Source organism: Myxocyprinus asiaticus, chromosome 35 (genome assembly GCF_019703515.2).
Source record: "Myxocyprinus asiaticus isolate MX2 ecotype Aquarium Trade chromosome 35, UBuf_Myxa_2, whole genome shotgun sequence".
NCBI lineage: Eukaryota > Metazoa > Chordata > Actinopteri > Cypriniformes > Catostomidae > Myxocyprinus > Myxocyprinus asiaticus.
The window spans coordinates 4,328,948-4,454,366 of record NC_059378.1 but is presented as its reverse complement, the minus strand read 5'-3'; the positions used below and the strand labels follow the sequence as shown (position 1 = coordinate 4,454,366).

At 39.3% G+C, this 125,419-nt stretch overlaps 2 protein-coding genes across 4 annotated transcripts in view; both read right to left on the bottom strand.

Annotated features, from left to right (window-relative positions):
• Nucleotides 1-29,079: 29,079 nt before the first annotated feature.
• LOC127426165 (chromodomain-helicase-DNA-binding protein 5-like) lies at nucleotides 29,080-116,214 on the bottom strand. Of its 3 annotated transcripts, none has more exons than XM_051672763.1 (40): nucleotides 115,978-116,214; nucleotides 104,907-105,058; nucleotides 99,617-99,808; nucleotides 99,403-99,521; nucleotides 95,688-95,929; nucleotides 94,134-94,246; nucleotides 93,654-93,783; nucleotides 92,374-92,540; nucleotides 91,705-91,923; nucleotides 88,755-88,961; nucleotides 88,451-88,662; nucleotides 85,607-85,738; nucleotides 85,416-85,524; nucleotides 82,883-83,074; nucleotides 82,600-82,800; nucleotides 80,405-80,542; nucleotides 80,093-80,214; nucleotides 79,137-79,310; nucleotides 78,859-79,000; nucleotides 77,253-77,384; nucleotides 75,235-75,352; nucleotides 71,900-72,024; nucleotides 68,905-69,151; nucleotides 68,175-68,347; nucleotides 65,883-66,057; nucleotides 65,700-65,786; nucleotides 65,321-65,409; nucleotides 65,102-65,235; nucleotides 64,696-64,840; nucleotides 61,997-62,156; nucleotides 61,723-61,802; nucleotides 61,435-61,633; nucleotides 61,257-61,343; nucleotides 59,038-59,193; nucleotides 58,780-58,888; nucleotides 58,379-58,511; nucleotides 58,096-58,291; nucleotides 54,629-54,792; nucleotides 54,390-54,516; nucleotides 29,080-29,244 (listed from the first exon to the last, which is right to left on the bottom strand). In XM_051672763.1, exons 1-40 carry the CDS (start codon nucleotides 116,042-116,044, stop codon nucleotides 29,117-29,119), a joined length of 5,994 nt encoding a protein of 1,997 aa, XP_051528723.1. In that variant the 5' UTR covers nucleotides 116,045-116,214; the 3' UTR covers nucleotides 29,080-29,116. The 3 variants fall into 3 exon arrangements, with proteins under 3 accessions (XP_051528723.1, XP_051528722.1, XP_051528724.1); XM_051672762.1 differs by lacking the exon at nucleotides 29,080-29,244 and adding an exon at nucleotides 45,359-46,556; XM_051672764.1 differs by lacking the exons at nucleotides 29,080-29,244; nucleotides 104,907-105,058 and adding an exon at nucleotides 45,359-46,556.
• A 3,897-nt stretch (nucleotides 116,215-120,111) lies between these two features.
• LOC127426238 (60S ribosomal protein L22-like) overlaps nucleotides 120,112-125,419 on the bottom strand; it is a 9,870-nt gene continuing 4,562 nt past the window's right edge. Inside the window, exon 4 of the mRNA XM_051672908.1 lies at nucleotides 120,112-120,305. Coding sequence (XP_051528868.1) covers nucleotides 120,161-120,305 — 145 coding nt within the window. The 3' untranslated portion in view covers nucleotides 120,112-120,160. The remainder of the gene's footprint in view (nucleotides 120,306-125,419) is intronic.

Genomic DNA, 125,419 nt, shown 5'->3' with positions numbered 1-125,419 from the left:
AAAAAAAAAAAAAAAAAACACCTAGTGACTTAGCACCTTTCTATTAAAAGGACATTTGAGGTGCAGCTTTGGGGACATGAGGAAATGACACTAGTGTAATAAGTCGAAATAATTTCACTTATATAAAATTGACTTTAGGCCCACAGCAGTGGGCAACAAAGTTGTTATTCTTACCAAGCCATTTAAATTGGTAATGAGTGGAAAAAAAACAACCCACACACGCAAAGTACTGTATTTCATCTCTCAAATAATTAGACATGGGTGACCATACCTTTGAGTATTCAAGCAATGACTAAGTCAGCCAGGAAAGGTTGGAGATCCCTGCCAAAAGTCTTTGGAAAAGCAGCAGTTACAACTGATCTTTAAAAGAGCTTGGCAACTTTAGGTAAAATGCTTAAACAGCCATAAAAAAATAAAAAGTCAGAAAACATTAAGCACCTAATTGATCCACATTACAGCCATTAAAATGGAATGAATACACAAATGTAAAACTCAGACTTAATCCTTTGAGTGGCAGGAAATCATTGATTAATCCACATGCAATACAAAGCCAATTTATGTAAGAGTGCATAGACCAACTAATAAAACACATTTATCTTTATCATCGCATATTTGGCAAAATATAAAGCATCTGACCATTAATTTGCTTATATGTAATCTGATTCTTACCTTTTTAAGTGCCATTGGTGCAACGGATGGTTGCTGAGATGAGACGCAGGATCTAAATGCAGGCTTTTAATGACACTGATAATGGAAAAACAAACAGACACGATCTCATAACACAACAAACAAGACCTGATGAAGAAATGCAAAACTAGAGGGTATATATACACACACAAGAGCTAACCAGGGAATGGAAAACAGGTGAGAACAATGGAGAACGGATGGCAGTGATGAGGGCAGTGCATGATGGGAAACATAGTCTGGGGGAAACACTTCAAAATTAGAGTCCTAGGAAACACGAGGGAGACAGACTGTGACAGTGCAGAAAAATGCATTCCTGTCATATTTGTTGAACTGAAGAGTAAATATGGCCTCAGTCATGAACATTGAATTGTGTCTCGCATCAGCCAAATCCAACTGTTTAGTCATTAAAGTAATTTTAACTTAAATAGTATATTGAAAAGGCACACATCTAAAAAGCCTTGTCAAGATTACTCAAGATAATACACACAACATTTAATTGTAAAACAAAATATGAATTTGCAACAAATTGATTTTAAGTTACTCAAAATATCAAAGTAAAGTAACAAACACAGATTTATTTGTAAAAAATTATATGATTTGTTTTTGTTTTTTATTGTTGTTGTAGTTTTTACAATTACAACCCCACTGGGTCATTTTTCACAGTGTATACTTGTCTTGTGGTTTTTAAACTTCACTTTTCGATATTGTCAAACTTCATTAGAAAATGGCATTTTGACTTCTTTATATATATATATATGTATAGTATATACAGTTGTGCTCAAATGTTTGCATACCCTTGGAGGATTGGTAATATATGTACCATTTTTAAAGAAAACATGAGTGAGCAGGCAAAACACATTTCTTTTATTTCTTATGGGATTCATATTCAACTGTAGGTAATAACAGAATCGCACAATCATAAAACAAAACATGGCAACAAAGAAAAAAATGAAATGACCCCTGTTCAAAAGTCTGCATACCCTTAGTTCTTAATACTGTGTATTGCCCCCTTTAGCATCAATGACAGCATGCAGTCTTTTGTAATAGTTGTCTATGAGGCCCCAAATTCTTGCAGGTGGTATAGCTGCCCATTTGTCTTGGCAAAATGCCTCTAGGTCATGCAAAGTCTTTGGTCGTCTTGCATGAACCGCATGTCTGAGATCTCCCCAGAGTGGCTCGATGATATTAAGGTCAGGAGACTGTGATGGCCACTCCAGAACCTTCACCTTTTTCTGCTGTAACCACTGGAGGGTCAACTTGGCCTTGTGCTTAGGGTCATTGTCGTACTGGAAAGTCCAAGAGTGTCCCATGCGCAGCTTTCATGCAGAAGAATGCAAATTGTCTGCCAGTATTTTCTGATAACATGCTGCATTCATCTTGTCATAAATTTTCACAAGATTCCCCATGCCTTTAGAGCTCACACACCCCCAAAACATCAGTGAGCCACCACCATGCTTCACAGTGGGGATGGTATTCTTTTCACTATAGGCCTTGTTGACCCCTCTCCAAACATAGCGCTTATGGTTGTGACCATAAAGCTCTATTTTGGTCTCGTCACTCCAAATTACAGTGTGCCAGAAGCTGTGAGACATGTCAAGGTGTTGTCGGGCATATTGAAACCGGGCTTTTTTGTGGCATTGGCGCAGTAAAGGCTTCTTTCTGGCAACTCGACCATGCAGCTCATTTTTGTTCAAGTATCGTCGTATTGTTCTCCTTGAAACAACCACACTGTCTTTTTCCAGAGCAGCCTGTATTTCTCCTGAGGTTACCTGTGGGTTTTTCTTTGTATTCCGAACAATTCTTCTGGCAGTTGTGGCTGAAATCTTTCTTGGTCTACCTGACCTTGGCTTGGTATCAAGAGATCCCCGAATTTTCCACTTCTTAATGTAGGGCTTTACTGGTTGTTTAGATCAGTGTTACTATCAGAAATAATTAATAATTATTTCTGTAGTTATTAATTAATATTTAAATTAATCAATTGAATCTAACTCATTAAAACCTCATATGGGGCTCCAGTAAATGTAGTGTGCTACGTTTAGGAGCAAGTTTGGTTATTAGCAATAATTAATAATTATCAAAGATAATTATTAATTATTAAAATCAATAGAACATTGATGAAAATCAATGTTAGCTTTTATAAATCCTTTAAATCAACAATTATCAATCGTTAATTGTTAACATCGATGAAACATTAATTAAAATTAACCCTAGCTTATTGATCATTCAAATTCAATCATCAAAGATAATTATCAATTATCAAAAATCAATAGAATATTAATAAGGATTAACATTGACGGGGCACCACCCTGAAATCAGGGACTAATAACCAAATAGTAAAACAGTCTCAATATTAGATTGTTTTCTTAGGAAAATCGACATCCGAAGAATATCGATTTTCGGGAAAAAAACAATGAATGAAGGTTTGAATCCGAGCACTGACATCCCGTCAGCATGACACAGGCATATGCAGAACAAACCAAAACACTTCTCTTTGTAATATAAACACAGTTTAATATGCAGTAATATCAATTAATAATTAATACAATGCAGTCAATAAACTTCCGACTTACAACTACAAACTAAACAGTGATATGATTAGATATGGAAATAAAATAATCCTATAACACATAAGGTGTGTGTGTGTGACAGTGTGTGTGTGTGTCAGTGTGGTTAGCACGAGAGAAAGAGAGAGAGAGAGAGAGAGTGAGAGAAGTGACAGCCCTAAAGCCGATTTCGCGATAGTGGGAGAGAAAGCAGCTCTCAGTTTATCACTCAGAGACGCGGTTTTACGAGCGGGGCTCCAAAGTCCAGCGTTATTTGACTCTTTAATGGATGAACTCAGTTGCTGTCTCACCCGCGATGGCGAAATTGCACAACAATCCAATTTGGTTGGACCACAATACAGCAAAACAAATTTGTGATAATTAATACCCTGAGTATTAATAATGAGCGGACATGGCGGTCCATAAACTGTACAAGCAAAAACCTTGAAACACAAGAATAACACACTATAAATTCTATCTCTGCCCAGACGTAAACCTCTTACTTGAATCGCATGAGGACACAGGTAGAATGTGTTTTCCTCCATCCTTTAACTCTGACCCGGTTCCTTGAGGCTCAGGTGATGACGGGAGGCTGTTTCCTCGCTCTGTCGGCGGGCGGTACGGCTGTTGATTCTCGGCGGGCTGGCGGAGAACTCAGAAATGTCGACTTGATTGAAGATAGAAGAGAAATCTTTAATCTCTTCACTTCTGTAGGCAAACGGATGAAGATGTGAATTGCTCGGCGGTCTCCTTCGGATTCATTAGAGTGTTCGGTTGAACACAGAGTAATCTCAACTCATCCAGCGAGATGGAGATTGTATGGCCACAGTTTCAAGTCGGACATTACTTCCTTGTGCCACGAGGTTGCACCGGAGAGCAGCGAAAAGCTGCGTCCACACGCTGCAAACAAAGTCGCTGGAAGCAAATCCCGGAAGCATTTCAGAGGTATTTCAACTCCTGATGATGTCATGTTTGAGGGACGTTCTGTTGTGTGCCTCATCCAATAGGAGTTGAGAGTTCGATCCTTTAGTGAGCAAGGCTTCGTGGATTTGTAGACTGTTTTGGACTCCCTTTGTTTGATTTTGGCGTGATTTTTATCAGTAAGATTTACGACTTGGAAGGTGGGGGCTTGAGTTAGGTTTTTACGACTGTATTAGGCCTGCCTTTGTCTTCTATCTGAATACATGAGGCCCAACATTCCCCTCTTTGTTCTGAAGAGTTGGTTGTTGTCCAGCATCTTTAGAGCAACTGAAGGGCTTGTCGGTTCACAGTAACCTGTGGGTTACGCCATCCATGTATTCCTGATATGAAAGAGAAATGGTTGCACAGTCCATACAGTTCATTAGAGTTCACAGAGGCTTTATCGTCTGGACAGAGATTGAGGCACATCTGGGCATAGAACTTCTAGCTAAATCTAAAACTAAATTCATCACACATAAATATTTCAAGTTATTGGAAGGCACAGCATTAACCATAACACAATCCTTTGTTGTTCTTTGGTCATAACACAAAATCAAAGTAGAACCTGACATTGGTTACTAGGAACAAAATGTTAGAGGAAAGGAGGGTTAAAGGTTAAAAGGCTTATCCTTGGAAATGATTGGGGTTAACCTGTGGGATGGGCTCAGACTGGTGTGTAAAACGCGGCTGTATGAGAGGTGAGTCCAGTCTGGCCTGTAGGTGTTGAATGTACCTGTACATGGCAATAATTGCGATGATGATCCAACCACTAAGGAGGAGCCAGAGGGCAACCAAACTGATAGGGTGTTCTAGGAAATATAGTTGTCAAGTCAGTCGGTTTGAGACTGAACTTCACTAATTTCGTCCCTTCAGCCTGAAGCTGCTGTCGAAGGGTGTCATCAACGGTGAGGCTGTGACCTCTAAATGCGTCCATGATCTCAATTTCTGCATCATGTTTGTTGACGTTGAGATGATGTAGGACAATATCATCAGTGTGCATGGTGGCTCCTTTGGGGAACCATTAAGAACACCATTTGGTTTGGTAGCCTTAGTTTAGTGGCTGTATCATGGCAGTCGTATGACATTGGGACTTCGGTGGCTGGTGTGGTAACGAGCCAGCGATTGCCTGCTTGCTCTACCCTTGTCTCTGTTCCTTCATCTTTGATGGACATGCTACCATGACACTTGTTCAGGGAATTCGGCTCTTAGACCGCAGAGGTAGTTAGTCACCTCTCTAACAAAGGGGTTGCATTTTGACAAACCCAATGAATGTATTTTGTCTTGGTACACATGTTTAGGTTAGGGATAAGGTAGAGCGAGGGGTCCTCATCATGGTAGGCGAGTGTTGGTGTTTTTAGGTGAATGTGTGCATTACCTTTCTGAAAACCAACATTAAATACAGACTTTAGTCTATATATATTCTGCCTATGATGGTAGATTGAGGATAAATCCTATTTTGAGGTTCTGAGGATTTACATGGATTGGAATTGCAATGCCAAAACTATATGCCAGGTGTATCTGTGAAGGTTGCACAATGGAGATAGTAGCAGATCTAAGGATTTGTTCAACAAGGTCTAGGGAGACCAGGTAAGCTGGAATTCTTCCACCACTCAAATTGTTGACTGAGGAGCTAATTTCCCTGAGGTCCTGCATTAGATCTCTAACGATACACGCATAAGTTGTTTTCTCTGACAAAGTCCCTAAAGCATGCAAAGTGTTATTGATAAGAACGGATTGCAAATTTACAGTGACTATAGTACCCTGAAGGGTTTTATTCAGGCCCTGTAATTGTTCTTATTGGAGTCGTCGTCTCTGCTGGATTTTTGGACGATGGCGACGTGTGTATCTGATGCTGGCGAACTGTTTTCTGGACCAAGTGGTCTCGGTATGTCAACCTGAGCCCACATGTGTCCACGACGGCAGTCAATGAGCAGAGCCAATCGGTTCAGTAGGTCCTGGCCAACTAACAGTGGTTCCGTATTAATGGGATATGTAAACAGGGTCTATTAGCATCATCCCTTCAAAGGTAATAATCCAGGCCTGTTTTGTGATAGACGACCTATCTTGCGTGTAGCTTGTGATGCTTACGTTGCAGGTCTCTGTCTATAACGGTTTGCCAAGGGAGAGCTTTGCTCTAGCCACCTCTGCGAAGGTGTTGGAACCCATTAGACTATTTCGGAACCGGTGTTGAGTAGTGCGTGGGAGCTGAATGACCCATGTGTCAGGCGTTGCCCTTACAGAACAGATCGCCCAAGAAGGTCAGAAAAGGAGGGTGTGGCATGTTAGGAGTGACTGTTTTTGGGGAGTAACTTGGACCCTGTTCCCCTTTTCCCGACCTACAAAGTAAACTTTGGCGTTAACGGGAGGGGGTACATCGTCTAGTCATACTGACAGGGTTTCAGTGCCGTGTTCCTTTGAGGAGGTCGACGGACCTGGTGAACAACGGAGCACGTCAAGCTTAGTTACCAACTCAGTCAAGTGTCTCCTAATATCCTCCATTTCCTCTCTCAAATCTTGTTCTCTGAGGGGATTTGAAACCTTTTCTACCCACTCACCTTCTTGTTTGGGTTCTCGTTCGAAACGTTCATTTATTTTCGGCCGGCGAACGTTTTGTTGTTTAGGCCTGCCATGACCCTGGGGGTGTGTCTGGTCACCACCCCCCTGGTTCTGTTGCCTACCCTGCTGGCAGGGTGAACGGCGCCTCTGGGGTCCTGTTCTAGCATTCACCTTAACGCGAGGCATTTTATTGCCTTCAAGCACTAGGTCTGCATATGAGGCTTGGATCCCCAGGGCTCTGGCGTTGCCTTCATGCCCTCGGGCAGGGCACACACGTGTCTCCTATGCCAGTTGCGCCTACTTTCTGATTTCCTGCATGGTGGGGTTGCCCATTCTGCTCGTTCCTCCTCAGACCTGGTGCGTTACTTTCTTGGAAGTACGTGGTTCTCAGGCGTCTATAATACTCACGCGGAGGCTCGTGCCTCTTCTGAGTGATGGCGAAAGCAGCTATGGTAGCAGAGGTTTCATCGATATACAGCGAATACTCCTCGTGTAGGGCTTTACACAGAGCTGAGTAGCGGTTTCGTGTACCAGTTGGTAGCGTTTCAATGAACGCATGGACACTCCTTACCGTGGTCTTCCATATAAGCCTGAGTTTTTCACGTGACGAAGCGTAAGGCAAATCAATCAGACAGTGCTCAATTTCCCTAAGATAATTGTCGATGTTTGAATCTCGATTACTTGGGTCAAAGCGTTCCCCTGCGAGGGACTCGAGTTGTCGGATACGCAAGCGCTGGTGTCGGTATGACCACGGGTCGTCCGAGTCATCCGAAACACCATAGTCACTCGGATCGCTATAGCGATGAGGACGACTTCCTTCCCTTTGTGGTGGGGAAGGAGTCCAGTCGATGCGTGGGGGTGGACCCCGGGTTACATACAGCTCCCTGGCTAATGGGATCTTTGAGCCGCTTACCCCACTCTGGGCTTGAAAATAATTGTCCCCCCTCCGTGGCGTGGAATCAGTCGGTTTGAAACGCAAGGTGGCGTGACTGAAAACTGACTGAGGAGGGCAACTGTAAGGAGGGGCACCTGCATCCAACCAGCGGGCCGCTGGAGGATTTTGAAAGGTGTCTTGGAGGACGAAGTCAGAGACTGTACCACTAGGGGCAGCTCGGCTCCTAGCGTGTGTCCCTGGGTTTCTCCGGGGCACATTTCTACACGTATTGCTAAAAAGGGAGCCCTCTTCTATGTCAGATGTCATGCGGTGCATTTCAGCTGCACTTACCTGATCTGACTCTACTTTTAGCTGGGCAGCTTGAAGCTGCCTGCGCAGGGTTTCGTTTTCCACCTGCATCCAGGCATTATCTTCCTGTGCCTGGACTTTCTCAGCTTGGGTGCACCTAATTTCTTGGTGCAGGCTGTGATTTTCATTCTGCACCGCTTGGTAGCTGCTCTGCAGCTGTGCGAGCTGGGCCTGGTGCTCGGCGGTTTGCAGTTGGGTTTTGCGGTGATGAAGAAGGAATATTTGGCCCACAAGGTCCAGGATTGTGCGCATTGGCTTTCCGACCGGGTTGTTGACATAATCAACTAGTTCCTGCAATGCTTCATCACAACGACTAATATTGTAGCCGTTAAGGTTATCTCTCTCCTCTATGGAGATACGGAGGACAGCAGCAACTACATCTTGCAGTGCTGGGTCGACTAACCTCTGTGGAGCTTCAGCTCCAGTCACGCAGGGCGATAGGTGACTCATTTTACTGGGGCCGTAAAAATTCTTGTGATAGTGGCTCTGATAGCTTGTTGTTTTACAGCTGATATAATGCTAATACGAAAGCACAGTTGAGAGGCTTCGACCTGTGGCTTACAGGCTACTGTTATGATGTGCGAATTTCACTGCGTTCTCTCTTTGGTGGACATCAATGAAGTGACTTGGCACCTCTCTGTAACATTTAGATGAAAGCGTTAGGAGTTAAATAACAACAACAGCAGATTTTAAGCAGACTATAGTAAATTTACCAACCCCTAATTCACTCTTAAGAGCACTTTCACACCACACTGGCTTATGTTTGGCAAGTTGTGAGAAGTAAATTGTCAAACAGAACCAAACTTTGAAGTAATGATTCAAGTTATTACTTTGGATTCTTTTGCATACACACTGTGACAGAACTGGCACGTAGGATGCCTCACATTAATAAGTGATTGAACAGTACTGACTGGCATTTTCAAGGCTCTGGATATCTTTTTATATCCTTTTCCATCTTTATATAGTTCCATTCCCTTGTTACGCAGGTCTTTTGACAGATCTTTTCTGCTCCCCATTGCTCAGTATCTAGCCTGCTCAGTGCATCCACATGAGAGCTAACAAACTCATTGACTATTTATACACATACACTAATTGCAATTTAAAAAGCCACAGGTGTGGGAAAAACCTTTAATTGCCATTTAAACCTGTGTGTCACCTTGTGTGTCTGTAACAAGGCCAAACATTCAAGGGTATGTAAACTTTTGATCAGGGCCATTTGGGTGATTTCTGTTATCATTATGATTTAAAAAGGAGCCAAACAACTATGTGATAATAAATGGCTATGATCACTATCCTTAAATAAAAGACGTTTTTTTTTGCATGATCAGTCATATTTTCAAAATCAATTGCAAAATTTCACAATTTCTGCCAGGGTATACAAACTTCTGAGCACAACTATATATATATATATATATATATATATATATATATATATATATATTTCTGTGACCGATTCAAGGTGCTGTTTGAAATGAGGTACAATGCACCTGGATCTAGCAATTGTTTTCTCAAATGAATGTTAAACTTGCCTGTTCTTATTTGGTGTATCTGCATGGAAATTTAAAGTGTGGGCTAAACTTCAAGGCAACTGTTTTGTGCACACAATGAATGTTCTGAAGGCATGTGAACATTATATGTGAATATCTACTGTAGGTGTTAAAAAGCTTTGCATTTAGAAGGCTTAATGTATCACTGGTGCCATGTAAATATACTCCGCTACCTATGGGGATCTAAGCTACTTCATGTTCTCTCCCAGCCCATTGCAATTGTTTAAAGGATAGTTCACCCAAACATGAAAATCTTAATTACTTCCCATTGCCATCTCAAATGACTTTCTTCTACTGAACTACTGAATGGATGGCGTAACCCACAGGTCTACTGAAGATTTTAAGAAATATCTCCACTCTGTACTTCCATGCACTGTAAGTGAATGGTGGCCAGAACTTTGAAGGTCCAAAAAGCATATAAAAGCGGCATTGGAGAATATGAGAAATGGATCAATATTTAAGTCCTCATAAATCTCCACTTTCACCTTTTTTGGTGATTTGCATTCTGTGTGTATATCACTAGCCACAGGGAGGGTGGTGATTTTATAGTAAAAAAAAGGACTTCAATATTGATCTGCACATTTGTACTTGCATTGTATGGACAATACAGAGTTGAGAATTATTGTTGGGATGACATGAGGTTGAGTAAATGATAAAATTATTTTTAATTTAGGGTAAACTATCCCTATAAGTGTTAAGCAGGTTTATGCTTGTAGTAAACTTTCTGGCTATTGATTTAGTCCTCTCAATTGTCCTATTGTCAACTTTTTATTAACCATGATCTTTGAAAATATCAGTTAAAAGGTTTTTAAGAGTAGATCATGATACATGCTGTAGGATTCATGACAATGATCCTGACCAACAAGGAAACTAGTAATGTCTATATTTCTTTTTTCCAGAGTCAAAAATGTAATTTGCAAAAATGTGTCTTGAGATTCTATGTGTTTCTAATGTAATCTCATTTTCTCCATATGCAGCTCTGGCCTTTTGTATGCCCCTCTATTCCCAGTAACCCCACACGGAGCCTATTCTCTTTTGGTTGCACATATTGGATGATTTAACAAAGAAAACCTGCAATTAGGTGAATGCAATGACTGCTGTGTGACTTTTTACTTTTATCTATGAAATATAACTCACCTTTTTGTCTTCACTAGTCCTTCCACAGAAAAGCTTCAGCATCTACCAAGATGGACTTTAATCCCAACAACCTCCCATGCACTTTCTGCTTTGAATTCAGCTGCCTCCTTGAACACATCCTCGTTTATCCACAAGCTTTAATGTCACTTTAAATGATTTGGTCAGTTTTCTAGCATGCAGGATTTGCATTCCCACTTTTAGTATAATTCGGACTGAAGCTTTTATTACAGACTTGCTGATTTTCACTAAAATTTCTACAAACAAACCAAACCAAATGGCCATTAGAAATGATCATTATTTCTTGTAGTGAGCATACATTGAGTGCATTGGTGCAAGAGTCCATCTTACCCATGACACACAATATTAAAACATGAAATGAATACAGACACTGAACATTTGCCTTTTTTTTTTTTTTAAATACAGGATTCTACAAACATTACTGTTTTTCTAATATGTAGCTGTTTGAAAACCAGGACAAGGACCTCCAAAGTAATCTGGAGACATCTTTCTGTGCATTCATTAGACCAGGATCATCTGGTACCTTTTAAGGCCTTATGTGTACTTGAATGAAAAGACTTGTTATATTAGACTGAAGCTTTTATTAAATATGTCATGCATTCATTTTGGCTTCAGTTTGATTGCATTTAAATGGTGCTTAATGTCATTATTAATACTGTGATAAAAGGTACAATTGATATGGTGTAAACTATATATATATATATATATATATATATATATATATATATATATATATATATATATATATATATGTGTGTGTGTTAAAAAAAAAAAAACCCACACCAACCAATCAAATTGGTGTGCTTTGAGAATTGTGACAGCTGAAACAAATTATTGTCTATTACAGTTTCTTGTGACCACTGATTGGTCTGATGTTGTGATCTAGTATACGATTGGTGAGATGCAATTGCAGGCATTATAAAAAGACCAGTTCAGTAGCACTAACTCATGGTTGGGCTAAAAGTTCTTTTTATGGTTTGTTAGCTGAAGTTTTGATTTTGTATAAATGCTACAGCTATGGTGTTTCTGAGGTATGATGTTGAAATCAATGTTTTTGATTTGGGTTGTATAGTTGTTTTTCTACCGTGTGTTAATGGTAAGTGTTTGTTTTGACTTGCAGCTTTTCTTTGGCACTTTTCCAGCTTTGTGTCTATGCTGGAATTGGGAGTGGTAAGTGCTGCTTCAGCTTTATTGTGTTGGCAATTTTGAATGTTGTACTAGTCCTGTGTACTAGTTGATGGTTATGCCTCTGTAGGCAATGGACCCTATCCTGGATACTATAAACCTGAAATGGTGGCTGCTCCGCCTATGCAGGATGATTCCAAACTACAAAGATTCTACAGCTGGGGTGGCAAAGGAGATGTCCCTCAATATATCGGGCCCCGAAGTTCTAGCATCATAACTTATAGTGCTATTAAAGGTGGATATGGCACTGGAAGTGGCCTGTCCCCTCTGATTGGTTCAGGACGTTTTGGTCCATTGAGTGGCTATAAGCAGAGCAATGAGTTGGTTTTGAAGCCAGTGCAACTTTCAAACCAAATTCTTGTGCAGGCCAGCAATGAATCTGTGGGACAGTCCAGTAACCAGTCTGAATTCCAGCCTAATGTGCAATCTGCACTGGCTAGCTTGCAGCCCAGCAGCCAGCAACAAGCACAGGCCAGCTACCAGTCTGTGGCTCAGGCCAGTGGCCAACCTCTTAAGCTGAATAGAGGTCCACATTTTCCAGTTCTTTCCAAGCTTTTTTCAGGTACTAGGCCAGCCGAAACCCCAAGCTTTGTGACATCCGTACTTCAGCCAGCACCGCTCGGCTATCAATCTGTGAGCCGCAGCCAACAACCACCACAAGCTATCTTCCAGTCTGTTGCCCAACATGGTAGCCAGAAACCAGCACAAATCCAGTACCAGTATGTTGCTCCGCTCCTATGCCAGAAACCAGCACAAGCCAGCTACCAGTTGGTTGCCCAGCCTAGTATCCAGCAACTAGCACAGCCCAGTAGAGGTCAAAGAGTCCAACTTTTGCCAGATGGTTCCAGGCTTTTTTCAGGTACCAGGCCAGCTCAAATTCCAAGCTTTAGCTATCAATCTGTGATCCAGTCCAGCCACCAACAATCACATCCTAGCTACCAGTCTGTTGCCCAGCCCAGTGGCCAGCAACCAGCAGAGCCTAGTGGCCAGCAACCCAGCTACCAGTCTGTTGCCCAGCCCAGTGGCCAGCAACCAGCAGAGCCCAGTGGCCAGCAACCCAGCTACCAGTCTGTTGCCCAGCCCAGTGGCCAGCAACCCAGCTACCAGTCTGTTGCCCAGCCCAGTGGCCAGCAACCAGCAGAGCCCAGTGGCCAGCAACTAGCAAAGCCCAGTAGAGGTCAAAGAGTCCAACTTTTGCCAGATGGTTCCAAGCTTTTTTCAGGTACCAGGCCAGCTCAAATTCCAAGCTTTGGCTATCAATCTGTGATCCAGTCCAGCCACCAACAATCCCATCCCAGCTACCAGTCCGTTGCAGAGCCCAGCAGCCAACAACCAGCACAGGTCAGCTACCCATCTGTTGCTTGGCCCAGTGGGCAGTCTTTCAAGCCTGTGCAGTCCCAAAAAGGACAACTTCACCGGATTGGTGGCAAGCTGTTTACTTGCTTTGAATCCGTATCGCAGCCCAGTGGCCAACTTGTGGCACAGCCAGTGCTGTCCAGGTATCCGTCTCCATCCAGACCCAGCTCCTTAGCACCACACAAGCCTTTAGTACCACCCAGTTACCAGGCCCCAGTAAAGCCTGCAGAGCCCAGATATAGTTCTGTCTTGCTACCCAGCCACCAGCCCTCTTCTAGACTTCTGCAAACAATGTTCCAGTCCATGTCTATACCAGCACAGCCCTTGGGTAGCCTTAAGCAGTCTAGCTACCAGCCCCAACTGCTTCCTAGCCAACCATATCTTGCCCAGCTGGTTCAACCAAGCTATGTGCCCCTTGCTAAGCAAGGACCATCCAGATATTCTGTGTCGCAGGCAGCACAGCCCAGTAGCCAACAACCCAACTACCAGTCTGCTTCCCTGCCTGGCCAGCACCAAAGGTACCTGCCTTCCATTGAACCAGGACAGTCCCGTTATGCTACTGTGTCTCCGCCAAATGATCTTTCTCTCTCTTCGAGCTTGGCGTCCGCATTCCAGCCACTGCAACCTGGCTTTCAGGATCCAGCCCAAATGCGCTTCCAAACTGGCTTCTCGCAAAATGTTCTGTCTGCTCCAAGTAAACACCGTCTGTCCTGGAGCAAAGTTGGGCAGTTGCAACAAGTAAAGTCCTAAGTGTATACATGTCTTGCTGTTTTAGACTCCTGTTTTTGGATTTGAATAAACTTGATTGGAAAGTGGTATTTTGACTGGTTTTTATATTCTGTGACTTATTCAAGGAGCTGAATGAAATGAGGGTACAATGCAACTGGATCTAGCAATTATCAAAATGCCTTAACTTCCTGTTCTTGCTTGGTTTAGCTGCAGGGAAGTTAGGTTTTTCCAAGTGTGTGTGTGTGGGGGGGGGGTTTTTTTTTTTTTTTTTTTTTTGACATTGGGTAGTTTAACAGCAAACTGCTCTAGACTGTGTGATGGCAGCATTGTGTTGCTCTGACATTAGTATGAGAGAGTGAGATCTGACTAGAGACTGTTTATACCATATTTAAATTGGCTTTTTTTTTTTTAACTTTTTAAAACCATCCCTTTTAACATTCGTGTGAATTGCACACTTTGTCTTTAGGGGTCCAAGCACCTTCAGTGCTGGAACCCTATTCTATCTGTACTGATTTTCTTATCTTTCTGCCCTAAAAGCATATGGGCAGCAAAAACGAAGTACTAGAAACACCAGACTTGGCAGGATTTACTCAATGGCCTGTATCTTCTGTATGCAGAGTCTAAACATATTGGAATATGTTAATATCGGAACATTGAGGACGCATGCATGCCCTACTGGACAAGAAGAAATTGTAGCAAAAGTTTACAAATATTGTTCTGTTTCTCACCCACACCTCATTTCATATCACTTTTATGCTGCCTTTAAGTGCTTTTTGGAGAGTCAAAATTTTGGCACCCATTCATGGACCTACAGAGTTTTAATATTCTTAATGTTCTTAGTGTTCTGCAGAAGAGAGTCATACAACTCTGGGATGGTATGAGGTTAAGTAAATGATGAGAGAATTTTTAATTTTTGGGAGAACTATTTCTTTAAGGTCAGTATTAATACTGTGATAAGAGGTACAACTGAAATGGTGAAAATTCATCACAAAGGATAAAAAAACTTTATTTCACAAACACATTTTATGCTGCTGACTCTTTAAGGACCCTTTAGGCTGTCTTTTTATTTCATTGAAATCATTTGAATTCTTGGGTTTGAATGTGTGTGTGCGTGTGAACATTTAAGGAATAATTGACGACAGACCATTGAATTGTTGAAAAATAATTCATACCCGAGGTGGTAATGCCGCTGCGCGTCGTGACGATACACCTCGGGTGCATTATTTTTCAACAATTCAACAGTCCGTCGTCAATTATTCTGCTTATACCATGGTTACCACACCTTAAGACATTTTCTGGTTTTCATCCCTAAAACGCTGTTATGATAGGAACTACTTTCTTTTGCCACAGATTCAGTGCCTTTAATACAGTCCAAGCCTTCATTGCTAATTCGAAAACGTCATGTTAGAACTAGCAACGGAAGATTGCGAGGCTTGTACTGAAGTAACAAGTTAGTGCATGTGCGTGTGTGTGTGTTTGAGGGATTGAAAGAGAGGAACTGAGAAAATGAGATCTCGCTTCTGGTATTACCATTTTTTAGGTTGCAGCTCTCGTCAGAAGTAACATCGCTTCAAAATCGCCAAGATGCGTGTCGCCATATTCCTGTTGTAAACCTTAATGACTTTTTTTCATCCCTGCTGAGATGCTGGAGTGCGCTGACATGTTTGGGCCTTAAGTGTGTGCGTTACCTGTATAATGTGTGTCCACGAGTGTGTCTGGGGGCAAGGGTGTTTCCCACACATATTTCAGATAATATAGAAACTGATGTATTGATCAAGTGTTTCTAGTTCGTTGCTAAATCGAAAACATCATGGTAGAACTAGCAATGGAGGATGCGCTGCTTTTCGGCATAGGAGTATAAAGGTTGTGTGCGCGTGCGCATGCGCGTGAGCGTGCGTGCCTGCGTGTGTGAGCGTGTGTAATTGCGGGGAGACGAGGGAGCGCAAAGGCTCTCTTTAACCGAAATTGAAATAAATGTAGGTTATTTTAGACAGTTTGACGTTCTTAACCAATTTACTTTAACCAACGACTTTGTTATTTTGTTGTGGTAGCCTGTAGGGCTCTTTGAAATAACTGAAATAATTTAACAAAGTGAGAACCGTTATGCGGTCAAGACCTGGAACTACTTTATAGCCATGTTTCCTTGAAAAATAATTGCACAACTTAGAATGTCCATGAACCAATCAGAATCAAGCATTCAACAGACCCGTGGTATAACTGCATTTAACCCACACTCCTAGTCTACACAGAATTGAGCATCATCTTAAACCTTTAAGTTAAAAATACTCTGCGAAAGAAGCTATGATCAAATTTACGGTCAGTGATGACAGCTTGGTGCAGTTTACGCTGGTGCTGAGATGCAGAAAAGGAACAGAAATACTTCATCAACATTATAGTAATTAACATGACTAATACCACAGACTGAAATGAACTGAGTATACAGGTTATTGAGAGACGTTTCTATTGTGTTTGAAATGGCCCATTGGAGATGCCGCCTCTACGGTCTCCATGTAAAGTGCGCTGCTTAAAAACACAGCTGCACTAGGCATATAATTTCAAAGTTAAAAAAAAACAAAACAATCCTTATCCACACCACTGATGGCAGCAGAACAATAATGTCAACAAAAAATTTTTAAAACAGTATTGGAAATTAAGTTTCAAAAATATCTGTATGCGAGCTTTCTGAGTAAGTTAATGGTGGCATGAACACTGCACAAATTCACTTTGTTCCAGAAATTAAACAATATCTTTGTCCTTTGTGGGATGGATATTCTGGACATGTCAGAATATAATTTTGACTTGTGTACATTAATGCACTTACTATTGAAGTTTATGGGGCAATCTTATTGGAAGATTTAAACACAAAATTGTGAAGCTTGTACTGAGGCACCTAAATTGATTACTCGGTAAAAAAAAATTCACTATTTATTCCATAAAAAATTCCAGTCTAAATCATGTTTCAATTATTTTTCTTGCAGTGGCTGCCAGGGGTGTAAAGTAACAAATTACAAATACTCACGTTACTGTAATTAAGTAGTTTTTTTTCCCAGGAATTGTACTTTTTTAAGTAGTTTAAATTTTTTTATACTTTTACTTGAGTACATTTTAAGTGCTGTAACTGTACTTTTAATGCACTATTTTCCCACCGTCTGTGTTCACTACTTCCCTGTCCTGATTTTATTTTTATCTATCAACATGATTGGCTAGGGAGGGTCTCGTGACTCCTGTCAAATCAAATCACACGTAAAAAACTTGAATGGCAGCTGTAGATCAGGCGCCAACTCTTATGGATGTGGAGGATGCCTCAAGCGCAGTTCAACACCTGAACATCCACGACCGCACCTGAAAGGGCTTTTCGCGGTGAAAAAGGCCAATTGCTTGATTGTGTCATGTGAGTTTAGCTTGCTCAAACCAGATATCAGCATTAATCCTGCCTCTAATTTTAAGAAACATATCGAGGTAAATTACATATTTCTGCTTTCTAAATTCTATGTGTTTATAACGTAGCCTGTTATTTAGCTATCTATCACTGAGATTATTGGGTTGATGTGAGAGATTAAGGCAATGTTATCAATAGGGCTAGGCAATAAAACAATCTTGATGTTTATCTGAAGAAAAAAAAAAAAACAGAGAGAGCAATGTTCTCGATATCGATGATAAACTTTTGATTCATTTTTTATAGACCTACTCAGCCTATGTTCTACATCTAGACCAGGGGTGTTCATTACATCGATCGCAATAGCAAGACAACCACTGGTTGGTTGATCTAGATAAAATATAAAAGATTGACTTTTTATTTCCTGACGTCTGTAGCTGCGTGCTGTTTGATTGACAGGCAGCTAATGTTTGTGTGCTTTACATGTGTGTTCCAAGAGCGCTAATGCGGGTACGCACCTAAACGGTCAAATACACTTCATAATTCCGCCAATGCCCGTCTTGGTGAGGCATTAATTTAAACGCAGTGGGTTTGGTCTAAAGTGAAAGTAAACAGTGGGACAAAAAGCGTATTTGTATCAAAATGTCAGACTTGAAGTGTACATGTAACCGAATTGAGCACTGTCTAGTAGGCTATGTCATAAAAAGGCTATTAATCAAACAACAATAACAAGGAAACGAGAGAACCACTCACTATTTTTGGCTGAATAACTTGAGTAGCTTTAAAAGTATTAATGTAACAGAATAAAACAGTGACATTTTTAATAATAATATTTTTTTAATAATATTGTTAGTTTATTTAATAATGCCGACCCCTGATGTAGAGAGTGTGTTAATTTGTATAATAAATTACCAGGAAAGTAGAGATGATAAAATAATTTATAATTATGCTTAGTCTTTATCAAGTTTTTTCTAATGCCTGATAGAAAAGTATCAACCTTTGCAGAGCAATACTTCAGGCAGAACATTCCACCAGTCACAAACTTCAGAACATTGTGCATCATGCATTAGAATGAGAACACAACTATTTCCGGGCTAAAAAGATACAAGAACTAAATCAATGTGGAACATTGTATCTCAAAAGGAGTACAATGTGGCCCCCCATGTGCTACTTAAAGAAATAATAAAGAAACAGCTCTGAAGGTCCATACAATGCAAGTGAATGGATGCCAAAATTTTGACGCTCCAACAAGCACATAAATGCAGCACAAAAGAAATGAAAATTCTCTAATCATTTTCTTACCCTCATACCATCCCAGATGTGTATGACTTTCTTTCTTCAGCAGAATACAAATTAAGATTTTTAGAAGAATATTTCAGCTCTGTAGGTCCACACAATGCAAGTGAATGGATACCAAATTTTACAAATGTAATCCATACGACTCCAGTGGTTTAATCCATGACTTCAGAAGTTATATGATGAGAAACAGAAAATTTAGACCCTACACATAAACTGATTTTAATGTAATTGTTTTGTACATTATGATATTGAAAATAACTTTTTCATCTTTTAATTTCTGTAATCACGTCACCCTTTTATATGTTTTAAAAAAAAAATCAGATTCATATAGTGTTTACAGTATCAAAGATAAGTGATGTATTTTAAAAGTTGTCAATCACAAACACTTGTACAATACCTATAATTTTATTCTTTCTGGCAAACAGCCATAAAAGGGAATGTAAATTACTGTATGTGTGCTACATTTTTTAAATGCAGCATAGAATTTTTATTATAAAGGGGCATAGCTTTTGCAACTCAGTACTCAATACTCATGAGTACTTTTAAATGAGCTACTCTTTTACTCTTACTTGAGTAGTTTTTAGGACAGGTACTTTTACTCTACTCAAACTAAAAAATTTAAAGAAATAACAGTATTTTTACTTCAGTATTATTTTTTAATACTCTTTCCACCCCTGGTGGCTGCACATGTATCCAGAGGAAGGAGGTCTAGTCCTTGAAGTGGCCAGGAACTAGTAGCTCCCCCAGATGGCTCAACAATCGAAGAGATGAAAATGTCTTCCATGGCAGGAAAATAAGCCATTATGTAAAAACAAAAACTAAAGCACAGAGGGCTGTTAAACTAATAGTGCCCTCTTCACAAGTGTGCACAGTCTCTCCTTAATTGAGCAAGACTTTCGCATTGCAGAGGTTAAAAAAGAACAACAAAAAAATGTTGTAAACTTCCTTGATTTAAATTACAGGCATGTACAACAACATATTCTAAAGGACAAAAGTGCAAATGACATGATCTGCAGTTAAATATTCACATTTTGGAGTACGTCTCCATGGTTCTGTCCATAGGTGTCTTACAGAGAGAGGGCAGAATGGGTGCGGGCTAGTCCTCGATGCATATGACATCGCTGGGATTGCCTGATTTCAGGTCAGTGGTGGGCACATCTCTAAGAGTGTCACTGGACTTCTTCTCCAGGGGGCTGGTTGGGGACAGAGGTCCATTTGAAGACACTGGGAACCGGAGAGAAAATAGCACCATCTTTATGATCTCAGGAATGTTATACAGCAATAAAAAGTTTTTATTAGTTATATTTTCATAAATATATCATACAATAAACCAAGAGTAGTTACTAGATTTGACTTAGTTACTCACTGGTCACAACCTAAGTCTTAATCTCAACCACAGACCACCCAAAGTCCGTTCACTTACCGTCTGGTACATATTGCTCACAAAACTGTAAAGCATTTGTGAAAATTGCATGCATTACACAATGCAAGACTGATCACAACAGAATCATGCAGGAATCTTGAGATGCGTTTTTCAAAGTGTGAAACAACTTGACTTTACACAGCACTGTAAAAACACAGTGTTTATGATTAGAGACACTGAAAACAAGTGAGGCACAAAACAACCAAAGAAGCTACAAAACCATCTGTCACAGTCAGAACTAGGCCAATCAGAAGGTGCATAAAATACACAAAAATGTCATCCTAATTTGCAAGAAAAACATAGATAACATTTTTATTACATTACACAATGAATGCATTTGATTTTTAATAATAATAATATACATATATATACATATATATATATATATATATATATATATATATATATATATATAAAAAAACAATAGCACAAAGAAAACCACAGCACCCAAAAAATTGGTGTGCTATAAGAATTGTGACAGCTGAAACAAATTATTGTCTATTACAGGTTCTTGTGACCACTGATTGGTCTGATGCTGTGATCTAGTATACGATTGGTGAGATGCAATTGCAGGCATTATAAAAAGACCAGTTCAGCAACACTAACCCATGGCTGGGCAAAAGTTTTTATTTTTATGGTTTGTTAGCTGAAGTTTTGGCTTTGTATAAATGATACAACTATGATGTCTCTGAGGTATGATGTTGAAATCATTGTTTTTGATTTGGGTTCTCTAGTTGTTTTTCTACCATGTGCTAATGATGTGTTTGCTTTGATTTGCAGCTTTTCTTTGGCACTTCTCCAGCTTTGTGTCCATGCTGGAATTGGAAGTGGTAAGTGCTTATTCAGCTTTGTGTTGGCAATTTTGAATGCTGCACTTGTCCTGTGTACTAGTTGATGGTTATAACTCTGTAGGCAATGGACCCTATCCTGGATACTATAAACCTGAAATGGAGGCTGCTCCGCCTATGCAGGATGATTCCAAACTACAAAGATTCTACAGCTGGGGTGGCAAAGGAGATGTCCCTCAACATTTCGGGCCCCGAGGTTCTAGCATCATAACTTATAGTGCTATTAAAGGTGGATATGGCACTGGAAGTGGCCTGTCCCCTCCAATTGGTTCAGGAACTTTTGGTCCATTGAGTGGCTATAAGCAGAGCAATGAGTCGGTTTTGAAGCCAGTGCAACTCTCAAACCAAGTTCTTGTGCAGGTCAGCAATGAATCTGTGGGACAGTCCAGTAACCAGTCTGAATTCCAGCCTAATTTGCAATCTGCACTGGTTAGTTTGCAGCCCAGCAGCCAGCAACAAGCACAGGCCAGCTACCAGTCTGTGGCTCAGGCCAGTGGCCAACCTCTTGTCAAGCTGAATAGAGGTCCACATTTTCCAGTTCTTTCCAAGCTTTTTTCAGGTACTAGGCCAGCCCAGACCCCAAGCTTTGTGACATCTGTACTTCAGCCAGCACAGCTCCGCTATCAGTCCGTGACCCGCAGCCAACAACAAGCTCTGGTTGGCAGCCAACAACCACAAGCTATCTTCCAGTCTGCTGCCCAACATGGTAGCCAGCAACCAGCACAAATCCAGTACCAGTATGTTGCTCCGCTCCTATGCCAGCAACCAGCACAAGCCAGCTACCAGTCGGTTGCCCAGCCTAGTATCCAGCAACTAGCACAGCCCAGTAGAGGTCAAAGAGTCCAACTTTTGCCAGATGGTTCCAAGCTTTTTTCGGGTACCAGGCCAGCTCAAATTCCGAGCTTTGGCTATCAATCTGTGATCCAGTCCAGCCACCAACAATCCCATCCCAGCTACCAGTCTGTTGCCCAGCCCAGTGGCCAGCAACCAGCAGAGCCCAGTGGCCAGCAACCCAGCTACCAGTCTGTTGCCCAGCCCAGTGGCCAGCAACCAGCAGAGCCCAGTGGCCAGCAACCAGCAGAGCCCAGTGGCCAGCAACCAGCAGAGCCCAGTGGCCAGCAACCCAGCTACCAGTCTGTTGCCCAGCCCAGTGGCCAGCAACCAGCAGAGCCCAGTGGCCAGCAACCCAGCTACCAGTCTGTTGCCCAGCCCAGTGGCCAGCAACCAGCAGAGCCCAGTGGCCAGCAACCAGCAGAGCCCAGTGGCCAGCAACCCAGCTACCAGTCTGTTGCCCAGCCCAGTGGCCAGCCACCAGCAGAGCCCAGTGGCCAGCAACCCAGCTACCAGCCTGTTGCCCAGCCCAGTGGCCAGCAACCAGCAGAGCCCAGTGGCCAGCAACCCAGCTACCAGTCTGTTGCCCAGCCCAGTGGCCAGCCACCAGCAGAGCCCAGCGGCCAGCAACCCAGCTACCAGCCTGTTGCCCAGCCCAGTGGCCAGCAACTAGCAAAGCCCAGTAGAGGTCAAAGAGTCCAACTTTTGCCAGTTGGTTCCAAGCTTTCGGGTACCAGGCCAGCTCAAATTCCGAGCTTTGGCTATCAATCTGTGATCCAGTCCAGCCGCCAACAATCCCATCCCAGCTACCAGTCCGTTGCGGAGCCCAGCAGCCAACAACCAGCACAGGTTAGCTACCCATCTGTTGCTTGGCCCAGTGGGCAGTCTTTCAAGCCTGTGCATTCCCAAAAAGGACAACTTCACCGGATTGGTGGCAAGCTGTTTAATTGCTTTGAATCCGTATCGCAGCCCAGTGGCCAACTTGTGGCACAGCCAGGGCTGTCCAGGTATCCGTCTCCATCCAGACCCAGCTCCTTGGCACCACACAAGCCTGTAGTACCACCCAGTTACCAGGCCCCAGGAAAGCCTGCAGAGCCCAGATATAGTTCTGTTTTGCTACCCAGCCACCAGCCCTCTTCTAGACTTCCGCAAACAATGTTCCAGTCCATGTCTATACCAGCACAGCCCTTGGGTAGCCTTAAGCAGTCTAGCTACCAGCCCCAACTGCTTCCTAGCCAACCACATCTTCCCCAGCTGGTTCAACCAAGCTATGTGCCCCTTGCTAAGCAAGGACCATCCAGATATTCTGTGTCGCAGGCAGCACAGCCCAGCTACCCGTCTGTTGCCCAGCCCAGTAGCCAACAACCCAACTACCAGTATTTTTCCCTGCCTGGCCAGCACCAAAGGTACCTGCCTTCCATTGAACCAGGACAGTCCCGTTATGCTACTGTATCTCCGCCAAATGATCTTTCTCTCTCTTCAAGCTTGGCGTCCGCATTCCAGCCACTGCAACCTGGCTTTCAGGATCCAGCCCAAATGCGCTTCCAAACTGGCTTCTCGCAAAATGTTCTGTCTGCTCCAAGTAAACACCATCTGTCCTGGAGCAAAGTTGGGCAGTTGCAACAAGTAAAGTCCTAAGTGTATACATGTCTTGCTGTTTTAGACTCCTGTTTTTGGATTTGAATAAACTTAATTGGAAAGTGGTATTTTGACTGGTTTTTATATTCTGTGACTTATTCAAGGAGCTGAATGAAATGAGGGTACAATGCAACTGGATCTCACAATTATCAAAATGCCTTAACTTCCTGTTCTTGCTTGGTTTAGCTGCAGGGAAGTTAGGTTTTTCCAAGTGTGAACGGGGGTTTTTTTTTTTTTTTTTTGTACAAAGGTTCTGAACGCATATAACTGCATGTTAAATATTCTTTTCGAAGGCCTGCTGTATCAATGGTGCCACAAGTACACCACTAGCTATGGGATCTAAACCATGATATCTTCCAGCCCATTGCAATGGTTTAGGTGTTAAGCAAGTATTTGCTGCTTGTGAACTCCCTGGCTATGAGTTGGTCCCCCTCAGTTGTCATATCTGAACATTTGAAATTTAAAATGTCCGCTAAATTGTGAGGGTGACTCATGGTACATATCATAAGATTTGTGCTTCTGACTGAAAATGAGAACTAACTGCTTTGCTACACTCCTGACCAACAAGAAAACCAATGACATCTTGATAAATTTCCTGCCATGAGTCCAATTTGCAACACATTCTAGATGCAGCTCTGGCCTTTTGTAGGTCCCTCTGTTCACAGTAAGCTGCTGAAGCACTCCAGTTTTTTTTTTTTTTTTTGACATTGGGTAGTTTAACAAACTGCTCTAGACTGTGTGATGGCAGCATTGTGTCTCTCTGACATTAGTCAGATCTCACCCTCTCATACTAGAGTCTGTTTGTACCATATTTTTAAAATGGCTTTTATTTTTAACTTTTTAAAAAGTCCCTTAACATTCCTTTTAACATTCGTGTGAATTGCACACTTTGTCTTTAGGGGTCCAAGCACCTTCAGTGCTGGAAACCTATTCTATCTGTACTGATTTTCTTATCTTTCTGCCCTAAAAGCATATGGGCAGCAAAAACGAAGTACTAGAAACACCAGACTTGGCAGGATTTACTCAATGGCCTGTATCTTCTGTATGCAGAGTCCAAACATTTTGAAACTGGGAATATGTTAATATCAGAACATTTTGAGGACGCATGCATGCCCTACTGGACAGGAAGAAGAAATTGTAGCAAAAGTTTACAAATATTGTTCTGTTTCTCACCCACACCTCATTTCATATCACTTCTGAAGATATGGATTTAACTTCTTATGGATTACTTTTATGCTGCCTTTAAGTGCTTTTTGGAGAGTCAAAATTTTAGCACCCATTCACTTGCATTGTATGGATCTACAGAGCTGTAATATTCTTCTAAAAATCTTAATTTGTGTTCTGCAGAAGAGAGTCATACAACTCTGGGATGGTATGAGGTTAAGTAAATGAGAGAATTTTCATTTTTGGGAGAACTATTTCTTTAAGGTCAATATTAATACTGTGATAAAAGATACAACTGAAATGGTGAAAATTCATCACACAGGATAAAAACAAAACTTTATTTCACAAACACATTTTATGCTGCTGACTCTTTAAGGACCCTTTAGGCTGTCTTTGTATTTCATTGAAATCATTTGAGGTTTTTCTTGGGTTTGAATGTGTGTATGCGTGTGAACATTTAAGGAATAATTGAAGACGGACCATTGAATTGTTGAAAAATAATTCACACCCGAGGTGGTAATGCCGCTGCGCGTCGTGACCGATACACTTCGGGTGCATTATTTTTCAACAATTCAATGGTCCGTCGTCAATTATTCTGCTTATACCATGGTTACCAATCTTAAGACATCGTTTAGGGTTTTATCTCAAGACATTTTCTGGTTTTCATCCCTAAAACACTGTTATGATAGGAACTACTTTCTTTTGTCACAGATTCAGTGCCTTTAATACAGTCCAAGCCTTCATTGCTAATTCGAAAACGTCATGTTAGAACTAGCAACGGAGGATTGCGAGGCTTGTACTGAAGTAACAAGTTAGGGTGTGTGTGTGTTTGAGGGATTGAAAGAGAGGAACTGAGAAAATGAGATATCTCGCTTCTGGTATTACCATTTTTTAGGTTGCACCTCTCGTCAGAAGTAACATCGCTTCAAAATCGCCAAGATGCGTGTCGCCATATTCCTGTTGTAAACCTTAATGACTTTTTTTCGTCCCTGCTGAGATGCAGGAGTGCGCTGACATGTTTGGGCCTTAAGTGTGTGCGTTACCTGTATAATGTGTGTCCACGAGTGTGTCTGGGGGCAAGGGTGTTTCCCACACATATTTCAGATAATATAGAAACTGATGTATTGATCAAGTGTATCTAGTTCGTTGCTAAATCGAAAACATCATGGTAGAACTAGCAATGGAGGATGCGCTGCTTTTCGGCATAGGAGTATAAAGGTTGTGTGCGCGTGCGCATGCGCGTGAGCGTGCGTGCCTGCGTGTGTGTGTGTGTGTGTGAGCGTGTGTAATTGCGGGGAGACGAGGGAGCGCAAAGGCTCTCTTTAACCGAAATTGAAATAAATGTAGGTTATTTTAGACAGTTTGATGTTCTTAACCAATTTACTTTAACCAATGACTTTGTTATTTTGTTGTTGTAGCCTGTAGGGCTCTTTGAAATAACTGAAATAATTTAGCGAAGTGAGAACTGTTATTCGGTCAAGACCTGGAACTACTTTATAGCCATGTTTCCTTGAAAAATAATTGCACAACTTAGAATGTCCATGAACCAATCAGAATCAAGCATTCAACAGACCCGTGGTATAACTGCATTTAACCCACACTCCTAGTCTACACAGAATTGAGCATCATCTTAAACCTTTAAGTTAAAAATACTCTGCGAAAGAAGCTATGATCAAATTTACGGTCAGTGATGACAGCTTGGTGCAGTTTACGCTGGTGCTGAGATGCAGAAAAGGAACAGAAATACTTCATCAACATTATAGTAATTAACATGACTAATACCACAGACTGAAATGAACTGAGTATACAGGTTATTGAGAGACGTTTCTATTGTGTTTGAAATGGCCCATTGGAGATGCCGCCTCTACGGTCTCCATGTAAAGTGCGCTGCTTAAAAACACAGCTGCACTAGGCATATAATTTCAAAGTTAAAAAAAAACAAAACAATCCTTATCCACACCACTGATGGCAGCAGAACAATAATGTCAACAAAAAATTTTTAAAACAGTATTGGAAATTAAGTTCACAAATCAAAAATATCTGTATGCGAGCTTTCTGAGTAAGTTAATGGTGGCATGAACACTGCACAAATTTACTTTGTTCCAGAAATTAAACAATATCTTTGTCCTTTGTGGGATGGATATTCTGGACATGTCAGAATATAATTTTGACTTGTGTACATTAATGCACTTACTATTGAAGTTTATGGGGCAATCTTATTGGAGGATTTAAACACAAAATTGTGAAGCTTGTACTGAGGCACCTAAATTGATTACTCGGTAAAAAAAAATTCACTATTTATTCCATAAAAAATTCCAGTCTAAATCATGTTTCAATTATTTTTCTTGCAGTGGCTGCCAGGGGTGTAAAGTAACGAATTACAAATACTCACGTTACTGTAATTAAGTAGTTTTTTTTCCCAGGAATTGTATTTTTTTAAGTAGTTTAATTTTTTTTTATACTTTTACTTGAGTACATTTTAAGTGCTGTAACTGTACTTTTAATGCACTATTTTCCCACCATCTGTGTTCACTACTTCCCTGTCCTGATTTTATTTTTATCTATCAACATGATTGGCTAGGGAGGGTCTCGTGACTCCTGTCAAATCAAATCACACGTAAAAAACTTGAATGGCAGCTGTAGATCAGGCGCCAACTCTTATGGATGTGGAGGATGCCTCAAGCACAGTTCAACACCTGAACATCCACGGCTGCACCTGAAAGGGCTTTTCGCAGTGAAAAAGGCCAATTGCTTGATTGTGTCATGTGAGTTTAGCTTGCTCAAACCAGATATCAGCATTAATCCTGCCTCTAATTTTAAGAAACATATCGAGGTAAATTACATATTTCTGCTTTCTAAATTCTATGTGTTTATAACATAGCCTGTTATTTAGCTATCTATCACTGAGATTATTGGGTTGATGTGAGAGATTAAGGCAATGTTATCAATAGGGCTGGGCGATAAAACGATCTTGATGTTTATCTGAAGAAAAAAAAAGAGAGAGCGATGTCCTCGATATCGATAATAAACTTTTGATTCATTTTTTATAGACCTACTCAGCCTATGTTATACATCTAGACCAGGGGTGTTCATTACATCGATCGCGATAGCAAGACAACCACTGGTTGGTTGATCTAGATAAAATATAAAAGATTGACTTTTTATTTCCTGACGTCTGTAGCTGCGTGCTGTTTGATTGACAGGCAGCTAATGTTTGTGTGCTTTACATGTGTGTTCCAAGAGCGCTAATGCGGGTACGCACCTAAGCGTTCAAATACACTTTATAATTCCGCCAATGCCCGTCTTGGTGAGGCATTAATTTAAACGCAGTGGGTTTGGTCTAAAGTGAAAGTAAACAGTGGGACAAAAAGCGTATTTGTATCAAAATGTCAGACTTGAAGTGTACATGTAACCGAATTGAGCACTGTCTAGTAGGCTATGTCATAAAAAGGCTATTAATCAAACAACAATAACAAGGAAACGAGAGAACCACTCACTATTTTTGGCTGAATAACTTGAGTAGCTTTAAAAGTATTAATGTAATAGAATAAAACAGTGACATTTTTAATAATAATATTTTTTTAATAATATTGTTAGTTTATTTAATAATGCCGACCCCTGATGTAGAGAGTGTGTTAATTTGTATAATAAATTACCAGGAAAGTAGAGATGATAAAATAATTTATAATTATGCTTAGTCTTTATCAAGTTTTTTCTAATGCCTGATAGAAAAGTATCAACCTTTGCAGAGCAATACTTCAGGCAGAACATTCCACCAGTCACAAACTTCAGAACATTGTGCATCATGCATTAGAATGAGAACACAACTATTTCCGGGCTAAAAAGATACAAGAACTAAATCAATGTGGAACATTGTATCTCAAAAGGAGTACAATGTGGCCCCCCATGTGCTACTTAAAGAAATAGTTCACTCAAAAATGAAAATTCTCTTATCATTTACTCACCATCATGCCATCCCAGATGTGTATGACTTTCTTTCTTCAGCAGAATACAAATTAAGATTTTTAGAAGAATATTTCAGCTCTGTAGGTCCATACAATGCAAGTGAATGGATGCCAAATTTTGATGCTCCACAAAGCACATAAATACAGCACAAAAGTAATCCACATGACTCCAGTGGTTTAATCCATGACTTCAGAAGTTATATGATGAGAAACAGAAAGTTTAGACCTTACACATAAACTGATTTTAATGTAATTGTTTCGTACATTATGATATTGAAAATAACTTTTTCATCTTTTAATTTCTGTAATCATGTCGCCCTTTTATATATATATATATATATGTCTTCCATTGCAAGAAAATAAGCCATTATGTAAAAACAAAAACTAAAGCCAGGAAGGCTGTTAAACTAATAGTGCCCTCTTCACAGGTGTTCACAGTCTCTCCTTAATTGATCAAGACTTTCGCATTGCAGAGGTTAAAAATGAACAACAGATTCTAAAGGACCAAAGTGCAAATGACACGATCTGCGGTTTAATATTCACATTTTGGAGTAGGTCTCCATGGTTCTGTCCATAGGTGTCTTACAGAGAGAGGGCAGAATGGGTGCGGGCTAGTCCTCGATGCATATGACATCGCTGGGATTGCCTGATTTCAGGTCAGTGGTGGGCACATCTCTAAGAGTGTCACTGGACTTCTTCTCCAGGTGGCTGGTTGGGGACAGAGGTCCATTTGAAGACACTGGGAACCGGAGAGAAAATAGCACCATCTTTATGATCTCAGGAATGTTATACAGCAATAAAAAGTTTTTATTAGTTATATTTTCATAAATATATCATACAATAAACCAAGAGTAGTTACTAGATTTGACTTAGTTACTCACTGGTCACAACCTAAGTCTTAGTCTCAACCACAGACCACCCAAAGTCCGTTCACTTACCGTCTGGTACATATTGCACACAAAACTGTAAAGCATTTGTGAAAATTGCATGCATTACACATTGCAAGACTGATCACAACAGAATCATGCAGGAATCTTGAGATGCGTTTTTCAAAGTGTGAAACAACTTGACTTTACACAGCACTGTAAAAACACAGTGTTTATGATTAGAGACACTGAAAACAAGTGAGGCACAAAACAACCAAAGAAGCTACAAAACCATCTGTCACAGTCAGAACTAGGCCAATCAGAAGGTGCATAAAATACACAAAAATGTCATCCTAATTTGCAAGAAAAACATAGATAACATTTTTATTACATTACACAATGAATGCATTTGATTTTTAATAATAATAATAATATACATATATATATATAAAAAAAAAAACAATAGCACAAAGAAAACCACAGCACCCAAAAAATTGGTGTGCTATAAGAATTGTGACAGCTGAAACAAATTATTGTCTATTACAGGTTCTTGTGACCACTGATTGGTCTGATGCTGTGATCTAGTATACGATTGGTGAGATGCAATTGCAGGCATTATAAAAAGACCAGTTCAGCAACACTAACCCATGGTTGGGCAAAAGTTTTTATTTTTTATGGTTTGTTAGCTGAAGTTTTGGCTTTGTATAAATGATACAACTATGATGTTTCTGAGGTATGATGTTGAAATCATTGTTTTTGATTTGGGTTCTCTAGTTGTTTTTCTACCATGTGCTAATGATGTTTGCTTTGATTTGCAGCTTTTCTTTGGCACTTCTCCAGCTTTGTGTCCATGCTGGAATTGGAAGTGGTAAGTGCTTATCAGCTTTGTGTTGGCAATTTTGAATGCTGCACTTGTCCTGTGTACTAGTTGATGGTTATAACTCTGTAGGCAATGGACCCTATCCTGGATACTATAAACCTGAAATGGAGGCTGCTCATCCTATGCAGGATGATTCCAAACTACAAAGATTCTACAGCTGGGGTGGCAAAGGAGATGTCCCTCAACATTTCAGGCCCCGAGGTTCTAGCATCATAACTTATAGTGCTATTAAAGGTGGATATGGCACTGGAAGTGGCCTGTCCCCTCCAATTGGTTCAGGACGTTTTGGTCCATTGAGTGGCTATAAGCAGAGCAATGAGTCAGTTTTGAAGCCAGTGCAACTCTCAAACCAAATTCTCGTGCAGGCCAGCAATGAATCTGTGGGACAGTCCAGTAACCAGTCTGAATTCCAGCCTAATAATCTGCAATCTGCACTGGCTAGTTTGCAGCCCAGCAGCCAGCAACAAGCACAGGCCAGCTATCAGTCTGTGGCTCAGGCCAGTGGCCAACCTCTTGTCAAGCTGAATAGAGGTCCACATTTTCCAGTTCTTTCCAAGCTTTTTTCAGGTACTAGGCTAGCCCAGACCCCAAGCTTTGTGACGTCTGTACTTCAGCCAGCACAGCTCCGCTATCAATCCGTGACCCGCAGCCAACAACCACCTGTGGTTGGCAGCCAACAACCACCTGTGGTTGGCAGCCAACAACCACCTGTGGTTGGCAGCCAACAACCACCTGTGGTTGGCAGCCAACAACCACCTGTGGTTGGCAGCCAACAACCACCTGTGGTTGGCAGCCAACAACCACCTGTGGTTGGCAGCCAACAACCACCTGTGGTTGGCAGCCAACAACCACAAGCTATCTTCCAGTCTGCTGCCCAACATGGTAGCCAGCAACCAGCACAAATCCAGTACCAGTATGTTGCTCCGCTCCTATGCCAGCAACCAGCACAAGCCAGCTACCAGTCGGTTGCCCAGCCTAGTATCCAGCAACTAGCACAGCCCAGTAGAGGTCAGAGAGTCCAACTTTTGCCAGATGGTTCCAAGTTTTCAGGTACCAGGCCAGCTCAAATTCCAAGCTTTGGCTATCAATCTGTGATCCAGTCCAGCCACCAACAATCACATCCTAGCTACCAGTCTGTTGCCCAGCCCAGTGGCAAGCAACCAGCAGAGCCCAGCGGCCAGCAACCCAGCTACCAGTCTGTTGCCCAGCCCAGTGGCCAGCAACCAGCAGAGGCCAGCGGCCAGCAACCCAGCTACCAGTCTGTTGCCCAGCCCAGTGGCCAGCAACCAGCAGAGCCCAGCGGCCAGCAACCCAGCTACCAGTCTGTTGCCCAGCCCAGTGGCCAGCCACCAGCAGAGCCCAGCGGCCAGCAACCCAGCTACCAGTCTGTTGCCCAGCCCAGTGGCCAGCCACCAGCAGAGCCCAGTAGAGGTCAGAGTCCAACTTTTGCCAGTTGGTTCCAAGTTTTCAGGTACCAGGCCAGCTCAAATTCCAAGCTTTGGTTATCAATCTGTGATCCAGTCCAGCCACCAATCACATCCCAGCTACCAGTCTGTTGCAGAGCCCAGCAACCAACAACCAGCACAGGTCAGCAACCCATCTGTTGCTTGGCCCAGTGGGCAGTCTTTCAAGCCTGTGCATTCCCAAAAAGGACAACTTCACCGGATTGGTGGCAAGCTGTTTAATTGCTTTGAATCCGTATCGCAGCCCAGTGGCCAACTTGTGGCACAGCCAGGGCTGTCCAGGTATCCGTCTCCATCCAGACCCAGCTCCTTGGCACCACACAAGCCTGTAGTACCACCCAGTTACCAGGCCCCAGGAAAGCCTGCAGAGCCCAGATATAGTTCTGTTTTGCTACCCAGCCACCAGCCCTCTTCTAGACTTCTGCAAACAATGTTCCAGTCCATGTCTATACCAGCACAGCCCTTGGGTAGCCTTAAGCAGTCTAGCTACCAGCCCCAACTGCTTCCTAGCCAACCACATCTTCCCCAGCTGGTTCAACCAAGCTATGTGCCTCTTGCTAAGCAAGGACCATCCAGATATTCTGTGTCACAGGCAGCACAGCCCAGCTACCCGTCTGTTGCCCAGCCCAGTAGCCAACAACCCAACTACCAGTATTTTTCCCTGCCTGGCCAGCACCAAAGGTACCTGCCTTCCATTGATCCAGGACAGTCCCATTATGCTACTGTGTCTCAGCCAAATGATCTTTCTCTCTCTTCAAGCTTGGTGTCTGCATTCCAGCCACTGCAACCTGGCTTTCAGGATCCAGCCCAAATGCGCTTCCAAACTGGCTTCTCGCAAAATGTTCTGTCTGCTCCAAGTAAACACCGTCTGTCCTGGAGCAAAGTTGGGCAGTTGCAACAAGTAAAGTCCTAAGTGTATACATGTCTTGCTGTTTTAGACTCCTGTTTTTGGATTTGAATAAACTTAATTGGAAAGTGGTATTTTGACTGGTTTTTATATTCTGTGACTTATTCAAGGAGCTGAATGAAATGAGGGTACAATGCAACTGGATCTCACAATTATCAAAATGCCTTAACTTCCTGTTCTTGCTTTGTTTAGCTGCAGGGAAGTTAGGTTTTTTCCAAGTGTGAACAGGGTTTTTTTTTTTTTTTTTTTTTTGACATTGGGTAGTTTAACCAAAAAAACTCCTAGACTGTGTGATGGCAGCATTGTGTCTCTCTGACATTAGTATGAGAGAGTGAGATCTGACTAGTGTCTGTTTATACCATATTTTTAAAATGGCTTTTATTTTTAACTTTTTAAAACCATTCCTTTTAACATTCGTGTGAATTGCACACTTTGTCTTTAGGGGTCCAAGCACCTTCAGTGCTGGAACCCTATTCTATCTGTACTGATTTTTCTTATTTTTCTGCCCTAAAAGCATATGGGCAGCAAAAACGAAGTACTAGAAACACCAGACTTGGCAGGATTTACTCAATGGCCTGTATCTTCTGACCACAGAGTCCAAACATTTTGAAACTTGGAATGTTAATATCAGAACATTGAGGATGCGTGCATGCCCTACTGGACAGGGAGAAAAAATTGTAGCAAAAGTTTACAAATATTGTTCTGTTTCTCACCCAAAAAAAAAGTTCATTTATTTCAGTAATTCAACTCAAATTGTGAAACTCGTGTATTAAATAAATTCAGTGCACACAGACTGAAGTAGTTTAAGTCTTTGGTTCTTTTAATTGTGATGATTTTAGCTCACATTTAACAAAAACCCACCAATTCACTATCTCAAAAAATTAGAATATGGTGACATGCCAATCAGCTAATCAACTCAAAACACCTGCAAAGGTTTCCTGGGCCTTCAAAATGGTCTCTCAGTTTGGTTCACTAGGCTACACAATCATGGGGAAGACTGCTGATCTGACAGTTGTCCAGAAGACAATCATTGACACCCTTCACAAGGAGGGTAAGCCACAAACATTCATTGCCAAAGAAGCTGGCTGTTCACAGAGTGCTGTATCCAAGCATGTTAACAGAAAGTTGAGTGGAAGGAAAAAGTGTGGAAGAAAAAGATGCACAATCAACCGAGAGAACCGCAGCCTTATGAGAATTGTCAAGCAAAATCAATTCAAGAATTTGGGTGAACTTCACAAGGAATGGACTGAGGCTGGGGTCAAGGCATCAAGAGCCACCACACACAGACTTGTCAAGGAATTTGGGTACAGTTGTTGTATTCCTCTTGTTAAGCCACTCCTGAACCACAGACAACGTCAGAGGCGTCTTACCTGGGCTAAGGAGAAGAAGAACTGGACTGTTGCCCAGTGTTCCAAAGTCATCTTTTCAGATGAGAGCAAGTTTTGTATTTCATTTGGAAACCAAGGTCCTAGAGTCTGGAGGAAGGGTGGAGAAGCTCATAGCCCAAGTTGCTTGAAGTCCAGTGTTAAGTTTCCACAGTCTGTGATGATTTGGGGTGCAATGTCATCTGCTGGTGTTGGTCCATTGTGTTTTTTGAAAACCAAAGTCACTGCACCCGTTTACCAAGAAATTTTGGAGCACTTCATGCTTCCTTCTGCTGACCAGCTTTTTAAAGATGCTGATTTCATTTTCCAGCAGGATTTGGCACCTGCCCACACTGCCAAAAGCACCAAAAGTTGGTTAAATGACCATGGTGTTGGTGTGCTTGACTGGCCAGCAAACTCACCAGACCTGAACCCCATAGAGAATCTATGGGGTATTGTCAAGAGGAAAATGAGAAACAAGAGACCAAAAAATGCAGATGAGCTGAAGGCCACTGTCAAAGAAACCTGGGCTTCCATACCACCTCAGCAGTGCCACAAACTGATCACCTCCATGCCACGCCGAATTGAGGCAGTAATTAAAGCAAAAGGAGCCCCTACCAAGTATTGAGTACATATACAGTAAATGAACATACTTTCCAGAAGGCCAACAATTCACTAAAAATGTTTTTTTTATTGCTCTTATGATGTATTCTAATTTTTTGAGATAGTGAATTGGTGGGTTTTTGTTAAATGTGAGCCAAAATCATCACAATTAAAAGAACCAAAGACTTAAACTACTTCAGTCTGTGTGCATTGAATTTATTTAATACACGAGTTTCACAGTTTGAGTTGAATTACTGAAATAAATGAACTTTTCCACGACATTCTAATTTATTGAGATGCACCTGTATATATACATATATATATATATATAAACAATAGCACAAAGAAAACCACACCAACCAAATAATTGGTGTGCTATAAAAAGACCAGTTCAGTAGCACTAACCCATGGTTGGGCAAGAAGTTATTTTTATGGTTTGTTAGCTGAAGTTTTGATTTTGTATAAATGCTACAGCTATGGTGTTTCTGAGGTATGATGTTGAAATCGTTGTTTTTGATTTGGGTTGTCTAGTTGTTTTTCTACCATGTGCTAATGACAAGTGTTTGATTTGCAGCTTTTCTTTGGCACTTCTCCAGCTTTGTGTCTATGCAGGAATTGGAAGTGGTAAGTGTTTATTCAGCTTTGTGTTTTGGCAATTTTGAATGCTGCACTTGTCCTGTGTACTAGTTGATGGTTATAACTCTGTAGGCAATGGACCCTATCCTGGATACTATAAACCTGAAATGGAGGCTGCACTCCCTATGCAGGATGATTCCAAACTACAAAGTTTTTACAGCTGGGATGGCAAAGGAGGTGTCCCTCAACCTTTCAGGCCCCGAGGTTCTAGTACTGTAACTTTATAGTGCTGTAAAAGTGCTGTCCCCTCCGATTGGTTCAGGAAGTTTTGGTTCATTGAGTGGCTATAAGCAGAGCAATGAGTCGGTTTTGAAGCCAGTGCAACTCCCAAACCAAATTCTTGTGCAGGCCAGCAATGAATCTGTGGGACAGTCCAGTAACCAGTCTGAATCCCAGCCTAACAGTCTGCAGTCTACACTGGCAAGCTTGCAGCCAGCAACAAGCACAGGCCAGCTACCGGTCTGTTGCCTGGCCAGCACCTAAGTTACCTGCCTCCCATTAAACCAGGACAGTCCAGTTATGCTATCGTATCTCAGCCACATGATCTTTCTCTTTCGAGTCTGCATTCCAGTCACTGCAACCTGGCTTTTAGGATCCAGCCCAAATGTGCTTTCCAAACTGGCCTCTCACAAAATGTTCTGTCTGCTCCAAGTAAATGGCATTCATAGGTATATGCATGTCTTACTGTTTTAAACACCTTTTTTTGGATTTGAATAAACTTAATTGGAAACTGGTTTTTGACCTATTCAAGAAGCTGAATGAAATCAGGGTACAAAGCAACTGGATCTCGTAATTATCAAAATGCCTTTAAACTTTCTGTTCTTGCTTGGTTTATCTGCAGGGAAATTCATTTTTTTCCAAGTGTGAACTTCTTTTTTTTTTTTTTTAAATCTGGTAAATGCTGTCGGATTCATGCTTGTGAGAACTAACAGCTTTGCCACACTTGACTAACAAGGAAACCAGTAATGTCTTGATACATTTCCTGAGTCATGAGTCTGATTTGCTAATGTGTCTTGAGACTCAATGTTTTTCAAGATTCAGCTCTGGCCGCTATGTCCCTCTACTTCCCAGTAAGCTGCTGAAGTACTCGATAGTGTCTCTTCGTTTTGATGTATTAAACAACAACAAATAAAAACCTGCGCAAGACTGTGCTGGTAGCATTGTGTCTGTCTGCCATAGTATGAGAGCTCGGACTTGAGTCTGTTTATACTGCACCATATTTTTAAAATGGGTTTTTTTTTTTGTTGCTTTTTTTTGGGACGTGTGAATTTGTACTGATTTTCTCATTAGGGGCCCAGCTGGAACCCTATTGTATCTGTTAGAATTCTTTTTAGGGGGCCAAGCAGCAAAGTTTCTGGAACCTTATTGTATTTGTACTGATTTTTTTCTTATTAGGGATTCAAGCCCAAAAGGCTGAAACAGATTTGTATTTGTCAGGTTTTTTAGTTCAAGCACAAAGTGCTAGGAACCCTATTGTTTTTGCTCTAATTTGCTTTATTCTGCTGCAAAATGCATTGTGCAGACCAAACTGTGAGTCCTAGAGACCTGAAACTTTCAAGGATGGTAGTATTCCAGCTGACACAGTGGAAGCAAAGTTTCATCCTGATTGGCCACATGGTGGCACTACGGTGATGCATTTTATTTGCAAAAATGCCCATAACTTTTTAACCATATGTCACACTCTCAAGTGTCTTATGTCATTGGAATATCATATATCATCTCTTTTTTTTCACATTTTGTGTTTTTTTTTTTTTTTTTTTTTTTGCAAACTAGTCCTAGGCCGTTTTACCAATTGGAACCAAAGCAGTGCAGAAATATTCGTTGGAGTCCCAATATCAATAATGATCAAAAACATGTTGAACTTTCAATTCGGGATGGTCGTGCCCATCCAAAATGTCCATATTAGGCAGGACCAATTTTACTTAAATGGCTATAACCTTTGAACGCAAATAGCTATCTTCACCAAACTTGACATACTAATGTAGGGTATCATTCTGAGGACACACCAAAATGTTTTGCCAATGGCCACTTGCTGGTGCTATAATTTGAACAAACATGAAAATGGCTCTTTAAACATAAAAAGATTCAACAACTAAGACATAAACTGAACAACAGAAATGGAATAATGTGTCCCTGAATAATGTGACCCTCCACCTCCAAATCAATCCCGCTCCAAAGTACAGGCCTCAGTGTAACGTTCATTCCTTCGACGATAAACGCGAGTCCGACCATCACCCCTGGTGAGACAAAACCGTGACTCATCAGTGAAGAGCACTTTTTGCCAGTCCTGTCTGTTCCAGTGAAGGTGGGTTTGTGCCCATAGGCAATGTTGTTGCTGGTGATGTCTGGTAAGGACCTGCCTTACAACAGGCCTACAAGCCCTCAGTCCAGCCTCTCTCAGCCTATTGCGGACAATCTGAGCACTGATGGAGGGATTGTGCGTTCCTGGTGTAACTCAGGAAGTTGTTGTTGCCATGCTGTTCCTGTCCTACCAGTGTGATATTCAGATGTACCGATCCTGTGCAGGTGTTGTTACACGTGGTCTGCAACTGCGAGGACAATCAGCTGACCTTCCTATCTCCCTGTAGTGCTGTCTTAGGCATCTCACAGTACGGACATTGCAATTTATTGCCCTGGCCACATCTGCAGTCCTCATGCCTCCATGCAGCACGCCTAAAGCACATTAATGCAGATGAGCAGGGACCCTGGGCATCTTTCTTTTGGTGTTTTTCAGAGTCAGTAGAAAGGTCTCTTTAGTGTCCTCAGTTTTTATAACTGTGACCTTAATTGCCTACCATCCTTAAGTTGTTAGTGTCTTAACGTTCCACAGGTGCATGTTCATTCATTGTTTACGGTTCATTGAACAAGCATGGAAAACATTGTTTAAGCCATTTACAATAAAGATCTGTGAAGTTATTTGGATTTTTACAAAATTATCTTTAAAATACAGTGTCCTGAAAAAGGGACGTTTCTTTTTTGCTGAGTTTAGGTCTCCTCACCCTGAACAACTTTGCCTCAGGAACCATTGCTGTCAATCAAAGCACTGTTTTAGCATCATCAATTATTTGAAAAACATACTTTTGCAAACTAGTCATAGGTTTTTCGTCCAATAAAAATTAAACCAGTTTAGAAAGATTTTTTGGAGTCCATACATCAATAATTATCAAAAACATGTTGAACTGCATGTTTCGCATGGCTATAATAGACCAATGAATTCTCGAGGGCGGAGCCTAAAACACTTATAGGTCTATAACTCCTGAATGCAATGAGTAATCTCAACCAAACTTAAGACAAATCTGTAGGGGATCAAAGTGAGGAAAAACAATAAATTTGCCTGGGATTGGCCACTTGGTGGTGTTACAATGAAAATGAAAATTCTAGAAATGTCTCTAACTATGGAACCGTTGGTCCGAATGACATGAAATTTTGCATGCTGTGTCTTGTCCAAGGTGCCAACAAAGTCTTTGTGGACATCTGCATATCTTGAAAAAGCATGGCTGTCATTGACCAATCAGGTTTTAGCAGCTTTAAGGCAATGTTAAAAAAGGCATATCAGAACAAAACTTGGTGGACCTATTTGTCTCTTGGTCTAAGAGGCCACCGGGCAGTGCTATGGCAATTTACAAGCATGTAAATGTGTGGTTTGTCATAAAAACAAACATTGTTCATATCACATGATACATCTCTTTCTGAACAACTTTGCTTCAAAAACCATTGGTGTCAATCAAATCGTTCATAAAATATTTGTTTATTTTAAAAGCCTACGTTTACAAACTAGTCCTACGTTTTTCACCTGACAGCAACATAACCAGTACAGGAAGAATCTTTGGACAGCCAAGATCAATATTTATCTAAAAAATATTAACTTTTTATTTGTCATGGTTATGACAAGGTAATTTTAATAAATGGGTGTGACCAAGTGTACCCAATATCCTAAAACTCATAAACAACAAACCCAATTATCATAAAATTCTTTAGATGTGTGCAAAATTTGGTGTAAATCAGAAAATAGGTGGCACTATAACAGTTATGAATGTAATAAAGGCCATATCTCTATGGTACCTAACATGATGGTTATGAAAATAGATATTTTATCACTGGTTTAGGTGATATCTGACAACAATCACATATGTAATTGATTTATTGATTAATAATTAAAGTGCTTTAAAGGCTTGAACCCCATTAATCGCTGCTTGCAGCTATTATTATTATTATTATTCTCCCCTTAAACTGATCGTGCAGACCAAACCATAAGGCCTAGAGACAAGAAACTTTGGGGAATGTAGTAGTCAAACAACTTAGACATACACATGTTCTTACCCCGATCGGCCAATAGGTGGCGCTATAGCAAAGGTAAACACGTTCTGGACTATAACTCTTCAACTGTAAGGGCTAGAATCAAAATTATTTTTTCCTCTGAATCCTTAAGTCAAGCCCTTATATCTCCAATTTCATTACCATCTATAATTGTTTTCCACCATTTAGAATTTTCTGAAAAACCTACTTTTTCAAACTCCTCCTAGATCTTTAGACCGATCAGCACAAAATTAGGTATACATCATCTACAGTCCCCCCTGACAAAAAGTTATCAAAAGAATTTCGATACCTGAATTTTTTCTGAATATATTAACAATACAATTCCGGTTTAACGCGATTTGAGTGATTGGTCAATATTTATCCAACACAAATTCCAAACATAACCAAATTTGATATACATAGTCAACAGGACATTTAGAAGATGTCAGCAAAATTGCATAAATTTATGCCCCTAGGGGGTGCTACAACTAAAAAACTGTTATAACTTTGCAGCAGTTTGAGCGACAAAGTTCAATTAAATATGCATCTTTGGTTCAAATGCTAATATATTCTTAAAAAATCGATTCGAAAAATTAACAAAAATTGGCGCCAATGGCCAATCAAATTTCAGCACCTTATAACTCGTATTGGGAATGGCCGAGGGTTATGGAAATTTCTATACACAAGCAGGGTGTCAACTCAAATAATTTTGTAACAGTCAGTCACACGGTGGTGCTCTAATTAGCTAATTCATGTTTTTGCTAATAACTACAATACAATTTTGTAGCTTCTCTGAATACACCAGTGCCCTCCAATGATATGGTCACATGGATTTCCAAAAATCGACAAAGAGTTATCAGAATAATTTTGATATGTCAAATCGTTCAGAAGATATTAGCCGATAGGTTTTTGGGTATGACCTATTATGACTAATTGACCTATGTCTTCGTAAACATGCACAAAGAACATTCTGAGATAACATGCAAAATTTCATAATTTTGGCATGGCTGTAACATAAGAAATACCTAATTTCTCAACTGTATTTAAGGCCTTCATAGGCATAAAATGCAGTACAGTTTGAGGGAGCTACATAACTATAAATCCTTTAAAAGGTCTTCAAAGTGTAAGCTAGGTTTAGCGTGGGTTGCACCAACAAGGATTAATCTTAAATTTAGATTAAATCAAGGTTTATCTGATAATTCTGTTGCACCAAACTTTAAACTTTGTTTAAAAATAATCAGTGTTACATTTAAATCATAATTTTGATCCTGATTTAAATTCCACAGTAAATCTGAATTAACTTTAATCCTGTTGCTCCAGTACTTTAAACTCTGACTTAAATCTCAGTTATGGATTAATTTAAAACTTGCAGCTAAAATGGTTTAAATATTAAATTGACCTACAATAAAACATGAATGACTTTGTTAGAGAACAGTGAACATGCCATCAGCCCTTTGAAGGCGGTTAGGGTTTGAGTTAGTGTTAGTTTTCCACAGGATCTTTCCTGTCAAATAAGATTATTTTTGTAATTTTTCAGTATGTACTTGGCCCCATTAACTGCCGCTTGCCGCTATATTTATTATTATGATTCTTTTTCTGCCCTAAAAGCGAATGGGCAGCAAAGACCGTAAGTCCTAGAGACACCAAACTTGGCAGGATGGTCCCAAATCCCGATCGCTACTCAAGCACATACATGCACACCCATCCGACTCTAGGTGGCGCTATAATAATCACCTTAACATTTTGGCTCATATCTCCGCAACCATGAGGGCTAGAATCAAAATTATTTTGTCCTTTGATTTCTTGAGTCAAGCCCTACAAAACATACATCTCCAATTTCATTTCTGTCTATAAACAAATTCCGCCATTTTGAATTTTTTGAAAAACCTACTTTTTCGAACTCTTCCTAGGCTGTTTGTCCTATTGGCACAAAAGTTTACACGTATCATCTAGGGATCGTCATGATAAAAAATAAAATGATTTTTGATTTGTCCAAATGTCCAAACATGACAAAACTTAAAACACAAGTATAGTCTGAGGACATGCTAAATTTAATCAAATTCCTCTTGTCAACAGCAAATAAAAATATTATTTATTTCAACTGTAATTGACAGATGAAGGATGTACTACTGATTTTGTCCACTAGATGGAGCAGCAAGTTAAGAAATTCAATTAAATCCTCTGACTTTGAGTTATTGCTCTTGTAATATAATATCTGTGCAGTTAAAATAGCAACAGCTATCCAACAAATAAGGAGCCCTATGAAATCTGTTTTTCCTCAAGTTCAGTTTTTCCTGATTTAAAGGTGCAGTATGTAAGATTCAGAAACCCTTGATATTAATGACACCTGTGGCCGTTAAGTGAACTGCAGCCAGCTACCTGTTGCTCGTGCTCGTGCGCACACTCCATAGGGACGCGAGCGAGCATCGACCAAAACAATGACGTAACGTACAAATAGACTGAACGTGATTCACCGACATCATGTTGACACATGAGGTAACATAATTAAAATTACACAGTTATGATTGTTTTACTACAAACTTTGAGACTGCATATTATATTTGACTCTCCAGTGCTGGAACAGGGCTAAAACAAAGTGTGGATATAGGTCTGACTATGCGAGACTGTAGTTTGAAGTAATCACTTTTCTTTGCATGATACATTGACTGCATTTATACGATAGCCAATGTCGGCGTTAGCTAGCTAGCCAGCTTTATCAATAGCTGTTAGCTAAATTTGGTGGATGATGACAGTAGCTGTTTATAAAATAGACTGTACATTATAAATATGTTGACACAATTCAGTTTTGATGTGATTCCATCACAACTTTCATTTTGATTTATCGATGTGCTATTGTTTTATAATAATAGATTGTATATATTTTCTGTATAATCAAGTTACGTTACACTAATGAATGGAGCTTTTTGCATTATCTTGAACATTGTCTAGCATTCATTTCATGTGTTATTGTAGTTTACCTTGGTGAATAATTACAGGTTAACATTGACATTAACCTGACTTTTAGTATAAAGAGAAGATTGTTGAAATTATTTGAAAGTTACAAAGCAAGGTAGCTTGCAATTCGTCAGCATTAGCAGGCAAGATCAAGTTAGCTAAAATGACACAGATCAATCCTTATGGCACTATATTTCACATGCTTTGCAGTTATGTAAGCTTACCTGTCCAATAAGAAGAACAGCAATTCAGGGTCAGTTTTGATCCCCAAAACCGAACGAAGGTCCCTCCAGGAATCAAATGGCCTTCCGATGTTCACTCTAGTTTTTGCTCGACCACGATCACATTTCCTCTTAGCCAGATGGAATTCAGGAGATAAATTTTATTTTATTTTTTTTTCTGGCTTACTCAGAGTTTGTGTAGGAGTCGGTGTTGTGCTGGGAGCCGAACATTTGCTGGATTTCATCTCTAAAATAACGTTACCAGTGTTGCAGTTTGTTGTTGCTGTTGAATAGCGGAAGAGAAGCTACTGTCTGAGGCAAGGTTCTCGGGAGCGCGCATAAACCTCACATCCTTTGGATTTTCCCGGCAAAAGCGACCCGCTCCCTTCACATGAAAATCAGTCTACAGGCTTTAATAGGCAACCTAGGAAGTCCGGGAAGGGCTCATTTTTTAAGTTGCGTTACAAGCCGTTCACACATTGGCAAAAAAACAGCCGAATATTACATGAAAATGTTTACATATTGCACCTTTAATTGTCCAAGAATCCAAAATCTAATTTATGCATGGTAAATCAAGGATGTATTACCGATATTGTCCACTAGATGGAGAGGCAAGACTAAAAATCATTGAAAATCCTCTTTGACTTAGTTTTTTGCTCTTTTAATGTGCTGCTATCCAGCAATCCAAAATCTATTCTTCTTCTTCACCATCTTCTGTTGTCATTCTAATAAAATTCTAATTTTGCATGTGGAAAAAAAAAATCTTTTGGAAGAAATTTTACACAAAACAGCTGTGTCCACAGCATCCAAAGGATCTATTGTGTCCAGTTTAATTATTTTGGCCATGTCCTGGCCATACGTGCTTGGACTCTGATAATTGCCGCTTGCGGCTATATTTTAATTTTAAGAATGTTTTATTTGTATGCAGCTTAGCTGAAAGCGCTTTTTGGCAATACAAATGTGCAAATATTTGTTATGACAATAAAGCACCCAAAAACTGAAACTGTATCTCAAAGAGAGCTTAATAGACCACTAAACAGCTTCAACTCACCTTTTTGTCCTCACTAGTACATCTATAGAAAAGCTTCAGCACTTCCCAAGATGGACTTCAATCCTAACAACCTCTCATGCACTTGCTGTTATGAAATCAGCTTCCTCCTTGAACACAGCTTCCTCCTCCATTTATCTACAATAGATTCAATGTCACTTTAAGTTTAAATGATTTTGTCAGTTTTCTAGCATGGATTTGCATGCATACCATTTGTATAATTCAGAATTTTTAGACAGTCGCCTGATTTTCACAAACATTTCTAAATACAAATCAAACCAAATGGCCATTAGTAATAGTTTATTTCTTGTAGGAATGTGAGGGCATGCATTGAGTACATTGGTGCAAAAGTCCATCTGACGTTGAACACACAATATCAAAACATGAAATGAATACCGATACTGTGCGTTTCCCTTTTTTTCTGCAGGATTCAGCAAATATTTGAGAATTAAATATTTAAAGAAAAATGAAACCAGGTGTAAATCTTATTGAAGAGAATTTATTAAAACACATTAAACAAATACACTAAGTACAAAGTGAAATGATGACAGTTCACTTATATCATTTCCATATTCTTATCTCTGTAAAATAGCAATACTGTTTACAGTTTTGCTTATACGTAGCTGTTTAGAAACCAGGACAAGGACCTCTTTGGTCCAAAGTAATCTGGAGACATCTTACTTTCTGTGCATTCATTAGACCAGGATTTTCTGGTAGCTTTTGAAGCCTAATGTGTACTTGAATGAAAAGACATTTTATATTAGACTGAAGCTTTTATTAAATACTTCATACATTCATTTTGGCTTCAGTTTGATTGCATTTAAATGGAGTTTAATGTCAATATTAATACTGTGATAAAAGGTAGCTATAACTGAAATGGTGTAAACTCATCATACAGGATAAAAATAAAACTTAATTTCACAACACATTTTATGCTGCTGACTCTCTCTTTAAGGTCCCTTTACTCTTGAGGCTGTCTTTGTATTTCATTGAAATCATTTGAGGTTTATCTCGTGTGTGTGTGTTAACATTTAACTTCATTTAACCCACACTCCTACTCTACACAGAATTGAGCATCATCTTAAACCATTAAGTTAAAAATACTCTGCGAAAGAAGCTATGATCAAGTTTAAGGTCAGCTATGACACCTCAGTGCCATTTAAGCTGGTGCTGAGATGCAGAAAAGGAACAGAAATACTTCATCAACATTATAGTAATTAACATGACTAATACCACAGACTGAAATGAACTGAGTATACAGGTTATTGAGAGACGTTTCTATTGTATTTGAAATGGCCCATTGGAGATGCCGCCTCTATGGTCACATCCTGTCTCCATGTAAAGTGCGCTGCTTAAAAACACAGCTGCACTAGGCATATAATTTCAAAGTTAAACAAAAACAATCCTTATCCACACCACTGATGGCAGCAGAACAATAATGTCAATGATATCCATTAGCTTCAGTTATTCACAAAATGTCTGGCAAAATGTGTCTGACAATATCATTATATATATATATATATATATATATATATATATATATATATATATATATATATATAAATAACAACAGTATAGGAAATTAAGTTCACAAATCAAAAATATCTGCATGCGAGCTTTCTGAGTAAGTTAATGGTGGCATGAACACTGCACAAATTCACTTTGTTCCAGAAATTAAACAATATCTTTGTCCTTTGTGGGATGGATATTCTGGACATGTCAGAATATAATTTTGACTTGTGTACATTAATGCACTTACTATTGAAGCTTATGGGGCAATCTTATTGGAGGATTTAAACACAAAACTCTGAAGCTTGTATTTTTACAATTATTCAGTAAAAACCTGCACAATTTCTTCAGTAAAAATTGTCTAAATCTTACTTTTTTATTATTTTTCTTGCTGCAGCTTGCCACAGAGGATGTCATTACAGCTTATGTTTAAGTTTAAGATGGAATATTCCATTCAAGTTGTGTGTAAGCCCCAATGTTTCACAGCAAACAATACAACTGAGAAAAGTTTCCAAATAGTGGTCCATTTGCCATTGGTTTATTACTCCATTATCATTTAACATTTCTCACGTTCCACACTGTAACTTTTTCGCTATAAAGAGTCATGCAAACTGAAAAACAATCCAATACAATTTAAAAAGCGAACATTGGTGGGGTGTATTAGAGGTACTCTTCCTAACATCTTCTCACTGAAGTTATTCAGAGACAATGCATTTAAATTCACTAGCAGTAACCTGTAGGGGCAGCAACAACACACCATCCATGAGCAAAGCCAGAAACAAAGCAGTGGCTGCTCATGTACCCAGAGGAAGGAGGTCTAGTCCTTGAAGTGGCTAGGAACTAGTAGCACCTCCAGATGGCTCAACAATAGCAGAGATGAAAATGTCCTCCATGACAAGAAAATAAGCTCAGTGGGCTGTTAAACTAATAGTGCCCTCTTCACAAGTGTCCACAGTCTCTCCTTAATTGAGCAAGACTTTCGCATTGCAGAGGTTAAAAAAGAACAGAAAAATAACTTAACCTTATTAGATTGAACTTACAGGCATATAAAACAACATATTCTAAAGGACCAAAGTGCAGTTGACACGATCTGCTGTTTATATTCACTTTTTGGAGTAGGTCTCCATGGTTCTGTCCATAGGTGTCTTACAGAGAGAGGGCAGAATGGGTGCGGGCTAGTCCTCGATGCATATGACATCGCTGGGTTTGCCTGATTTCAGGTCAGTGGTGGGCACATCTCTAAGAGTGTCACTGGATTTCTTCTCCAGGTGGCTGGTTGGGGACAGAGGTCCATTTGAAGACACTGGGAACCGGAGAGAAAATAGCACCATCTTTATGATCTCAGGAATGTTATACAGCAATAAAAAGTTTATATTAATTATATTTTCATAAATATATTATACAATAAACCAAGAGTAGTTACTAGATTTGACTTAGTTACTCACTGGTCACAACCTAAGTCTTAGTCTCAACCACAGACCACCCAAAGTCCGTTCACTGTACATTTTGCACACAAAACTGGAAAGCACTCGTGAAAATCGCAAGCTCCAGTCAGTCTTGCAATGCATTACACCATTCAAGACTGATCACAACAGAATCATGCAGGGATCTTGAGAAGTGTTTTTCAAAGTGCGAAACTACTTGACTATACCCTGCGCCACAGTGTTTATGTTTATGACGCTATAAACTAGTGAGGCACAAAACAACCAAAGTAAGAAGCTCCAAAAGCATCCAGCTGATGCGTGAGTACATAGACCAACAGGGGCATAGCAAAAAACGTTGGGCCCCGGGCAGGGCCATAGCACAGTATTCTGGGCACCCTGGCTGTATATTGCTCTGGGCCCCTTTCCTTTAAAAAAAAAAAAAAACACAGTTTAGATTTTGTTGTGGGGACCCCTGGACCTTTTGACCACGAGAATTGTTACCACCTTTCACCCCACTAGCTACGGCCCTGGCCCCGGGTACAGAACTGTTTTAGGGCCCCCTTAACAATTTGGGTTTGTGGTGGGGATAATCTCCATTATAAACATTTTAGATGGGTATTTAACAGTGCTAATTCATAAGTAATTCACAATGTTTTATTTTCAAAAGCAAATATTATTTGAATAAAGCATTATATATATCTGTGATAAAACTAATGCATTTGGATGACAATTAAATCACGGGAGACAAGCGAGACTTTTTGTCAATCACATGATTGCAGTTGCGCTTGTTATATGGAAAAAGTATCAATCCACAAACTGTGTCCTCTGTATTTGCCTTTAAATATGTTTGGAATTACGCTAAAGTGAAAATAAAAATTTGAAAGCATGAGGGGACCACGCTGCAAAGTGCTGCGGACATTTACAGTGTACATTTTCACAAACAAAGCAAGCCAAAATTCTTGCGAAGAGCAATTAAATGAATCAAGAAACTATAGGGACAAGACTGTTTATCAACGCAGCCAAATAAATCTGTCAATGGGGGTATGCATAATTCGTCACCCACATCACCTCAGTTGCGCCACTTGCGCGCTTTCTCCTAAGTGCACACAAGGAGATATAGAAGCTGCACATATCAAGGACAGTAAAGATAGTTAAAATGAAATTTGAAGAGCTATGGTAAAAATGGTTTTCTTCTGTTTAATCTATCAAAATGACGGACATCATTTGGAATTACCTGTCAGTGTTTAAAAAGTGGAGCTGGAAATGAAACCTTTTAAATAAGATAGACATTAACCCGGCAACGTTTCTGGGACTACTCGACCCATATAAACGAGTAATCAGGCAAGCCCGATGTATAAATGTATTTAGTAAACATTTCTACATTAAAATATGATATATTACAATTGTATTACATCGCTGCCATAATAATGGACCATTTCAAAAGTTTACGTGATCTGGCTCTCGTTTTTCTTTCCCTTCTACTTAAGAGTTCCCACTCACTGTGGTGGAGTGGCGACGTGATTTTATTATTGTGAATTATTTCAAAAATTTCTGTTACATAATCCTCCAACTTACACAACTGTCCATTACCGCCAGAGCTGTTACCATGGACAGTGCCACAACGCACGGCACATAGCAGTGGTCAAAAAGGATTTCCAAAACAGCTTTTGGATTGTAAACTCAAAGATGTGGATTCAGACGGCAATTAAATAACCACACAACCTTGGTACTGTTGTACATGAAACTGGTGTTGAGCGGGTAGAATTCAATGAAGCTGTCAGCTGAGGATATGTGAGGCGTCTATTTCTCAAACTAGAGACTCTGATGTACTTATCCTCTTGTTTAGTTGTACATCTGGGTCTTCCACATCTCTTTCTGTCCTTGTTAGAGCCAGTTGTCCTTTGTCTTTGAAGACTGTAGTGTACACCTTTGTATGAAATCTTCAGTTTTTTTGGCAATTTCAAGCATTGTATAGCCTTCATTCCTCAAAACAATGATTGACTGATGAGTTTCTAGAGAAAGCAGTTTCTGTTTTGCCATTTTTGACCTAATATTGATCTTAAGACATGCCAGACTATTGCATACTGTGGCAACTCAAAAACAAACAAAAAGACAATGTTAAGCTTCATTTAATGAGCCAAATAGCTTTCAGCAGTGTTTGATATAATGACAAGTAATTTTCTAGAAACAAATTAGCAATTTAGCATGATTACTCAAGGATAAGATGGGGTCTGTCTAGATTTGATCAAAAATGACTTTTTTCAAATAGTGATGGTGCTGTTTTTTACATCACTAATGACTTGACTATAATTTGTAATCGGTTGAATGCCACTTTGGTGAATTAAAGAACCAATTTCCTTCTGAAACAGCAAAATCTGTACATTATTCCAAACTTTTGGCTGCCAGTGTATGTATTACATATTTATTGTATATATTCATAGATTGTTCTATTTACAATGTTTTACATTGATACTCAGAACACATGCTAAATCGGTACTGTCTCTTTAAATAGATAACGGCATCTGAGCGCAACTACAGTTGATTTTGTTCCTCACATATTATTTTAGTGGCTTAACGTGAGGAAAATTTCTGGAGTTCTGGAGAAAAATAACATTTAGGCATCATAGATGAACATCTGATGGTAAATTTTGCACTAAAGTAAAATATGTTTACACAGTAGATGCGTGAGTAGCGGCAGATTTTGACAGTTTGATTTTAATTGTGCACGTCACTTTATTAAGCAAGCATCTGATTGTTGTTAACTGTTTAATAAAAAACATGTAATGATGCAGTTACTAATAATGTTACCTACCACCTGGTGAATATTTCCCTTTTATTTTCTCATCAAAAGCAATTTTATCTTGCATGTGGCGTGTGCAAAATATGTTAATTTTGGGCCATGTTTACATGAATATCAAACAAATATTCACCTAAGTAGCTGCGTTGAGAGGTATGACTCACTTTTCTTCTGTAAAAAAACTAAAAAAATATCTGCTACCTACTGCTCTCTGCTCCTTTTTCTTTTGAAATGTCAGATTTTGAATTAATTTCTGTAGATACATTAATTGACAGAAGCAATGTACATCATGACGTGTACTCGGTTTGGACCGCATGCTGGCTGATGGACCAGACCACTTTTGCTTTTGATGAGAGAGGTGGGGTTCGCTAACATGGGAGGAGACAAGGCAGATTATAGGGGAACTTTTTACACGTGAAAAACAGACTCTTGCCACCTTTTAGTCCAAACAATAGCATGTTATTACTGTATGTATATAACAACTGATAATATAATGAAATATCAATGTAGCCTTTCTGTGGGCCCCCCTCCAGTGAGGACCCCTGTTACACAGGTCCATCATTACCCGTGCACCGATGCCCCTGTAGACCAACAACAACAAAAAAATCTCAGACAAGACTAGGCCAATAATAGAGTTATGTTCAGTGATATGGAAATAAAATAGGGCTGTTGATTTAACACGCTTATTCAATGCGATTAATTATATAAAAAACGCATTAAAAACATAAACACAATTAATCATGTCCCTGTAATAAGGAATATTTCTCCAGTCTGAGCAATTCAAGCTTGAAGTACCTTCTGTTTTCAGCAGAGGGCAGTAAGCGAAACTTCAGCAATATAGGCAACGAGCAGCTCTACAAAGAACAAAACACACTCAGACTTGCTTGACACTAGCGACAGCATAAGATGAGAATGCATTCTTGCGTTCAAACACAGCTAGACAGAGCACAACTCCAAACTGAGGGAGATGTGTTCGAGATATGTTTTTCTGAGTTTCAAACTATTTTTAACTTGACACAAAAAACTACAAATGCTGTGTTTATTGCGTGACATAACCAAAATTTTACACTCCAAAAGCGTCCATCTGATGCAAGTGTACACTGATGCATCCTTGGAAAAGCCCTCATAATAAATCTATCTTTGACAGATTGACAAATTTAATTGCAAAATGTATTGCTGTGGACTGTAGGTCAATGACAGGCTTCTATATTATGTGTAACGATGCTGGCCAAGACAGTGATGAAGACAATGACGATGAAGTGACAAACCCAAGTTTAGTTTATTTTTCAAACGTGGAATCCCAAAACCCTGACTACAAACTTGAACTAAACATAAACATGAACTTGACTTTGACTAAAACTAGACTTGACATGAACTAGACTTGGCTAGACTTGACATGATACAACAAAGTTACATTAACAATACCTGACACTAGACAATGGCAAACATGAGGGCTTAAATAAAAGGACTTAGGTAACAGGTAAACAAGACAACCAATCACAAGACTAAACAATAAACAAGATAACAAGACTAAATGAACTTAAACCAATGAAAAGACAAGACTAATAACAAATTAATCAAACAATGAACCAATGAAAACAAGACACATGAACAGGGGAAACACATGACAAGATCACATGAGGGAACAGGAAATCACATGACATGACAGGAACAGGAACTAAACTTGAAAATAAAAGACATGAAAACAAGAATAAAACACATAAATGTGACAATATGGAAATAAACACTTTTTGTATTGTCTAATCAATGTTTTACTCGTCTGCCACAATAATGTAATGCATTTTAGTTATTTGAATTATAGTTATATTTTATATTTAAACCTAATTATTTAAATATAATTATTTATTAATTAACTATTGCTATTTGGGGGGATTTCTCTGCAAATATTTAAATTTGTGATTAATTGCATTTAATTCTATTAATTAACTGGCATGTCATATAATTAATGCGATTGAAAATTTTAATCGATTGACAGCGATTATTTTGACTTCTAACTTTTTGTTCCCTATCTGTCACTCACTCTACGTTGTGCCGATGTAGTGACACTAGGGGTCACTCTTGGGAACCTCTGATCTTTGAGAAAAGGCCAATGGGAATTGGCGAGTGGAATTTGCATGCCACTCCCCCGGACATACGGGTATAAAAGGAGCTGGCTCGCAACCACTCATTCAGATTTTCTCTTCGGAGCCGAGCGGTTCTACTCATTGAGCTGAATTCTTCCACCGAGTTCATTCACCTCATCTACTGGATTTACGGCACATTTCAGCAGCTTCTCCCCCTCTGCGCCGGTGCAGTGCAGAGATCGCCCCTGGGTGCTTCGGCAGACAGAAAAAGTATATTCTTCTCTCTGAAAAGAGTATATTTTCTCCTTCTAAAAGAGTGGCACTTACGGGAGTATCTTTTTAAAGATGCCTTTCCGTTTGTGTATAATTCCTGGTTGCGGGCGTTACCTCTCCGCTTCTGACAGCCACGATCATTGTCTTACGTGTCTGGGCGCTGCCCACGTGGAGACATCGTTCGTGGATGGGTCTTGTCCTCACTGCGAGAACATGACTATGGCAACGTTGCGGTTGCGGCTTTCTTTCCTAAGAAGGAAAGCCACCCCAGCGGCTCCCGGCCTCGTTCCTTCTACCTACGGGTATGAGGCCGCGTCGGTTAGCACTGGGGGCGATTTGGGGACTTCAGTGTGACTACCTCGCCGGGAAACCCCCCACGGACCTCCCACTCCCCAGCACGCTCGTCTGCCCTGGTCGGGTTCTGGGATGAGACTGCCGGCTCATCTCAGGGCAAGTTCACGCTCTCATTCGGAGCTCGCGAAGAGGATGAGTTGTTGATTGCAGCATTGGAGAGCGGGCTCGTCCAGTCCGATGCTGAGGCCTCGGCTGGGCTTCCACCATTGGTTCCGGTTGCCCAATCGTAGGCCAACGTTGAGCTGACGGACATGCTTGCCCAGGCAGCCATGAGCATTGGGCTAGAGTGGAATCCTCCACTCTCTCCTGAGCCCTCGTGGCTCGATGATTGGTTCCTGGGCCCAGAACCCCACTTACGGCCGCGCCCCACACCAGTCCCTTTCTTCCCGGAGGTGCATGAGGAGCTGACGAGGTCATGGAGGGCACCTTTTACTGTCCGATCCCGGTCTTTCAGCTCTTTGTCTGCTTTGGCGGTCAGCAGAAAGGGAGCGCTGTCTCTATACAGATGATCGCCCACTGGGTCATTGATGCCATCACGACCAGGACGTGCTGCCCCACTTGGGGCTGCGAGCCCATTCTACTAGGAGTGTGGCAGCCTCCTGGGCCCTGACCAATGGTGCCTCTTTAGCAGAAATCTGCAGAGCAGTGGGCTGGGCAACACCAAACACCTTTGCGAGGTTTTACAATCTCCGAGTTGAGCCGGTCTCATCCCGTGTGTTGTCAGGTACAAGCAGGTAAGTTCCGGGACAGCTGGCCGGGTGTACTGCTTGCGTATAGTGCCTTTCCCCTCCCCAAGGTGAAGATGTGCGCTTTGACTCCCAGTCGTGTTCACAAAGTTGTGGACCCTGGATGACTTTCCTCCTTAACCCTATGGCAGGCGGGTTTGCGGAGAAACTCCCTGCCAGCCCTGTACGTGTGCTAACTAGGCCCTGTACTGGGATAGGTGCTCCACATGAGCTGGTTCCCTGTAGGTAACCCTATGTGATGTATCTTCTACAAAATTGTTTCCCTCTTGGTAAACTGCATCTTCCTTGGACAGAGGCCTCTGCCCCTGGTCACCGTGTCTGTAGAGCTCCTCCCTCCTCAGGTAGGACCTACCACAAGACTTTTCCACATGACACACTTCCGACAAAACTAGGTAAGACCATGTGACATATTTCCACTCAAATGGCCTCCGCGGTGTCTTCCCCTTGGGAGTGACCCCCCCCCCCCTGACGTGGACACTTATGGCCCCCAGTCGGTTAACGATTTCCACTCTTTTTGGGGAGAAAATGAGGAGAAGAGGCCATGCCTGGGCTAGCCTGTCCCCATTTTTTTGGACAGTCGACTTATCCCCAGGTATGGGGGACCATTCAACGCTCGTAGGAGCGTTGGGGAAGGTTACGTGATGGCCTGGTGTGCTGGCTACGAGGCACACAGTGGTCTGCCAGTCTCGCACCGCCAGTCCACGTAACACAGTTCAGTCATTGTGGCATTTTGTATAGGGACCCCTAGTGTCACTACATCGACACAACGTTGAGTGAGTGACAGACAGGGAACATCCTGTTTACTTCCCTGATGGAGGGAACGAGACATTGTGTCCCTCTTGCCACAACACTGAACTACCCACTGAAATGGCCAGAACCTTGTCTCGGCTCCTCAGCACAAAACCTGAATGAGTGGTTGCGAGCCAGCTCCTTTTATACCCGTATGTCCGGGGGAGTGGCATGCTTCTCAAAGATCAGAGGTGTTCGGGGCTCCCAAGAGTGACCCCTAGTGTCACTATATCGACACAACGTCTCGTTCCCTCCATCAGGGAACGGAGGTTACGAAAAGTAACCAGGATGTTTTGTCTACATGCTTTACTTATCTGCTTCCAAAATATATGTAGTATGTTTTGCTTTATGTTCCTGTCTAAGTGGTTGGTTATTAGCTAGAATAAGCTGCAGTATGGACCAGACTTTATGCTGCAATTCAAAACTTACTAGGTAAGTCTAGACTCGTCCTCAGATGCCATTTTCATTATTTACACCAGTATCACAGGGAAATGACTGCTGATCGAGACACTTGTATACAGCAGTAAAGAGCAAGCTGTTAACAAAGTTAATGTAAATGAGAAAGCCGCTTTTGCGTCAACGGCTTTTAGGTGTCAAGGTAAATGAGTTGATTGATTAATCTATGCTCTTCATTTCAAGGTTTATGTAGGTTTATGTAAGGGCACTAACCACTAACATATGGCCCCAGGGGCATCTGGCTGTAGTTCACCATCGCGGTGCCTCCAGGCCCACGGAACCCTCCGGCAAAACTGCTATTATACATCTGAGAACAGCCAAACGAGCCCTGAGGGAAAGGCTGAGGGGAGATGAAATAGTACATTCTTACATCAGCTCATTCACATGAGGTCTATCTATTATTCATCTTTTAGATGCAGCTGTGATATGATAGGAGACAGTGTCACCCTGACCTGCTGTGATGGCGGCTCGTTGCCCCGGCTGGTGAGCCTGCTGAGAATCCCCCGCTCTGACATTTGCAGCCGGGCGGATACGGGTGGTACACGCGAAAGCATGGAGGGTAACCGTGTCACGTCGGCCTTCATGTCACTTAACAGCTCCTCCAGCTGGTTCAGCACTAGAAAAAAATGTCAAAATGACAAACCATTAAAGGGGGCATTTCATGATTCTTTTTTTTTTGTGCACCAAAACCAGTCATAATTTAATTCTATATGGCCATTTTCTACCCTCTCTGGGAGCTTTAGAATGGGCTGTTTTTGCTGCTGTGCCTTTACGACTACAATGTATACACCCTCTTCGTACTGTGTTGTGTCCAATATAGTTTAAATTTGGACAGAGGCTAAGTGCAAATAGTGTTAGATGCTATTTGCACCTCTAATTGCATACTAACATATACATTGTTGCTCAAAAGGGCATCACTGCAGTGTGTTTATTGTGTTTATTTAGAGTCACACAAACACCCTACATCAGCTCCTACCCCTAAACCTAATCTTAACCTCCAATTACAAAATGTAACCATCACCCAGGTATTTTGTAGTAAAATCATAACCACAAAATTAAACATGGTTACTATATAGTGGAGACAGGAAACAGGATGAGAAAAAGTGGCAGAATCGAACCTGGGTCATCCACATGAAAAACTCACATTCACACGTTGTTAAACCCCACGCCACTGCAGTGACACTAGTGAGTGCAGTTTGTCTTTAATTTCTGTGTTTCCACCGGACTATTGGAGTGCAACTAGCCATGCTGTGTGGGTGGTGCTATTTACACCTAGTGCACATTGTCACTCTCATTAAAATTGTCCCATCATTTATTTTGACCTCTTTGAAAAGTCTCCATTATGGGGCTTTTCCACTGCATGGTACAGCTCAACTCGACTCGACTCTGCTCACTTTTTGGGGGTTTTCCACTGTGGATAGTACCTGGTACCTGATACTTTTTTTAGTACCACCTTGGTCGAGGTTCCAAGCGAGCCGAGCCGATACTAAATGTGACGTCAAAACCCTGCAGATCACTGATTGGTCAGAGAGAATCATCACTACCAGCATCACTGTATTTGCGACACGGGACATCAACCCGCTAGTTTTAAAGTTAGCAACAGCGACAGCCATATCATTTGTTCACGTGACTTTCAAATTATAAAAAGAAATGGTTGTGCGCAAAACCACGCTGTGGTCAATAAACGAGGTGCAGACGTTCCTCTCGTTAGCGATGAACAAAAAGACGCGAAACGAAAAAGTCTTTCAGGAAGTGTCTCAGCTGTTGGCCGCACACGGCTACCACCGGACCTACCAACAGTGTAGTGAAAAGTTAAAAAAAAAACTTAAGTGACTACAGAACCATCAAGGACCACAACAGCCAGACTGGTTCAAACAGAAGTAAGTGGAAGTGGTTCGACCAATGGCAATAGACCGGCGAGCAATGGGAGGGAGAGTGCCCTGGACTAGGCGTTGCTGGAGTCCACGATGGAGGATGGTACATTTTGTTATGTTAACTCTATTCTGCTTGAAATCTTCACTTTATTTAGTTGACCAGCTACTGGAAAGCTTGCTTCTACAACAACCAGGCCAATTTAACTGTTACACTTGTGTAAAATCACTATGCAACAACTGCTTAATGCAGCACAATGAGCAAGTAGCTAACAGCTAGTGGTCGTGTTATAGTTTATGGATGTCAGGGTGGGGGCCTGGGTAGCTCAGTGGTAAAATACACTGGCTACCACCCCTGGAGTTCGCTAGTTCGCTAGTTCGAATCCCAGGGTGTGCTGAGTGACTCCAGCCAGGTCTCCTAAGCAACCAAATTGGCCCGTTGCTAGGGAGGGTAGAGTCACATGGGGTAACCTCCTCATGGTTGCTATAATGTGGTTTGTTCTCGGTGGGGCGCATGGTGAATTGAGCATGGTTGCCGCAGTGGATGGCGTGAAGCCTCCACACGCGCTATGTCTCCGTGGCAACGCGCTCAACAAGCCATGTGATAAGATGCGCGGGTTGACTGTCTCAGACGCGGAGGCAACTGGAATGCGTCCTCCGCCACCCGGACTGAGGCGAATCACTATGCGACCACAAGGACTTACAGCGCATTGGGAATTGGGCATTCCAAATTGGGAGAAAAAGGGGAAAAATCCCCCCCAAAAAAAAGATGATGTCAGGGCAGCAGAGGCGGCGCAACTATGACGATCAGCCTATAATCCCACCCACATTGAGGCGGCACTAAACTGCAGTGGAAAAGCAAGCTCAGAAAAGTAAAACGAGTAACGTAACGTGCAGTGAAAAAGTGCCTTTACATTGTTACATTGGTAAAGCGTGTGATTTAAATGAGTAGTCTGCACGTGCTGCGCACATCTCACACACACAAGAGCGTATGATTATCAAGATGTGGTGTTTTCAGTGTATAAGTGGCCAGATTTACACATTCATTTTGAAGCATGCATCACTTGCAGATTACATATTTAATTAAATCACAGACATTTGCAGTTTAATTATCACACTAGGACATATCGCAATTTTAATTTGATTAATTGTGCATTCAAAAAATGTTTCGTCCAAATATGTTGTATTCTATGACATTCTGGTTTTTATAGTGAATGCCATTTTTATGACTAGATTCCATGATTCAGTCCTTGTTTTCTACATACTACATGTGGTAACCACAGTATAAGCAGACTCTGATCATTTAACTATTGAACATTCATTCACATCACGAGGTGTGAAGGCCGAAAAACCACGCTATCAATTCAGGGGGTGAATTCGTTTTAAAACAAATATCAGAATGATTATTATTTTTATAACCAAAGTTTTGGTTTTCATGTATTATTACTATGGTTTAACACTAATATCATGGTTAAAATATGGTTACCAAGGTCAATTTTGTGGTTATGGTTTTAATACAAATACCATAGTTAAACAATAGTTACTGTAGTAAAAGCATGGTACATTTTGTGGTTACTATAGTTTACTAAAAATACCATAGTGCAACTATGGTTACTGTGGTAAAACCATATTTAATTTTTGTAAGGGATGGATAAAGGTATTGCGCAAAAGCTCTTTGTGAGGGAATGCAAAGCTTAAATTCAATAATAATAAAAAATAAAAAAAATCTTGTCTTGTACTGTTCTGATGCAATTGAAATTTGTAATGCCGCACTTTTTGTGTTACTGTCTCCTTAACATGAATCGCTTATGTTGTATCCTTCCGCATTTTGTAAGTCACTTTGGATAAAAGCGTAAATGCTAAATTAATAAATGTAAATGTATTGCGCGGGAATGGAAAACTATTTCAGAAAAAAAAGGAGCCTCTAAGGAGCTCCTTAGATTTGCCATTTTAAGTTTAGAGGCCAACCAAACATTCACTTTTTTGGCTCATAAAGTTTATACATTTACTTATTTACTTATCAACATTGTATTTGTAGAATATTGCACCTTTGTGCAGCACAGCATTGGCTGGTTTGTTACCAGCCAGTGACTCTTTGGAGAGGTGCTGATGGGACTCAGCCAGGCATTCCGCCTCAGCAAAACGCGTGTTGAGGGCCATAGCAGGGTGACCGGGGTCCTGAGTCATGTTCAGGTACGCTGCGCGCCGTAGCTGCTCCTCAATTACCAATGCCTGTTCCAAGAGCTAAAATGGAGAGCAGGGAAAAGACATTCAAGAAAGCATTCATTTTAAAAATAATTTTTTGATTAAAGTAAATCATATGACTCATACCTTAAATCGCCTGGCAAGAAATTTGTTCTTCATCTCTAAGTAGTTCCCTTTGTGCATTTCGGTCTTAAAGGGCTCATTGAGGATGGCATAACGTGGGTCATTCTGAATGTCCTGCCAGCGGGCATAGCCATGTCTGAGACACTTGATTAAGGGTTTGCCTTATATTCAGAGAGGGTTTTCAAAACAAGTCTTTTCTAAAAATATGCAAAATGCAGTTTAATGTCCAGATGACCGGTCGGTAAGTTTTCTCAATTCAGCTGCCATTGTCAGATGTGGCAAAAAGTACATTTTGGACCCTGCTTTTGTAAAAACAGAAAAAAGAAAGGAAAACAAAACACAATTATAGGAAATGAAAATATTAAGAAAGCTCAAAAGCACTACTGAGGAAACTGTGAGGATACGTTACAATGCCAGCCAGCAGCCAGTAGTCATGGCGACGGTGCCAGATGTCGTACATTTTGCCAGATGACACAGCTGTGCGCTCTTCGTTCTGCCAGAGCGTGTGTAACTCTGAGAATACGCACATACTTATCCATGCATTCTTTGCCATTCGCACATCATTTTTATTCTGCTGTCCGCAATACAATATGTATCCATGCGGGAATGCCTGTCAGAAGAAGACAGCCAATCACACCAACATCATTAAGATTGTAACTCACCTGTGAATCCTCCATCTGCGATGTTAAACATGAAGCGCATCTTGACGCTGGTCTTGTCATCTTTGTGGCTCTCGTCTCCTGCGTCGTCCCTCGTGTCCTTCTCTCCGTTCAACTGGCTCTCAGAGGGATCTTCGGATTTTAAATCATCAGGAATGTCTGAGGAAACCAGATTAGTGGTTTTAAAGATATATGGCAGTTGACACATGACACATTTTAATGCCTTTAAAAAAAAAAAAGTCATGAATTATTTTTTTCCTCATATTTTTAGAGACAATCGCTTATCAAGAAACCACAGCTTGATCCTGGAGAGTTGGCTAATTATAGACCGATCTCAAATCTCCCAATTACGTATGTCAAAAATAATAGAAAAGGTAATGCCCTCCCAACTATCATCATTTTTACAGAGAAATTGTGTATATTAAAAGTCAGGTATATCATAGTATAGAGACTGCACTTATCGGAGTTACAAATGACTTGCTCTTATAATTATATTTATCACACATTTGCACATATACAGTGAAATTCTTTTTTTTTTCACATATCCCAGCTATGGGGTCAGAGTGCAGGGTCCATGATACAGCACCCCTGGAGCAGATAGGGTCAAGGGCCTTGCTCAAGGGCCCAACAGTGGCATCTTGGCGGTGCTGGGGCTTGAAACCCCGACCTTCTGATCAGTAACCCAGAACCTTAACCGCTGAGCCACCATCGTCTCTTATCATCTGATCACGGCTGCATTTCTCTTCAAGTGCTTTTAGAGCTTTAGATTTTTCGACACCATGGATCACAACATTCTCTTGAATAAGCTTGAGAATTATGTTGGCATTTGTGGACAGGCATTAGCTTGGTTTAGGTCCTATTTATCCAACCCCTACCACTTTGCCTTTGTAAACAAGGAATTGTCAGATTAAACTAAAGTTAAGTATGGAGTGCCACAGGGATCAGTTTTAGGGCCTCTGCTTTTTTCTCTTTATATATGCTGTTGGCATTATATTTATGCTGTTTAGCCAGAGGGGAACTGGCCCCCACAGTGAGCCTGGTTTCCCCCAAGGTTATTTTTCTCCATTAACCAACATCTTATGGAATTTTGTGTTCCTTGCCACTGTCGCCTTTATTTTGCTCACTGGGGGTCTAAATACATATATATTTATTTTAGTTTAAGGACAATTTACAAACATGTTTTTTATTTATTTTTATTTTTTATCAAACCACACAATGATGACTCGAATACATTACAGATATTACAGCTTCTTTTTCTGTTAAAGTATACTTTGAAATTATATGTGTTGTGAAAAGCGCTTTACAAATACAAATGACTTGACTTGACAATCAGTAATACATTTTCTCCAAGTTTTATAACTCAGTTATACCAGCTGGGAGAAAATTAATTCAAAGTAAATAAGCTGAAGTTCCCATACAAAGGGAACACAATGCCATATTGGTGGATTCAAATGAAACAGGATTATCCTTCAATGCAGTGTGATATTGTAATTTCTTTTTTTACTGTAATTTGTTGTGTTATGACAGAAAATGACCTAGCCTATATTGATTGATTTACAGTACAATTCTGAATACAGTATTTTATTGTAAGCAATTACTGTGGAAAGAGAAGAACACAGATTTGTTTGTAAACATAAAAAATGAACAACGTGGATAGAAATACTATTGAAATATATTGGCATTATCTAATGTGTGTCTGTTTTTCAAAATGACTTATGAATTTACATGTTGCCCTAAAAATGTAAAAAAAATGCAATTAAATAAAAAATCTTTTAGGAATCCTACTAAATTTACTTAATGATGTTGATAATCAAGACCCCAACACGAAGTTAAAAAAAACAACAAAAAAAAAACATTTTTAAGCTTTAAAGTTTTACCTTTTAACTATTAATTAAATGTGTAATATTTATGTGGAACGTTCATTTATTCAGTCCTGCAGTGTGACAGTTTCACAAAAACAGCATTACATTTTTTAGCATTAAAAAATAGATTTTGGCATTAATAAGCATTCAATAATTTAAAGCTTTACATATTTATGTGGATGCTAGCATATGTGACTCTAACTGCTGGAATCAAAGTGTCAAAATAGCTGAATACCTTCAAATGTCTTACAGTGTAACATGTTTTCTGAATAAATATATCAATTTTAACCCAAAATCTTGATGGTCACCCTTTTCCTTCTGTTTTCTCCAAAATCATAAACATATTTCAGTGATACTCACCTAGTTTTTGCTCCTTGTCGTCTGTTTTAACTGGGCTGAATTTATTTTCCCCTCTCTCTGGAGAAGTGTCTTTCACTTTACTACAGTCTGGAAAACATTATTATTGTTGTTTTAATGATTTCTTTATAAATAGAGAAGTTTTGTAGAATTATTACGTGCATGGTGGAAAAACTCTCACCAGAGGGAGTCTGATTGGCTGACTGCTCACTAGGTTTAGTGGGTGGATATGCTTGATTGGACGATGGCTCTGGTTGGACAGGTGGTGTGTCATTCTTCTCACTTTCTTCCATTTGCTTCTCTTCTGCACAGCCACTCTTTGGCTCTTCACTATCATTGGTCTTCTCTGGTGCAGGGGAGGGCTCTGGCATAACTGGATGCTGTGAGAAGACAAAGAGAGATTTTAAACACACTAGAGAGATGAGAGATAAAGGAGAGATTTCTTGAGTATTATGTGTTGCAGTCCGACCTCAGAATCTGACGTTTTGGTGCTCTCTGGTTTTGTAATCTCCTTGTCTTCCTGAGAACCGGACACTGACTCAGTCTTATCTGTAAAAACAGAAAATGTAACTGTCCAGCTAACCAAGAACTATCAAAATGATATTAGCTAGATTTCCATTCACATATTTTTACACAAATTTTGGGATATCACATAAAAAATGCTGGATGGATTTTTCTCATGAATTAAATCCGTAAATTGGATGGAAACGTGACTATTGTCCAGTAGACACACATTCACATACCTGATGGCACAGGTGTGCTGGGTTGAGTCGGAACCGGACTGGCTGGGACAGGAGTGTTTGGGTCCGATGAGACACTTTCAGTACGTTTTTTCAGATCTAAGCCTGCGGGAATCAAATCTGGCATGCTGAACTTTCCATTCACATGCTCAAACTCCTGAACCTACACACACAATAAAAACACAAGGGGATATTTCAATAGATTTCACAGAGTAAACAGAATATCTAATTTGACGTGGACAAAAATAAAGCTAAAAAAATATGCATTTTCAATGTTTCAAACAATCAAAACATCGACATAAGGGATGTGCAAATCTACACATTTTGCATCCTAGTTCATAGAAAGAACATTACTATAACAACATTTTTGCAAACTTTGGTTTATGTGCCATGTTTTACATTGACTTGCTCTTATCATCTGATCACGGCTGCATTTCTCTTCTCATGCTTTTAGAGCTTTAGATTTTTCGACACCATAGATCATGACATTCTCTTGAATAAGCTTGAGAATTATGTTGGCATTTGTGGACAGGCATTAGCTTGGTTTAGGTCCTATTTATCCAACCCCTACCACTTTGTCTTTGTAAACAAGGAATTGTCAGATTAAACTAAAGTTAAGTATGGAGTGCCACAGGGATCAGTTTTAGGGCCTCTGCTTTTTTCTCTTTATAACATTTTTGCAAACTTTGGTTTATGTGCCGTGTTTTACATTTGCTACAGCTCCCTGCTGAAAAACATTTAAGGTGCTACAAAAACTGAGCATTTTATTCACATTCACACAAATCATGAGTACAACAGCTGATTATGACTTTATACTATATATAGTAGAAATGAACATATATAGAGAATATTTATTTTTTTGCTCTGTTACTCACACACTGCTATGTTATGATATCAAAACACTTTTAATCTAACGCATCATTTAAAAAACAATTAATGTATTACAGACCCATCAACATTTACACACTTATTCCAGCGTGATTAGCTTGCGTGGTAGTTCACCTGATAAAGTGTTGGATTTTGGACTCTTTTGAAGACCAAAGCTCGAGCCAAGCCAAACACGCAAGCTGGCACATGAGAAGAAAGTTTCATAGAAGCAACAATAAATTACATGGTGGTTTCAGAAAATGTGCTTTTCATGTTGCATTTACTTTTAGGACACAATCCGTTAGGTGTAGGCTTTGGTTTAGGGTAAGGATGTCTGTTTTGTTTACCTCTCATTTGCTTTAAGAACACTGTTGGTTAGGTTTAGGTTAAAGATTTAGGTTAGGGACGTACGTTTACTTATTAAAACCACCATCTCATATTCACTTTGAAAACGTCATCTTCAATTTGCAGCAAAACGTGTTATGAAGAACATAGTTTTGTTTTGCAAAAATTTTGCTATGGTCGTGTAATTTTCATGAGATCATATTTTCATAATTGATTAGGTGGGTGGGTTGTCTAAATGAATAGTCGTTGGTCTTAACCCTCCTATGGTATTCGGTCAATTTAATATAAATGGTTTCCTTTATCTGAGCAGTACAAGACTTGGTGACTTTTCCTCCATTTGCCATCTGAACATAAAAAAATAAATAAAAAAAATAAAATAAAATTGGGCTTGATTCGATAAGTCTAAGTGGTGGTAAAAAAAAATTGACACCTTTGGTATTCGTGGTCAAAATTGACTGACCATTGAAACTGTCTTCTCTTTGTAACGCCATGGTCAGGTTTGCAAGCATAATGACAAAACTGGCAAAAACTGACACTTCAAATCAATTTAAAGTGCTAAACTTTGACAAATAATACTTTGATAATGTCTAAATATATATCCAAATGCATATCTTGTGATAAAATATAAAATTAGGTTACAACAAGCCATCACACTACAACGGTGGCTACAGCCATCTACTGGCTGTTACTCGCATGACATGGTTTTCAAGTCATGTTATTTATATTTTGTTCAACAGATGGCAGAAATCTGCCTCCAATTTATATCACATTCTCATATTTTCTTCATATTTCAACTTATAGAAGTGTAGGTACACTAAAGCACTATACGCTGTCAGCATGTTCAATCCCTCTCTGACAAGTTGCATCACTAAATTCACCCTCATTTAAGCACCAACGCACAAAATAATAATAAATTGACAAACAAGTTGACTTCACTAAAGTAGTCGACCATCCTGACCCATCCCTATTCGAGACCCAATTCCATCCATAACAGCCTTGTCTTTCTTACATCAAATTAAATCTAACAATAATAATAGTTAATTATATTTCTATAAAAAGTTCATTTATATTTAGCTAGAAACTAAATGTGAACAAGACAAATAAAAAAAAGTACAAAACAATAAATAAATAAAAATAAACATTGAATAAGCAAATGAAGTGAAATAACCAAAATAATATAATGGAGCAACATAATTCAGATACAAAACAAATGCAAAAAAGACAAAAAAAATAACATTCTGACACTGTCTACACTGGAGACACAGAAGTGAACATTCTAAAAACATGACGTGCGCGACAGTTGGTGTTGAATTATAGTGCCAAGCACTTGTAACACGCTGCTCGTGTCGAGTGTAGACAGGGTGTGAATAAGGTTCATAATGTTCACGGAATTTAAACAAACTTAGTCCTACAATTTCTTTTACAGCTTTAGCTACTCATGTCCATCGAGTTAAAACCAGTGCATTCAAATTGCATAAGAAATTCATTACCTTCTTCCGAACCAGAGACATAACACCGATCCGGGTGAGAACGTGTTGGCGGGACAGCCCTTCCCTCGGGACCCCATCTGCAAACGTTTCGGCTCCGTCTGCCCCTGGCTCACACAGGTGCCTCATGAACAGAGACACATATGCCCTAAAGAACACACAAGAACAAAGACCAACAAATAAAATATGGAAAAATATAAACAGACAATTGCTTGTCATCAGAGCCCTTCTCAAAACGTCCTGGTCTTAAGCTGGTTTAAGCTGGTCTCCCAGTCAGGCCAGCTGATAAGTGCCCAAATCCCTTCACAAACCACCCAGATGTCCAGTCTAACCAGGCTGGGAGACCAGCTAAGACCAGCCAACCAGCTTAGACTTGCTTTAGCGGTTTAAGTTGAGGGACATGCAGTACCTGAACTCCTTCTCGCTTTTTCCTCTTAGGTCACGGACGAGCCAATGAGAGTTGAAGGCATCTTGTGGCGGCATTCCCCAGCGCATAATCGCATTCAGGAAGGCTTTTCGCTGGCGGGCGTTAAATCCTAGCACCTGTAATCCCAAAGGTATGTAAATAACCTGTGTGCAGCCAAACCTTGACCTGAAGACAGGAAGTACACATTCTAAGGCACTTCACCTCTATGTTTCCTCCGACTCTAGCCAGCAGTGGCGGCAGCGGTTTGTCCCGATCGCTCTTCATCTGTCTGCGAGACTGTCTACGCCCCCCTGGAAGAGTAGGAGATAATTTAGTTAAGAGACTCGAATTGCTATTTGCCTGGCACAATTAACGTTGCGCTATCACTGCCCGCAGAAAGCAGGTGGTAAACACATTTTTATTAAAAAAAAGAGGTGTTCGTGTACACTTTATATTGATCACGGCAAAAAGGAAATGTGTTTAGCACAGATTTTGTTTGGGGGGAATTGCTTGCATACTTCCTTGAATGAATGTGCAAATGTGCAAATAATGTTGCAGTATGTCTTCTACAGTGCAGAAATGTTTCAGAAATGGTACCTACCTTCTGGACGCTCCTCAAAATCTTCATCCTCGTCCTCGGAGCCGACAGAGTATTCAGACTGATTGTCTGAAAGATCATCCTGCCACTCTGAACACAGGATTGAGAGAGGGAACATATGTACACTCATATATGCTTACTGCAGTACTTATTGCACTGTCAGCATCTCTGTATGTGTGTGTGTACCTTGGTCCTCCTGGGAGGCGTCATTGTAGTTGACCTGTTTGCGGATGCGTTTCCCTTTGCCCAGGTTCCGAGCCAGATCCTCTTGCTGCTGCTCATAATGGTGTCTCAAGAGCTTCTCCCAGTAGTCTGGATCAACATTCTCTTCCTGCTTAATAATCTCCCTCTGGACCTCCTCCTGCAGATACACACAAATTTACATAGCTATTTAAATGGGGTAATACCATAGACTTCTATTATTTTTAGTAATTATAAGCTAATTATAGTTACTATAGACTAATTCTAACTCTAATCCTAAACGTTTGGTATTTGTATGTGTGAAATAAGACATTTAGTCCCTTTAAGAAGCTGTTGTCTTCATGAGTACAGTGAGATCTCCATAATTTAAGGTTTTTGCCCCTCAAAAAAGTACATTCCTTGCAAAAATGTACCATGGTGGTACAGTGGTACAGTGATGATATCAGTTGGTAATGCCATGGTACTGAATGTTCATTTGAACCAATTAATTTACACACCGATTTACTTTTGGATTTGGACTACATGAATTGCCTGAATGAACTGATTCACTAAAATGATTTGGACTTTCCAATGCTATATACACTGGCGGCCAAATGTTTGGAATAATGTACAGATTTTGCAGTTTCGGAAGGAAATTGGTACTTTAATTCACCAAAGTGGCATTCAACTGATCACAAAGTATAGTCAGCACATTACTGATGTAAAAAACAGCACATCACTATTTGAAAAAAGTCATTTTTGATCAAATCTAGACAGGCCCCATTTCCAGCAGCCATCACTCCAACACCTTATCCTTGAGTAATCATGCAAAATTGATAATTTGGTACTAGAAAATCACTTGCCATTATATCAAACACAGTTGAAAGCTATTTGATTCATTAAATGAAGCTTAACATTGTGTTTGTTTTTGAGTTGCCACAGTATGCAATAGACTGGCATGTCTTAAGTGATGTCAAAAATGGCAAAAAAGAAACAGCTTTCTCTAGAAACTCATCTTTCAATAATTGTTTTGAGGAATGAAGGCTATACAATGCTTGAAATTGCCAAAAAACTGAAGATTTCATACAAAGGTGTATACTACAGTCTTCAGAGACAAAGGACAACTGGCTCTAATAAGGACAGAAAGAGATGTGGAAGACCAGATGTACAACTCAACAAGAGGATAAGTACATCAGAGTCTCTAGTTTGAGAAATAGATGCCTCACATGTCCTCAGCTGACAGCTTCATTGAATTCTACCCGCTCAACACCAGTTTCATGTACAACAGTAAAGAGAAGACTCAGGGGTGCAGGCCTTATGGGAAGAATTGCAAAGAAAAAGCCACTTTTGAAACAGAAAAACAAAAAGAAAAGGTTAGAGTGGGCAAAGAAACACAGACATTGGACAACAGATAATTGGAAAAGAGTGTTATGGATCTTAACCCCATTGAGCTTTTGTGGGATCAGCTAGACTGTAAGGTGCGTGAGAAGTGCCCGACAAGACAGCCACATCTATGGCAAGTGCTACAGGAAGTGTGGGGTGAAATGTCACCTGAGTATCTGGACAAACTGACAGCTAGAATGCCAAGGAACTGCAAAAGCTGTCATTGCTGAACGTGGAGGATTTTTTGATGAGAACTCTTTGAAGTAGTTTAAGATGTTCTGAACATTTTTTTTCAAATTGTAATAGTAATATTTCATGTTATTAATGTCCTGACTATACATTGTGATCAGTTGAATGCCACTTTGGTGAATAAATGTACCAATTTCTTTCCATAAGAGCAAAATCTGTACATTATTCCAAACTTTTGGCCGCCAATGTATAGGTGAATTGGTGATTTGTTTATGTGATCCTATCTATTTACATGAACTGTCCGAACGAAATGATTCACTACAATGATTTGGACTTTCCAGTGCTACATATATGTGAATTGGTGATTTGTTTATTTTAACCAATTCATTTATATAAACTGCCCAAATGACCTGATTCACTAAAATGATTTGTACTTCCCAACTCTACATATAAGTGATTTGGTGAATTGTTTATTGAACCAATTCATTCACATGAATTATACGAACAAACCGATTCACTAAAATGATTTGGACTTTCCAATGCTACATAACAATGAATTGTTGAATCATTTATTTGAAACAATTAATTTACATGAACTGTCTGAATGAACCGATTCATTAAAATTAGTTGGACTTCCTAACATGGTTCTCAGTTCAAAAAGATAAACACATATTTAATAGAAAAAGGCATGGAGAGCAACTGTAAATGCAGTTAATTGTCTCTCACCTCTCCATCCTCCTCCCTTACCACATACTGAGCCACCTTAAAGGAGCTTAGATACTCGTTCATGTTCTGTATCTCTGTGTCTTCAGTGGCATCCTGACTGCGGTCCAGAAGTTTGGAGATGGCGTTATCATCATAGTGGATCACATTTACCTCCTCTCCATCCTTACTGTCACCTAGACGAGAGACACACAATGTTTGCATTTATTCATTTGACAGACACTTTCATCCAAAGCAACTTCCAGTGCATTCAGGCTTGACATTTTAGCAGTATGTGTTTTCCCTGGGAATCGAACCCATGACTTTGTATTTCTAGTAGGGCAGATATTGATATCCCATTTCGAGTCACAAGCTCTCGATTCGATTCTGATTCATTTGGGTATATTTTTGTTGTAATGTGCATTTTGCTTACATATGAAAGAAATTCTCTCTCAGCTAATGTGTTAATTATACAGGGGAAATTCTATCTTGGTAAATTATGAAAAGAGTAATTTAATAATTTTTATTGTTTCATTAGTTTTTCATAATTTTGCCCACATTTTTGCTTTTTCAAAATGTAAAAATTCAATTTTCTTTCACATACAAATAACGAAAGTGGAGTCGAATTACTTCTTTACCACATCTGTGCAGTGTGTGGTTGGAATTACATTTTTCTTTATTCAAGCGACAGGAATCTCTCGAGGGACACAAGGGGGCATTGGACAAACTGTCACACCAATCCACTTTATCTCACCCATATTTCTGGCAGCTTCCACATCATCTTTAAAAAGTTCCTCAGTGCCAAACTTGAGGATATCGTCCAGTTCTTGTTTGGACATGGAACCTGTCTTAGAACCCAAACCGGGACGCACCACCAGGTGGGTCAACATCATCTTTCGCTTGGCCACCTGAGTGATACGCTCCTCTACTGATGCCCGCGTCACAAAACGATAGATCATCACCTTCTTATTCTGGCCGATACGATGCGCCCTGCTGAATGCCTGCAGAAGGATTGACAGAAAGACAAGAAATGGACATAAGCAAGAAATATAAAAACTGGTACATGTATAATGGAGGGGGGAGGTAGTTTGGAGACAGATTTGTTCCCAGATTTAGCTAAATCTGACAAAACCTCCCTTTGGAGACATTTAGGAACTTCCTCATTAATAAAGCAAAAATGTTTTCTTTTTTGGGGTAGGGTTAGGGTTAGCGTTAGTCAGTATAGTATTTATAAATATATATAATATAAATATAATATATAACTTAATAAAAATATAATATACGTTTCTTGCATTTCCTTATTTAGATAGCACCAAGTACCAAAAGTATATTATGTGTATGGGTCAGGTTTTGCCAACATTATGGGAACCAAATGTCCCCGTAAGGATAGCAAAACATGAATTCACCTACGCTGTGGGGACCAGTCATCATTCAGGAAAATGGTTTGATAAAAATACAAAGTAATGCCTTCATAAAAATTACAAAATGCAGAAAGGTTTGTGTAAGGCAGAGTTATTCAACTTCATTGACAAGTGGGCCAGATGGAAAAAAATGTGGGTAATGTGGGCAAGAATATTTTGGGGTTTTTTTTGTTGTTGGGGGGGTAATTTTTCCCCTTTTTCTCCCAATTTGGAATGCACAATTCCCAATGCACTCTAAGTCCTCGTGGTGGTGTAGTGATTTGCCTCAGTCCGGGTGGTGGAGGACGAATCCCAGTTGCCTCCGCATCTGAGACAGTCAACCCACGCATCTTATCACGTGGCTTGTTGAGTGCGTTGCCACGGAGACATAGCGTGTGTGGAGGCTTCACGCCATCCACTGCGGCAACCACGCTCAATTCACCATGCGCCCCACCGAGAACAAACCACATTATAGCGACCACGAAGAGGTTACCCCATGTGACTCTACCCTCCCTAGAAACCAAACCCAAACCAACCAAATTGGCCCTAGCAACCGGGCCAATTTGGTTGCTTAGGAGACCTGGCTGGAGTCACTCAGCACACCCTGGGATTCAAACTAACGAACTAGCAAACTCCAGGGGTGGTAGCCAGCGTATTTTACCACTGAGCTACCCAGGCCCCAAGAATATTTTGTTAACATAAAGCTTCTATCAGATATGGTGTTATAGTAGGTCTATAATATTTGTTCACTATATAAATAAAACATTTGTGTTCATAGCTTTTACGTTTTTTATCATGAGAAACATTTTCCAGCAGGAAATACTGAAAAAAAAAAAAAGAAAAAGTGCTTTCAAAATTGGTCCATGACAGAGAGAGTAATTAAGACTGATACTAAAATTTATATTAAACAATAATTAAATTGCTCTCTCCATAAACCTTATTTGTTGGTGAAGTTGCATCAGACATTACCCAAATCTACATTTGTTATAAATGCAATGTTTTAAACTTTTGATTTTTCAAATCAAATGTTTTCTTGACCAAATGAATGAACAGTACTTTTCTGTTTCTCTGAACTTACGCTTATCAGTCGTACATGATTTTAGTTCTTCAGCCTACTGTGACACTAGCTTGACTGTTGTGTGCATTTTCCATTTCCCTTTATGATTTGTAACTAGTAGACCTAATCAAAAAATTCTTGAGTAAATAGTTTTCCTTAAAAATTGATGGCAACATATGTGGAGAGCAGGACTAAGTTGTGAAATTTGAAATAATACCTAGCTATAGAAAGTCAGACTTTTTTTTTATCAAACTGTATATTATGTTTCCAGGAGTGTTCCATAATACATTATCATAATTAATTCTGATTCAAAGTAATGGCCAGCATCATCCAATCACTGCCAATCAAGTTACAATAAAAAGATACATTATAAATTCTGAATCTATGTACTGATTATCATTGTCCCATGTCTGCCAATCATGTTGAGTGATCCAAACATCATCTGCAGCCTGAAACTGAACTTTTGATATGAAGTTCGGACTGAATGCACTTAGCTGCATAGAGAGCTATAAGATGCTCCCTTGCTCCCTATTTAGTGAATGACTTAACCTCTAGTGTGCTGTCTGTCTACACTGGTCTCAGAACAGTTCGAAATGCACCTTATTTTCATCCTAACTCCATATAAAGCCTCTGAAAGCAACATTTTTCAGCTTTTGGATGAACCCATTGATTCTCAATGTGAAAATGGACAGTAAATATAGGATTTCTAAGGGAAAAAATGTGCTAAAGGACACATTAGTGTACAGTGTGTTTAGCAGCGTGGCGTTTTGTGATTAATCGCTCAAGTTTTAAAAATGGAATATCAGATGAAACTAGAGACTCTAATCTTTTGACTCAAACAGGTTTCAATGTAAAAACTTAATTAAGATTCTTACCAGATGTAGTTTTGTTGGTGTTTCTCCCGTAGACAAACTCCGCTGTGATCGGCGCCATGTTGTTTTGTCACATGACTATGTGCATCGAAAGTTTAACCCTTTACTGACAGCACAGAGTCTCCTGAACTGAGATCAGTCAGGATATGCGTTGCTTATAGCGAAGCCAAAATAAAATGTTCACGCATGTGGACGCAAGGTCGTACAAGGTTAATCTTCCCATTCCGTCAAAATGACGGATATAATGATAATTAGTTGCACAACCTCTGGGCTGGATTTAGCCCGTGGGTAGCCAGTTGAATTGCTCTGGTGTAAGATGTATGTGTAGGGTTAAAAAATATCATTAGCTCTGTATAAAATAGTCAATGGAAAGTCCCCACCATGAAAATTTTTTTGTGTTTGTGTGTGTTTTTGCATTACCTGAATATCATTGTGTGGATTCCAGTCAGAGTCATATATGATCACTGTGTCTGCAGTTGCCAGGTTGATTCCCAATCCTCCAGCACGTGTAGACAGTAGAAAACAGAACTGCTGAGCCCCAGGAGCTGAACACAGGGTGACAGCCAGTCAGTTCCCTATCTGTCACTTACTCGACGTTGTGTCGATGTAGTGACACTAGGGGTCACTCTTGGGAGCCCCAAACACCTCTGCTTTTTGAAAAAAGGCCAATGGGAATTGGCGAGTGGAATTTGCATGCCACTCCCCCAGACATACGGGTATAAAAGGAGCTGGTATGCAACCACTCATTCAGATTTTCTCTTCTGAGCCGAGCGGTTGCATTCAGTGCACTGAATTCAATTCTCTCTACCGTTCACCTCAAACTGCTGGATTTATAGCACATTTCAGTGGCTTCTCCCCTTCTGCACCCGTGGAGTGCAGAGAACGCCCCTGGGCGCTTCGGCAGAACAAAGAAGAGAGTATATTTTAATAAAAGAGTATATTTTCAATTCTTAAAAGAGCAGCACACACGGAACGTCTTTTTAAAGATGTCTTTCCGTTTGTGTGTTATTCCTGGTTGCAGTTGTTATCTCTCCGCTTTTGACGGCCACGATCGCTGTCTTACGTGTCTGGGCACTGCCCACGCGGAGACTTCGTTCGTAGATGGGTCTTGTCCTCATTGCAAGAACATGACCATGGCAACATTGTGGTCACAGCTTGCCTTCGTAAGAAAGCAAGCCACCCCAGCGGCTCCCCGCCTCGGTCCTTCTACCTACGGGTATGAGGCCACGTCGGTTAGCACTGTGGGCGATCTGGGGACTCTAATGTGACCACCTCCTCCGGGTAACCTCCCACGGACCTCCCATTCCTCAGTACACTCGCTTGCCCCGGTCAGGCTCTCAGTTGAGACCACCGGCTCATCTCAGGGCGAGTTCGACCTCTTATTCGGGGCCCGGGAAGAGGATGAGCTATCGAGCGCAGCATTGGTGAGCGGGCTCGTCCACTCTGAAGCGGAGGCTTCGGCTGGGCTTCCCCCTTCGGGTGTGGTTGCCCAGTCTCAGGTACACCAAGCCAAGGCGCTAAAAGAGCTGCACGAGGGTAGTTCTGACCCGGGATTGATGCAGGAACTGTGCTCAGCGACCGACCTAGCTCACGGGTCACGAAGGTCACTCAGGCTAGGGCTCCCTCTACGAGGCGCCTGTATGCCTTGAAGTGGCATCTGTTTGCTAAGTGGTGTTCTTCCCGACGCGAAGACCCCCAGAGATGCGCAGTCAGATCGGTGCTTTCCTTCCTGCAGGAAAGGCTGGAGGGGCGGCTGTCCCCCTCCACCTTGAAGGTGTATGTAGCCGCCATTTCGGCACATCACGAGGCAGTGGATGTTAAGTATTTGGGGAAGCATGACTTGATCATCAGGTTCCTGAGAGGCGCTAGGAGGTTGAATCCCTCCAGACCCCGCCTCATGCCCTCGTGGGACCTCTCTGTAGTCCTTCGGGGTCCCAGGGGGTGCTCCCTTTGAGCCTTTGGGGTCAGTTGAGCTTAAGACACTCTCTTTGAAGACTGCCCTCCTGACTGCGCTCACTTCCATCAAGAGGGTAGGGGACCTACAGGCGTTCTCTGTCAGCAAATTGTGCCTAGAGTTTGGTCCGGGTTACTCTCATGTGATCCTGAGACCCCAACTGGGCTATGTGCCCAAGGTTCCCACGACCCCATTTAGGGATCAGGAGGAGGCAGACCCAGCCTTGGCGTTGCTGTGTCTGGTGCATGCTTTACGCATCTATTTGGATCGCACGCAGAGCTTTAGAAGCTCCGAACAGCTCTTTGTCTGCTTTGGTGGACAGCGGAAAGGAAGCGGATCGCCCACTGGGTCATTGACGCCATCGTGATGGCATATCATGCCCAGGACGTGCTGCCCCCCATGGGGCTACGAGCCCACTCTACTAGGAGTGTAGCGGCCTCCTGGGCCCTGACCAGTGGTGCCTCTTTGGCAGACATCTGCAGAACAGCGGGCTGGGCAACACCAAACACCTTTGCGAGGTTCTATAATCTCCGGGTTGAGCCGGTTTCGTCCCGTGTGTTGTCATGTCCGAACAGGTAGGTTCCGGGACAGCTGGCCGGGTGTACCGCTTGCGCATAGCGCCTTTCCCCTCCCATGAGGTGAAGACATGCGCTTTTGACTCCCAGTCGTGTTCACAAGTTGTGATCCCTGGATGACTTTCCTCCTTAGCCCTGTGGCAGACGAGTTTGCGGAGAAACTCGCTGCCGGCCCAGTACATGTGCTAATTAGGTCCTGTACTGAGGTAGGTGCTCCACATGTGGTGATTCCCCGTAGGTGACACCATGTGATATCTTCTGCTAAATCGTTTCCCTGTCAGTAAACTGCGTCTTCCTTGGGCAGAGGCCCCTATGCCCCTGGTCACCATGTTTGTAGAAACTTCCAGGTAGGACCTACCATGGGACTTCTCCACATGACATACTTCCGACAAGACTCGGTAAGACCATGTGATGTATTTCCACTCAAAATACCCCCCCCCCCCCTTATTTTTCTCTGGGCGGGGTGTGGTCTCCACGGTGTCTTCCCCTTGGGAGTGACACCTCCTCGACGTAGACATTTACGGCCCCAAGTCGGTTAACAAATTCCACTCTTTTTGGGGAGAAAAAAAGAGGAAAAGAGGCCACGCTAGCCTGTCCCTATTTGTTGGGAAGACGACTTGTTCCCGAAGGACCGTTCGATGCTCATAAGAGTGTTGGGGGAGGTTACGTGACGGCCTGGTGCGCTGGCTATGAGGCACACAGTGGTCTGCCCGTCTCGCACCGCCAGTCCACGTAACACAGTTCAGCTAGTTGTGGCTTTTGTATAGGGATCCCTAGTGTCACTACATCGACACAATGTCAAGTGAGTGACAGATAGGGAACATCCTGGTTACTTTCGTAACCTCCGTTCCCCGATGGAGGGAACGAGATATTGTGTCCCTCTTGCCACAACACTGAACTACCCGTTGAAATGGCCGGGACCTTGTCTCGGCTCCTCAGCACAAAACCTGAATGAGTGGTTGCATACCAGCTCCTTTTACACCCGTATGTCCGGGGGAGTGGCATGCAAATTCCACTTGCCAATTCCCATTGGCCTTTTTTCAAAAAGCAGAGGTGTTTGGGGCTCCCAAGAGTGACCCCTAGTGTCACTACATTGACACAACGTCTCGTTCCCTCCATCAGGGAACGGAGGTTACGAAAGTAACCAGGACGTTTGAGAGCCTCAGTATGCACTATCCAACACACACACACACACACGACTGCAATTTCACTGCCGGCATTCTCACCGTTAAAACGATCTATTGCCTCTTGTCGCAGCCCACCAGTGATGCCACCATCAATCCGCTCATATTTATACCCCTCGTACTCCAGGAAGTCCTCTAGCAGGTCCAGCATCTTTGTCATCTGAGTGAAGGATCAACAGTTCAGGATGAGACACAAACAGGAAAAATAACACAGGTATCCAACAAAGGGACATATGATAGTGGTAAAGGGCTAGTTCACCCAAAAACTGAAATTCTGTCACAATTTACTCACCCTCATGTCTTTTAAAGCCTGTATGACTTTCCTTCTTCCGTAAAACACAAACTGAGTTATTTATAGAAGAATGTCCAAACTTCTCTTTTCCTTACAATTAAAGTGCAAATGTGACTGTTAAGCAAAATCTTCAAGGTAAGATTTCCATGAATAACGACTTCAGTCTGTTCCTCACACAAAACTGTTAAAGGATTATTCCGGGTTCAATACAAGTTAAGCTCAATCAACAGCATTTGTGGCATAATGTTGATTACTACAAAAAATTATTTCGACTCGTCCCTCTTTTTCCTTAAAAAAACAAAAATCGAGGTTACAGTGAGGCACCTACAATGGAAGTGAATGGGGCCAATCTTTGGAGGGTTTCAAGGCAGAAATGTGAAGCTTATTTAATTTTTGTGATAATTAACATTATAATAATAAACTTTATTTTACATACCGCCTTTAAAAGTAGCTTCTCAAGGCGCTTTACACAGTAAAAACAAACATACAAGAACACAAAACAAAGATTAATGAAATGTGTAAACAAGCATATCAAAAATACAACTAATAATAAATCAGAAAAAAAATAAAACATAAATAAATCAAATAAAAGCTAACATGAAGAATTAAAAATGCCTAAATCTGTGCTTCTCGAATATCAACTGGAAGTGAATTCCACAATTTAGGAGCATAAGATGAAAAAGCCCTGTCACCCATGGAACGTAAGTGTGTTCGAGGGACAGCTAAAAGACCAGACTGGGAGGAGCACAGATTACGCTTCGGGGTGTATTTTGTTAAAAGATCAGACAAGTACTGAGGGGCCAGACCATGCAGTGCTTTATATGTAAGCATAAGTATTTTAAAATCAACATGAAACATGACAGGGAGCCAGTGCAAGGATTCCAAAACAGGAGTAATGTGGTCACTTGTTCAGGTACCAGTCAGGATCCTAGCTGCCGAATTTTGTACATATTGCAATTTGTTAAGTGTGTATTTAGAGACCCCAACAAGAAGTGCCACATTATGCCACAAATGCTGTCGATTAAGATTAACTTGAATTCAACCCGGCTTCAGAATATTTGGAATATAGTGCATAAATCATATGAAGTACATTTGTGGAGTGCTTTTTTGTCCTTTTAGGAGCTTTACAACCCCTAGTCCCCATTCAATTCAGTTTTATGGAAGAGAGCAGCGTGAACATTCTTTAACACTTCAAAAAGAAAAACATATGGGTTAAGAACTACATGAGGGTGAGTAAATGATGACAGACTCAACTCATATATTAAACAAACCCAGGAGGGCTTGCCAGCTAATAAATTCCACCCATGCAAATTGCAACAAAAAAGGGGACAGATACTGAGCACTCCTCTTTAATCAAGCTTAAAGGACTGAACAAACACATGGTATGTTTAAACATTAATATGTATGTTTGTTCTCAAGCACTTGAGGAAAGAAAAGGGCGGTAAAATTAAAAGTCCAATCTCCCCACCCCCTTTTACCTGTGCCATTCATCAAATTAATGGATGCAATGATTCCACAGGCAATTTAAAAGGGAGCAAAAAAAAGTCTGAGGACTAAACAACAAAGTGGAGATAAATATAGGCCCCGCCTTTTCATTTGTTAACTCCATTTAAAAGATGAATGTGTTCCGCTCTTATTTTCTATACACAGTTTACCATTTAATTAATCTTCCACTGAAATTGAAGCTAGGCTGCTGCATATTTATGCTTTAATTGTTCTTCACAGGGAATTCTGAACTCACGCTAGTAAGAGAGTGAGAAAAAACTACCTGAGAGAAGATGAGAACCCTGTGGCCTTCATCTTTGAGCTTCTTGAGCATCTTTTGAAGCAGGGTAAGTTTTCCTGAGGATTTCACCAGCAGGTTACCGTCATATGAACCATTGGGTAAAACTGGAGCTTCCTGAACACGTAAAGAGACAGTTTATTAAAAACTATTTTTATATGCTTATATACTCACTCACTGAGCACTTTATTAGGAACACTATGGCCTCAAGGTTCAATATGTTGTGCATTCTGAGATGATATTGTTCTCACCACACTTGTACAGAGTGGTTATCTGAGTTACCGTAGACTTTGTCATTTCGAACAAGTCTGGCCATTCTCCGTTGACCTCTCTCATCAACAAGACATTTCCGTCCACAGAACTGCCGCTCACTGGATGTTTTTTGTTTTTGGCGCCATTCTCTATACACTCTAGAGACTGTTGTGAGTGAAAATCCCAGGAGATCAGCAGTTACAGAAATACTCAAACCAGCCCATCTGGCACCAACAATCATCCATGGTCCAAATCACTGAGATCAAATTTTTTTCCCCATTCTGATGGTTGATGTGAACATTAACTGAATCTCTGACCTGTATCTGCATGATTTATGCATTGCACTGCTGCCACATGATTGGCTGATTAGATAATCGCATGAATAAGTAGGTGAACAGGTGTTCCTAATAAAGTGCTCAGTGAGTTTAAGTATACATATATATATAAAAGCCACTTTTGAAACAGAAAAACAAAAAGAAAAGTTTAGAGTGGGCAAAGAAACACAGACATTGGACAACAGATAATTGGAAAAGAGTGTTATGGATCTTATGTTAAGCTTCATTTAATGTACCAAATAGCTTTCAGCTGTGTTTGATATAATGACAAGTGATTTTCCAGTACCAAATTAGCAAGTTAGCATGATTACTCAAGGATAAGGTGTTGGAGTGATGGCTGCTGGAAATGGGGCCTGTCTAGATTTGATCAAAAATGACTTTTTCAAATAGTGATGGTGCTGTTTTTTTACATCAGTAATGTCCTGACTATACTTTGTGATCAGTTGAATGCCACTTTGGTGAATTAATGTACCAATTTCCTTCCAAAACACCAAAATCTGTACGTTATTCGAAACGTTTGGCCACCAGTGTACGTATATACTTCCTTCAATGCAAGTCTATAGGATTTTTCTCCGTTTTCATACTCCCCCATGCAAAAAGCATATGTTAGATTGTGGGACCAGTTACACACCAAAGTTTAATACTTTGGGTTTTTGAAAATACCCTAATGCTACATATGAGTAATAGTTATAGTGATGATTAGCAAGCACAACTAATTGTCTGCAGTCAATGTTTGTAAGAGTAAACAACATCAATATCAAAACACAAGAATGTAAGATAAGAATATGATACAGTAAGGCTGATATTATGCATTAAATTCACTGCAGACTCTAAGAAACAATACATTCTTGAACAAAAGGTTCTGGTTGTCTTTAAATAGCCCCTATACAACAGGTAATGTATTGCTGTTACATTTGCTAAAAATACAGCACAGTCTCCTTATGGCAGTGGTGTACATTGGGAGCAATCGGCCTCCATATGTTCTCCTCCCCTCCCCTCCTCACCACTGCAGCCACTGGAAACAGGTAGGGATGGTTGCAGCATTTCTTCAAGTCCATCATGATGTTGAGAAGTGACACCTGGTTCCCTCCTCCCTTGGAATTCAATGCCTCAAAGTTCCGAGTTAAAATGAACTTGTAGTACTTCCTGTCGGTGAGAAAGCACACTTGATGGACACTAATTATTTTGCATATGAAATCGTGAAATATGATACTGAGTGATGATAAATTGAGTTTGGTTTAATAATTATGTATGAGGATCAGAGGAACTCAGATAGACTGACTTCTGCATGGGACTGAGTTCGACTCGCACTATGAGTTCGGTTTTTGCCGGCATGTTCTTGAAGACATCGGCTTTCAGTCTTCTGAGCATGTGCGGCCCTAGAAGGTCGTGCAATTTCTTAATCTGGTCCTCTTTTGAGATGTCTGCAAACTCTTCCAGAAAACCCTCCAGGTTACTGTGAACAACATTTTGATTTAGATATTGGAAGCTGACATTTAATTTGTCCACTCAACTATTTATTTTTAATTCATCATCCAGATATCATGTTGAAATACACATATATGTATAAGGAAAAAGAGTATATTTCTGCGCCACTAGTGTCACCAAATGGAATTGAAAAATAATCACTGTTTTCAAACAGATTCCAGGAAACTCTTCAATCTTCCATAGTTTGTACATATAGATAGCCCCGCCCTAAACTCAAGCCATTGGTCGAGCAAATGTAGCTGTGTCAGGCTTGGCGTGCCGATCAAACAAACAGAGCAATGTTTTGAGAGCACCACAGAGACATTGTGCTACATTTTTAGGTGAAATCAATCTACAAATGGCTTATAGTTGAGACTGCATATTAAGAAGGAATTTTAACATTGAAAACAAAAACACGTTTTTCACAAAAAAGTTTTATCACCTTTTGACTTAACTAGTTAAAAGTACATTATAAAAAGTGCAAATATGCCATGTAGTCTCTCAAGTAATATGAGGTCATGAAAACTGTCAATGCAATATAATTATAGAAGAACTGGAAAATTTAGTTTTAAATAGTTTTAGATGAATTATAGCATGTCACACCGCAGGACACTACTGAAACTAACTAGCCAAATATAGAACATTGAACTCACTTTCTTTTATTTCTATGATTATGTTCCATTACAAGCCACGTGATCACTCTATAGGGGGTCATTATTCTACGAGCAGATTTGTGAATCACCACATAAATCATGCAGACTGCAGTCTTACTTGAAGCGCTCAGGGGTGAGAAAGTTGAGCAGGTGAAAAAGCTCTTCTAGATTGTTCTGCAAAGGGGTTCCAGTCAGGAGCAGCTTATAGTAGATTTTGTAGCCATTCAATATTCTAAAAAACTAAAAAAAAAAAAAAAAAAAAAAAAAAAAAAAAAAGGTAGACAATATTGATTTTCCAAGCACACAGTAAACTACAGTCTATAACACAATTATGAAGTGCACACAGTAGTATGATTTCACAAGTATGCTTCGAAATTGAATAAGATGCCAATGTTCTTCTACAAAGTAAAGCCTTCTTTTAATTCTGTACCTTTGATTGATTATTCTTCAGCCGGTGGGCCTCATCCACAACCAGACAGGCCCAGGTAATAGAGCCAAGAATGGCCTGATCAATAGTGATCAGTTCATATGATGTCAGCAGGACGTGAAACTTGATTGGAGTGTCCTTCTGTGATGGAAAAATAATAACAAGGGCTCTACAACAAATCACTTAGATTTTATTCAAACCAATAAAGACCAAATTTCTCACCATAAAGTCATGCACAAAAACTACTTTACAACCTAAATATTTTACTGCGAAGATCTGGAGACTAGGTTGATTTTTTAAAAATATTTGAAAGTGAACTTTTCTTTTTTTATTGTCTGTAATTGAGAAAATATACACTACCGGTCAAAAGTTTTGAAACACATGACTGAAATGTTTCTCATGATCTTAAAAATCTTTTGATCTGAAGGCGTATGCTTAAATGTTTGAAATGAGTTTTGTTGACAAAAATATAATTGTGCCACCACATTAATTTATTTCATTATAAAACTAAAATTTAATAAAAAAAAAACAAGTTTTTGAAATTGATGACTTGGACCAAATAATAAAGAAAAGCAGCCAATAAGTGCCCAACATAGATGAGAACTCCTTCAATACTGTTTAAAAAGCATCCCAGGGTGATACCTCAAGAAGTTGGTTGAGAAAATGTCAAGAGTACATGTCTGCAAATTCTAGGCAAAGGGTGACTACTCTGAAGATGCTAAAATATAACACAGTTTTGATTTACTTTGGATTTTCTTTAGTCACAACATAATTCCCATAGTTCCATTTATGTTATTCCATAGTTTTAATGACTTTACTATTATCCTAAAATGTGAAAAAAATTATAATAAAGAATGAAGTGTTTCAAAACTTTTGACCGGTAGTGTATCTTTAAACAAACGCTCATTTTTAAGTGTACGTTTTAATATGTATGTCCCGATATCATTTTTTGGAGAACGAATATTCAACATAATATTGTATTATTTTTATCAAATGAAGTGCTTTTATACAGAACCTATACAGGACAATCCAAAAATTACACATTGGAGTTATTTTTATCAAATAAAGTGCTGCACAACAGAGCATCACAGATGTGAGATATTGTTTAAATATAAGATAATTATTATTAATTTTTTATTAGTAGTAGTATTAGCAGTAGTGTTAAAGTGAATATTACAGAACTATACAGTAATGATACATTTATGTCAAACTTTCTTCCATTTAAATGGAGATTTTATTTTGGCAGAAGCTTTTATTTTGGAGTAAATCCCTTTCCGTTTCGGTGTGTTTTTAAAAAGTAGCTTCTCACCTTCTGAAAAGAAGGTCGCAATATGACCCAGTGTGATTAAAACACGATTAAACCACAAAAGGCTGCTATTTAATTAAATAAATATGTAGTCTGTATGTGCTGTGCGCTACATAGCAAATTATCGCTCTGCTCGCTGTAATTTGCTACAAACAGAGCGCTCAGTGCTCATGAAGGTGTTTTAAAGCTACTTGTTAAGAGCAGACGACTTCACATTTACATTTATAAATTCTTAAAACAAGATCTATTTACCTTGAAGCGCACAGCACATGCAAACTTTATATTTATCTCATTAAATCGCAGCCATTGCTGGTTTAATAATCACACTAGGACATAACGTGATTTTAATTTGTGCGCTGAATGTTTACAGAATGTCATTAGTACGTCAGATGGTATCGGTTTTTGGTCTCTGAGCATTTTTACGAGCATGAGTACAACACATGAGTTCAGTATCGGACCAAGTTCCGATACCAGTATCGGTATCGGGACATCCCTATATTTAAAGATTTAAAAAAAAACAATAACAATACAAATGACGTCATAAGAAATAATTACACTGTCTCTTTTTGTTTCTGGTCTTGTTTTATTAAAACAAGGTGTTGTTATATTTTATAAGAGAATGATGGAAATTCAGCATAGAAATGTGTGTGTTGGGGGACATTGTTTTGGTGCAACAAATGTTACACTTTTGTGTCGACAGTGGCATCAGAACATCAGGTTAACAGTAAAGTGTGTAAAATCTGTGCCACTAGAGTCACCTAACATAATTGCAATAATAATAACTTATTTCAAATAGATTTCCCTGGCCTCATTATATAACATTTGGATAGTAAAAAGTATGTTAACATCAAAAAATGCACACACATCAGCTTTAAACCAGTCCACATCTCACCTTCATGCGGAAAACTTTGCGACCTGTTTTGACAGCGCTGTCCTCAAAGGTAAATTCATTCTCGCGTATAACAGCCCTGCTGTCTTTGTCTCCTGTGTAAGTGACCACATAGAATTCCGGAGCCCACATTTCAAACTCTCTCTCCCAGTTAATGATGGTGGAGAGCGGTGCACTGACCAGAAAAGGCCCTTTGGAGTGACCCTGAAATAAGAGCAACCGACTTTCACATCATTCTATTTCTCCATCAATTACATCTGATAGAAAGTTCAAGTGGTACCCAGACCTCTTTGTAGAGTGAGTACAGGAACACTATAGTCTGCACAGTCTTGCCAAGCCCCATTTCATCAGCCAGGATTGTGTCGGTTCCTTGAGCCCAAGAGAAGCGCAACCAGTTCAAGCCTTCCAACTGGTATGGGTGCAAAGTTCCCCCTGTGTCATCAATGTACCAGGGCTGCTGTTCAAACTTGATGGTGGGCTGTGACCAACAATATACAAACAGTGCAATTCTCATCAAAAAAATTACTGATGAACATTTCGGTTTATTTTGTCAACGAAGACGAAAAGACGTTTAATGACCATTAAAAACCATATGGTTTTCATTAAAACATACTCTAGACCCACACCTGGAGTCGCAAGTTTGAATCCAGGGCGTGCTGAGTGACTCCAGTCAGGCTTCCTAAGCAACCAATTGGCCCGGTTGCTAGGGTGGGTAGAGTCACGTTGGGGTAACCTCCTCGTGGTCGCTATAATGTGGTTCTCGCTCTCGGTGAGGTTCGTGGTGAGTTGTGCGTGGATGCCGCGGAGAATAGCATGAAGCCTCCACACGCGCTAGGTCTCCGCGGTAACGCGCTCAACAAGCCACGTGATAAGATGCGCAGACTGACTGTCTCAGAAGCGGAGGCAACTGAGATTTGTCCTCCTCCACCCGGATTGAGGCGAATCACTATGCCACCATTAGGACTTAGAGCGCATTGGGAATTGGGCATGCCAAATTGGGGAGAAAAGGGCAGAAACCACCCCACCCCACCCCCCCCCCCCAAAAAAAAACCATACTCTAGACGAAAATATGACGAAAACAATAATTCTGCAAGTTATTAACAATGCACTAACACTGATTTTTATTCATTCTTTTAAGATAGAAAAATCTAGAAAGAATTGATAGTCCAATCATAGTATGCTGGGGATTTCCCACTCAACCTTTAAATGCATAACTCAGGTCTTTAGTGACCTGGGACCTCATTCCACCCCCTGTACCTCATTATTTTTGGGGAGTTATGCCCACACCTCTTTAGTATTTCTCAACCTTATTCTTTTGAATAGTGTAACAAACAAACAAACAAAACAAAACAAAAAAAGTCAAAATTGCCACAAAAGAAAATAAAAAAATAGTATTTTTTTTATCATTTCCATGTAAAGCACTTTAAATTACTACTGTGTATGAAATGTGCTATATAAATAAACTTGCCTTGCCTATAACTGCTTAATTACCAAAAATGTATAGGGTCATTAGAGACCCGAGATACAGTATGTAATAGTAAAGTTTATTTTCACTTTGATTTTCTGTGTGACAATGGTCAATTATCCAAATTCCATATGCGTGTACTAGTGCTGCACAATTATGACGAAAATCAAAATTGATGATTATTTCGCTTTATATTGTAACTGCGTTAATAAATTTAATTTATTCATTAAATACATTTTGTGGGGCAACTGTATGTCATATTCTTTATTAAGGCTACACATCCAAAGCAAGTGGAGAATTGCTCCTGAATTGATTTATTGCATAGAAAACAAGTGTTTTCAAATTTTGTTTACATTTTTAATCAATTATACACAGAAAGTGTGCAACACAACAACACTAGAATACCAGGTTGTCATTTCTGATATGCTAATAGCCTCATTTAAATTTAGATTTAAAGTTAGATTGTCTATTGCATTCATGCACACAACAGACCAAATAAAATTGTAAATACAAAATCTTGACACTACAGGAATAGATCTAAATTGAATGATGTAATTGACACTTTTAACGATTAGTTAATTGCAGCAGCTGTTATTGTAATATTTATTTTTTTGATTAATTGTACAGCCCTAGCATGTACACATACATATTATGCATGCTATTTCTACTCAGGGTGGTGCTGATGTTTCAGTGAATTTATATTTGAGATTGCTATTTGACAAAGAAGTAAACTATAGCAAGTACAGCACATGAACAGTATGATTTGACTTTTGTTATTTGGGTGTACTACTGAAATTATGTAAGTTGTGCATCTATTTAGACTCAAAAAGTGCCTGAGAAAACACTTATGTGTAGATTATGTGTTCTGTGTAGCTCAGTATGTGTTTGACAGCCAGTTGCATCTCACGAAATTTCTGGGCATTTTTTTAGATCCATTTGTGATAGATATACGTGCCAGGACCCAAGTATGCAATAATGCTTGGCTCATGTTTTCAGGACAGTTTTCTCATGTTGTTTAATCTAACTTCTTAATCTTAATCATAATTTTTTTTTTTTAGGTAGTTTATACATTTTTCAAAAAATTTTAATGGTTGGTTAAAGTTTGGTCTGTTACAGTTTAACACATGTTTTTGTCATTTTGCACATTATCATCAAATAAAATGGCATTTTTGTTGACAAAAATTATATGCCATTTTAGTGAGGGTAAAATTGAATAAAAAGACAAAATAAAAATAAACGGATGAAATTAACACTGCATAAAAAGAGAAGAGAGGGATACAGGGATTCATTCTATAAAAACAGCACACTAAAAACGTGCCGTAAACATATGAAGCATCACAGCAATCTCACTCACATCCACAACCGGACTGTCTGGAGGAGGTTCCCTCCTCTTCCCTTCCTCTTTGAGTCTCTTTCCCTTTCTGAACAGCAGGGGGTGATGACTCTCACCGAGCACCTGCTCCCTGGTACACAAAGAGTAAATCAACGTGGAGTGTGTGTGTGTGTATGACTAAATCAACATGATACATTAACGCAATAGCTCACCTGTGGTCCCAGTAGGCTTGTTTAAATCTGTCATAATCAGGGACGTCGAAGTTATCAGCCTCCCACGTACACTGATCGTACGGCAAATCTCTCCACTTAATCAGGAAGTGTACATCTCCATCCGTATCAAAACTTCAACAAACACAACCAGAGTCAGTATAGGGGGAGGGAAACATTTGCAGGAAAAGAATTAGAGAAACTGCTGTAGGAAATTAAGTCCCATCTTTCAGTTAAAAGAGCCAATCTCGTTTTTGATAGAGCACATTCAATGCATTAGCTGGACCAGCCTAAAAAAATACAGTTTTTTTCTGTGATTTGAGGCAAAGCAGCAACATTTATGATGCTATTGTTGTCAGATTTTATTGCTGATTGGAAATATATTTTAGAAACGTAATCTTGACAATGAAAGTGAATGTTGTACTTTGCATTGTGCCTAACATTTCCATTTGTTTTCCACGGCAGAAAGAAAGTCATACAGGTTTGGAACAACATGAGGGTGAGTAAATGATAACAGAATTTTTAGTTTGGAGTGAACTGTCCCTTTAACACCAAGTCAAAATTTTCAGCATGAAAAACATGCACAAAAAATGTCAAACAAAACACTGAATCTCTATAAAACTCTATTAACTCCTTTACATCAATTCTGAAATATCATACTAAGATGATCCCTTGTTTTGTTTTTTTTTTTTATTATTCTGAGACTATAATTGTTTTTTTATTTGTATTATTATTCATGGCAAAAACACTTGAAAGGGCAGTTTTCAATCAAATCTCTCACAGAACAAGCTGCTGGATGACAATCAGTCAGGCTTCAAAAGTGGACACCACCGAGACTGCCCTGCTGTCTGTCACTGAGTCGCTGAGACAGGCGAAAACTGAATCCAGATCATCCGTCCTGATTCTGCTGGACCTTTCTGCAGCCTTTGACACAGTCAACCATCAGATCTTACTCTCCAACCTCTCTTTGCTGGGCATCACAGGAACTGTGCTTGACTGGTTTAATTCCTATCTCTCAGGTAGGTCCTTCAAGGTAGCCTGGAGAGGTGAGGTGTCCAAGCCACATCAGCTTACTGGGGTACCTCAGGGCTCAGTGCTTGGGCCACTTCTCTTCTCTATATACACAACATCACTGGGACCCATCATTTAGGCACATGGTTTCTCTTACAACTGCTACGCCGATGACACGCAACTCTACTTGTCTTTCCAACCCAGCGACACCACAGTGACTGCTCAAATCTCTGCCTGTTTGGAAGATATCTCGACCTGCATGAAGGAACACCACCTGCAACTTAACCCAGCCAAGACCGAACGCCTTGTCTTTCCAGCCAACCCTGCTGTTGAACACAACATCACCGTCCAGCTGGGTTCAACTATAGTAACGCCTTCCAAAACGATCAGAAATCTAGGAGTAACCATCGATATCAAACTACATTTCACAGACCACATCTCAAAGACCGCAAGATCATGTAGATTTACACTCTACTATATCAGGAAGATAAGACCCTTCCTCTCTGAACATGGCACACAACTTCTTGTTCAGTCACTTGTCATAACTAGACTGGACTACTGTAATTCTCTCATTGCAGGCCTCCCTGCATGTGCAATTAGACCCCTGCAAATGATCCAGAATGCAGCAGCACGTCTGGTCTTTAATGAACCAAAGAGAGCACGTTACACCACTCCTTGTCTCTCTTCACTGGCTGCCGGTTGATGCACGTATCAAATTCAAGGCTCTGATGCTGGCATACAGAACAGTCACTGGGTCTGCTCCAGCATACCTAAAATCATTTCTGCAGAGCTACGCTCCCACTAGAAGCCTGCGGTCGACTAAGGAACATCGCCTTGTTGTACCAACACAAAGAGGCACCAAAACACTTTCCCGGACATTCGGCTTCATAGTACCAGGTTGGTGGAATGATCTTCCCAACTCCATCAGTGAAGCTGACTCACTTTCTGTCTTCACAAAACGGCTAAAAACACATCTTTTCCATGAGCACTTAACCAGTCACTAAAAAAATTAAATAAAATTCTTGTTGCACTTAATCTGTTTTGAATACTACTATTCTGATGCTAGTGAAACTTTGTAATATGGCACTTTTTCGTACCACTGTCTCCTTAAGATGACTAGCTTATGTGTTCCTCTTTTGTAAGTCGCTTTGGATAAAAGCGTCGGCCAAATGAATAAATGTAAATGTAAATGTAATGTTTGGATGCAAACCTTAACTTTTTTCAGAGAATATTACATATTTGGCAAGGGAATCAATCGGAATAGTTTAGGTGCAAACAAAATGTTTGTGAACATTTAATTCGTTTGAGAATTTTAGGCAAGATCACAGTTATCCATTTTCGTTTAAAAACTCTGTTTTCAGTTTTCTAACTTCATTATTTTCCAAAGTATGCAGTAATGAAGAGAGTTTTCGAAACGCTCCATTTTCGGTGGAGAAAAACACTGTTCTAGTGTGAATAATAGGTGTAAACATAGCAAAATCAATGCATTTACAAAATTTAACCGAATAAAATCGATATCACAATATGACCTTGGGAGATGAATAAACCGCAAAGGGCTGCAATTTAATTAAAAAAATGAATAGTCTGCTAGCTTCAAAGTTTTTGTGCGCTGCTCTGTCCTGTCTGCATTATTTCAGTGTTTTCAGAGCGGTTCTGTGCTCCACAACTGTGTTAAATATATTTTTTAAATCATCGTAATATGACTTTGTGTCCAAATCACACAGCCCAGGTGTGGATAGAGTCTTGCAGCAGTCTAGTCACTATGCACATATGTGTTCAAAATATATGAACATTCTAAAAAAGAGCATTAGCAGAAGTACCCGTAGAACAATCTACCTGTGGTTGAGAATGCGATGAATGATCATCCACTCTGGCTTGATGCCATAACGGTAGAATCGCTCCTCCATGGCTGCGTAATGAGGGTCTTTGCTCCTCCTCTTCTCACTGTTAAGCTCCTCCTCCCCAGATCCGTAGTCGTACGGAGGCGGTTCGTCCATGTCGTTCTTACGCTGGTAGTTACGGTACATTACCGTGTGGTAGAGTTCCAACTGCATCGAGGTAAAGATCACCATAAAATGGTTTGAAAAGGCACTAAAAAACCAGCAACAAGCAAAAAGAGAATGTTGGCCCTGAATCCCACCTGTAGTTCGCTGACCCAGGAGCAGTGCCAGTAGGACAGGCCAGCCCATTTCACAAACAGCTGCCTCTCTGGACGGCCCTTCAGTGGGATTTTGGCCAGACCGTCTAACTTCACTCCATCCTGCCCAAGAGGAACATCAGGAGGCAAGGGGGGATCTCCCCAAGACCAGTGAAGAATCTTCTGGACTTTCCCTTTTAGCGGTGGGCACTGGGGCAAAATATGGATTAGTAAAGTTCATTACATTACACATATCCAGATGGTCTTTGAATAAATTAAAAAAATCTTGTGTAAAACTGTTTATAAAAATAGAATCCGGGGGGTCTGGGTAGCTCAGCGAGTATTGATGCTGACTACCACCCCTGGAGTCACGAGTTCGAATCCAGGTTGTGCTGAGTGACTCCAGCCAGGTCTCCTAAGCAACCAAATTGGCCCGGTTGCTAGGGAGGGTAGAGTCACAGGGGGTAACCTCCTCATGGTCGCGATTAGTGGTTCTCGCTTTCAATGGGGCACATGGTGAGTTGTTGTGTGTGAGAGCAGAATGAGCCTCCACATGCTGTGAGTCTCCGCGGTGTCATGCATGGCAAGCCACGTGATAAGATGCGCGGATTGACGGTCTCAGAAGCGGAGGCAACTGAGACTTGTCCTCCGCCACCCGGATTGAGGTGAGTAACTGCACCACCACATGGACCTAGTAAGTAGTGGGAACTGGGCATTCCAAATTGGGGAGAAAAGGGGATAAAAAAAAAAAAAAAAAATAGAATCCACCTTTTACATTTTATTATTTCATAGATTGTTCAGGTTCGATCTGTGTTTTAAGTTAACATGAAATCAAAATGTATCCAATTTACTTTCCTAATACACATTCCTGGTCTTATGGTGCACAATTCATATAATATAAGTATAATGTAAGTCCCTACATTAGTTTTCTAGTTGAATTATCTTTCAATTGGAAATATGTCACATTGTAGAAGTAAAATGAGTTGTGAATGCCATTACGTGTTGACTTCTTTTCACACTTACACCTAAACCTGGTCTTCTTTCAAACTTACTTGTGAACCACGGTACATTTGTATGACACAGTTTTAATGCCGCGTTAAAGTAAAAATAAAAAATACGATTACGATTAAAGTCGTAACATTACGAAAATAATGTCATGATTTTTTTTATATAATAATCTCATTATAGGCATTAAAATGACGAGATTAAACTAGTAATATTTTGAGGATAAAATCAAAATTACGAGAATAAAGTCGTAGCATTATGAGATTAACGTAGTACAATTAGTGCTCCACTTTGCTGTTCTTCACCTCATTATTTATAATGTTACTTTTAATGCTACTTAAAGCTTTATTCTCATTATATTACAACTTGAATCTCGTAATGCTACAATTTTATTCTCGTACCATTACGACTTTATTCCCAAAACATTACTACTTTAATCTCATAATGGTACGACTTTATTCTCATTATATAAAGACTTTAATCTCATAAAGCTATGACTTTATTCTCGTAACATAACGGCTTTATTCTCAAAACATTACTACTCTAATCTCATAATGCTACAACGTTATTCTCATATCAGGACTTTAATAATAATAGTACTTTATTCTCTGAAAATAACGACTCTACTCTCAAAACATTACTACTTTAATCTTATTACGCTACGACTTTATTCTCAATATATTACTATTTTAATCTCATAATGCTACAACTTTATTCTCATAATATTACGATTTTAACAACGTAATGCTACAACTTTATTATCGTAAAATTATTTTATTCTCAAAACATTGATGCTTTGAACATTCTTAACATATATAATAGTCTGAACACTGATAACGTTCAGACTTTATTCTCATAATATCACAACTTTAATTTCGTAAGGCTATGACTATTCTTGTAACATTACGACTTTATTCTCAAAACATTACTACTTTAATCTCATATTGCTACTATATTATTCTCATAATATTATTACTTTAATCTTGTAATGCTATGACTTTATTCTAGTAACATTACAACTTTATTTTCAAAACATTACTACTCTAATCTCATAATGCTACAACTTTATTCTCAGAAAATAACGATTTTATTCTCAAATAATTACCACTTTAATCTCGTAACGTTATGACTTTATTCTCATAATATCACAACTTTAATCTCGTAATGTTATGACTTTATTCTTGAACCATTACGGCTTTATTCTCAAAACATTACTACTTTAATCTCATATTGCTACTATTTTATTCTCATAATTTTACTAATTTAATCTCGTAATGCTATTACTTTTTTCTTGTAACATTACGACTTTATTCTCAAAACATTACTACTCTAATCTCATAATACTATGACATTATTCTCATTTTACGACTTTAATCTAATAATAATACTACTTTATTCTCGGAAAATAACGATTTTATTCTCAAAACATTCTTACTTTAATCTCATAAAGCTACAATTTTATTCTCATTCTATTACAACTTTAATCTAGTAATGTTACAACTGTATTCTCGTAAAAGACATATTATGAGATTAATCTTAAAATATTACGACTTTATTCTCAAAATCATATTTATTTAATTTTTTTAACATGGCACTGAAACGCCATCGTACATTTGCAAAACTTGAAACTTGTCTAAAATGGAGAACTGTTCATTTCAATCATTTTTTTTTGTGTTTTTTTTTTAATTGGTGTTACTCTAATCGCTAAACTATTGGCAAACAACAACGCTAAAAATACGTAATTAACAGCAATTCACTTTCAGATTGCATTGACATCATCCAGGAACTAAGCTTTTCAAACGTACTCCAGTGCAGTTCCATGGTGCACACCTGAGTACAGAGAACAGCTTTCATTGTAGACAAATAATCCAAACGTTATGGTCAACTGAAGTGTGAAATCGACACCTAGTATGAAAGCACTGAGCTGTGCTGTGCAGAAGTCTCTCACCATGCATCGTGGACACAGCCACTCTCCGTTGGGGATCTCAGGCAGTGGTGGGTTGAGGCAGTGGATGTGATAGGAGGAAGGACAGGTGTCACAGCACAACAGCTCTCCTCCATCCTTACACACTCTGCAGAACTCCATGTGGTCATCTTCCTCTTCCCCAGCGACCTCATCTTCTTCCTCATCATCATCTTTGGCCTCCCACTGAATGCCTTCTTTTTCCTGAGAGATGAAGAAATAGCCCATACAGAAATCTGATGTATGGCATTATATGTAAAACTCAGAAATAATGACACGTACTTGTACATACAACATACTGCATACTTCTATGAATTCCTACAAACCACATGTATGGATACATGTATTAGATTGTATTATTGAAGAACCATGTTCTCCGCTTCATGTTTGCACTTTTACTTTAGAATATCAGTCACAAAGAAGTAGTGATCATTTTAATTTCCATGGGGTTGATTTTAATGAAGACGAACAGATTTAATCTTTTTTTCTTTTTCAGAAGTGTCCGAAGTTGAAGAAACACAAATGGTGACCTGTCACAGTTAACTGCCAATGTGAATAGTTCAGGATTTGTGGATAAACTTCAAATATACCGTACTCAATTGTATGTGTTTCTATGCATGTTTATGTTTGTTATGCTGGATGGGATTTCCTCACACAGTGGGGGCAGCTCCATTTGCCCTCTGGGGCTTTTTCCAGTTCTGGATCCAGGCACACAAGGTGATATGCCCTGGGACAGGTGTCACACAGAATGATCTCTCCTCCCTGCTGACAAACCTCACAGTAGTCTTGATGGTCTGTCTCGTAGCCATCTCCATCTTCTCCTACATCAAAAACGAGGTCGACATTGTGTAAAGTACGTTTGTGTAAAAGTATTGTGCATCAATTCCAAAAAAACAATGCATGAAATGTCAAAATTTGAATACATACAACTGTACAGATTTATATTCTATCATACTTATTTGTTATCAGCACATACACTACCTGTCAAAAGTTTGTATGCACTTGACTGAATTTGTTTCTCGTGTTTTATAGACAAATATAATCTGTGCCAACCTGTGAATTTCTTTAGAAAACTGAAAGCAGCTATTGTGCAAAGCAGTGATCTGACAAAAGAATGGCTACTTTGAAGAAGCTTAAATATTATTTTAAAAATCATATTTTGGGGGGGGGGGGGAGTGTTACAGACTTAAGTTTTACGTTTTTAAAGGGATAGTTCACCCAAAAATGAAAATGATCTTATGCCATCCCAGATGTGTATGACTTTCTTTCTTCTGCTGAACACAAACAAAGATTTTTAGAAGCATATCTCAGCTCTGTAGGTCCAAACAATGCAAGTGAATGGTGGCCAGAACTTTAAAAGTAATTCATATGACTCCAGTAGTTAAACTGATATGTTCAGAAGCAATATGATAGGCGATATGAAAGTGGAGATTTGTAGTAAAATAAAGGACTTAAATATTGATCTGTTTCTCATCCACACCTATCATATCGCTTCTGAATACATGGATTAAACCACTGGAACTTACTTTTATGCTGACTTTATGCGCTTTTTTGAGCTTCAAAGTTCTGGCCAGCATTGACTTGCATTGTTTGGACCTACAGAGCTGAAATATTCTTCTTAAAATCTTTGTTTGTGTTCATCAGAAGAGAGAAAGTCATACACATCTGGGATGGCATGAGGGTGAGTACATGATGAGAGAATTTTCATTTTTGGGTGAACTATCACTTCACTACTGCATCTCCCCATGCTTACATTTATGTTATTCCTTAGGTGATGACTTTATAATTATTGTAATATTTGAAAAATAGTAAAAAATAAAGAAAGAACAGGTGTGTCCAAACTTCTGCTGGTAATGTTAAAACAAGAGAAACAACAGATATAGGCATTAAACTCATTAGTACAACAAAATGAGCAAATAATTCAAACAAACTACTTTTTCTTTTCTTTCGTCCTTGGCGGGCCATCTTCTTTTTGGGTGCCGCTGATGTGTCTGAGCGTACAGAGGAACTGTGAATACTGATGTCATCAAAGTCTGAGAAATCATCCAGAAAATCCTCCTCACTCTGGGATACAAGGCATGAAATCCATGAAAACAAGCCATATCAGCTCATATACCTCAAAAGATACAGTAGTTTATGTAATAGGCACTGGCTCTGATCAGAAGCTATCAAACTTGAAAAGGGTCTAAGACAGAAACATGCTCCTGATTCAGAAAGAACCTCATAAAACTGTGAGAAACCAAAATAATAAAACACATGTATATGTCAAAAACAATCCATGAATTGCTCTGGGAAGTTAAACTAGTTTGCAAATACATTCTTCACTCTCTTTCTCAAGTCAACAGCAACGGGGAATCTTTTCCATGTGATTCATGTTAAGCCCTATAAAGATTTCAGTGCAAAGGCATTCTCACCGAAGAGCCTTTTTTCCTTTTCCCACCCTGGCCTGCTTTCGATTTGGACTTCTTCGGTTTCCCTTTCTTTTTTGTTTCCTTCACTGGCTTACTCTTTTTTTTAGCACCGGGCCCTGCAATGTAGTCCAGATGAGATAAACAAGTGAGATTTTGAGAACAATACTCTATTCATCAAACATATATGGGTTGTTGGTGTATAGCGTGTCCATTGACTATTTTCAACATCAACATTAAGATTTTAAGTTAAAATTTACATGAATGTAAAAGTGAAAGTGTGAATCTTAGGTCCTGTATGAAGTATTTCACTATATACATTTTTTTTTGTTTTCACTAGTTCATTTTGAATTGTCCAGTGGTGTGGCAAATACATTTTTAAAAAGTACAAAAATTCCATGCAGTCTCTAAAGAGCTCATAAAAGCTGCATGCACAATAATAAAATGTAAAATAGTTTTAGATGGAGTATAGCACTTCACCTTCTCAAAAGTATTTCTCATCAGCTACCCATTTCATGAGTTTCATATAGTCCAGGAGCGCATTAAAGGGATAGTTCACCCCGGATGTGTGACTTTCTTTCTTCTGGAGAACACAAACAAAGATTTTTAGAAAAATATCTCAGCTCTGTAGGTCCATACAATGCAAGTGAATGGTGACCAGAACTTTGAAGCTCCAAAAAGCATATAAAGGCAGCATAAAAGTAATCCATATGACTCCAGTAGTTAAATCCATATCTTCAGAAATGATATGACAGGTGTGGGTGAGAAACAGATCAATATCTAAGTCCATTTTTAGCAGAAATCTCCACTTTCACTTTCAAATTCTTCTTTTGTTTTTGGTGATTTGCATTCTTTGTGCATGTCGCCACCTACTGGACAGGGAAGAGAATTTATGTAAAAAAAAAAAAAAAGAAAAAAAAGAACATAAATGTTGATCTGTTTCTCACCTGCATCTATCATATCACTTCAGAAGACATGGATTTAACCACTGGAGTCTTATGGATTACTTTTATGCTGCCTTTATGTGCTTTTTGGAGCATAAAAGTTCTGGTCACCATTCACTTGCATTGTATGGACCTACAGAGCTGAGATTTTCTTCTAAAAATCTTAATTTGTGTTCAGCAGAAGAAAGTCATACACATCTGGGATGGCATGAGGGTGAGTAAATGATGAGAGAATTTTCATTTTTGGGTGAAATGTCCCTTTAAGGTAAACGAATTTGGCATGGTAGGCCTAGATGAACAAGCTCCTCCCGAACGTATGTTTAGAACTTTATATAGAAATAAACTAAATCTAATGTTTTCAAAACTGCATTTTTGTTGAACTAGCGTACACATATGCACACTTAAGTTGCACTAAAGCAATTGGGATCCAAAAGCTAGTATAAAGCCAGGTATACACACAACATCTGAACTAAGAATTTTTGAACCAAGTACCAAGAGCCAATAATTACTCACACTACTTGTGTTAACCATGTCAAACCCCCTATTAACTGCTTTGGAAATCAAACCCTAGATTCAAACCCCAATGTAATGTTAGCTACAAAAATCATATCTTTACCCTTTCCCTCTTTGGTTTTGGCTTTTTTGATTGGCCCAGATGATGAGATCTGTTGGATACTTCTAATGCAGATGGGCGGAGCCACATTAACCATCTCCACGGCAGCAGCCACAGCTGCTGCCACAGCGGTTGCAGAGGTTCCTTTGAAAGGGTTGTTCGCGCTGAACTCTCTCCATTTCGCCCCAAGCACCGTCATCATTTTTGACATGGGGATCTTGGGGTTCTTCTTGGCAATAAGAGGCCTGACCACAAAGTAAAATGGCAATGAGAAAACTACACTGTGAGGCTGAGTTTTGTCACAACTGAATAAAGAAATAAGACATGAGAGGCTGTGCATTAGGGTGAATTTACCACGGGTAAGGGGAGTTTTAAGACACAACATTCAGTGAAGAGCATAAAACCCCATTAACTGTTGTAAAATCGATGTAAAGCATCATCTTAGACATAGTTCACAAAATACACATTCTGTGTATTACTCACCTTATTACTCACCTTCATGTTGTTCCAAACCTGAATGACTCTTTCTTTACATGGAACACAAATGTTAGTCAGAATGTTAGGGACACTCACCTCATTCACTTTCATTGGGAAAAAAGATGGTGACTGAGGCTCTCAGTCCCTAACATAATGCCTTTTATGTTCAACAGGAAAAAGAAAGTCATACAGGTTTGGAACAACATGAGGGTTATTAAATGTTGACAATGAAATTTTTTGGGTGCGCTATCCCTTTAAGCTTATTGGTTTTATTGAATGGCAGCAGCAGCAATATGTAAAAAGACATCAATGTTTAATAAATAGTTACTAGGGCTGTCAGAATTAACGCGTTAACACATGCAATTAATTTAAAAAGTTTAACGCGTTCATTTTTCTTAATTGTGATTAACGCATTTATCATTAATAGAGCAAAAACATGGAACCTTTGAAGGGTGGAGTCATTACACTGATGCACGCCACAAACAGACACGCCACAGTGCCAGATTTTAGCCTTCAAGCTTAGCATAAAATAGCATAACGCTGCGGTCCCATAGACATCCTATGGGTGGTACTGTCATAACACACTAGTTGACCGTTACACTCTCTCCTATTATGGAGCCATGGAGGTTGTTATCTCAGTAAATAAAATAATCTCTATCACACTTCCCTGTCAGAGATAAAATGATGGAGAAAGGAGCTCTTAGCACTATTCGATGTACAAAACAAGCCCAGATGGGACTTGTGATAGAAATCAAGTATTTTTCAGTCTATGTAAGGCGCATTTTAATTACTACAGAAGCACACCAAATCTTTACTATCACCAAAACGCAGAATGCGACGTGTTTGTTTGCAAGCGCTTTTCATGGTGAGTTCAAAGCGGCGTTGATGCCCTGATGCGAATCGTGAACGTGGCTTTATGACTTTAGCAAAGTGGATAGCCACAGTCTACCGGCAGATTCATATTGTGGATGATGAGAGTTTAAGAGATTTAATGCCCATTGCAGTGAATATGCAACCTATGTGGGGACTAGTTCTTTCAATTAGTCAATCTCCCACTTAGACTTTGGGAAACGTTTAATGTTATTTGAATTGATGATATTTTAGAGCATTTCTATCTTTATATTGTGGAAGGCTTTGGAAAAAAATTGGAAAATGTTAATAAAGCATTATATTGCTACATATTTTGTTTTCTTTCCTAAGATGGAAATAAATGCATTTTGACAAGAAAATAAGTATAAATAGTGTAACATTTCAGCAATTTCACTATCTGCGATTAATCATGATTAACTACATAAATGATGCGAATAATTGCGATTAAAAATTGTAATCGACTGACAGCACTAAAAATTACAATTATCAATATTAATAATCAGAAAAAACAATTCTTACACCAAGAAATATTCAGAAGTTCATTTGTATTTGCTGTGAATGGTAGCAACATAGCAACTTGGCACATTAAAGGGGAGGAATCACATGTAAGAGTTCATTGTACTATAAAAAACATACTGTAAGTTTCAGAACTCAAAACTTCTTCCTCAGTACAAAAATGGATTTGATTGGATTTTCCCAACTTTGTGACGTCACACAGATGAATACATCAGCACGTGACTGCCTCTACAGCAAGACATCAACATCTACTTTTTCATCATCGCACCCATGGCCCACCAACTGGCACTCAGTCAGAAAGGTGAAGAGGAAAGAACAAGACAGATGGGCCTAAATATCCTGCACACCAAAGGGGACTTACACAGGACACCTTCTCCTGCCCATCTGGACTATTTTTAAATGTGTTTCTACATAAACATGCAACAGACAAACTGCTCTGACCGTTGTCATGCATCTCGCTCCACTTTTAAAAGATGTGATGTCAAGTTATAACTCTTAAAAGGAGACCTCCATTTAGCGTCTTTTGCTGTTTTTGCCGCATTTTTGCACCCATCTGCGATATTTGTTATTGCTGGTCTATGTAAACATGCACTAGATGGATGTCTTTGACCATTTTTATGTGCTTACAGCAATGTGCGCTGCATGCGAACTGTTAAAAATGCATCTGTTCTGCTCCATTCCATTGCTGTCAATGGCTGGGAGAACCGTGTCTTGTCCATAGTAAAAGGACAATGGAATGACTGAAGTTTAACAAAGTTCCTGATCGCTTCAGTACAGGATGATTGTATTATGTGTGTTCAGCTCATTTCAGCATGTATTAAATGCGTTTTCTGCTCATATCATCATGGATTGCTTGTGAACCAGTCACAATATGATTCATGCTTTGCAAAGGAAATGTTATTGACAGATGGGGCAGTTAAAAACACTATTGGATCTGGCCGCAAAACTGTAAGTAACCAATTCCATTCATACATTTTCCATATGTCATGACTGGTTGATATTTATAGCATATGGTGCTGCTGTGCTTGAGTGATTAGTTTGATACATTGGGATGCAGTGCGTTGGGTGTGCGTTATGTGTAAACCGAATTTAGTTTTCTGTTGTTGTGGAGATGGTTCATTCTCTTTGGATTGTGTTTCAAACAGGACTGGCTCCAGCTCTAAGTTGTAAGGTGGGCCATAGGACCCGCCTGGTGGGCCGAACAGTTGGAGGGGTGAGTGTAGGTGTAGTTCTCAAGGTGGTCCAAGTTCATGATTGGATGGACCAGGCCCACCCAGGCCTCCCTGTGGAGCCGGGCCTGATTTCAAATATATATGGGCGTATGCGAGGGGTTGCACAATGTTAAAATGTGCACTCGCAGGTGTGAGTTTATCAGCATTTTGAACATGGCTCATACAATCAGAAACGAAGCATAACAGTGCCCGCCCACTTTTTCAGCCATCTTGTTTCCGGAAGTATATTTCCCATTCATTTTTTCCATCAGGATTTCATAAAATTCTTCATAAAAGATTTCTAAGCCATGAAACAAAACGACCAGCTCCGAGGTGAATCACAACATTTTATTTTGAAGCAAAGAAATTGTACTTCTGGAACCCAACTGTTGTTTTATAAAATGAATCAAATATTATACTGTTTAGATATAAGATGCAATGTTATATCCAACACTGACTGCAAAAACTTGCTTGGTGTGGGGTCTGACAGTACATCTTGTTTCAATGGCTGTTATTAGAAAACCTCTTATTATAATGTCATTACTTCTTACAAGCATTTGCAAAATTGAGCATTTTAAAATAGAACAAGACAACTTGACAGCAGGGCATTAAAACGTCTATAAACAAGGGAAACCTTGTCTTACCTAAGAAATTGGCTGAAGGCTTTGTAGTTGGTGATAGTTTTATAGTCATCCTCTGAGAAGGCATACTGCACATCCTCCAGACCCCACTCTTGCATCAGCTGACTCGATGACTTTGGTTCCTGGTGTCATAAGAGAAACCGTAATTAAGTTATTTTAAATTCGGAAGCATGGCAGTATCAATAAAGCAGCATTTCGACATCAAAACTGACCGTACCTTCATGTTTCCATCATCGTCATCATCCTCATCCTCATCTTCGTCTTTCTTTCGCTGTTTTGGTTTCTTTTCCTTCTTCTCTTTGGGTGTTTTCTTCTTCTTCTTCAGGGAGCTGTAGGTGCTGCTCTCACTCCCTGACCTGTGACCGTGATCTTCTCTATCTGACATGTCGTCCAGCTCAGTAAGAAGCTCCTGTGGGGTGCAGGCTTATTGAAAACACCACTACAAACATTACAGTATCAGAATCCCTTTACTCCCAACTTCAGGGGTGCAGCAGAATTTTCCTTGGTTGTCAACACTAAACAATACAGTGTAAACGACAGCAGGAACAGCACAAGAAATGTAAAAATGACAAATAAAGGTGGAAAAGTACAAATGAAAACACTATATTTATTTAAACAGACACACACTCACACACACACACACACACACACACACACACACACACATAAATATATATATGGCGACAGTCAAACTAATCTTTAAAGCTACTCTAAAATGTAGTTAGCTACACTACAAGTTACAAAAAAGTAGCTAACTACATTGAAGCAATATTTTTCAACATATAATAATCTAATTAAATTATTTAATTAGGGAAAACAATTAGTGTGACAACATTAAATTGAACTTATACATTTATACTAGATATAAACAAATACAACTAGAAAACACTATTTTACATAACTGATTCGAAATATAGTAATTAATAGCTGTAATTAACAAAACATTTCACTATAAAAAGAAGGCAAAGTACCTTTAGATAAATATTCTGGGTTCAATACAAGTTAAGCTCAATCAACAGCATTGGTGGCAATATGTTGATTGATTATCACACAAAAATAATAATAATAATTTTGACTCGTCCCTCCTTTTCTTAGAAAAAAAAAAATCAAAGTTACAGTGAGGCACTGACAATGAAAGTGAATGGGGCCAATTTTTGGGAGGGTTTAAAGGCAGAAATGTGAAGCTTATAAGTTTATAAAAGCACTTACATTAATTTGTGTGTTAAAACTTGTGTATTATTTGAGCGTTAAAAGTTTTTACAATCGTTTTAGGGTTTACGTTGTCATGGCAACGAACAGAAAAGATTAGTAAGCGATTTTATCACACTTAAATCATGTTAAATCACGTTTACGTCTTGTGGCTATACTTTTGAAACACTCAGTATTTTTGCGTTTACGGATTGGCACCATTGACTTCCATTGTAAGTGTCTCACTGTAACCCAGATTTTTCTGGAAGGAGGGACGAGTAGAAATTAATTTTTGTGGTAATCAATATTATGCCACAAATGCTGTTGATTGAGCTTAAATTGTTTTGAACCCGGAATATTCCTTTATACTGCTTTAAAACTGAAGGGTATAATTTCTGCGGCATTTGATTAAAACTCTCATTTAAAGTAAACTGTAGTGTGTTTGTTTTTGCATTATGTTGGCCACCCTGCTCTAGATATCGGTCTTGCAGCTGTACAAGTATTTGAACTGGGATCCTTTTATTTGGCACAGCCCCTGCATCTATAGACCTTAATAATAATAAAAAATGCATTTACTATGCTGTAACTATTGATAAACGTAAAATCAACTACACATTTTCAATAATGGAAAAACCAGATCATTACAGCACTGTTATTAGTAACATCTGGAAACAGGGAAATGAATCGAAATGATCAGAGTGTTGGGGAACACATGTGTCAGTGGGTGAATTACTGTCTGTGTGTGTGTGTGTGTGTGTGTGTGTGTGTGATTGGAGAAAGCCTGTTGCTTTGCTGCAGCTGTACTCGGGCTGGCAGACATCTCCACGGCACAGGGAAGGCCGGCATTGCCGCAGAGCGCACAAGCTCCAACAGCAGCCGTTCTGTGTTGCCATGGTAACCAAACTGTGCAGTGTTTGGGGCAGTGGGGGGGGGGGGGGAGGGGGATCGGGGAGCTCTCTCTCTGCTGCAGCAGCCAATGAAATGGCGCCATCCAATCAGACGCGTTTGCATAACGAGCTTGTTATGCAGAGTACCCATGGTTGCAGTGCCTGTGATCTAGACAAATCTCAATCACGTACATGGGGGATGGAGAAAGAGGGAGAGTGAGAGAGGAAAACGGTACAGAAAGAAAGAAAGAAAGAAAGGAAGAAAGAAGGGGAGGGGTGCATATGAAAGAAGCAAAGAGCAAAACCACTAAAGAGCTTCACAGCTGGAGCTGAAAGGTCTCCCAAAATCCAAACCACATCTACTTCATCTGTCAATGCACGCAAGAGGAAAAAAGATTCAGAGTTAATACTGTCCCACAAAAGCCGTCCCATAATAGAAAATGCAGTATTTAAAGAAATATTTCAGCTGAAAATGTTGTTTCGCCCTTATGTTGTTCCAAACCCATATGGTTTATTTTCTCTCATGGAACACAAAAGGAGATCTTTGGAGCTCCCCTTAAAATGCAAGTGAATGGTTCCTGGAGCTGTCAAGCTCCAAAAAAGACAAGTACCATAAAAAGTAGTCCATACGTTACTGATGAAAAACATTGCCGGGTCTTAGCCATGGTCATTGGGTTAGCAATGCATTTGAATGCATATGAATGTTTGACACCTACGACGGGGAAAGATATTCAGCAAATAATTTAAATTTTGTGTTTTTCTCTCACAAAAGTTGGAATTAATTTAGAAGTTTAGAATTGGAATATAACGCACAATTCATATGCTTTTTTGAACAATATGTCAGTGTAAACATGCCGCAGATGGACGCTTTTGGAGCGTCTCACTTTGGTTGCAGTGCATCATAAACACAAAGTTTTTATGTCGCTGTGTCAAGTTAAACCTAGTTTGAAACTTAAAAAGACACGTCTCGAAATCACTTGATTCGAAATTGTGCTCCGTCCAACTGTGTTTGAACGCAAGAACGCATTCTCATTATGTGCTGTTGCTAGTGTCAAGCAAGCCTGAGTTTGGTTTGTTCTCTGTATAAGCTATGCATTGCCTATACAGCTGGAGTTTCGCTTACTGACCCCTGCTGAATACAGGTGGTACTTCAAGCTTGAATTGCTCTGATGGTAGGAATATTCCTTATTACAGACTGGGGAGATGATTGTGTTAATTTTTAGATAATTAATCGCACTGAATTAACGCATTAAACTGACAGCCTTAATATAAGTTGGGGATATATATTGTATATATATATATATATATATATATATATATATATATATATATATATATATATATATATGTATATATAGTATGTATCTATAATATACTGTATATACCCAACTTTAATGGAATATTTTGGGTTATATACAATTTAAGCTCAAGGGACAGCATTTGTGGCATAATATTGATTGCACAAAAAATTTGTGACTTGCCCCTACTTTTCTTTAAAAAAAAAAAAAAAAATAAGAGCAAATATCTGGGTTCCAGTGAGGCACTTACAATGGAAGTCAATGGGGCCAATCCGTAAACATGAAAATACTCACCATTTTAAAAGTATAGTAACAAGACGTAAACAATATGCGTGTTAACATGATTTATGATAAATTCGCTTATTAACCTTTTCTGTGTAAAGTTATAGCCAATTTTAAAACTTTGTTGCCATGACGATGAACTGTCAACAAACCCTAAAATGACTGTAAAAATGGCAATTTAAACAACTTTATAGCTCAAATAATACGTGAGTTTTATCAGAGGAATTAATGTAAGTGCTTTTAAAAACTGTAAGCTTCAAGTTTCTGCCTTTAAACTCTCCAAACATTGGCCCCATTCACTTCCTTTGTAAGTGCCTCACTGTAACCTTGATTTTTTATTTTATTTTAAAATGTTATTTTTTTTAACTAATTTCTCTTACTAAAATGTCACTTAACATTGTTTACATCTGCCAGAGCATCAATTCTCACTCCTCTGTTACAATCCCCAGACTCTCCACAATCGATCAGGCTCTGGTACAGGTGGCCAGCTTTGGCGATCTGAGCTGTGCAGACAGCAGGAGGTCTGACATGGCACTGCAGGGAGCACATGACTGACGCCAAGCAGAGCGCTTAGCTGCTGAGGGGAGACCTCTCTGCCCTCTCTATGGCACATTTACAACTGCTGAGAGAGACAGAGCACCGATAGAGAGACTGAATCTGAATGAGGAGGCAGGGAGCATGAGGGAGAGAGAGAAAGCGAAGAATCCCTCTCATTATCTCAATGGTGACTACAATCATCTGGGGGGCTTGTGACCTACTGACCTATCAAACACTTTTCTCCATGGCGGAGACAAAACAGCAGACGCGGAGGGAGAACAGACAGGACGAAACAGCTGATCCATAAACAATCTGATACAATAACCTCAGGTCAGGCAGATCGTTTTATATCTATCATTCACCTCATGGGAACAGCGTTTACGCCACGGCATAGTAAACAAGAGCTTGACTGCCCTTTTTTGATACCGGCTGTGATGTAGTGTGGACTAAAGCTGGATCAGGATGCCGCTTGTAATATGGATGGTTTAGTGTCAGCTTAATCAAAGTGAAAATGCCAGGATCTAAAACTTGGGAAAGCCAAGTTCGCCATGGCCATGGAGGCGCTGACCACTAATATCAACTAATGTCCACCATACAGTATATTTTATAACACTCTCATAACGATATGCCATTACAGTGACTTATTGCCTGCATCTCCAAAACATGGCCTTTCATTCATCTTCCAAATACTTGTGCGATGTTCGCTTTGTTTGAGGAACAGATGTAAATTTAAATCCACCGTAATCCACCGTAACAGTCCGATCGCAACCCGCACTCATTTAAACACTCAAAATTGACACCTCAAGAAGCGTTACAACACAGGTTTAACATCGGTGATGTCAAGTGCCATTGGCTCTTGCCTGTCTTGGGCCCAATTGCAATGGAGAGGAAGATTTAAACCCTTCAGCTTCATTCTGTACCTCACACGGAGCTATTGTGTGGTACTTCAAGCTTGAATTGCTCTGATGGTAGGAATATTCCTTAAGACTTTGCATGCAGCATGAGTCGTTTGGAAAACTTTGGAATAATGCTTTTTTGTCATTTTTTGGAATTAAGTATTATGACTGTACTTTTATCTGCTTGTTACATCTTTATTATTGTTGAGAATTGGTTAGGCTTAGACGTAGAGGTGGGGTTACGTGTTTAAAAATATCTATATTGTAGTGTAATGGAACTAAAATGGTTGTGGCATTATGTACCTGCCTGTTTCATGTTTCATATTGTTGATAAGTGGTTAGGTTTAGGAATGGGGTAGATTAGGGGATCTAAAATACAGATATACTGTAAATACAACACTTGCAAGGCTGTTCCTTACCTCCTTCTTCTTCTTTTTCTTCACTCTGGGGTCTTTGCCCGCTGTTAACTTGCTGGGCTTCTTCTTTTTCTTATGCTGTATATCCTCAGAGAAGAATCTCTCTAGCGGCGACAGAGGGACATTCCTCTCACGTTCACCTTCCTCATTCTCATCTGAAGAAAAAACAAGCATACAAAAGATCTATCCATCTACTGTATCTATCTATCTATCTATCTATCTATCTATCTATTAGGGGTGTGCAGCAAAGCCATTATCTGTATTTGTATCTGTTCATATGACAAATGTATCTGTCTCTGTCTCTGTACTCAGATAGAACCGGGTATGGGCGAAAGTGTGTCAAAATTTAATGAAATGCCTTATTTATTATAGCCTATTATTACTATTATTATTATTATTATTATTATACCAACTAGCATTTAAAAAAAATATTTTCTTACCAGATGAATCTGAATTTGTAGGCTACATTAACTGTGGAATATGTTGTTAACTGCACCTGGTATTTATGATATTAATATTCATTTGTCTGTGCATGTATTACAACATTATTCTGAAGGCAGGAGGTGTCAAGCAGAATGTGAAATGTCAAGCACACATTTTGCAGTGAATAATAAATACAAATTCAAACATTAAAATAAATGAAAATAAAATCAATATAGTCAACAAACAGGTGAATGTGCTGTAAATCTATGAGGAATTTTGATGATAAGACACCATTATTTCGTTAAATAATAATAATAATAATAATAATAATAAATGTATATAGTGCCTTACCAGAGGCAGCACAGTTTAAAGAAGAAGAAAAAAAGATGGAGAATGTTTCAGTTTCTTCATTTTACATAAGCAGGATTATTCCTAATAGATGAATACTCTGTGCAGCATTTAAACCTTTATGGAGATTTTAACATTTTTTCAGAATAAAGTCTTAACCAGATAATTTCCTTAATTGCTGATTTGGATATAAATGTGGTCAACTTTAAGAGATGGAAAGACGAGCTCCGACATGAAATCATCACTTCAGGTCTGGAATTTAACATCGCGCTCAGGTTTCGGCTATAAATAAATACATGGGAATCACGTGTGAATCATGTGATACATTAACATAGACATTTCAAGAAGTGGAAAGTGTATATAATTTTGTATCTTAATGTTACACTTGATAAGCTCCAGACGCAATTAACAGAGACCACAAATGGAGGTAAGACCACGCCCATCTGATTTGAAATCACAACGTGCGCATTTTCATTCATAAGGTTTAAACTTTAGAAATATTGGCAGATTCATCAATTCTTATTTATCTTATTTATTTCAAATGTTTTTATATTATTCGGATGAATCCGTTATTCATTTTGAAGTCATTATTCGTGCTTTTCTATCTATCTATCTATTTGTCTGTCTGTCTGTCTGTATTGTTCTGTTGTCTGTCTGCCTGTCTATCTGTCTGTCTCTCTGTCTATCTATCTATCTATCTGTCTGTCTATCTGTCTGTTTATCTATCTATCTATCTTCCTGTCTGTCAGTACAAAATTGTCTATAAATGGAGATGATTTAGTACTGTGGGTACTCTCCCTAGAAGTGGCCATCCAGCCAAGATGACTCAAAGTGCACACCGCAGAATGCAAAATTAGGTAAAAAAAAAGAACCTTAGAGTGACAGCTAAAGACTTGAAGTAATCACTGGAACTGGTCAACATTTGTTATCTATGTTTTCTGAGTCTACTATATGGAAAACATTTAGCAGGTATGGTGTCCATGGCAAGACACCATGAAGGAAGCTGCTGCTTTCCAACAAAAACATCGCTGCAAGCCTGAAGTTTGCAATTTTTTTTTTTTTTTTGTGGACTGGTGAAACTAAGGTTGAATTATTTGGGAAGAATACACTGCACTATGTATGGTGTAAAAAGGGCAATGCATACCAACATAAAATACACTATCTATCTATCTGTCTGTCTCTCTGTCTATCTATCAATCTATATTTATTATCTACTCCAAAACCACAATTACAACAAGGCATTACAAAACTAATCATGGTTCCCAAAAAACAGCAGACATACAACAAACAAACAAATAAATACATGAATAAATAATATAATATAGGAGGGTCTTGTTGCAAATTACATTTTTCAATTAACTTAAATTTCCTAGCATTTTTCTTTTTACGTTTTAAGGATTTACAATAACTCCCGAATTCTTTTTGAAATATAGATCATAATGGTTTTTATTTTAAGGCACCTTTATGAATAAAAATAAATTCCCAAAATAAAAATAATATTTAGTAAAAACTGAATGTGACCATCTATTTTTCTAGTTAGTTCTGCTGGGGGGTTTGCCTGTAAAGTGGAGACTCCTTCACTCCGTGACAGGAAAAGCAAAGATTCTTGTTGACACACTGAAAGGGGAGCGATGGGAGAGAGGTGAGGCCCCTGCCACCTGCTGAACTGTGAATCTCTCACAGTAAACAAAAACTACTGTCAGACAGCGCATATGCACTCTAACACTTCAATACTGCCATGCTGTCAAAAAGACTAAGCGCTAAAAAAAAAAGACATCAGGGAAGCATCCTCTGCAACGGAGCTTTATGGTACGGCTCCCGCCGAATGTCTATCTTCAGCTCAGACTGTGGCCCATGAAATATGCAGCATGTGCGTTCAATCAGTGAAAGCCCAGCCCTGCAGCCCACCACGCCCCGTGGGAGCTGCTGGAGATGGGGCTTTCCCAGCCTCTTGGATGCTATCCTCCAAATCCACTTAACCTTCATTTAGCTGCCAGTGTTTGAGGACTTCAGCTCCGGTGAGAACCGCCACTGCACAGTTCAAGCCCAGCTCGCAGCTCTATTGGGCGTTTTGAGTATTTACTCTCATAAAGATAGAGCTTCCCGACTTTCTGTCAACTGCTGCGTTTTTTTTTTTTTTTTTAATCTTATGCTGCACATAAACAGAGCAGTTACCTGCGAGATGATGGATATTTAGGGCAGCGCGTCTGCATTGCATCTCACAGGGAGGCTCTTTCATGTCTGCAGAAAATGTCTGCTGCCTGCCAGGCACATCAAGCTCACATCTCTTATTCATTCATGTCTCTCTTACAGTCATGGTGATGCAATACAGCAGTTTTGAAATGAGAATATCTGGCAAAGGTATTACATTGTCAAGTCATGTTTTAAGTGGTTTGGATTATGTTGCTTTTATTTGAGGGTTATCTTATATTTCTGCAATTAACATTTATCAAACCAATATGAGTATCGATACTGATCAATATCAATATTATCAATATCAATGATAAAGGGCTAGCTCACCCAAAATGAAAATTCTGTTGTCATTTTCTTTGTCTTTCGTTGTATCTTTTAAATCCCTCCGCTAATGTGATAACATCCACTGCATTATCATTTGCAAATGGAATAAATCACAAAGACAAAGGCAATGCTGTTTCTTACCAGAATCACAGTGAAAGTCATGTTCTGTGCCATGTTCCCAGGTAAACAGATGCTCTGCCAGGTGCTGCCAGGTGTTTATAACCTGTGCTGTTGCCATTGGCTCCTGGTAGCAGGCCTTCAAATGTCATTGCTGCAGCCACACATTTCTGTGTCATCTAAGCATGGACACTGGGGTATCTGTGACCCTGGGTCATTGTCACACTCCATTAGAGTAGTGATTGATGGCTGTGCTCGCTGATAAGTAGAGGTGCAGTAAAGTAAAATGCATTAGCTATCTGACAGATTGCGTAAGTTAATAGTGCCCCTGTTGATGTGATTAGACAGCATGTTGTTCAGAACTTTTATAGGCTGTATCTTTGAAACCTTTGCTCTGCCTTGCAAAGACAGTGGCTGGGTCCCAAATCACACTTAATGCACTCAGTGGTCACGGCTTGCCCTACGTAGCGGAAGGGGCGGGGTTACATGGTCGCAATGCTGGCCTATAGAGCGCAACAGTGCCCGCCCACTTTTTCAGCCGTCTTGGTTCCTGTAGTGTTTTGTCCATTCATTTCTTCCAAAGGGATTTATTACAAGTCTGTGTCCTCAAAACCTTTCATGAGGGAATGAACTACAATCCCATGAAGCATTGCAACGATAAAAATGATGGAAAACTATAAAACTATTGATTAAAAGTTGTGTGATTAGTACACTAAAAAAATGTTGGTTTAACTTAATTAAATTGTGAACATTGGTTCTACACAATGAAATTTAGTTTGATATGAAATTAACATGTAGTCTCTACTTAAAAACTTTGTGTAGAAAAACCTAAACGAGTTGAGTTAACATAACTTAACTTTGATCTGTTCAAATAACTATTTTGAACCTTCCAGCTTGTTGCTATCAAGTAACAAACACATTAGCAGATAGATAGATAGATAGATAGATAGATAGATAGATAGATAGATAGATTAGCTCATTTTAACCCTTTAAGCAAAAATTAAAAAAAAAAACATAAATAATTACATATTATTGCAATCAGTAAAAACATCAAACTGATCAAATAGCCATGTGTCATATATTGTTGGAAAGCTCTCAAAGAGTAAAATACAACCAGCCTATTTGTTTTACTTACAGACAAACTATAGTGAGTAATAGCTAAGCATATATCTTTGACAATTATGATGGTGCTGTTTATATGCTGCGTTTTCGCTTATAACTTCATGAAATATAAACGGAACATGACATATCACATTTCATTACTTAGAGGTGATTATCTTTCAAACAAGCCCACAAAGAAGGTAATAGGATGCATAGATCATTAGATAATCCACACGAAGCACAATGTTACATATGACCACCAGGAGATGGCGCCAAGTAAATGACACAGACTCGATGCACTGAGTCAAAAGGCACTAATTCTGTGAAATCTCATTACTAAAATCATATCTGCATGCTATGCAAACCTTTAGTCATTGTTGTGTTTACATGTGTAATTAGTTCTTATGTACAATTATTATGTTTTATTTGTTAGGTTTTTGGTCACTAAGATAATTTATTTTTGTAATGCTATAATTTTTGATTGCTTTGTCATATCAACACAATGTTTTTCTCAGATACAGTTAACATGATTGGGAACAAAACAAACACAGTTTATCAGAGCCACCTTATTTACACCCAGAGATATATAATGTCAAATAAGAAAAAATAAGAAGGGGGGGGGGTATCAAAATCTATATTATTAAAAATTTGAAAAGTTTTCTTTACAATGATACCAAACACTTGACCCTCTTTTTTTTTTTTTTTTTTTTATATATATTATTATTATTATTATTGTGGAATTATAAGCCTTTATTTTTGGGTATGCCACTGAAACCGGAAATCTTCAGAGAAAACACCTTCAGAGCTTAAAGGGATAAATAAGTAAGCAGTAAAAAAGTGAACACCATCCGTTAGTAGTCTGAAACCATTTGAACATTTCATAGCAATGTGATCATGTTACTATTTGACGAGTGTGTTGAATATCACTTGGACTTTACACAATATAATTATGTTCGCAAACATAAATATATAAAGTTGATTTCAAGTGTACTGGTTTAGTATGTTCAATAGAGCGGCTTTCACTTTTTCAATTTTTCTTTTATTGCAAATTATTCAGATATTAAGTAGTTTAAGAGTTTAGGAAAACAGGCTTCATTGCGTCATTATGGGGGTGGGCGGTCGCTGCAGCGCTTCTCTAATTCTCTGATTGGAGCATTTCTCTTTAGGATCATGGGAAGTGGAGTTCTTCACCAGGAATTCTGCTATTAAATACAGTATTTTAAAAGTAAAATTGAAATTACACAGACTGATGGCATCAACAGAAGCATATACCATCAATTGACAACCGTGGAGATCATGGTAGCGATGGTTTATAAGTTATCGTTAATAATAACAATTCACAATTCATCTATGGAAAAAATGTATGGGATTTTTAACCAGACTGTTGTGCTCTATTGTAATAAATGGTGAATGTGGTAACTACAGAAACTTCTGAGAAGACAACACCTTGCAAATGTAAGTTATATACTTTACCATTACCCTACACTGTGTGAATATGTACATTATTTTAGATATTAGTGTTGAACCGAGGTTGACTAACGCACAAATGGCAACACTTTGAGTGCGTCTGAAACGTCACTTCAGTCAGCTGAAAACCGTTAAAGACTGTATTTGATGACGTATGAAGCTTCATACACTGGATGGCAAAGTGCACAGTGTATAGTGCGTCATCTGAGACACAGCAAATTGCAAGTTCACAACCAGTAAAGCAAAGCAGTCTAAAATGAATGTCCTGATAACCTACAAAACTCGAAAGAAGCCACTGTAATTGAGTTTAGTCAGTATAATTATTTTATTGCTGTATCTATAAACTCAGTGTATATATATTCTCTACACTTGAGAAATGAGGCAATTTGTTACGAAATTTCTCAAGATTCTTTTCATTTGACAGACTGTAGAGTGATGCAACACTGATTTACACACACTTAGACACGCACAAACTCAAGCTAAGAGGAAGGGGTGTCAGCTTTCACAGTGCAGCTTCCAAAAATAGCCCCCACCAATCAGAGTGATGACTTCTCTGAGCAGAGGAAAGCTCTCATGATAATCTTTCAATTTAAAAGGAAGATAAGACTGTATGTACTGTAAAAGAAGACCGGACTCAAAGTGGATGAAGGGGGTAAATTGAGAAGGTAACACTCAAATAATTTTTGGATCAGTTTCGCCCTAATGCGTCCAAATAAGGACATCTCACAGGTAATCCTGGAATCGACACAAACACAAACTCTTACCTGCACCTCTGGGGTATGACTAGCAGATGAAAACTATACTTTTTGAGAATGCCTTCATTTTTAGACAGGGCGAATATACAAACCACTGGTTTCATTTAGTAACTCTGGGAATAATCGCTCTTTCTCTCTGGAGCCACTCCATCCTTTGTTCTTGATGCGCCACACTAGGAATGGGGACTCAAGTTGCAACAATCTAAAACCACCTGATTAAAATGTGCATATCTTAACAGAACTGATGCAAGTCCCTATTAAACAAATCAGTGGAGGTGAAATAAATTTCAATTGCAAATTCGGCAGTTGTCTTGAATGGCATTCTATATCATGTTTCCTTCACTTTATGTGTCATAAATTATCTGTTTGCCTCTTTTTTTTTCTTTTTTTTTTTTCCAGAGTGAAGGCATGCACCAATGATAATTTCATCCCCTCCTGGTTGAGGGCAACAGTCATGCGTTCTGCAGTGTTTCAAGCATGCACACTTCTCTGACCAACAATACATACACCGATCAGCCACAACATTAAAACCACCTGCATAATATTGTGTAGGTCCCCCTCATGCCACCAAAACAGCAGTAACACCCATCTCAGAATAACATTCTGAGATGCTATTCTGCTCACTACAATTGTACAGAGCGGTTATCTGAGTTACCGTAGACTTTGTCAGTTCAAACCAGTCTGGCCATTCTCTGTTGACCTCTCTCATCAACAAGGCATTTCCGTCCACAGAACTGCCGCTCACTGGATGTTTTTTGTTTTTGGCACCATTCGTAGTAAATTATGGAGATTGTTGTGTGTGACAGAAATACTCAAGAAATACTCAAACCAGCCCATCTGGCACCAACAATCATGCCACGGTCCAAATCACTGAGATCACATTTTTCCTCATTCTGATGGTTGATGTGAACATTAACTGAAGCGCCTGACCTGTATCTGCATGATTTTATGCACTGCTGCCACATGATTGGCTGATTAGATAATTACATGGATGACTGTTGGTGCCAGACGGGCTGGTTTGAGTATTTCTGTAACTGCTGATCTCCTGGGATTTTCACACACAACAGTCTATAGAATTTACTCCGAATGGTGCCAAAAACAAACAGCATCCAGTGTGTGGCAGTTCTGTGGACGGAAATGCCTGATCGGTGTAGATCTGTATTTTCAATATCTGTCCCATTACTTTTGCTTCTTAGCTGTGCTGTAATTAACCTTGTGTGACCCCACGTTCACATGCGTGGACATTGTATTTTAGCTTTGCTCTACATAACACATAATTTAATTTCATTTAAACCGACTGATCTCAGTTCAGGAGACTCTGTGCTGTCAGTAAAGAGTTCAACTTTCGATGCACGAGTCATGTGATGTAGTTTGTCTTTGGGAAAAATGCCATCTGGTAAGAAACCAAATTAAGTTTTTACATTGAAACCTGTTTGAGTCAAAATATTAGAGTCTCTAGTTTCATCCAATATGCCATTTTTAAACTTTTAGTGATTTATCGCAAAACAGCACGCTGTTAAATACAATGACTGCGTATGTGGACCATATGCTTTCTTTCTTTTAAAATATCCTATATTCACTACACATTATCTAACTGAGAATCAGTGGGTTCATCCAAAGCTGAAAAATGTTGCTTTCAGAGGCTTTATATGGAGTTAGGATGAAAATAAGGTGCATTTCGAACTGTTCTGAGACCAGTGCAGACAGACAGCACACTGGAGGTTAAGTCATCCACTAAATAGGGAGCAAGGGAGCATCCTATAGCTCTCTATGCAGCTAAGTGCATTCAATCCAAACTTCCCATTCAAAGTTCAGTTTCAGGCTGCAGATGATGTTTGGATCACTCAACATGTTTGGCAGACATGAGACAATGGTAATCAGTACATAGATTCAGAATTTATCATGTATAATTTTATTTTAACATGGTTGGCAGTGATTGGACAATGCTGGCCATTACTTTGAATCAGAATTAACACAAAAGAGTTGTAAGGCAGAATGTTAGTCTCAGTAGCCATTCACTTTAATTGCATCTTTTTGTCATTCTGCCTAACCTCTCCTTTTGTGTTCCACGGAATGGAAGAAAGAAAGTAATATGGGTTTGAAACAACATGAGGGCTCATCGCTGAGTAGAAGCTAGAGGTAAACTGGAATCTGATTGTACAGAAATTATGCAATGTAATCTTCAAAACTGGACCTGAATATTATTTTATCTTATGCTCAAGCACAGTTACAGAATGTTATCTCACCAAAACTTCATTAACCACCTCATATTAACATCAGTAATCTGTAGGACCTCATGAATAGTTCTGCCGTACACAACAGAGGCACTGAAAATCATTTACAATAACACTGAATAGAATCAAACAGCATAGCCCAAAATCATGGCCACTCCTCAGCTGCATAGATTTCTCTCATTTTCTCATTTATAGCACAAGTGGGAGCATACCATGTACTTCGAGAGAGCGCACTGGTTCATAAATTATTTCTGAATTATTAATTATTGTGCATATCGCTCATTATTTCAACCCGTTTGCAGCCCTCGGCAATTCTCATCTCAGCCTTGTTAAAAAAGAAGGTAAATATGAGATTGGGGTGCAAATGAGAACTCGCATTCAGGTTGGTCGTGTGACTAATTCACGACTAATTCACAGGCAGCCTAGACCTGGCTGTGGGCGAAAAACTATGAACGTATTGATTTTATTGAACGGAATGCCACGAATGTATAAAAGGCAGCCAGCCAAAGAGTTTTACTACAAGGCTTCTTCATCACACCATTGCAACCTGCTCTAAAAACCTATGGATTTCAGACCAGTCTATCATAAAAAAACAAGACTGATGAGTCTTTTGTTTTAAACCAGGTGCTCCCTTTACAGAGTGCATAAACAGGGTTAAATCAGATACACAGAGTCATTGCTTTGGGCTTGACCTTGGATGCAATGGGCAGTTTAATGATTCTGTTGTCTTGACTGAGTATTAAAAATTCACTATCAACATAAAGTATCACTTTTCAATATTACTTTTCTGTAATGCAACTGTATCTGCTTTTATTGCAAAAAATACATTCTACATTTTACAAATGGATTATATTAAAGGAATATTCCGGGTTCAATACAAGTTTAGACCAATCTTCAGCATTTGTGGCATAATGTTGATTACTGCAAAATATTATTACGACTTGGATTTCGAAAAGCAGTGAGGCACTTACAATGGAAGTAAATGGGGCCAATTTTTGGAAGGTTTTAAAAGCAGAAATGTAAGGAATATTATTTGATAAAAGCACTTCCATTAATTCTTCTGTTAAAACTGTGCATTATTTGAGCAGTAAAGTTGTTTAAATAGTAGTTTTAGGGTTTATGGCATTGTCATTGTAAAATTTTACACAGAAAAGATTATTCGGTAATTTTATCACACTAAAATCATCTTAACACGCATATTGTTTATGTCTTGTGGCTACACTTTCGAAATAGTGGGTATTTTAAAGTTTACCAACTGGCCCCATTCACTTCCATTGTCTCTCACTGAAACAGATTGTTTTCTTCTTCTTTTTTTTTTAATAATAGGAGGGATGAGTCAAAATTAATTATTGTGGTAATCAACATTATGCCACAAATGCTGTAGACTGAGCTCAACTTGCATTGAATATGTAAAAGCCCTTCTTTCAGTCTATATACCACTAAAGTTGGTGTAGAAAATGACCTCAAGTCTGTGCCCCTCAATCAGACCACAGAGGCTGAGAGACATTGCAGCTGATGTTTTCCTGTCACACGTGGCTATCAGGCACATGCACTACTTTTTCACCAAGACACTGTGACCATGAAGCAGCATTGTCACCAAGAGCTCCTCGCTGTTCCTCAGAAGAATCATTTGATTATGCATAAATCATAAAAGATCAAACAGAGAGTCTTGCATTGCATTATTTCCTGAACATGACAGATGCATATGCATGCACCAGACTTTACACATTAAAACAGTGTAACACGTTTAGAAATCATTGTGCATCGTGGTTGCAACTGCTATCAGAGCAGGCTGGCTTGAAAAGACAAAAAGGGTTGCATGCATGACTCGTTTATATGCGCGTGTACAAAATTTGGCTCATGAGAGAATATGCATTTCTGCACAGACAATTGAGAAATGGACTGTCGCGCTTTCGTGACTCAAATACAGTTGGACAGTGTCCGGTGTGAGAACAGTTCGCTACACTGAGAGTGTTACCGGTTACGCGCTATTATCAATTGGACGTTTACGACCGCGTAACGCGAGCCCCCTTTCCCCGCATCCAACTAGGCGTAGCAGCGCAGTTGTGAAGGGCAGAACTCTCCCTCCCCTGTGACTCTTTACCCCCTCACCTGGCATCTCGTCCTCAAAGTCCATATCGTCTTGCCCCTCTTCTTCATTGCTTAGCGATCCGGGCATCTTTACCGCATTACCAGAAAATCACATCCGAGATACAGGAATAAAGTCCTGAAACTTCACCCTTCGAATCAGTGATAATTTTCTTAATTTTATTATGGTGAAAATAAAATAAAATAAAAGATGGCTGCCCTATTTGTTCAGATGCCCCCCCCAAAAAAAATCTCTTCCCCTTTCTCTCCCTCTTCTCTATCCAAATCCTTCAGTCTGAAAATAAGAGACAAAAATGGAACACACATGCCCAGATTGTGACGTCTGGTCGGTTGCCATGGCAATCCATCCCATAGTTTCCCGACACAACTAGTTAGTGGTGTTCTGATGGTCACCGGCTTAACTAGTACTGTGCATTGCTGATGCGCTCGCCCGTCTCGCGGTTGCATCGCGGAATTTGAGGTCGTCCAGGGATACATACTGGAGAAAGTTCCCTCACAATCCCTTTCAGCTGCAGTTTGCTTTCCCTCTCCTCAAGCAGTGGCGGTTCTAGAGGGGGAACCCAGGGGAGCAGCCCCCCCCCCCCCCCTCCCTCTTACATGACTATTAGAAAAGGATACATTCATACAGTACTTTCATGCTGCCTTTAGAGTGTCCACATCAAGAGATCTGTCCTTTGAAGGGAGTAGGGCATAGGGATGGTCACTTTCAACTGGCATTCGCCCTTTACTCTCTCTCTCTCATATTGTTCCAATACAGAACCCCTTAGAGCAGGGGTTTTCAAACTGGGGTCCGGGGACCCCAAGGGGTTGCTAGGGGGTCTGTGGAAAATTGTAAAAAATGTCAAAAAAGTAAAACACTATATTTACCGAATTTTACATGATTGCCATTTCAGTTTAATCTAAATGTTTTTCTTCAGGTTTATACATTTAACATTACCAGTGTTGCCAACTAGCTTCAATGGAAAGTAGCTAAAGCCTGCTCGAAAAGTCGCTAGATGACGTCATACGCTAATTAGCATATTTGTGACGTCATCACGTCTCATTTGCATTTTGCATAGTGTCCGCCCTTTACATGTGTTTGCTTCTCTGTGCTTACTCTACATACTGTAATACCCTATTAATTCCCTTTATCTATCAATCACAAAAAGTCACTAGATTTGTCGCTAGGCGCTTTTTTGAATAAAAGTCGCTAAAGAGGTCTAAAAAGTCATTAAATCTAGCGACAAAGTCACTAAGTTGGCAACACTGAACATTACTCAATTATTAGGTAGAAGGACGCTGTACACATGCTACAAAGTAGGCTAAATATTTCAAAAATCTTTGGCCGATATGATAAATACTTGAACAAAAAAACTACAGTCGGTTAGCTCAGCGAGTATTGACGCGGACTACCACCCCTGGAGTCGCAAGTTCGAATCCAGGGCGTGCTGAGTGACTCCAGCCAGGTCTCCTAAGCAACCAAATTGGCCCAGTTGCTAAGGAGGGTAGAGTCACATGGGGTAACCTCCTCGTGGTTGCTATAATGTGGATTGGTGAGTTGGGCATGGATGCAGCGGTGGATAGTGTGAAGCCTCCACACATGCTAAGTCTCCGCGGTAATGCTCTCAACAAGCCACGTGATAAAATGCGCGGATTGACGGTCTCAGATGCGGAGGCAACTGAGATTCGTCTTCCGCCACCTGGACTGAGGCGAGTCACTACACCACCACGAGGACTTAGAGCGCCTTGGGAATTGGGCATTCCAAACTGGGGAGAAAAAAAATAACCCCCCCCCCCCCCCCCCCAAAAAAAACTAGTCCAAAACCAATATTTTGCCACTTACATCATTTTGTCATCAAATCACTTCTAAAACATTTTTGCTTTTCTGTTTTTTGCAGTTCTAAATAATAAACCTCACATTTCACATATTATGATAAAATATTATAAATTTATATTACGAATCATTATATCGTACATGCTTTACTTTTTGGGATTTTTTTTAATTTTGGTTAGCATTTCTTTATACAACACACAGAAAAATGATAAAAAAATTTTTAATATAACTAAATACATTTAATTATAAATAAACCATCAATTTTTCCTATCAGCGTTTTCATGCTTATTCGATCATAAGTATGAAAGCGCCGATATGAAGAACCAATGGTTTATACAAGCGGTTTCTATCAATGGTTTTAAATTGGTCAATTGGCCGATAAATACGGTGCATCCCTACAGATAATAAATATGGTGGCTGGTACATCAGTGCAGATGTTATTTTAATAATTTCTTTTGGCTCTAGTACAATAACTATATAAAAGATAATAATTTAAATTGCCTTTTAATATCACACTTAAACATTTTCTCTGGTCTTTATAAACACAAATATATAGCGACTTTTATATATTTTAGGAGGGGGTCCCTCGCAAGGTGACTGTCATATTTGGGGGTCCTTGGCATCAAAAAGTTTGAAAACCCCTGCCTTAGAGGACAGGATGGGAATTTTTTCTGTAATAGTTTTGCGTTCCAACGCAATAAATTTACCATGGTTTTACTAAAATAACCATATTTTAACCTTGATATTCATGGTAAAACCATAGTACTAATACAGGAAAACAAAAACTACGGTAATAAAAATGTTAATTTTGTGGTTATTTTGATTTTACTACAAATGTCATGGTACTTATTGTAAGACTATAGTAACCACAAGTTAATCCATGGTTAATCTACAGCAATACCATGGTTACTATATGCATTTTCATAGTTACTACAATATTACTATAGTAAAACCATGGTTACATTAAAAAAATAAAAAACAGCCTAAAACAATCATGGTTACTACAATATTACTATATATATATATATATATATATATATATATATATATATATATATATATATATATAAAATCCACTAAAATCTATGGTAACCACAGTATATAATATTGGTAGTACTTTATTAGGTTACATTTGTTAGTAAATGCATTAGGTATCATTAACAATGAACAATTTTTTTTTATGGTATTTATTAATGTTAATAAAAAAAATGTCATTGTTAATGTTAGTTGATAGTACAATAAAGTTAACGTTAGTTTTGATTAAAAAAATTACTGAAATGAATCCAGATTAATAAATGCTGTAAAAGTATTATTCATTGTTCATGTTAACTAATGGAACCTTATTTTTAAGCGTTACCACAATATTACTATAGTAAAACCATAGTTAAACTATGGCATTTGCATAGTAAAACCATGATTCCCTCAAATTTATGATTTTATTACCATAGTTTTTATTTTCATGTATTATCATTATTGTTTCACTACAAATATCATGGTTAAAAAATGGTTACTATAGTAAAACCATGGCAAATTTATTGCGAGGGAACGCAAAACCGTTTCAGAAAATAATTCCCACCCCGTCCTCTTAGGGGCTACATATTCCAAACTTGTGAGACTTTCTTTTGGAAACACAAAAGGATGTTTGGCAGGATGTTAAAAACTGACAGCCTCTCCCTAACATTCAGTCAAACATTATCTTTTATGTTCATCGGAAGAAAAAGGAATACAGGTTTAGATCAATGTTGGGTTTGGGGGGGGCGGAATTGTGAACTAGCCCAGGCTGCTGTTATTTGAGTGATAAGTAAAATGTTATTCCTTTAGGAGTGACTTACAGTAATTGTATTCTTTTTTCTTCTTTTTAATCTATTACCACAAAAAACGTCTTGTGAACCTGCGAATCACGAGCCGTTGTCAAGGATACGCCAGCGACATGCTCTAACATCACACGAGACAAAGACATTTAAAAGAGGAGCCTCAGGAAGGAGAAAAAAAAAAAAGCACCCAGAGCAAAAATGTACATTGAAAATCATAAAGACATAACATTTTCCCTCAATAAACGAAGTCAATGAACCCTTTTGAGAAAGAATGAACTTTACAGTTGCTATGGAAATTATTGTTCCTTTCTAAGTGATGGTACATTGGACCTATATAGCTTTTCTGAAGTAATAAGAATGAACTGATTACTGTTGCTCAGTAGATTAAAAAAAGAACATCCATTTGATTCATAATTGTGATTCTGTCCCGCACTTTTGTTTTTCTTCAGAGTAAGAGGTTCAATGTCATGATGAACTTCTTCAAATGAATGACCCAGAAATAAGCAGGAATTGATTTCTTTTGAAAATTTTATTGAATTTACAAAAGTACGGCATGGATTTAATCTTCATCGTCTTCCTCCTCCTCATCCTGGTTGATCTGGAAGTAGCGCAGTTCATAACTCTCCTTGGTGTTCGCTACCACACGCAGCCAGTCACGCAGGTTGTTCTTCTTGAGGTACTTCTTGGTAAGGTACTTCAGGTACCTGCAGACAAAATAAATGCTTCAGTTTGTATCATTCCATATTATTGCAATCTGCAAGACTCAATTAACTTATTACATGGTTGCATTTCAAATGTGACAGTATGGGCACAGTTCATAAACACTGCAAGTGTATGATAATTGCATACTGTACATTCAGTGAGGAGTAGATTACTTCTGAAATGTAATCTAGTAATCCAATCTGATTGCTTTTAGATTACTTCTGACCTAATTCTTGTTTTATTTCATATGTTACATGCATTTAAGTAGGATAAGCTTGTACCATAGAGTTTACATGCACGTTCTTACCGATTATGCTTAATAAGCCGACAACGCATGTGGTCATGTAAATGGAATAAACCATGTTCCTTTATCGATGTAAAGCCCATAAAAGGCTTATGAATAACCCAATTGACAGGGCTAGATTTTTGCCCATTACACCGATTTTGCATGTCATGTTAACACCTTACCCGGTGTTCTTACCAGCTCATCCAATGTGCACAAGTGATGAGCGCATGCCTCTCCACGGTTTGACGTCAAAAGTAGAGAATAACGCAATTATTTCAAATGTCATGTAAATGCGGATTTGCCTCGTCAGATTTTTTAATTAAGATGATTTTAGAAATGAATCAGTGTATTGGCATGCATGTAAACAGGCTCAGTGTTGCTTAAATGTAAAGTAAACTTTTTTTTTTTTTTTTTTAAACATATTGGATCAAATTTGGGATGCACTGATACCACTTTTTCTCTTCCGATTCCAATATCGGAAATCTCAGTATCGGCCGATACCGACCCCGAGCTGATATCAGTGTTGTTTTTTTGTATAATCAGTTTAGAATATCTTTATATTATTGTGTGGAACTAATTGGGAGTACTCTTTAATATGTAAAGAAACACAAACCTCTAACTACACATTATTTCAATATAAATGTATAGCTTATTAAGAAACACTTTATTATTAACTAGTATACTGGATAATGTAGCAGCAAAATTAACAGTAATTCCAGTCTTCAAGACATCAGTAGAAAAGAAACCAGTGTTTTATTTTTGCCTTTTTTATTTATTTATTTTTTTTCAAAAATGTTTCAACTTGCATCTGGACTTTAAATGATTCAGATCTCTTTTTTGTTCAATTTAGTTGTAAGACATCAGCTCACTTTTCATTCACACAGTTATTTTTTGGAACCCATTCAACTTAAATATTGTTATAAATTGTAAAAAAATACTAATGATGACAATAACAATAATAATAATACATTGTTATTAATATTATTATTATTGACTTTTAATTTTAAATACAACAGTAATATATTTAAATCGTGCACTTTTTAAACCCTCACGCTTTTATTTTGACATTCTGAACTCTCCAGGAAGTCCTGTATGTGTCTGTTTGTAGGCAAGTTCACTAGTTTAATTCACTTCTTATTCAAATTCTGGTGAAATGCACCTCCAGTGCCGTTCTAAATGCATATTATAAGTGAACTGAACTATTGAGCATCTACATCTGAGATGTTGTTCTTGAGTAGCGCTCAAACATTGCGAACCGCTGTGAAGGCTAAAAATAGCCGCGAGTGCATCACCAGCGCTGCGCATACTATGTATTTACTTATTAAACACAGTCTTTTGTGATTCACAGAGCTATCGCACATCTTCAAGTGGCTTTGAATTAAATGCACGTGTCATATGAACTGCTTTAATGGTGTTTTTATGGTTCTTTTATGTCATTTTTGGAGCTTGACAGTAACGAACAGTAACAAACATGACTAACACACAGTATTGGATTTGGATCGGGCTCGTCGGACCGATACCCGATCCGTCTAAAAGCTTCAGTATCGGAGCCGATACCGATCCAGGTATCAGATCAGTGCATCCCTAGATCAAATTATGAGAATGTGATTTTTTAACACACTACTTGTCAGTTGCTGAGTGAAATACAAAATGCACTTAAAATATTCTTAATCTAGCAATTCTGGCATTGCAAACACCATTAATGTGTGGCAATGGATCAGAACAGATATATCTGTGAATCAATGTCACAAAAAAAAAATAGTCACAAAAGAAATTTCATGTTTATTTTAGAAGCCACCCAAGTACAAAAGCGATTCGCGAAATTAAACAAAATTTTACCACGCTAATGTGATCGGTTCTTCATTTGTGTGGATTATCACTCCATCTTCATTGTAATTATGACTGGTGGCAATAATCAGTTCTGTTTGTCCATGTCTACCCGCCACCCCCGCCCCATCCATTCAGAGGGGAAAAAAATTACCATTTATCGAATGTATATCAGTAGTAGGCTGCTTTCAAATTTTTAACATTTTTAAATATTTAAAATGAATTAGAGGATCACTTAATTATGGACAATTTACAGCCTTTACCTGATTAATATGTAATCATGTAATCCATAAGTAACTAATCTGATTACAAGTATTTAAAATGTAATTATCTAATTACAAGTACTTGATTTTTGTAATCTGATTACGTAATCCAGGTAACATGCCATCCGTCACTACCCAGCTCTGTGTACATTACATTGATTATTTGATGTGGTATAGATTTGATAACCCCTTCCAATGACAGTTCTACAGTTACATATTACAATTATTTTACAAAATATAGATGTGCAAGCGACTGATTTGTATTCACTCCATTTGGTATGATAAAATATCTTTCAAAACAAGAAATAATATTTTGGGGAAACAACAAAAGACCCTCAAATACTAAAACTATAGTTTCTTTTTAAGTCTAATGCACTGTGAGAAAACATCTTGCTTGAGACATAATATATTATGTATTTCAACACTTGCTCAATAGTGCTAGTGCTATATTCTAAAAGCAAACCTTTTATTAATATTTCATAAAAGCCTTGCATGAAACTTGACATAAGAGCAGTCACAGATACACTTGACCAAAGAAACGCATCTTAATTCCTATCTAACCTATAAAACAATTAAAAAAGGCCCAAAATGAAAGCAAATTAATGTGAAACATTTATATGCCAACCAATAATTTACTGTGAAATACAATACTTAAGGCATAATCATAAAGCTGATATTAAAGCAACAAGGTGGGTTGATTTCCATGTGTTAAATAATAAAACAGCACTACTGAAACAAAAGCCCATTCCAGTAAATATGGCAGGAATTCAACATCCTGCCGCATCTAAATGGATCAAAGATTGCATGATTATGGTCTACACATTTCATTGCCAAAATGCAAGCACATTCCATGTCTCTTTTACTATTAAACACCACAAACTCACAACTGGACAGTTAAGCACACTACTGTATCCCAAAATGTCAATTAACATCCTGTCATTTACATGCATGTTACAGTTCAGAGTTTGCACTACAAAAAAAATGGGGAAAGCAGCTCTACTGAAAATACGAAGCCTGTATACTTGAAATCAACATAATACATTTATGTTTGAGATGCATTTTATTATGTAAAGTCCAAGTGATATTCAACAGTCACCAAAAAGTGATATCACATTGCTATAAAATGTTCAAATGGATGCACTTCTAATGGATGGTGTTCACCAAACGTGATTTTAACTGCTTACTCAATTAACTTATTTTAAATGAGCTTATGCAACAATTATTTTTCATTTGGTCTTAATTTCATTGTATACAATCCATCTATGTTCACTTAATCTAATTGTGTTGGGACTACGGGAATAATTTGTTGCATCAATGTATTGCTGAAACCGGGCAGGGTATTTCCAGTTCCCAGCATGGTTTGCATGGGACTGGATTGGAGTTCAAATACCTTTCGAACCTTGCAGCTTGTTGCTAGCAAGCAAAAAACACATTAGCGCATATAATATATATATTACACACACACACACACACACAGATCAGCCACAACAATAAAACCACCTGCCTAATATTGTGTAGGTCCCCCTTGTGCTGCCAAAATAGCACTAACCCAAAATCAAGATAGCATTCTGAGATGATATTCTTCTCACCACAATTGTACAGAGTGGTTATCCGAGTTGCCGTAGACTTTGTCAGTTCAAACCAGTCTGGCCATTCTCTGTTGACCTCTCTCATCAACATGGCGTTTCTGTCCACAGAACTGCCGCTCACTAGATATTTTTAGGTTCTGGCACCATTCGGAGTAAATTCTAGAGACTGTTGTGTGTGAAAATCCCAGGAGATCAGCAGATACAGAAATACTCAAAACCAACAACCATACCGCAGTCGAAATCACTGAGATCACATTTCCCCCATTCTGATTGTTGATGTGAACATTAACTAAAGCTCCTGACCTGTATCTGCATGATTTTATGTACTGCAGCCACATGACTGGCTGATTAGATAATCGGATGGATGATTGTTGGTGCCGGATGGGCTGGTTTGAGTATTTCTGTAACTGCTGATCTCCTGGGATTTTCACACACAACAGTCTCTAGAATTTACTCAGAATTGTGCCAAAAACAATAAAACATCCAGTGAGCGGCAGTTCTGTGGACGGAATGCCTTGTTGATGAGAGAGGTCAACAGAGAATGGCCAGACTGGTTTGAACTGACAAAGTCTACGGCAACTCAGATAACCGCTCTGTACAACTGTGGTGAGAAGAATATCATCTCAGAATGCTATTCTGAGATGCGGGTTGGTGCTGTTTTGGCGGCATGAGGGGGACCTACACAATATTAGGCAGGTGTTACTAATGTTGTGGCTGATCGGTGTATGTGTGTGTATATATTAGGGCTATCAGATTTAACACGTTAACGCATTCAATTAATTAACGCATACATTTTTCTTAATCGCAATTAACGCATTTACCGTTAATACAGCATAAACACTGATGTGAAGGGCGGAACCTTTGTAATGTGTCCGTCCAGTCATTACACAAACGCACATGCCACAAACAGACACGCCACAGCACCAGAGCCCTACTGCTAAGGTGAGCCTACAAGCTTAGCATAAAACAGCATAATGATGCGGTCCCATAGACATTCTATGGGCGGTACTGTTGTAACATGCTAGTTGACTGTTACGCTCTCTCTTATGATAGAGCCGTGGAGGTCATCTCAGTAAATAAAAGAATCTCTGAAAGTGCTCTCCTACCAGTTATAAAACGGATAAAGGAGATCCAAGCGTTATTCGATGTAC

Bases quoted from the DNA above. Each gene is read 5' to 3' on its own strand.
- LOC127426165 (XM_051672763.1), bottom strand. From the start codon at position 116,044: ATGCCCGGATCGCTAAGCAATGAAGAAGAGGGGCAAGACGATATGGAC. The intron at 61,803-61,996 runs GTATGTGAATGT...CTGTTTTTACAG, and splicing joins CAGCACACCTGTGCCATCAG to ATAAGACTGAGTCAGTGTCC. The intron at 58,292-58,378 runs GTATGAGTCATA...TCTCCATTTTAG, and splicing joins TTCTTGCCAGGCGATTTAAG to CTCTTGGAACAGGCATTGGT.